This window comes from Oryza glaberrima, chromosome 6, assembly GCF_000147395.1.
Source record: "Oryza glaberrima chromosome 6, OglaRS2, whole genome shotgun sequence".
NCBI lineage: Eukaryota > Viridiplantae > Streptophyta > Magnoliopsida > Poales > Poaceae > Oryza > Oryza glaberrima.
The window spans coordinates 27,541,921-27,664,027 of NC_068331.1; the positions used below are offsets into that span (position 1 = coordinate 27,541,921).

General features: G+C 45.8%; 16 protein-coding genes, 1 non-coding gene and 2 pseudogenes across 19 annotated transcripts in view; 10 read left to right on the forward strand and 9 right to left on the reverse strand.

Moving 5' to 3' along the window:
• Positions 1-254: 254 nt before the first annotated feature.
• On the reverse strand, positions 255-3,905 carry LOC127777461 (uncharacterized). The gene is made up of 6 exons (XM_052304059.1): positions 3,607-3,905; positions 1,509-2,848; positions 1,301-1,351; positions 1,111-1,209; positions 816-974; positions 255-527 (listed from the first exon to the last, which is right to left on the reverse strand). Exons 2-6 carry the CDS (start codon positions 2,784-2,786, stop codon positions 375-377), a joined length of 1,740 nt encoding a protein of 579 aa, XP_052160019.1. The 5' UTR covers positions 2,787-2,848; positions 3,607-3,905; the 3' UTR covers positions 255-374.
• Positions 3,906-10,407: 6,502 nt separating this feature from the next.
• On the forward strand, positions 10,408-13,473 carry LOC127776082 (uncharacterized). Of its 2 annotated transcripts, none has more exons than XM_052302408.1 (2): positions 10,408-10,620; positions 11,295-13,473. In XM_052302408.1, the coding sequence occupies exon 2, from the start codon at positions 11,316-11,318 to the stop codon at positions 13,122-13,124; it is 1,809 nt and encodes a 602-aa protein (XP_052158368.1). In that variant the 5' UTR covers positions 10,408-10,620; positions 11,295-11,315; the 3' UTR covers positions 13,125-13,473. The 2 variants fall into 2 exon arrangements, with proteins under 2 accessions (XP_052158368.1, XP_052158369.1); XM_052302409.1 differs by having other exon boundaries at positions 11,298-13,473.
• Positions 13,474-13,854: 381 nt separating this feature from the next.
• On the reverse strand, positions 13,855-17,599 carry LOC127775805 (protein STAR1). Its single transcript, XM_052302107.1, has 4 exons — positions 17,329-17,599; positions 16,888-17,232; positions 14,756-14,943; positions 13,855-14,658 (listed from the first exon to the last, which is right to left on the reverse strand). Exons 1-4 carry the CDS (start codon positions 17,582-17,584, stop codon positions 14,407-14,409), a joined length of 1,041 nt encoding a protein of 346 aa, XP_052158067.1. The 5' UTR covers positions 17,585-17,599; the 3' UTR covers positions 13,855-14,406.
• A 2,563-nt stretch (positions 17,600-20,162) lies between these two features.
• LOC127775581 (RING-H2 finger protein ATL43-like) lies at positions 20,163-22,063 on the reverse strand. The gene has a single exon (XM_052301840.1). The coding sequence runs from the start codon at positions 22,000-22,002 to the stop codon at positions 20,677-20,679; it is 1,326 nt and encodes a 441-aa protein (XP_052157800.1). The 5' UTR covers positions 22,003-22,063; the 3' UTR covers positions 20,163-20,676.
• Positions 22,064-33,166: 11,103 nt separating this feature from the next.
• On the forward strand, positions 33,167-34,726 carry LOC127776530 (xyloglucan endotransglucosylase/hydrolase protein 22-like). Its single transcript, XM_052302938.1, has 3 exons — positions 33,167-33,624; positions 33,759-33,952; positions 34,075-34,726. The coding sequence occupies exons 1-3, from the start codon at positions 33,364-33,366 to the stop codon at positions 34,499-34,501; spliced, it is 882 nt and encodes a 293-aa protein (XP_052158898.1). The 5' UTR covers positions 33,167-33,363; the 3' UTR covers positions 34,502-34,726.
• Positions 34,727-37,188: 2,462 nt separating this feature from the next.
• Positions 37,189-39,805, forward strand: LOC127776529 (xyloglucan endotransglucosylase protein 7-like). The gene is made up of 3 exons (XM_052302937.1): positions 37,189-37,678; positions 38,488-38,681; positions 38,987-39,805. The coding sequence occupies exons 1-3, from the start codon at positions 37,379-37,381 to the stop codon at positions 39,390-39,392; spliced, it is 900 nt and encodes a 299-aa protein (XP_052158897.1). The 5' UTR covers positions 37,189-37,378; the 3' UTR covers positions 39,393-39,805.
• A 5,200-nt stretch (positions 39,806-45,005) lies between these two features.
• Positions 45,006-46,699, forward strand: LOC127775517 (xyloglucan endotransglucosylase protein 7-like). The gene is made up of 3 exons (XM_052301766.1): positions 45,006-45,388; positions 45,479-45,672; positions 46,117-46,699. The coding sequence occupies exons 1-3, from the start codon at positions 45,101-45,103 to the stop codon at positions 46,499-46,501; spliced, it is 867 nt and encodes a 288-aa protein (XP_052157726.1). The 5' UTR covers positions 45,006-45,100; the 3' UTR covers positions 46,502-46,699.
• Positions 46,700-47,702: 1,003 nt separating this feature from the next.
• Positions 47,703-49,606, reverse strand: LOC127775874 (uncharacterized). The gene is made up of 3 exons (XM_052302182.1): positions 49,200-49,606; positions 48,875-48,923; positions 47,703-48,790 (listed from the first exon to the last, which is right to left on the reverse strand). Exons 1-3 carry the CDS (start codon positions 49,518-49,520, stop codon positions 48,582-48,584), a joined length of 579 nt encoding a protein of 192 aa, XP_052158142.1. The 5' UTR covers positions 49,521-49,606; the 3' UTR covers positions 47,703-48,581.
• Positions 49,607-56,527: 6,921 nt separating this feature from the next.
• On the reverse strand, positions 56,528-57,978 carry LOC127777259 (probable xyloglucan endotransglucosylase/hydrolase protein 25). Its single transcript, XM_052303830.1, has 3 exons — positions 57,580-57,978; positions 57,311-57,504; positions 56,528-57,220 (listed from the first exon to the last, which is right to left on the reverse strand). The coding sequence occupies exons 1-3, from the start codon at positions 57,832-57,834 to the stop codon at positions 56,797-56,799; spliced, it is 873 nt and encodes a 290-aa protein (XP_052159790.1). The 5' UTR covers positions 57,835-57,978; the 3' UTR covers positions 56,528-56,796.
• Positions 57,979-63,807: 5,829 nt separating this feature from the next.
• On the forward strand, positions 63,808-66,795 carry LOC127777352 (DEAD-box ATP-dependent RNA helicase 35B). Its single transcript, XM_052303927.1, has 2 exons — positions 63,808-64,822; positions 65,690-66,795. The coding sequence occupies exons 1-2, from the start codon at positions 63,831-63,833 to the stop codon at positions 66,555-66,557; spliced, it is 1,860 nt and encodes a 619-aa protein (XP_052159887.1). The 5' UTR covers positions 63,808-63,830; the 3' UTR covers positions 66,558-66,795.
• Positions 66,796-71,161: 4,366 nt separating this feature from the next.
• On the forward strand, positions 71,162-72,089 carry LOC127777090 (uncharacterized). The gene is made up of 2 exons (XM_052303596.1): positions 71,162-71,611; positions 72,002-72,089. Exons 1-2 carry the CDS (start codon positions 71,253-71,255, stop codon positions 72,087-72,089), a joined length of 447 nt encoding a protein of 148 aa, XP_052159556.1. The 5' UTR covers positions 71,162-71,252.
• A 1,033-nt stretch (positions 72,090-73,122) lies between these two features.
• LOC127777089 (DNA-directed RNA polymerases II, IV and V subunit 8B-like) lies at positions 73,123-75,551 on the reverse strand. Its single transcript, XM_052303595.1, has 5 exons — positions 75,397-75,551; positions 75,100-75,176; positions 74,698-74,855; positions 74,260-74,357; positions 73,123-73,448 (listed from the first exon to the last, which is right to left on the reverse strand). Exons 1-5 carry the CDS (start codon positions 75,534-75,536, stop codon positions 73,337-73,339), a joined length of 585 nt encoding a protein of 194 aa, XP_052159555.1. The 5' UTR covers positions 75,537-75,551; the 3' UTR covers positions 73,123-73,336.
• Positions 75,552-85,438: 9,887 nt separating this feature from the next.
• LOC127777738 (AAA-ATPase At3g50940-like) lies at positions 85,439-87,073 on the forward strand (annotated as a pseudogene).
• Positions 87,074-91,543: 4,470 nt separating this feature from the next.
• Positions 91,544-93,357, reverse strand: LOC127775741 (AAA-ATPase At3g28580-like). Its single transcript, XM_052302030.1, has one exon. The coding sequence runs from the start codon at positions 93,276-93,278 to the stop codon at positions 91,770-91,772; it is 1,509 nt and encodes a 502-aa protein (XP_052157990.1). The 5' UTR covers positions 93,279-93,357; the 3' UTR covers positions 91,544-91,769.
• Positions 93,358-97,725: 4,368 nt separating this feature from the next.
• On the forward strand, positions 97,726-98,522 carry LOC127777067 (uncharacterized; annotated as a pseudogene).
• A 2,315-nt stretch (positions 98,523-100,837) lies between these two features.
• On the forward strand, positions 100,838-101,188 carry LOC127776156 (uncharacterized). Its single transcript, XM_052302502.1, has one exon. The coding sequence runs from the start codon at positions 100,838-100,840 to the stop codon at positions 101,186-101,188; it is 351 nt and encodes a 116-aa protein (XP_052158462.1).
• A 6,752-nt stretch (positions 101,189-107,940) lies between these two features.
• On the reverse strand, positions 107,941-109,483 carry LOC127777803 (homeobox-leucine zipper protein HOX18). The gene is made up of 3 exons (XM_052304424.1): positions 108,898-109,483; positions 108,598-108,677; positions 107,941-108,499 (listed from the first exon to the last, which is right to left on the reverse strand). The coding sequence occupies exons 1-3, from the start codon at positions 109,330-109,332 to the stop codon at positions 108,223-108,225; spliced, it is 792 nt and encodes a 263-aa protein (XP_052160384.1). The 5' UTR covers positions 109,333-109,483; the 3' UTR covers positions 107,941-108,222.
• Positions 109,484-119,117: 9,634 nt separating this feature from the next.
• On the forward strand, positions 119,118-119,218 carry LOC127778147 (small nucleolar RNA snoR128). Its single transcript, XR_008018418.1, has one exon. It is a non-coding gene; the product is annotated as a small nucleolar RNA snoR128 (small nucleolar RNA).
• Positions 119,219-119,395: 177 nt separating this feature from the next.
• LOC127776504 (probable protein phosphatase 2C 59) overlaps positions 119,396-122,107 on the reverse strand; it is a 3,085-nt gene continuing 373 nt past the window's right edge. For both annotated transcript variants that reach the window (XM_052302898.1, XM_052302899.1), the window contains 7 exons: positions 121,506-121,633; positions 121,292-121,390; positions 121,027-121,185; positions 120,719-120,805; positions 120,508-120,599; positions 120,275-120,349; positions 119,396-119,899 (listed from right to left, as the gene is read on the reverse strand). In XM_052302898.1, the coding sequence (XP_052158858.1) occupies positions 119,729-119,899; positions 120,275-120,349; positions 120,508-120,599; positions 120,719-120,805; positions 121,027-121,185; positions 121,292-121,390; positions 121,506-121,633 (811 nt within the window). In that variant the 3' untranslated portion in view covers positions 119,396-119,728. The remainder of the gene's footprint in view (positions 119,900-120,274; positions 120,350-120,507; positions 120,600-120,718; positions 120,806-121,026; positions 121,186-121,291; positions 121,391-121,505; positions 121,634-122,107) is intronic.

Genomic DNA, 122,107 nt, shown 5'->3' on the forward strand with positions numbered 1-122,107 from the left:
CGAACACTCCAAACTCAAACCAGGTTACAAAGCACCTGAAACACTGGACACCAAATCAGTAATTGCAAATCTAATATGTGGTTGGGGGCCAAAGTGAATGAATTTTTACTAACACTCCAATCGAGCAGAATTTTAATTATTGTAACCATAAGTCCAATCAAGCAGGAATTTTTCCCAAGGGTCCTCTGGTCTCATTATCTGATGGTAGGTGATGTGTAACTTGGACCGGATACCGAAACAAAAATGTACAGGAGTTTCCAAGAAGAAAGCAATCTATCATATTCACAAATTTGAGTGAATTGAGTCAGTGTCTAGCATGTCTAACACTGTTTCATTATAAATTTATAATATTTACGAGCTTGAACAACCTATATTCATGTGCCCCCCTTGTCCATCTCTGAAGGTATTGCTGAAGTTTTGCATATTGGACACCAGTTCTTCTGTCTAAGCCATTCATGAATGCAGGACACATGGTATTGATGCTCACACTGCATCCTACCAACTTCTTCGCCCTCAATGTATTCCTCCTGTAGCATAACGTTAATATCAAACAGTGCCAATTAGAAGCATAAGCAACACAAGGAAATAGTTGTCTAACGTAAAATAAGTACAGCATGTGCATTAAAATGGCTAATGAACGGGACATATAGAAAACAAAATAAGAAAAATTGTAGAGCTGAGAAAACATGAAGCTAAACATAATTTTCCTCAACATAATACTCCTATTTTCCTTTGCTTTATTGTGCACCCTAAGTAATCATGAATTATATTAATTAACATCGTGTGCAACAGAGATGACAATCTCTGAGTAATACCTGACATATGCTGCACTTGGCGTCATCTAGTACAGCTCTGTTCGCTTCAAGATCTGAATTTGGTAACTTATACACATTTCGCTTGAGACACTTCACAAGCTGCTCATCAGATAGGGCAGTGCTGACAGAACCGATTCGCTCCTCTAGTGCTAATAGTTCCTGAGCAAATGAAAAGCAGAAGAAAATACATAACCTTCTGATGTCAGAATCAGATGAGCCGATGACACTTCTTTGTTAAGGAAAGAGATATTCTAATTGAACCTTTGAGGAAGAATCAACATGGTGAAAGCAATACCTCATAAGACATGTTGTCAATATCCATTCTCATATCTCTGTGCTGGTCATGCAGGCCAAGGCCGCTAAGAAACAAGTTAGTTTCTAGCACCAGCAATTGCTGCCAATATTTTCATCCAGAAGGCCAGAGCACATTTCAGTACCATGTTAGCAATAAAATTGAAAAAAGGGAATCAAGTCAAAGAACTAACCTCATAAGTCAATTCATCATCTTGTTCAATCCTGTCCAATGCTAGCAACACCTGAAAACAGGAATCACACCAAATATCAAGAAACTGTAGCAGCCAATAGAATACAGTATATTGCAAATATATGATATTTAGTAAATTTCATCCCAAACAAAATGTAGGCACAGTATGACAACTCAGACAAGTATGTTACAAGTTTCTGGAAAACAACCTCAGCAATGCCTTCCATGTTTATATGCCTGTAGTTCTCTCTCTCCACCAGCAAACCATGAAACATTTGTGGAGGGCTTTCGTCAGGGCGGTAACTTGATCTGCTCCTTGCTGTCTGATTACTTGAGCCTTGACGACTAGATGAGTATATCTCATGTGGTAATTCCATAGAAAAAGGCCTCATCGATCTCCGTGGGGCAGCTTCACCCAAGGAGAAATGAGCCCATTCTGGTTGGCGAGCCCTTGCAAGAGTTTCACGAAGAGCAAACACGCTATCCTCCCTTTCATTTGGCACCCTTACTCTGGCATGCTGAGTAGAAGGTCGCCTAATCCTTGAAGAATCTGCAGACTCCTGAATACTTCTGCTACTAGTCCGTGTTTGCTGAGAAGCTGATTGTTCAGCAGTTCTGACTCTAGGACCAGTGATACCAGAATACATGGCAGGTGAATGGCCTAAACTAGAGTGTCCATTTAAGCCCCTTGGTCTAGAAGAACTCTCTCCGTCAAATGCCCTGTTTCTCATAACCTCAGCCCTCTTATTATGAACAGAATTAGATGAAGAACAGCCAGAAGGCAAAACATCAGATATTGATGTGCAGCCAAGGTTTTTTAGAGTACGTCTCTGTACCCCAGGGCCAGCAGCATTTGATGATTTCACACCATTGGTAGAATTTCGAGGTATAGTGGACCGATTAACAAAAGCAGAAGCAGTTTGAGGTCTAATCTGACACAATTCTTCTTTACCCTTCTGCTGACGTGATTTAGATCTCAAAGCAGCATTTCTGACTACAGAACCAATTGCATGTGCAGACACCCCTGAAGAAACAGAAGAATCTAATAGTTCAGGATCAAGTTCTGCAGGCTGATCTTCAGTAGTTGATGTGGACAACAAATCTTCTGGCTCATCCTGCTGACCATATGGATGCACATCCTCCTCAACAACAGCTTTCTTGCTACACTGCAGACGGTTGGCCTCAGTTCTTCTGCTACTACTTTCTGCATTATCTGCCTCTCCTAAAAATGTCCGTCCTTGTTTTTCCTCGAAATATTTTCTGACGGGAGCTTTTGAAGAGCTTGGACATGCAGCCTTAGTGCCTGATGAACGAAATGGCTCACGTAAATATCTTGGCTTCTCCTTACTGTCAGCCCACCTGGCATTCAGTGGGTTGAGTTTTGTCTTGTTTGGCCTCTCCTCATTGCCTTGATCTTTTAAGGAGACACTAGAGCCTCTTCTAAGAAAACCAGTTGTTGATATTGATCTACCAGAATCTTCCTCCATACCAAAACAGAGTACAGCACAAGGAGATGTATATCTTCTCTAGTACAACTTGTGCTAAAGTTCTGCAACCACAAGTTTTTAAAGGTTAGGAAACCAACAACACCACAGAACTAATGTTTCCGCAAAATAATAAGAATGGAAACCTAGACATACATGAAAGCAGCGTATCTAGAAGTGATACAGTTGAGGTGAGAAAATGTGAAGAAGGTTATATCACCTTCACACCTACTGTTAGTTATTGTCAACATTTTACTCCACTCCATGCATGAGAGCCATAGTTACATTCCCTCTTCTGAATTTCTAAAATTGCATTGCATTGCTATTGCTACAAGGTCTGTCTCCACAATTTCATTTCTTTCTTTCTTTTTTAGCTTATCAAAAAGGGAAAAAAAAGTGACGCGTATACTTGTTATAATAATATTATTTTTGTTTCCCACAGTGAGGAACAGTGAAAAAAAGTGCCAATTGCCTTGCGACTTATATCATCCAGCCAATTAAAATTATCACAGAATGACACAGTTATACTGACCAAAAATTGTATAGCAGCATCGATTGCCATATTATGACTCGGAATTTAGCTGATCATAACACCATAAAATGGAGGTTCAATTCAGTTGAACCCCAAAAATTTTTTTGGGGGAAACAAACTGTTACTTGTATTAAGGTTAAGGCTCTGAAATTAAGAGAAAAAAACTTCTCCCAGATCTAGAAGCGAAGCAGCTAGGGTTAACGCACGCAAGCAAAAATTCAAGACAAAAGTGGGTGGTGGGACAGAGTCACGGAGAGATGAATGAGAGAGAGAGAGGATGCGGATGCTCACCGGGACTCAGCCCGACGACGGCGCCCCCCTCCCCTGCTCCTGCTCCCTACTCCTGCTCTGCTCGCGAGATGGATATCGGCGCAGCCGCCGCAGAGACGACGGGACCCGTAAGGAGGCCGGCCGCGTCGGTGTCGGCCCTCCAAACCTGCTCGTCGTCGTCGGCCGTGTGGCGCGTGCGCGCGCGAGGAGGGAGAAGGGCTAGTGCGGGTGGTCCGGAAGGCGACGAGACCAAACGGAGGCGAAGGCGGCGGCGGCGGCGGCGACGACCTTTGCCCTCTCTCTCTCTTCTTCCTCGCGAGGCGGAAATGGAGACGACGATTTGGTCAGATCCCAAGTGATTTATTTCAGCCTCCGTGCCGTTAACGGGTCCCTACCCACCGTGACCCGACCCGTTTACCACGTAACGGAGCCCCATCTTCACACGTGGCGCTGATCGCCCGCACGTGTCCACCCCCCCCACGAAGGCAGATCCGGCCGTTGGCGCCGCGTCAAGATTCGTGCGCGGCGTGGGACTCGTCCACGTCGGCGCCACGTGTTAAACGCCCCCCGCCGCCGTGGAAGGTTCGGCGCAGCTGCCGCTTTCTCACGCCGCGGGTTTCCATCTGAAGACAACAAAGCAGCAGAAGCTAGAAGGAGCTTTCTGCATTTTTTTTTAATCCTTCCAAACTCCTAATCCCAACAGGATTAGAGGGGAAAGTGAGATAATTTTTTAGAGCCAATTTGGTTTTAGCTTTCATATTTATCCGTCATTTTCGCTGTTTTGGAGGGCCTTGCATGTCTGTCCATCATTATCCAAGAATCAATTTCGAGCAGAGCATGTATTGGTCCTTAAGAAATTGTTGAGAGAGATAGCAAGAAAAGGATGTCTACCGTTTGGAACTCACCTTATATTAGTACTCTCCGTCATAAAATAATTTGGATATAGCTTAGAGCTAGAACTAAATAGGACACATCCGTACATATTTCAGTACGATGAATTTGAATAGATTTTCGTGTTTTATCTAATGCTAGATTATTATATATTAAGGCCAGTGAAATAAGAATTAGCCATGTAACCCGACTTAGCTTACAGCTTTCTCACTTAAACATAGTATGGTCTCTTTTTACATAACATAAGCAATCCTATGGGGAGTAGCAGTTGAACTACAGTGACTTTTAAACCACAAGAAATGGGTACTAAGCGAGGGTGTGAAATATAATACTACTACTTTTGTTCAGGAACATTTGTGTAATTCCGAGTAGTAGTTGATTGTGTCTAATCCATCGTACTGTTCATTGGAGATGCAGGGAATGGGAATATATCTCCTGTTAATCTTGGGTGGAAAGGCAATTAGGTAGGAGTTAACACGAGATGAGTTGCTACTTCTCTCTCAAGTGAAACAGATAACTTGCACTGTTGCACAGATCCTAATCTCCCCCTTAATGTTTCCTTAAGAATCTATTTGTCCATGCATGGTAAACTATGCTTGTCAGAATAAATAATAGTGTTTCATATGGTACCAATGCTGGTTTCTTTCTCACTTGGAATTTTCAACTTCAGGGGTGTGTGCTCAATTGATGGACAACTGCTGATCTGGTGATGTAGAGTACTTAACTCTTTTCTCTCCTTTTTTCTTCCATTTTTCTGACTCTGAAACAGAAAAAAATTAGTACTACGAAGTACCAACTGCAAACTGCAAACCGGTTCTTAAATATTGGCAACATCTCGATTTGAACTTTTCAACTGTTGGAATGACTGCCTAACACATATTCTTCTAGTTCAAAGCAAATCAGCAGCGAAGGCAATGAGATGACATCAACAGGAACAGGAGTCAAGTTGATCAAGGCATTTGTGAGTTGGTATGAGAGCTGTAAATGAGACGACATAAAAATGAAACCAAATATGGGGTAGGTAGATCATGCAAATTAGTGGCAGTCAGGGACAAATGTTGGGCCAAATCAGCAATTCAGGCGTGCTCTCTCCTTCCCAAAAAATAACAGGCAAAGTAAAGAAACAGGAGTAAGCAAAGTGCACCCGCTTTGTAATAGTTGCCAAACAGAAAGATCCATTGCTACCTGTGGTACGCGTGTGATCTTCTTTGTTAAGACAAAATTGACGATAAAGTAGAGAGCTAATGGCCGGCCAAAACAAGTGGTACATCATAATGCCAAAACTGTTTTGTATAGGATTCAGAGAAGTGGTTGTAAGTTTTTTTTTTTTTCAGCTTGTAGCATCATCCTGTATACATCATATAGGTGTTTTATCGTCATGTTGATCGAACGGCTCAATTTGACTGTAAAAATTATTTATGAGAATTTGAACAAGTTATTACTACTTGATATGCGCTGAACAATCCTTCCTACGAAAGAATCTGGGTGACATAAATTTGCTTCAGCTTTTGTTCTAACTCTGCAATCCTCAGCTGGGGTCAAGCTATCCGCTCCCTTGCCGCCATCTTTGTCATATCCTGTGCCTTTTTGTAGCTTTTGGTTGTGCACTTGTGCCTTCCTTTGATGAAAGTGAGCATCTAGTGCTTACTTCTTTTTCTTCCTTTCGCCATGATTGCTTCTCAAGGACAACAATGGAACAACCAGCTTTAGCATTTGGACCCCCAGCTTCCTTCACTGCCATGAAAAGTTTTGTGGAACCTCCACAACACAACTTGAGTCCCAATTTGCAAGAAATTCCATAGAATTTTCAACCTTGTTTATCCAACCATGTTTAGGTTTTAACAGAAAGAAGTTCGTTGATCAATGCCAAAAGAAAATGGTACGGTTGGAGGTCTGTTCAGATGCCGTTCATCCAAATATTATATCACCGGATTGGCGTGATGATGAGTGATGAGTATGTCATTACTTGTCGTCCGTTAGCATAAGCCCAATTAGATATTGGCAGCTTTTAGACTAACAAATGCATTAAAATTTGGCCCAACCGATCGATCGATCACTACCTCCTCCCTCCGTACTCGTAAAGAAAGTCGTTTATAACAAAGTTTAAGTCAAACATTAGGAATATAAATCATAAATAACTCTTAAGTTGTTGAGTTTGAAAATATAAAAATTATATGAATAGATTTGTCTTGAAAAATACTTTCATAAAAGTATACATATATCACTTTTTAATAAATATTTTTATAGAAATAAGAAGTCAAAATTGTGTTTTGGAGACCTTGTCGTTGTCCAAAACGACTTCCTTTACGAGTACGGAGGGAGTACTGTTTCTCTTCGCTCAATGGCAGATGGGCCTTGGGAGCTGATTGAGCTTGGTGCTAACCCAAAAAAATGCTTTTATTTTGAAAGTGAAGCTTTATATAATTCAATGCAGCTGGTAGCTTAGCTGCAGATCGATCAATGCGTCCGGTTTCATCAAATGATTGCCGCATTTTCTGTTGATGGCAGACAGCCAGGTGTGAGCTCTCGAACGTGTAAAGGACATTGCAGAATGCAGAATGGTTCACACACGAGCCAGATTGTTAATTCTGAGTCACAAGCTTTCCCATTCTTTCACCGTGCATATCATGCATGCACGAGCCAACGACTGTTTATTCACGCACGCACGTACGCGAATCGTGTTGGGGGGGGGGGGGGGGGGGGGAGGGGGGGGGGGAACCGTGTGTTCGCACGAGGAATTCAGAGGCGGTGTGTAGCGTTAGGCGCGCGCGCCCACCGGCCGCGGCCGCGTCCACTCCACGCAGAGGCAGGCGGCTGCTACGCAGCGCGCGCGCACACGCGACGCGTGGGGGAAAAGCCGAATACAGCGTATGTGGCGGTGGGGCATGCGGGCAGAATTGAGAATTGACGGGGCACTCGCCGTTCGGTACGGGTGGCTCGCGCGTCGTACGTCCCGCTCGCTCGCTCGCTGAAGAATCAGCCTTGCGATGCAGTGCCAGCTCGAAGATTAGGTCAAACGTACGCACGCTGATTGGCGACTTGGAGTCTTGGAGACCTGGAGTTGGAGCTGTACGACAATACAGGTGGCGTGCGTGGCTTCCGGGTAGTACGCTCTCCAGGTCCAGGGCATGATTGAGTTTGAGTTTGAGTCCAGGAAGGAAGAAACTGTATACGGGTGATGAATCGTCGCGCAGCTGGCGGCTGGTGTTGGTACGGCGAGGCTTTGCAATTATCGTGCGACTTTGAGACTTGAGATCACGTATCCACGTCGTTCCTGATGACCTGATGATTCCAGTACTCGTGCGAAAAAATTTTCGTTGGGCTGTGTAATTTTTCCGATGTTCAGGTCATTGAGGGTTAGTACAAGGCACTCGAGAAAATACTCAATATGTCCTTGTACCATCGCCGTTCGCCGGTTCACCAATCACCATGGCCGTTGGACTTGATGAGAGAGTCAGACGCGTCGGCGACTCTTCGGCGGCGAGACGTGGCGGGCTGTGGGGGAGGAGGGGCACCAGGCTCGATGGGCCTCACTGAATCTAATATGACACATAAGTGCCACGTCAGCACTACGTGGTACAACGATAAAATCAATATCGTCACGTAGGTGCCACGTCAGCGAAACCATCCTCTAATACCGTTGAGGGAGTCAAATTGCACCGGTTCTAAGAAAAGAATCAGATTCCATCACTCGAAGGGAGTCAAAGTGAACTTATTCCGCGATCTGCGACCACATTGGTTTCACATCGTAGCCATCTGGGCCATGCAGGACAAAGGTGGCGTTGCATCCAGCCGGCCCACGTGGCCCGTTATAGCTTTTTGTCTGCCCGCTGAGCTTTTCGGGCTGGCCCATACAGCCCATGCCTTCTTTTTTTTTTTTAACTCCCTCATGCCTTATTTTTTTTTGTTAGGAATAAGTCCATTTTGCCTCCCTCATCTCTTGCGCTTGTGTTAACATCCCCAACCGGAAAACCGGGTATAATGCCTCCTTCATCTCTGAAAACCAGAGCAAATCACCTCCCTCGGTGGTTTTGCTGGTGGTTTCGTCCGACGTGGCGTTGTTGACCCGGTTGACAAGCTGACTCAGCATGGTGGGACTCACATGTCAGTGTGGCAGCGATGTCATCTTGGACCGACAGCAGTTGACCACCGGGGAGATCGATGGCCGGCGACGCACGACGGCGAGCCGACGAACGGCGGCGAGGTAGGAGTAACGGGAAACGGATGAAGAACGAGTGAGGGACGGGGAACTCGGTGGCCGGCTCGGATGGTGGAGATGGGCAACTACGGACGCCAGCGACGAGAGGACAAGGGCAGCGGCGGAGGCACGGCTCCGGTGGTTGTGGGCGGAAGAGGAATCGGCGCGGGAGGTGGACCTGGCTGCGGCGGCCGCGGTCGCTGCACGTGCTCGACCCCTTCGCGGCTGCGGCCGTGCCCGCCACTACCGAGGCTCCGTTTGGGGAGGCCGCCATCGCCGTGGTCGGAGCGGCGGCGGAGGAGGCAACCCCGACGCTAATCGACGACTCCCCACAGCAAGCAGTTGCCCCACCATCTCCTCCTCCTCCTCCTCCTCTCTTTGCCAACCGGATCTGGACTCCACGACGCCACCGCAGCTGTCCACCTTGCCAACGCCACTACACCCGGTGCACCACCTCGCACCCTCGTGAGCCGCGCCCACGCCGCTGCGTCGCCTCTGCCATCACCACTGTGCACCCATCCTTCCTTCTCTTCGAAGCCACTGCAATAAAATCCCCCACAAAAAATCCCCAAACCCATCATCCTCCCCATTTCACTTACCATTCACCGCCGCCACCATCGCCTCCCAGTCCCCACCATCGGCCCGAGCACCGCCCCGCGCGCGGCCAGTAGGCCCGCACAGGCACCGCCTCCGCCTCCGCCTCCGCCGAAACCGCCGTTGCCACCGGTTTCTTCTTCCTCCGGGGCGTCGCCTCCTCGCGCGCTCCTTTGACTAGCCGTCTTCATCAGGCCGTCGTCGTTGTGTCGTGGCCGCCTTTGGGCGCCAACCGCCTCTGCCTCGCCGCCACCATCGCCTCCTCAGTCCCCACCATCGGCCCGAGCGCCACCCCGCGCGCGGCCAGTCGGCCCGCACGGGCGCCGCCTCCGCCTCTGCCTCGCCGCCCTTCTCGGTCGCCGCACCGGCCGCTGTCGCCACGCCCATCGCCGCCCAGCGCCGGCTCTGTCTCAGCATCGACAGGAAGAGCAGAGAGAAGAATCGAGAGGAGAAGAAAATGAGAAGAAGGGAAAATGTGGGTCCCACCATTTTTTTTATTATTTTCTGTGTGAGAATGACATGTGGGTCCCACCACACTGAGTCAGCTTGTCAACCGGGTCAACAACGCCACGTCGGACGAAACCGCCAGCAAAACCACTGAGGGAGGTGATTTGCTCTGGTTTCAGAGATGAAGGAGGCGTTATACCCGGTTTTCTGGTTGGGGATGTTATTCACACAAGCACAAGAGATGAGGGAGGCCAAATGGACTTATTCCTTTTTGTTACTATCAAACTGTCTGTTTGTCTCTGTCAACTGTTAACCATGAGAAATGAAAATGATACACGCACAAAAAAAAATTCTGACAAACTCTTTACAAAAACTGATTTGGAAAAGTGTGATCAACTGATCATAAGAAAAAAAACATACAGGTAGTACTTCCTACAAAAAAAATACAGGTACTCAAACGATACGTTCCTCTTGGTGTCATGCTCTTTGAAGATTTCTGAATGATAAGCGTTGAAAAAGCATTGGTTAAACCTTTTCTTTCTCTGTGAAGAAGAAGCAGTCCGTGTGCAGACTTTGCAGATATGGCTGTTTAAAAATAGGTGATGGGAGAGAAACGGCAAGAGGTTGGATGTGTCACCAGGTGTCAACTATGGCCTCACAGTTGCAACCATTTGACAAGGTCTGTCTGAGAACATGAGGCCCTTCTATTGCCCGGCTTTCTCTCATCGTGTTGCCTTGTATCCCCTTCTCTCTCCCAAACGCCATTCTTGGCCGTTTCAAGCTTAGAAAAAGGTATCAATCTTCTCTCCTCCTCTTAGTTTGAAGACATGGAAAGCTTTCGTGTGTTCATGTGTTCATGGTTGATGGCGGTCAAGCGGCGATGAATTGATATCACTGGGTTCTAGGTATGCTGTCTGTTCGTCCATGTCCTTTCCTCAAGAAATTCGCTTGCCTTTGTGTTCGTGAAAACTCTTGTTGCTGTAATGATCAATTAAAAGACGATCATGATATATCTGCAGAAACATGAACTAATTAAGTGATTTTGGTTTATATCTTGAGTACTACTATTAGTTTTGTCCTTTACATGCCATCCAATTATCAAACAAACAGAGAAACATCCCAACCTTATTTTTCTTGTATAAACAAAAAGTTCTAGGAGTAGGAGTGCAAAGGTATTGACAGGTGAAAAAGTTTTGCAGCATAAATAGTAATCAACAAGGCCAAAAAAAAAGATAATAAAAAGGTGGAATCAAATTAGAAAGCGAATGGCTCCAGAACGTGCAAGGAGTGTTTTGTCAGGTCAAACAATTACAAAATCCTGAATATGCCCAGGAAACTGGTTCACAAAAAGAAGGCATAAACATGCAGTTTAACCTTTGCATGTCTAGCTAGGGACATTAAATCAGTGGTGAACATGTTGCCAAAGTGCCAAACAACATCTAAATCTTCGAGGTCAACCACAGAAGATTCAAAACAAAATTAGCACCAGCTCATAAATTCCAAAAGCATGGCTTAAGCATGAAAGCTCCTGAAACTGAAGGATCAATGCTCTGACAAGTCTCCCTGCTGTGTCTCGCAGCAGAAGCTTAAGCAGCCGCCCATGGCGACACGGCCGTCGCCGCGGTCGCGAGACAGCGCGCGGCCGAAAAGCACAAGCGGGAGGCCTCCGTCGAGCCCGCGAAGCTCCGACACCACCCGCCGCTCCTCCTTCACCGCCGCCTCGTCGTCCGACAAGCCGGTGCCGTCCTTCCTCCGCCCCACCGTGAGCTCGTCCCTGCACAGCTCGTCTTCGTCGTCGCCGTCGTCGTCGTCGTTGTTGTCGTCGTCTCCCTCCTCCAAGGGCACCGGCACCACGCCGAGGAGGTCCGCGGACAAGGCCCCGTCTGCGTCTGCAGCTTCGTCGCGGCCGATCACGCCCAAGGACAAGGCCCCCGCTGTAGCGACGTCGCGGCCGATCACGCCCAAAGACAAGGCCAAGGCGGCGGCGGCGTCGACGTCGCGATGGTCCGCGGTGTCGCCGAGGCAGCTGATGCAGAAGGCGTCCAATGCCTTTACAAGAGGCAGCAGCAGCAAGTCGCGCGCTGCCAAGAAAGACAAGGAGGCGGCCACCCCGGCGGCGACCTCGGCCGCCGCCAAGGACGCGGCCACTCCGGCGTCGACCTCGGCCGTCCGCAAGAAGGCCGCCACACCGGCGACCTCGGCGGCTGGAAAGGCGGTGGCCGGTGCTTCGCCCGGGCCGACGAGAGCCCAGCCCACGGAGGAGCACCACCAGCAACCCACTGAAGCGCCGCCGGCCGAGCCGTCACCTGCCGCCGCCGCGGTGCAAGAAGAGGCGGTGACTTCGAGAGCCCAGCTCACGGAGGAGCACCACCAGCAACCACCTGAAGCGCCCGCCGAGCCGTCACCTGCCGCCGTCGCCGTGCAAGAAGAAGCAGCGGCTGCGGAGACCGAAGCAGAGCAAGAAAAACAACCGGATGAGACGCCGCAAGAAGTCGTCGCGGCAGTGGAGGAGAAAGTTCAAGACGAGCAGGTTAGCACGGAAGCAGCGGAGGAAGCCATCGCCGTCGAGGAGGATGCCGCCGCCGTGAAGACCGATGCGCCGGAGCCGGAAGAGACGCAGACGCAAACCGGTGCCATTGCAGAGTCGGAAACAGAGTTTCAGAGGAGTTCAGAGGATGAGCCGGCATCCGACGCCATTGTCGAAGAAGCGGCGATCGAATCTGCAACGCAGAATGAGCCAGATGAACCAGAATCCACCACGGTTGAAGAGATGGCCGTCGAGGAGGAGATCAAGACCGATGAGAGCCAACAAGAAGAGACGCCAAAACCAGAAGAGAGAATGGAGAACTCTGAAACAAGCGTGATCTCTGAAGATCCAAAAGAAATGGATGCAATCTCTGAAGACCAAAAGGTGGAAGAACCCGTGGTTGCTGAAGAACAAGAGGAACTCTCCGAGGTTGTAAAAATGGCTGTCGAGCCGAGCATCTCGTCAGAGCCAGCAACGCCGCTGGAGGAAGAAGATCGCGACGACGTGGAGACGGAGCAAGCGAACTCGTCGGAGCCCGCAACGCCGGTGGAGGAAGAAGAAGATCGCGACGACGTGGAGACGGAGCAAGCGAGCTCGTCAGACCCCGCAACGCCGTTGAACGAAGAAGCTATCAACGAGGAGGGCACGTCGACGGAGACGGGGAAGACGAAGAAGGTGGCGTTCAAGGGGAGCAAGGTGAAGACGGCGATGGAGAGGCGGCCGGAGGGGGAGCAGCCGAGGAAGAAGGACGTGGCGCGGAGCAACGACGTGATCGAGGAGACCAAGAGGACGCTGATGATGAAGAGGAAGAGCAAGGTGAAGGCGCTGGTTGGGGCGTTCGAGACGGTCATGGACACCCCCAGCCCGGGAAAATCGAGCTGATTTTGATTTGGATTTTTTTTCTTTTTTTTTGGAGGGAAAGCTTCAGCGGTGATGCACGTATTGAGTGGTTTGAATTGAACTGCGAGGTGTGCTTTGTGGTGTGATGTTTCGGTTTCTTGTTCTCTTTGTTGCATTGATCGTTGATTGATTCTTCTGATAACTGAAACAAATGGAAATGTTATTGTCGATTTGTTTGTTTGTTGATCATTCGATCTAGTGTTGTTTACTAGGCTTAGTTGTATGTAACTAAAAAGGGAAATAGCTGTGTGTTCTTGAGAGCTGAGACTGGTGTGGTTGTCAACTTGTGCTACATTGCTGAGTTTTGAGATCTATGCTTGTAAACAATTATTGATGACATGCAATCCATTTTGTACGTTTTTTACATGTTCATGGATATGGATTTCTTTATAGTACATGCCCTCATTTCATACATGAAATTTGAATATTTATTGAAAATAACTAAAGAAATGATGATATCATCTACCCTCTCTGCTCCAAAATATAAACACTAGTTGAAATACCAAAAATATAATAACTTCCAATACTATTGATCTCATCAATCACCTTTCATTTAATTCTTTTTCTGATCTTACCTCTAACCATTCCGATAACAAAGTATTTTTCTTGTTAGGTTTACTCTTAGTTAATTTTTTTTTAATAATGGAATAGAACATCATCCTCAACAAACTACAACCAATTATTACATCCAAACACTCAAAGTGAGTGTAGTCTCTGTTAAATAACCTAGAGATTATTATATTTTGAAATGAAAGGAAGTACCATTGTATCGTACTCCCTCCGTCCTACAATATAAGAGATTTTGAGTTTTTACAGCGTTTGACCACTCGTCTTATTCAAAATTTTTTTGCAAATATAAAAAACGAAAAGTTATGCTTAAAGTACTGTGGATAATAAAATAAGTCACAAATAAAATAAATAATAATTTATTTTTTTTTAATAAGACAAGTGGTCAAACGTTGCAAACAAAAACTTAAAATCCCTTATAATTTGGGACGGAGGGAGTACCAAATTTCACTTTAGTAGTGTACCAATATTACAGGCAAAAATACAATGTCGGAGCCTCGGAGGCCACTAGGGTTTAGATAAAAGAATATTTACCAAAATGCATTTTATGGCCAGTAGGGTTGAGATCATCTCACCACAAAATTTCCGACATAGTATACAGGCATAATCTCAACTTCTCAAGATTACAGGTACACATCCGAATCACACAAACGGAAGAAGCGTCATACAGAGGAGGAGGAGATCGTCGTGCCAGTCTTCAGCTGAGCTCGAGGAAGCGCCGTGCCATGGGGTGCTTGGCCTCGGACAGCTCCGACGGCGGGAGCACCTCGACGACCTCGCCGGCGACGAGGAGGCAGACCAGGTCGGCGATCCGCTGGATCTGCTTCACGCTGTGCGACACCATCACCGTGGTGAGCCCCCTCGTCTTCTTCAGCCGCACGATCGCCTCCTCGATGTTCTGCGTCGAGATGGGATCCAACGCGCTCGTCGGCTCATCCAGCAGAAGCACCTGCACACACACTCCAACATCAGAATCCGATCCTGAATCCGAAACACCAAGATGCGTCGCGTTGCAATCAGCGAAAAGGCTGAATAATCCAACATGCCTCCGGATCGTTGGCGAGGGTGCGAGCCAATGCGACGCGCTGCGCCTGGCCGACGGAGAGCTCGGAGGCGGGCTTGGAGCAGAGAGCAGGGTCCAGGTCGGCGAGGCTCAGTAGGCTCTGCACCTCGGCGTCCGTCAGCTTCTTGCCCTGCAGCTGTGGCCCGTATCGCACGTTGTCAGCCACGGTTCCTGGCACAAGTGTCAGACCACTTCAGTTTTTTTGCATGAGAAATATCAAATACTCCTGTCAAATCTGTGTTTGGTGCATTGAGCTTTTGCATCTGGGGGGATATATACTTGAGCCATGTGCCTCAAATGAGAAAAATAGGACTCAATGGGGAAATGGAGTGTGCCAGAGTAGATCGGATCTGTTGAATCAATTTTAACTTGGAATAAAAAATTTAAAATTATAGCTTTGGAAAACCTGGCATATTAAGGGTGTGTTCTTAACTACAATTTTTAAGCTGTTCCAATTTTTACTCTCTTTTTTACATGCACGTTTCCTAAACTGCGAAACGATATGTTTTTTGTAAAAAAAAAAATCTATGGAAAGGTTGCTTTGGAAAATTGCTTTAATTTATTATTCAATTTCTTTAGTTAATACTTAATTAATTAGGTGCCAATGAGTCATTTTGTTGTGTGTGCTATAGAGGAAGTGTTTCCAAAATGCACCTTCAAACACAACCTTAGGGAGCTTCGGGTAGTTGTAGTTTCTCCCACAATAAAAATACTCTTCGAAATAGTTTTTATCTTCAAATTAAAATAAGCTGTAGTTGTAGAATGAAAAAATAAACTAGAGCAGAAGCTAGGTTTTTCCAAATTTCTACATATTCTCACCAGCCGAATCGTTACCTGTTGCTTCTTAGAATTTAAGCTCCCCTAAACAATCCCACGGAGTCTTATGAAATTTGACTTTTTAAAACTTCTTTTTGTCATGAATCATATGAAATTTGACCGTTTTTTACTTTTTTTTTCTAGATAATATATTGAACGCCCTCTGTTATTTTGCTTAGAATAAGTCCCCCTGTCGCATTGAAACGTCAGCCACGAGCTTGGAAGATTCTAGTTACTGTAGGTTACTCATCGCCACGTTGGTAGAGGCGTACCAATTGACATGCATGTCCCACTCAACTGACGTTAGCAAGCAGTGACATCTTCTAAGAAAAAAAAAATATTTGAAGCAAGATTCCACTTACGTTGGTAGACAAATTAAGCATCCATTTTATCAAGTACATTGCACTAGCTTTAGATCTTGTTTAATAATCAGTTGATGAGTAGCGAGTAGATAAGAATTTGGAAAAGTTAAGTTTCACAACTTCTAGTTTCTAGTATTTTTTAAAAATATTTTGTATCTACTACCTCCGTCTCAGAATGTAACAAACTAAGATGGATCTAATCCCATACTAGAAATACGAATGTTCAGATTCCCAGTCATCCCATCCTAGGTTGAAATATTCTGGCAAACAGAGGAGTATCAATTATCAGAATTTAGGTTAGAATCTGAACTATTTAAGGAAGCTATAAAGTCTAGAAGAAGTTACAACTAGCAAAAGCTCTCATGTATTTGGCCTTAGCGTAAAAACTCTTTCAACTAAAAGTACCCGTCCTCTAGTGTAAAAGTTCACTGCAAGTTGAAAATTGATGCGGTTTCTTAGCTAGAAAAAAACTTATCACCCATTTCTAGGAAACAAGACGAGGGCAAAAAAGTGCTCAACTTGGTTTTATCTGTTTATCAAATGCTATAACTCGGCTTTCATTTGTTAGGTTTTGACTGCGACATTGGTACATTTTATCATTATTTCCCCCTTATTATAACTTATTATTGACACAACTAGGCTAATCAATCGTAAGAGTGGCGAATAGTTAATTATTCATAGGAAAAATGCCAAACCTAGTTGTCTGTTGATCGTCTAAAACTTACTCGTTACTGTTTTTTTTTTTTTTGGACAGGATCTTGGTAATCTCAAATCAAGTTCTTGTTTATTTTTGAAGGAAAAGCATCTTTTTGCAGAGAAGAACATTTAAATTTGGAAAAGGTACCGCATTCATGGAATCCATGTACAGTTTCTTCCAGGATCGGATCACCGTGCGTATGTGCAGTGTGTGTGGACGGCGGCGGGCGTACGTACTTACCGTCGAACATGGCGGGGAGCTGGAAGAGCATGCCGACCTTGCGGCGGAGCGCGAGGACGTCGATGCCGCAGATGTCGACGCCGTCGAGGAGCACGGCGCCCGGCGCGGGCTCCCAGAGGCGGTTGAGCGCGCGGAGCAGCGTGGACTTGCCGCTGCCGCTGGGGCCGATGACGCCGACGACCACCCCGCGCGGCACGTCCAGGTCGACGCCCCGCAGGATCTCCTCGCCGCTCGCCTCCGACCGCCGCGTCAGCCCCCGCACCCGTATCTTCGGCCCCGCCGCCGCCGCCGCCCCTTCTTCCCCGACGCCGTCCACGTCCAGCAGGTGCTCCCTGACATCATGCTCTTCAAATTCGATCGTTGATCACACGCACATGTCGTCAGCACGTACACTGGAACACGAAGCTGACGCACAAGAGACGACGAGGTGTACTCGCTCACCTGAAGCTGAGCCCATCGGAGAGACAGCGGAGAGGTCGAGAGGAAGACGAAGGTGAGGGGGGATCGAAGTGGGAATCCGGGCAATGCGCATCGTCTTTTTTATTGGCTTTTTGCCAACTTTTCCCGGCTCCAACTGAGGTGGGCGGCTTTTGGAGCACGCGTGAACGGTGCCATTCGGTGGCGGCCGCTGGTTGCAAGCAAGGGCAGCGAAGCTTGGACTCGTGTCGTGGTGAAGGGAAAGTCCCAGACGACGCATGGCTTATCGCCGTGGTCGGTTTGGACCCTTGTCGATCTACACAGTGATCACCAACAATAGATGCAATACACTGATACAGTATCAAGTACTCGCAGCAATGTTGCTGACAGTTGCCGTGGATCTGTGGGGGAAATACAAGATTCGGTTGCTAGCTCTTACCCCAGAAAACACCAGGACCAGATAAGCACATCGGCAACTTGGTGTTGGTGATGAAAAGTTTGGAGAGGTTATATCGCGAGCGGTGTCCGTGGTTATCACCGGTACGACGGAAACGTACGCAGGATTTTCCGCGTGGACCGTGTGCGCGGTCATGGATAGCTACGCCACCAGGCGACGCCCGCACCGAGACGCACATGCAGGTTCCTCTCGTCGTGACACCAAGCGTGTGGGACGTCCGCTATCTCCATATGGGCTTCTGTCAATTCGTGTCCCATGTAAGGCCCGCAAAGAGAACTCCAATTGAACGTTTCTATGGGCTGTACCGGACGGGGCCTTCTGTCCATTCCTTCTCTTTCACATCTCTTGACAGATCAGGCCTTCAGGCCCAGTTCTATCCCTTCTCCATGGCCCAAAAGCTAACTGCTAATCTGATGCCCTTGCTGGTCCCCTGTCATTAGCTTTGGCTCCACATACCACAGCACACATGCGCAACCCTAGAAACTGGCAGCTTTGTGTTCCGGAAAAATACAAATGGTTTACGCTGGATTGATTATCCAAGTCACTATCTCTAACTAGGAAAAAGGAAGCGGGATTATCATTATCCAGAAGCTATCTTGTCAGCATCACACCGCTATCCAACATGGCACCATTATTGAACGGAATCAGTTGTTAGTAGGTTGAGTCACGATTGGATGGTCAATGCCGTAATTGCTATAGCTAGCTAGTCCTACTCCAGCTCGCTAGTTGAGCTGGCGTCTTTCTTGGCACTGCAGTTTGATGCAATGTTGCACGATGGCTCAACAGTGAAACTAATCAGCAGCCACTAGTATAGTTCTCTCCCATCTCATCAATCATTGAACCGTGCAAACAGTTTCACAGCACAACGTTACATATAGAAACAGACGGCTTGCATGCATGATTTCAGTCCATAGCTAGCTTAGTTATAGCTACTACGAGTAGTAGTACTACTATTGCTACCATCCGGTCCTCCTAGCAAGCTTGATCGGCTGAGAACATCGTCGTCGGTGGTCCTCCAAGTCTCTATCAGAGAAACCCTTACAACTATCACATCGCCAGATTGACGACGGGAGACGTGCATGTTCACCATCGGGTAGTAGCAGCAGCCGATCGTTGAAAGGAACAGTGCACGTGATGTGATGGTCTCTAGCTGAACTCTGAAGATTAGGCAGATATACTGTAGTACATAGGGTGTCAGGGAATGCTTTGCCCGTTTTAAATTCAGGTGAAAACGGCAAATGTCAGTAACAGCCACTAGTAAGTTGTTTAACCACAAAGGATTATGAGGAGGAGTGTCCTTGACAGTGGCAACGGGTAGTACGCTGCTTTCATCCGAGGCAGGGTGAATAAAAAAGCGAGAGAGAACTCATCCAGTCGGAGAGCCATTGATTGTTCGTCACGAGAAACATGTCGGCTGTACAACAACCTCTGAGGCAGTGAACGCAGCGTTCCCTGTCTACCACCCCAGAAAAAAAAGAGAGAGATACTAGTACTTGAATGCTTCTGCTTCGTGCACACCATACAAAAAGTGCATCCTCTGGCACCGGATACCGTATCGATCCAGTGATCATCACTGGATGTCACGAGGAGACGAACTGTGCCGAATCATGACCAATGTTTTTTTCGTACGTTACCAACACACTTCATCAATTTTTCAGATGGAGAACACGAGTAGCAGTAGTACGTGCAAAATTCTGGTTCACTTCTATGTGCTCACGGGCCGTGATCACAGGGCGCGGTGCTGATGCGAATCAGATCGCTGCTGCCGTGTTTTGCTCGCGCTCGCATGCGAGGTACAGCGGCCATCGCCCGCCTAGTAGTGACAAAAAGAGAAGGCGACTGCCACGCCCATACACCTCCGTTGCAGACGCACCGCTGTGCCGCTGTGTGCTCGCCTGCCCGAGAAACGTACTTAAAAAAACGGCACGAAAAACCAGCCGAGTACGATGGAATCAGGGAGCATTCAGCCATGTCAGGAAACCGATTTCGTCACGGCCAAATAAACGGGATGGATGAAAAAACACTCGAGTAAACACACGAAGCGAAATGAACACGGGTTTACCTACGGCACCAATGATAATGTTGGTAGAAACTTTCTTTTTACAGTGGAGTGAGCTCGAGTGATGAGAGAGCAAACAAGAAGAAATGGACGCGTGGTAACCTAGCCGTTGAGGCGTGGGAGTAGTGGTAGGTTGGGGACAAGCATACGGGCCAGGAGAGCACGAGGCCACGACGGTGTTGCTTTCAATGCCGCAACATGACGGGCAAGTACGAGGCAAGTGTGCGGCCGCCGATTGCTCCTCCCACATGTGCCACTGATAGTACTACTGCCACTACGCTAGAATGCAAAACGGAACCGAGTCTAGCAACACGACGCAACAAAAAAACCAAGAAGATAGTAGATGAGAAATGCGAGATGGGCTTTAGCTGCTTTACTAATTGAGGGGGTGTTTGGAAATTAGGGACTAAAGTTTAGCCCCACTTTAGTCCCTCCAACCAAACACCACCTGAGCCATTGCCCGGGAGATGCTTTGCAACAGGTTACACCAAAAAGTTGCAGCGCTTTTCCTCTTACACAGACAAGAATTTTACACGCATACGACCAGCTTTTTTTTTCTTTTTCTCTCTTGTGTAGCATGGGCTGGTTGCCTGGTTCCCTCGTCCCCCGACCCGGCCGACGCGACGCGCCAAAAGCCCTTGTCAGCGCACGGCGCCGCAGAAGATCCACGGCGCATTGGGCTACGACGCCTTCGCCGGCGCCATATGCGGGCCGTAGCCGATCGATCCAGGCCGCCCGAATTCAGGAAGAAACCAGCACCTTTGCCTCGAGATCCCCGCGGAAAGCAACATACCATCACCACCACCATCTTATCTCTCTCTAGCGGCGCGGCTCCCGAGGCGGGCATGGCATGGACTCATCTTGCAGTCTTGTGCCCCAGCTGCGTGTAATTACCATGGTGCCCATCACGTGAGCCACGGGTTCGGGCATAGGGTGCCTTGGTTACGTGGAAGTGGCGGGGGCAGTATGGGGAGAGAAAAAATTGGGAGCCTTTTTCCGGGCTGCAAAGCGGGCCCCGGGCCCACCAGCTCGAGCCCGGCCACCGACGCGCGCCGGCTCGTGGCTCGCCGCCGGCGCGGATGGGAGGGAGCCGGCTCACGCCGGCGAGCTCCGATAGGCTCCTCGCGCTGATTACGCTCCTGCCGTTGCCGGAGTGGACGGCGGCGGAGCAGGAGTACCGGCCGGCCTCCGTCACCAGCATCTCCGACCGGACGAACATCAGATCGGATGGTCGCACCTCGCTCCACCGCTGCTTCGCCGCCGGTGCCGTCTCGTCCTCGCAGCCACCGGCGGTGCTCACCAGGATGCGGTGCCCGAACCGCCGGTCATAGGCTTCCGGGTCAGGCTCCGCCACCGCGGCCGCCGGCTCCATCAACAGCACCCTGTCCTTGCGAACCTTGGCGGCCTCGAAGCATCCCACCACCGCGCCGCCGTCGCCTCCGACGAGATCGGCCGACCGGCGTGAGGCAGGGCCAACCCTCCCTGGCGCCCGTACCGACCCCGTCGAGTGCCGGCCGGAGAAGAAGCCTCTAAACGCTGGAGACGGAGCAGGAGCAGCAGGAGCTAAGCTCGCCTCCTTGTCCTTGGTCGTAGCAGCCGCCGCCGCCGCCGCCGCCACCTTCGTCTCCGGCGGATCAGGGGGCCCCGTGGTGGACGGCTTTGGCGGCTCCGGGAGGAGCAGGACGTCCTCGGGGTCGACGCGGGAGCGGCACAGCGGGCACGTCGAGTGCGCGTCCAGCCACGTATCCACGCACTCGACGTGGAACCCATGGCGGCATTTCGGCAGCAGCCGGAGCGCCTCCGTCGGCTCGAACCGGCCGAGGCACACCGCGCACTCGAGCCCAGCCTTCTGCCCACGGAGCGCGCCGAACCGGAACACCGGCAGCGACTCCACCACGGCGCGGTCGACGCCGGAGTTCCGCCGCTCGCCCGCCCCGCCCCCACCGGACGACCCGAACGCGCCGCCGCTCCCGTACGGGCCCGACGACTCCGCGGCGCTCCGCTTGCAGTGCTTCGCGTACAGCAGCAGCAGGAACGTGATGGAGAACACGCTCGTCAGGATGCCCACGACCACCGCGACGCCCGGCCTGAACGACGTGGCCGACGACGGCGGCGGCGACGGCAGCGGCGACACGATCGCGCCGTCGTAGTCGGACAGCAGCAGCCGCCGCGACGGCTCCATCGGCGGCAAGCTCAGCAGCAACAAGACGAGGGATTTTAGATGTACTCCTCCACCTCCACTACACGAGACAACCACGAGTGTGATTTGTAACCAAGCGGTAGGGGGTAATAATAGCGGTGGAGACTAGCGCTCTGCGGTGGTGACCGGATCTTCCGGGCGGTGGGGCCCAGTGGCAGTGGCAGCGGGAGAAGGGTGGGGCCACTCGCCGCTGCGCTGCTCCGCCGGTGAGGATAACCAGTTCGACGCCGTGCGGGTTGTCGCGGAGTGGCAGTACACTACGGGTGGCACTGAGCCACTGACAGTTTAGTTGTGGGGATGTGGGCCCATGTGTCAGTAGATGAATGGAGTATTTTTTTTCCCTTTTTTCCCGAAAGAAAAGGGCAAAGGGAGCAGCATGGGCTGGGGAGCAGAGACCCCTGTTTCGAGCTAGTAATGCGCATTTAAGAACGTTAGGACGCGAGATTACTGTTTTGTCCGTCATTAAATAGCCTACTAATGCTGACAGCTCAAGGGCAATATCGGGAATTTTTCAAATAAAAATAAAATTCGTGCGCGCGTTGCGAGGGAATGAATGCTCGTGGGAGGAGGAGGAAAAAAAAAATGATGAGCGCACAGACGCACACGCGAGGTGATTACCAGTTCAGTCGCTGACATGGCTGTCATGACACGGCGTGGGTCCCACATGGCAGTGAGGAATTACTGTTCCGGATGGGGTAGGTGGCACGTCGATGCTTTGCGAGGCAGCACGGAAAGAGGTGGGGGCTCTGGACTGGATCATCCAAGTTCGGGACACGTGAGGCTCTGGCTAGTGATCTCAGCGAAATTTGAATGTTTGCTCCTGAAAATTTTTAATTTTCCGGAGGTTGCCCGTGCGGCATTCAGGCTCATCAGCAGGCAGCAGGACCAGTACTTCATTCGCGAGTTATTTCTGTGGAATTTTATGGCGTAAATTAATCCAAGTTCATTATCTACGTAAGTACAGTACACTGCTCCAGATCGAGTTCGATTAATACTACAGCATCCACCATATACTTGCCCGCCCCATTCATAATTTCAGAATCTGAAACTCCGAAACGCACATCAGCGAATTGCTCACTGTGAAATGCTTTTACTGTTACCGCGTAGTACAGCTTCCATGGCCATTCGTACTGTACAGGTGAACCTGCGTTAAAACTGAGAGAGGAAATAAGAAGAACAGTACGAATTTATATGCTACTGCTCGGGACATCGCCCACGTTGCATCTCCGTGGATCTGGACGCGGCGGCACTGTGCAAGTACACTCCAATGATAGCTGCGCCATGGCAACTTGCTCCCGGTGAAGCCATCGACGCATCACCATGGCCCATAGAGGCTGCAAACCTGTCGACCTGCCATGCCAAGCCAACCGATACGACGACGTTCGTATACATGTACGCCCCTTGAAACTTCTACGCACGCCCGCATGTACGTACGCTCGCCCCTCGAATCGCTCTGTACAATTCACCGGTGTCGCCGTGCGCCTGCGTCCTAGTAGCAATGTTGAGCAATAGTTGGCGTCGCTGCAGCGCAACAATTTTGCAGGCGATTTTCGGCCCATCTCCCGCGCGGCGCCGGGGATTTTTACGCTTTTTTCAGCCGGTCCCCCGCGGCAACGCGCGACAGGCCGTGCGCTGCAGGCGACATAAGGCTGTTTGAGCCGCCTGCGCGAGCTTCTATTCACGACTGCACCGTGCGTCGTCGATCTGCACGAGCGCGCGGGAGGAGGAGATCGAGCCCGCGCGCAGCAGCAGCTAACACAGGGCGAGGAATAGCGTCATCTGACGCGCCCTCAAATCTGGACCTGATCTCTGCAGTGGATTGCGTAGGTGTTCATGGCGTTACAGTGGTGGATCGAGCGAGCGGCTTGTCGTCTACGTCTACTCCCTCCGTCTCATAAAAAATCAACCTAACACCAAATATAACACAACATAATACTATAAATTTAGATTTATATTCATCGTACTAGAATATATCATATACCCTATCCTACTCTGTACATGGGAGTACGATGGCATGCACGTGCTGATTGATCGTTGTAAGCGCACGCACGCGTGACGATTGACGCGTGTATCGGAGGAATATGACATGACACGATCGAAACGAGGATTGATTTATCGTGTTACTCCCTCCGTCCAAAAAAAGGTAAACCCTGGATTTCCGTGTCAACGTTTGACTGTCCATCTTATATGAAATTTTTTTATAATTAGAATTTTCATTGTGGTTAGATAATAAAAAATGATTAATACTTTATGCGTGACTTATCTTTTTAATTTTTTTTCATATTCTTTTTAAATAACATGGACGGTCAAACATTGGACACAAAAACCAGGATTTTTTTTTTTAGGAAGGAGGGAGTGCACTGTTAGCTCTGGCAGCCAGTTGGGGCGCCTGAATGACGGTACTGTTAAGAATGGAAGGTATCACATCAATGGAGCTGACAAGAGCTAGCGTGCCATTCATCTGCCGACGCTGTTCTTGTACCCAAAACGGCACTGTTTAATTCAGCCTTTTCGTCGGCTTGCTCCGATTCAGTAGCTCATACAATAATGTAGGGATTTCCGGTGTATTGGTAAACATCATTCAACAGTTCAATTTCACTGTTTTAATCCATTTTCTAAAAAAAAAAGGGTTCAATTTCACAGCATGACGCCTTTTATATCGAAAATGTTGTTCCGTATACTCTCTGTGAGTCTGTGTGCAAGGTACGGGCAAAAGCCGCATGTCTATGCTCCTTATAATCTTATTGTGTTATTTTTCCGGCCCAAAGCATCGAGCCCAAAATAGATAACAGGGCCATATTCTGGGTATTCTGCCGGCCCACATGAATTCTTCTTATTGAAACCAAAAGGAATAAGTTCACTTTAGGTCCCTTAATTTGTCGTCCAGTTCGATTTTCGTCCTCAGTCCACAAAACCGGATACACGCATCCCCCAACTTACCAAAACCATGCAGACGAGATCCCTCGGCAGTATTGTGCCTGGTTTTGGATGACGTGGCGCCTACATAGCTGGTTTGACTAGGTCTCTGTGCTACGTGGTATTGACGTAGCGCTTACGTGGCAATTGATCCCAAAATAATAGAAAATTGTGGGACCCACGTGTCAATTACACATAAAATAATAAAAAAGGTGGGGCCATGTTGCGGCGGTCGCCTCCAGCAGCCGGCTGGGCGCGAAGCGAGTTGCAGCGGCGCTCCCACCGCAGCTCCTCGACCTTCCGCGGCTGCTGCAGCATCGGCGACGAGGAGGAGGAGGCAACCCGTTAGTTAGTAGCACACCCCGAGATTTCAATCTAAGCGGCCGTGGCACAGAGAAGGGCACATTAATGCAGCACGCATTACCTTGGAGTGGTGGTAGGGCACGCCGGAGGAGGAAGCGGGGCCGGAGGCGGAGGAGGAGGAGACATGGAGGGCGACGGCGAGCAGCGTTGCGGCGGCGGTGATAGTGGCGTCCGTCACGGCGAGCGAGAGCAGCCACCACCGCACCGCCGCCCGCCGCCCCGCTGCAGCGGCACCCCTCACCTTTCGCCGCAGTGGCAATGGCGTCGCATCCGCCCTGTCATGGCTACCACACGGGAGGTAGGAAGGTCGATCCAGGCACGGGGGTTGCTCCGTGTCTTGCCGATGGGGATCGATCCTCGCCGGCCTCGTCGTCTACGCCATCTTTGCCGTGTGATCTCGCTTCGGCTTGACGACGACCACCCGGCAAGCCTATAACTGTCACGCGGCGCCGCACAGCAGTAGGAGGACGATGCCCACGACCAGTTTCGTCTCCAAGTCTGAATTTTCCTCCTTTCCTTTTCTTCAACTGAAGAAACTGTTGATGTTTGATTAATCTGCAGCTTGAATGGAGAATGCACGCGTGCATAGGCCGGGTATTTGTAGCCATTGATTCGGGCAATTTCGCTTGGAAGCAAAGGCTCCGAAAAGTGAGAACATTGAGTGTTTGCCGAATCATGCGAGGAGGAACGGGAAGATGCGGCGCATGAAAACCCCCTTCTTCGCCAACGGCGCCTCTGGCGGCGACGCGGGGTCGGGCTTTCAGGCGGCGGCCATCGCGGCGAGTGCGGACGGGAAGGTCGCGGTCGATCGGCGGCAGCGAGGCGACTGCTTCTACGAGCCTGAAATCTCCCCCCCACCACGCCGTCGGTCTCCTCCAAGAAGACGTCCACACCCGCCGCCGCGCCGACCACCCCTGCCACCCCGGCCCCCGCCGCGGCGCCCACCACCCCACCGCAGGCCTCCTCTCTCTGGTCGAGGCTTGCCTCCTTCCCCCGTCGCCGACTTCCTCATCCCCGACGCGGCGCACGCCGAGCCACTGCCGCCGGAGCTCGGACTGCTCGCCGCGCTCACCTGCTCTGCTGCCCACCCGCTCGTCCGCTGCTCGGGAAGAGAGAAGAGAGAGAGGGGAGGAAGAGGGAAGAAGAGAGAGTGAGGATGAAGAAGAGAGAAGGGAGGAGTGAGGCTGACATGTGGGGCCACGTGGGCCCCACTATTTTTAATTTTTTTTTGTGTGCAGCTGACATGTGGGGCTATGGTTTTTATTATTTTTTCGTGATATAATTGTCACGTAAGCGCTACGTCAATGCCACGTAGGACGGAGACCTAGTCAAATCAGCTATGTAGGCGCCAGTCAATTAAAACCATCTTCAAAAATGTCGAGGGACCTCATTTACACCGGTTTTAACAGTTCAGGGACCAGTTGTATCTGGTTTTTGGGTTCGAGGACGAAAATTGGATTCGGCGTAAAATGAAGGGACCTCTGATGAACTTATTCCAAACCAAAAGATCGTATCCGTGTTAGACTATTGGGTTGGGCTTTTATTTCCTTACCGCAAAGCCCATAGCTGTCTGTCTTGTTCAAGTCCAAGAGTAAGATTGCCATAGCCCATGGACTCACAATTTCACAGACCAAAGGGTTAGAGCCCAAACACCGAATGCAATCCCCCGGAGAACTTGATTGTTTTTGCTCTTTCAAGTTGAAATAGAATCGGAAGATCCGGCGGCTTTGATTAGTTGCTTGCTTGTTGTCTGAGACGGAGAGAACACCTCTCTGGGCACGGCATGTTTCTGCAGGCTGCAGCTGGAGTTAGTAGTTTTCTTTTCTTTTTTATTACAGTAAGTTAAAAGTGCATCGTTTCCTCGACCTGTACTATACTCCCTCCATCTAAAAAAAAGAAAAGACAAACTCTAGATTTCCGTGTCCAACGTTTGACCGTCCGTCTTATTTGAAAAAATTATAAAAATAATTAAAAAGATAAGTCACGCATAAAGTATTAATCATGTTTTATCATCTAACAATAATGAAAATACTAATTATAAAAAAAATTCATATAAGACGGACAGTCAAACGTTGGACATGGAAACCTAGGGTTTATCTTTTTTTAGACATAGGGAGTAGGTCTGTAGCGTGGTTGCACTAGTCTCCCGCTACCTTAGCTTGTGCTGGTATAAATCAGTTAAAATTGTTAGGTCGCTCGTGCGGAGGAAAGGTGAAAGTGAAACAAGTGGGTATGTAAAAGTATGTACGCATCCATGCATTCAATTCGACAAGCTAACAAAACCTTAAATAGTCACCGAACTCCCGTGCTTGGGGAGCGTTAAAACGTTTCAATTGGCATTGATCAGGTGGCTTTACAACGTAGGGCCCGACCGTCGCGTGTACTGTAACTGATGTGAAGCCGAAAACGCAAGAGTATCCCATGCACGGTTGGTCTGAAAATCGCACTACTCCGTATTGGTATGTAACTACATCGTACAGTACAGGCGAGTACTCTGACTCAATGGCAAAATGGGTACAGTGAAGCAGTTAGCAGTGTAGTTAGAAAACTAGTAGAAATGTGAAGCAAACAGTTTTGTTTGCAATCCCATGTTACGAAACCTTCTCTCTCGTTTTCCGCATACACGCTTTTCAAACTAATAAATGATGTGTTTTTAGTAAAAAGTTTCTATATGAAAGTTGCTTAAAAAAATAATATCGATCCATTTTTTTAAAAAAATAGCAAAAATTTAATTAATCACGCGCTAATGGACCGCTCCGTTTTCCGTAAGGGAAGTTTCGTTCCCAACTTCCCAACTTCGCTGGCAGCCTGGCAATGCTAAATTGCTAATCTGTGGTTCCATTGAGAACGGCTGCTAGCTCGAGTGCTTGACTAGCTGGGATCTGCCAGAGCAATGCATTGGTCTGAGTTCGAATTCTTTCAAACACAGGTTTATCACACCATTTTCTTTTTAGGTTAATTGGATCCATGCCACTACAAATATGGCAAATCAGAAAAATGACATTACTATTCATGAAATTGGGTAGATGCCACTCTAATTTTCTAAAATTAGAACAATACCACTCCATCACAATTTCCGTCCTCTCCGTCACATTCAGCCGTCTCCGTGTTATCTTCTTGTCATCTTCGTCTTCGTCTTGACGGACAAACCGGCGCCGGAGGAGGAGAGCACGGCGGCGGATGGGGAACGACGGCGGATGGGGAAGGGCTTCACCGGCGCGGCAGTGCCCGTGCGTTGCGCCTCCGCTACAGCACATCGTCTTCAACCTCTAGATGAAGTCCCGTGCGGCCGTGCCTGTACGCAGTGCCTCCGCCTCCCGTTCGAATACGACCTCCCAGTTGCTCTTCTTCTTAAATTGATTGCAAAAACGAAATTCATGGGTCTCCTCTTCCTTTCCCAACCTTAGCCCGAGCTCGCCATGCCCTGGCCGCTTCTCCCAACGATTTCCTTCTCTCTCCGCTGCCACCGCGCGTTTCAGCCGCCTTGCGCCATCGCCCTGATCGTCTGCTCTCAGCGCAACCACCTCAACGAAGAGAGGAAGCCCGGCTTACCGTCTCCCTCATGGAGCTCGGCACCGGTGAGGGCGGCGTGCCGCCATGCCCTCCTCCTCAGGCGCCGAGACGAAGACAAGACGGAGACGGCGAAAAATGTGACGGAGAAGACGGAAATCGTGATGGAGTGGTATGGTTTTAATTTTAGAAGATTGGAGTGGCATCTACCCGATTTGATTTGTCATATTTACAGTGGCATGGATCCAATTAACCCTTTCTTTTTTACCAATAATAATATGTTAACCTCTTCTTAGTACTCCAACAATTTAATCTGTGGTTCTTTTTTTACCAATAATAATATATGTTAACCTCTTCTTAGTACTCCAACAATTTAATCTATGGTTCTTTTTTTTTTACCAATAACAATAGATGTTAACCTCTAATCCTATCCCATCGAATGTTTCAACATATATATAAAGTATTAAATATAGGCTAAAAAATAACTAATTGCACAGATTGCGATTAATTTGCGAGACGAATCTTGTAAGCCTAATTGGTCCATGATTTAACAATGTGGTGCTACAGCAAACATGTGCTAATGACGGATTAACTAGGCTTAATAAATTCGTCTTGCGGTTTATTAACAGATACTGTAATTAGTTTTTTATTAGTGCTCGAACACCACATACGATACCCTATATAATATCCGATGTGACACGCCAAAACTTTACAATCCTGGATTTAAACACCCCTCAGTTGCAATGCGTTGTGTTCACTGTATCAGATCTACCCAGCTAGCTGCAAATTCTCCTTTGGGCTTTTGGCTAAGTAACCAATTAAGTCCAAGTTTATGGCAGAGCTGCTCTACCGACTACCGATCGATGGATCGGCAATATTGCAGTAGAAGCCACAAATGCGCACCGCCGGAGTCGTCGACCCCGATGCGTGCATGGGCGCGTCGGTCGGGGACACGGGAATTATTGTGCGCGTCTGCGTCGTACGTGCCCCTTGGAACAGCAATGATTTGAATCGTTCAATGAGGGCATGATAAACCATAAACCATGCACGGCCCATGCCGTTTGCGTCGAGGGCCCACCCTGCTTCCTCGCCACAGCACGTACCCGTTTGCGTCGGTCTGCTGCTGGCTCGTTGGCTGGCACCAGTATGCATGCTGCTGAAATGGACAAAGCGGACAGCTGTTGTTTGCGAGGATATGTGGCATGATGATCATTTCTGCTTCTCCGTCTTTTTACTGGAGAGGCATGGGCGAATTTGAATGTTGTGGTGTGGTGGCACTATGGCAGTACATAGAATAATGCTTATGCTTGCTTGCTTGTCTCTGAGTAGTGGATGCCGAGGTGTTCTTCAGTGCTGCCACTGTGGAAGTATTTATTTGGATTTTATTGGATGCAGTTGCTGAATGTTTGCTTATGCCATGGCCAGCTAGATTTCTTGTGAAGTTTCTGGAACCAGGTGTATTGTATAGTACGAGATCTCCAGCAAAAGAAGCAGTATATGCCATGTGGGCTCCATCGTGGCACGTCGTGTGACAGACAAGTCTTGCATGCTATGCGTGGTAAAGGACTTGACTTGGGAGTCTTGCATTTTCGGATGGTCGTACGGACAACGGGGGTCTTCGACTCTTACACCCCCTTATACCATTCCCAACCCAAAACACTAGACATGGTTTCTATAAACTCCACATCATCAAGAAACTAGTACTAGCCACTACTCTTTCAATGCAAATATTATTATTCCATACTTAAATTTAATGCTCCTTATCACACATGATATCTTGGATGTTGTGTAGAAACCATCTCTCATGCAAAACATGGTTTCCTTCTCTTTCCTCATTTATTCATTTGCCACATCATTTTTCATTCTAGGTGGCATCTTATTTAATGCTATGGACATCATTCTAATCATTGGGTTGGGAACAGGCTCAGAGCATCCGAGGAGATCCTCTATCCGATACCCTGTCCGAGATACAGTGCACGGGAGTAAAAAATGGGGCTCCAGTGGATACGCCATCTAGCCCTTCAAAAATAGAGCATGCGCCAAAATGGAGAGAGGAAGCCAAAATATAGCATTTCTCTCTCCTTAAGCTATATCACAGTGGCCGCAGCTCCCACCCCTATCAGGAGTTTTGGATTAACCTCCCCTATGTTGTCATCGTCGCCGGTCGGATGTGTATTTTTCTGTACGGTGGATGGTGTAGAGGGAGTGTGTAGCCATGGAGGGAGGGTGAGGGAGAGACATACCAGATCTAGAAGGAGAACCCCGCCAGCGGCAGCATGCATCCCTCCAACCCTCCATGCCGGCCGGTTGTGGCCGTCGGCCCTGCGCGCGCCCGCCGACTGCCTCCGCCCCTCGCTGCTATCTTCGTCCGCCCTTCCACGCCCGTCGGCCGCCATCATCGATCCTGCTAGCTCCAGTTGCCTCCGCGCCCACCGGCCTCCACGTCCGCAGGCCGCCGTGCCTCTACACCGACAGGCCGCCGTACCTCTGCGCTCGCAGGCCACCTTGCCTCCACGCCTGCTTCCTGGGTAGAATGGAGAAGAGTGTAGAACAGAGCAGAGAGAAAAGGAGGAATAGAAAAGGTTGGAATATATTGGAATGGGCAAAAGGCAGGCTATGGGTAGAGAAAAAAGAGAAACATAGTCTGAGTAATTTTAGAGAAAGTAGCAATTTAATGCACTAAATTATCTATTAGAAATATGTCCGTTAAAATCTAACCATTTAGATTACCGTGATAAAATAACACTATTAAAATTTAGTTGTTCAAAATAAAGCCCTTAGAAAATAATACAAATATATGCTTAGTTGAAAGATATTAGTAAAAGATAGGAGGATGTGATATGGAGTATGAAATATAAATGATCTATTGGAGTGAAAAAGATATGAAGAATGAATCTTTTTTTGGATGCCATATGAGCATACTGAGAATCAAATTTGGATAAGCTACTGGGGATGCTCTTAAGGCCTTACCTACTTAGATCATGATGCTGTTTTCTAAGGGTTACAATGTTTTACCTCCATTAGAATTGAGTCGGCTAGATAAAAATAACTCTGTAGCTCGTTAACTTGCTCAACTCGGTTTGACTTGACTCATTACATTTTTTACTAACCCGAGGTAACGCTCGTTAGACATAACAAGCGATCATGAGCCAAGAAAGTTGTAGCCCACTAGTCTAGCTCGCGAGCCTTAGCCACTTCACATCAATCTAGGGCTATTCACAGTGCGCCACCAAGTTTTATCGTTCTTCACATGCCACGTAGATCAGTAATAGTATAAGCTGTATGCTTCACAGCGCAAGTTACATATAGCGGGGTTAGGTCTATATCCAGCTTTAGCTAATATATTAACGTGTAATCATTTTAGGTGTTAAAAAAATAGTTATCCATCTTTAGGGTTGAGTGACGAAAGAATTTGGCCAGAGAATCAATTGTCTCCCTCCTAGACAAGTCCAATGGCGACTCTGTTCATCATTTGGCCAGAGGTGTCGTAATCAACATGCCCGTACCTAACGGCATCATGTCGGAGTACTAAAGAGCCCAGCTACGATTCATCTACGGACGTCGTCCTTACTAATCCCGAACTCGATCAATCAAAACGTAACCTTTCAGGTATTGAAAACTTACCACTACTCCAGTAAATCACAGCGTGTAATCCGCTGTCACAAAACACAAACTCCCAACAGACACATCAAGGGCGCAATTACACTCTCACCAGCAGCAACAGTCGTCCTCGAGACCGATTTGTGACCGCAATTAAATCACTCGCTCATCGTACAGTACGTACGAACGATGTGCATCGACCGTCGATGCCCTGGATGGAATGGCCGGGCCACTTCCTTCGCCCATGGGGCAAACCAGGCGAACCTTCCCCGAATCGCAGGCCTTCGCGCACATGGCGGCAATGCCGTCGTGTTGGCTCGTCCGTCCGGATCACGATCTGCTGCTTCCGCGCGAACCGAACTGCACTGCAGGCCATGAACTGTAAAGCCGAGGCTGGCCGCGGCCCCGTGTGACGTACGATCCGCGAGCAAAGCCGAGCAAAAGCGCCACAAAAGCTGCACACTTTACCACGTACTCGCATCCATCCGTCCATCGGCAGGCATCACCTGCCCGGTTTACGGGTTACCGCTTTCGCGGATGCCGCCGCGGGGATGGGTGTGGTGTGGTCAAGTAAAGTCCCCCGCGTCTCTGGCCCCCACACCCCGGCGTAGGCACGCGGCGGCTGGATCCAGCGTGCGTCCAGCCATGCATCGCCCCCGCCCCAAATCTATCCGGCGCTCTGCAGCGACGCGCTCCGTGCCGCATTTACTTCTTTAACCGTGTACGCGACGCGCCACCCCAGCCGGCATTTGCCCGTCGGATACCACCTGTCTGCCCGCAGCTCTGCTATTGCTAGCTGCCCCGGCCACGCCCAAGTATAAATACCGGCTCATAGGCAAGTGCTTCCCCATCCCATTCCAGTGACCAATCCACACTGATCCCAGTAGCTCTCATTGTCCTCACGCTTCGACTCGCTTGCTAGATCTTTGGGTTCTTGTGTGTTGTGATCGCGCGATGAGGACGGTGGCGCTTGGCATTGTGGCGATGGCCTGCCTGGTGGCCATGGCGCATGGAGGCAACTTCTTCCAGGACGCGGAGGTGTCGTGGGGGCAGGGCCGCGGCAAGATCGTCGATGGTGGCCGTGGGCTCGACCTCACGCTTGACAGGAGCTCCGGCTCTGGGTTCCAGTCCAAGAGCGAGTACCTCTTCGGCAAGATCGACATGCAGATCAAGCTCGTCCCCGGCAACTCCGCCGGCACCGTCACCACCTTCTACGTAAGCTTATCTTCCTCCCCAAACGGTCTCATCACTTCATCATTTATTCATCTACCAAATTCGGCAAAAAAACGGAACTAAAGTGGAGTAATGAAGCTGATGGTTTGTGTGATCTTCTGTGCTTGTGGCTGCAGTTGTCGTCGCAGGGTTCGACCCACGACGAGATCGACTTCGAGTTCCTGGGGAACGTGACCGGCGAGCCGTACACGCTGCACACCAACGTGTTCACGCAGGGGCAGGGGCAGCGCGAGCAGCAGTTCCGCCTCTGGTTCGACCCCACCCAGTCCTTCCACACCTACTCCATCATCTGGAACCCACAGCACGTCATGTGAGTCCCCTACTTTACTTCCACATTGGCACGTGAACCCCTCTTGTTGTTACGCGAGACAGAGACGCATGGTTGATACTCGATGGGTTTTGGCTAAAACAACGTGTTGGTGGTGCGTGCAGATTCGCGGTGGACGGGACACCGATCAGGGACTTCAAGAACCACGAGGCCCGTGGCGTGGCGTTCCCCAAGAGCCAGCCGATGCGGGTGTACGCGAGCCTGTGGAACGCGGACGACTGGGCGACGCAGGGCGGCCGCGTCAAGGCGGACTGGAGCAAGGCCCCCTTCGTCGCCTCCTTCCGCGACTTCAACGCCGACGCCTGCGTCTGGTCGAACGGCGCGCAGCGCTGCCCCGTCGGCACAATGGAGACCGTCGCGGCGCCGGCCGGCGGCAGGAGGGGCGGCGCCGGCGGGTGGTGGAACCAGGAGCTCAGCGACATGAGCTACCGCCGCATGAGGTGGGTGCAGAGGAAGTTCATGATCTACAACTACTGCACTGACGCCAAGCGGTTCCCCCAGGGCACCCCCGCCGAGTGCAAGCTCCGTTGAGATCGACACGAGAAGGTGATCATAACGTACGCTACGCATGCATGATCCGTCATCGATGAAAAAAATGATGAGCAGAGCACGTCAGATGGCGAATAATGAATGTGTTTTGTTGCCACGGAGATGTAAATGTAGTATGCATATCGCATTCTTTGATATCTTTTTGTAACACGGGGTCGATGTACGTACCAAGTTTGATAAATTTGAGTGAGCTGCTTTTAGCCAGAAGATGGATCCCTTTGTGGGTTTTGGCCATGTTTTCCGTGTGCTCAGCAGCTGAAATAAACCTGTACTAGTACTGGGCGTGCCAGCCAGACTGGCCACCTTCGACAATGGACACCCTGTAAAACTGGAGCCTTGCGTGGGGGGAGATCGAGCTTATCCGGTTTTGATTAATTTAACCGAGGGACCAACATTCGCATCTGCAGCTGCAGCAACACTGCTAACGAAAACGTCGAACCATTTTATATTGAAAACGATAAGATCTGCTTGGATTAAACAAAACTAATGCTCGCACTCGGTTTGATCAACCAGCCATGTTTTGCTTAAAATTTTTGATTCGCACCCAACCGCTTGTTTGCACAAACTGCTTCTCGTGCCACTCTTTGCAGCGTAGTTCTGATCATCTTCTGTCAAACTGTCACCACATGATGCAATAGAACCAATTTGGAATTAGAAATTATTTTTTTAATCACAGGTTGTGATTCGATTATGAGTAATGCTATACGTACTTAAAAAGAACTTTACTAAACTCTTACAAACTTGGATTTAATCAGTGGATAGTTACGAAAAAACAAGATACAATATATAACAAATGCCACATCAGTTTTTGTAAAATGTTTCTAAACACATTTCTGTACATGTATCATTTTCCTTCGATTTTAACTTAGTTGGTCGTAAATAAGCCCAACTTAAGGGCTAAGGTCCAATTGTCAGGCCGAATGAAGCCCGGGAAATGAGAACTTGTATTCAGCTTGCGGAAAAGGTACACCAAAGGTCTCTCAACTTGTCATTGAGTTACAAAATCATCCCCCAACCACAAAATTAGATATATGACATCTATCAATTTACAAAAACCGTTCACTATAGGTCCTCCGGTGATTTTGCCCCCGGTTTTGTCCTACGTGGCGGTCGGCGATGCGCTAGCTGGTGGAGGAAATGGGCACCTCTCGTCGCCGACAACTGGGAGAGAGAGAGAGAGAGAGAGGAAAGAGATGATAATGACGTGGTCACCCTGACGTGTCGGCCCACGTGGGTCCCACGCTAAGTTAGCGGTCACGTCGAACAAAACCGAAGTCAAAACTGCCGAGAGACCTAGTTTGCACTGGTTTTGTATGTTGGGGGATGTATTGTATTCGGTTTTGTGGTTGGGGGACGATTGTGTAACTCGGTGACAAGTTTAAGGACCTTCGGCATACTTTTCCCTTCAGCTTGCCAACCCTCATTTGTAACTTCATCAGCCTTTATCCGGCCCACCAGTAACCACATTGAAAATTTTGGAATACGGCCCACTTCACCTGCCTAATTTCGACTTGATCGATAGTTATGATTTTTTTTACCTTGTAGGAGAAATACCTACCAGGCCCCAGTGAGGCCCAACAGGCAATACACAAGTCCGGTGGGCCGTAACACGCCCACCCTTCACGGTGACGTCATCCATCCCATGCCTCACTAGATAGATACTCAGTAGTAGTATCATCAAGAGTTCAAGACACAAACAGATATCTGTCTCCCAATTCGATTCCAAGAGAAAAAAATGGGACACGATCTGATTTCTTGTGCCCTGACTAAAGAAAGAGAGAAGACTGTTAATTTGCATCGAGCGGGTCGTGTAATCATGTCGCTTGTTCCATTAGCATCACGCCATCACCAGATTATCCACCGAATCCCACCGCAGTACAGGTCCTAATTTCCTCAACCTACAGGGTGACATGCAACAGACAGCATCAACCATAACTTGCCACAGTAAAAACGCTACCAGAGCTTCACCGGCGACCAAGTCACAACAAGAGACGAGAATTGGAATATCACACTGCCCGCGCCCCTGTTCGCAGCGCATGTGAAGCCATTGCATTGTACTAACTTCGCTACACGAAGGTAAGCGTCCTACGCCCATGCAGCGGAGAGGCATGCTCGCGTGTACCGCACGGCCCGACGGGATGATCGCTCGCATTCAAAGTTTGGAAACCAACCACCACCCCGCGGCCGCGCGCGAGACCAGTCCACGGTGTCGTCCACCGCCCGCACCGGCCGCGGCCAGCCGAGATGAAATCAAAGCAGACCACCAGACCAGCCTCCGCTCCGTTCGTGCCGCGCACTCATGCCATGCATGCCGTTTGCCGTCCCGTCCCGCCGGTTTTTATTGCAGCAACACCGTGGTCGAGCTAATTTATCCTGCTCACACGTCGTACTGCCAACCCGACACGCGACCCATACGCCCACACTACTCTCTACTACGTCTCACCGCTCGATCTCCCCTGGCGCCGTCGACTCTGTGACACGTCCTGCTGCTCGTCGGATTCCTTTTTGAGTTTTTTCATGGGTGGTTTGTGTCTCGTACGATGCGATTTCAGTGGACGCCGCATGGCTGGGGGGCTCAGGGCTACCTGCCGCAGCAACCGACGTGCATGCCGGCTCGTTCTGGCATCTGGCGAAAGTGCCACCCCTACGTGCCCTTAAATTGGACATCCTCTTTCACTTCACCTCTCTCCTCTCTTTCTCTGTCTTCTTCGCAGGACACTAGTCCATTTCCTCCAGTTTCATTTCTAGTCTCTACCATCTGATCTCCTCTTGCAGCTCGTCAGATCGATACGCCGCATTTCGCGGATCGGTGGAGCTCTGTCACTGTGCCTTGTGCATGCGTTTGCATTGTGCGCGGACATGCGTGGTGGCGCCTCTCTCCGGTTGAGGTGGCCGGCGGCTCTCGTCGCCGTCGTAGCTGCGGCAGTGACGGCGGCGGTGGCGGCGGGGCATGGCTACCACAATTTCCACCGGGACTTCGACGCCGTGTGGGGGAAGGGCAATGCGAGGTTCCGGGACGGCGGGCGGATGGTGGAGCTGACGCTGGACGAGCAGACGGGGGCGCGGCTGCAGTCCAAGGAGCGGTTCTTGTTTGGGAGGTTCGATCTCGAGATCAAGCTCGTCAGGGGAGAGTCTGCAGGGACCATCACTTCCTTCTATGTAAGTTGGGGCAGTCTTCTGATCGATCTTGGCTTAATTTGTTCGATTTTTCCCCCCTAGTTTGTGTGAAATCCTAAGAATTGTTCATCCCGTTAAAGTAGCTCGGATTGTTAGTAGTAGACGACAGAGGAACACCAGGGGAATTCCACGAGTTGACACTTGTCATTCTTGGGATGAGCTTTACTTTATGGGCCAGAAAATAATAAGAAGAAGATTGTCATCCCAGATTAACAAGTTTGGTCCTCGATTAGCAGATGGGATGGTTGAGCGGTGATTGGGGTGAATTTTGTACTTGCAGCAGCATAAATGTTGGCAGTAAGTGAATTCAATTGGCCTCTGCATTTAAGTAGCAGTATGTAGATCAGGTACACCCTTGGTCGGTTCATGCCCTAGAGATAGAAAAATGATAACATTTTTATTTTTGTTTCGGTGAAAATTACATCACTTTCACCAAGCAATGTTGGTATTACATTTGCTACCTTTCCTGGAACAGAATATTTGTATCATCACTTTTAGCAGTAAAATAAATCAATTTCTGCATATTACACGTATTACTACCGGCCGGTAACCAGGCTGAACATCTTCAATTTTCAGTAGTAGGCAGTTTTAGTCATGGTGTCATGGTGTCCACGATTAACATTTCTAAGTTTATCCAAAAAGATTCAGACTAATTCGCCTGAAGGCATATACCTGGCTATCGAAATACCTGGATAGCTAGTCATGGTGCACACGTCGACATATCTGATGGTTTTTTCTGCTCGCATTGGCAACTAATTAATTAAATTAATCAACCAAACCAACGGGCGCAGATCTGCAGCGGCGGCGCGCGGCACGACGAGGTGGACTTCGAGTTCCTGGGCAACGTGAGCGGCGAGCCGTACCTGCTGCACACCAACATCTTCAGCGACGGCAAGGGCGAGCGTGAGCAGCAGTTCGTGCTCTGGTTCGACCCCACCGCCGACTTCCACACCTACTCCATCCTCTGGAACCCACACAACATCATGTAAGCTCTGAAAAATTTAAATTTTATCTTTTAGGAGTATCTTTTCTTTTTTCTGTGCTTATATTCATGCTTATCAGTCAAAATTTAAATTTTTAACATTAAATTTGGATTTGATTTGTAGATCTTTTTAATGATAGTTTATTTTTCAGACTTTGTTTTTAAATCGCTAATAACATTTACATAAAAGTTTTATTTATAAATTATTTTTCGTTTATAAATATGTCGTTTGGCTCGGTCTCCTCGTCAAATTCAGAGAGACAAACCTGTGTGTAACAAATCTGTAAAAAAAAATGTTGGTGGGGCAGACTGTACATCGACGGGACGCCGATCAGGGTGTTCAAGAACAACGAGGCGTACGGGGTGCCATTCCCGACGCGGCAGCCGGTGCACGTGTTCGCCAGCATCTGGAACGCGGAGGAGTGGGCGACGCAGGGCGGCCGCGTCAAGACGGACTGGTCGCGCGCGCCGTTCGTCGCCACGTACCGCCGCTACAACGTCTCCAACGCCTGCGTCTGGGACGCCGCCGGCGCCGGCGCCTCCCGGTGCGCCGGCGGCGGCGGCGGGTGGATGAGGCGGAGGATGGACTGGTGGAGCTGGATGACGCTCAACTGGGTGCGGATGAACTACATGGCCTACGACTACTGCGCCGACCGGAAGCGATTCCCGCACCGTTTCCCCGCCGAGTGCATCATCCCCATCGGTAGAACGTGAGGCGTCGTACGCGACGTCGACTCCATGATGATTCCATCCGTCGTCCAGCGATCTGTAGGCTCGTACTTGTGTTTTGCAGTGAGGGGAACTGAATGAATAATCGTCTCTTCTTGATCTTTTAGGTTTGGGTTGAGTTGTGCAGGGTAATGTGGAAAGTCTCAACTCGTTCCAGAATCTGTTTTTTTCTTTCTTTGTTGGCTACGACGATGTAAATGGACTTCTTGTTTGATTTTTTTTTCTAAAGATCTATTCGTCTCGTGATCGTCCCCGGCTTTTATTATTGTAAGACGACGAGCTATAGAACTCTGCAAATTGGATGTTTGGGCCGTAATGGCGAAGTATTAGTGCTGGGCCTTTATGCTTGGTGGGTATGGGCCTATCTGCCAAAGTATTAAGCCCAATAATTGGTGGAATGGACTGAAGCGTACATGGGGACTGGACCTGCTATTAATATCTGTATAACTCACAGACTTTTTTTACATATATATTCGAGATGTCTAGCTCCTGTGAAGAAAACCTCAGGTGAATTCATCCATGAACAAAACGAGGGGTTTCCAGTGCGATGTGCAATTTTAAGTTTTTTAATATGCACCAAACATTTCTTACTGTTACGCAGAGAGAACACTATTCCTACTACTTTAGTTGTTCACGTCCAAAATCTCAAATTAAAGGAAGGAATTGTTCTGCTTTGTGTGTCCACAGTGCACCGTGCTCGCCTGTCCTCCCAGTGCTCCCCTCTAACTTAGCCGCCGCAACGACATTTCACCAGCAATAATCAATGGATGCGACCCTCCGAAAAACTGGACCTTATCTTCGATCAGCTAGCTAGTTCATCACCCTTCCGAAAATTGAAGTCCTCACGGTTCTTCTTCCACCTCCCTTTCAGGCATCAACATCCAGCAGAGGACCCGAAATCCCCGCAAATATCCCTTCATGGAGACCACGAGCTACTGCATGAGATGTGCTACTGCTGTTTGAGATCAGCAGAAGAGCAGAGAGTCTAGTCAGACAGCTGCTTCCAACTCGGCTCCATATTGCTACAAGGTGTACGTCCTTCTCTTGACAGGCCTAGACGATTTGTCATGCAGCAGTATTCGGGTTTTATCTTTTCGTTTATACTTATACTTGTAAGTCAAAATTTAAATTTTTAACCTTAAATTTAAAGCTGATTTTAGAGTTTTTTTTATCGAAGTTTATTTTTAGTATAAACTTTTAAATTGCTAAGAACACGTATATAAAAATTTTATTCATAAATTAGTTTTCGTTTACAAATTCCCTTAAAATTTATTTTTTTGGTTTGGAAATATGGTCGTTTCCCTTATTCTACAAATAAACGAAACAATGAAGCTAGGAGTAAGAGATTTTAATGATTTGTGTTGTGGTAGTAGTAGGAGGAGGAGGATGGAATAATGTATGGACGTTGGATGTGGCTCCAAGTCTGACGAACTCGACGTCCGGCTGGCAAGCTAGCTAGCCAAGCTCAGTTGGTGCACGGTCTGATTAATTGCTACTAAATACAATCTTTATATAGCTATAGTTATCTACTCTACGTGCATCAGATATGCTTTAGAATTGCAGCGAGCATGACCGGCAGGTCATCCATGACTCCATGTCGTGGTAGCCGTTTATTTGTTCTGCAGAAGTGCAGATTGCAGGTCGATTTCCCCGACATACACTGGACCAGACGCCGTCGGCTACTCCTTTTTCAGCTTCCTTTTCGTATGGCTTGAAACATGTATATACCGGTGGTTGAAGTATATAATAGTCACGCTTAGATTGCTCGAATTCGAAAGGCGTTTTTTTTATGCGAATATGTAAAGGAGCTACGTGTCTGAAAAAAATTATATATATACATTGTTTGTATACTTATATTACTACTAGTATATACTAGTAGTGTAAAGTTTGCAGTTTGTGGCTTCAATAAGTGTGGGTAGGTTTATGACTCCACTGCTGCATAAGCTTAGTGCCCGCAGTGGAGGTTGATATCTTTGCTAGAGCATGATGAGAAGTCGTGTTTGTTTCAACTGGGAAGATATATAGGAAGCGGATTGAGATCCAGTGCAGTTGTTACTATCACTGCAACTTTAGCAGTTGCAAGGTAGCTGATGGATCAAAAACCAGCGGCTCAGATCATTAGAAAATATTGTTCACGAATCACTGTAGCAATTTTCTACTGTAGCGTATACTGTGCAGGGGGTGGCAGAGTAAATCCAAGCTGTTGGCTGCATCGATCCAACGGTCATAATATGCTATCACTGCTAAAGTTGCAGTCGTTATTACAACTGCATTGGATCTCAATTCATAAGAAGCGCGTGCCAGCACCAAGGCTGTAAAAGATGACAAAAAAAATGGCGACAGCTTGAGAATGATGTTTACTACTACGGTTTTAAACGTATGACGCTTTTGACGTTAATTATTTGTTCTTATAAAAAAAAAGTATGTTACTATTCTCTCCATTTTTTAATTACCTGACATCACTCCTTCAAAAAAAAGACTGGCGTAAGACATTGTTCATTTGCAAACTCTGATTTGCCTTTTATGTGGAAAAATTATAGATATATAAGAAAATAACATACTATGTATTACACACATTAAACATAACCATGAAACTTTCATTTATCATGGACTAGTCTTTTAAGAGTTATTAAATGGCCAAAGTTGGAATAGTAATAGTTAACGTGAACAAATATTTGAAAACGGAAGAAATACCATTTACTTTTGTAGTGACTTATATTTTAGAAAAATATTTTTTCAGTGGTTTCTTTGTTGTACCCATTGAAGTATGATATTTGAATTATAAGTACGTACTCTGAAACAAATCTATGATGATTTTCATACTATATACGTCCATTCTTCCAATATTAATGTTTGAAATCATATGCACCATGCATATATTTACCCTGTTGCGCTGATCCACTACAATACATATATGCAGTCTTCATCAGTGACTGTGACTTTTCTACAAAGAAAATGGAGGGATATGTTACTTTTCGTTAAGAAAATGAAGTGCATTTTAATATGAGTTCCATAGAGCCAAATTAAACCTAGTTGGTTCGTGCCAATGCGCACCGAATCTCCCACCAACTGAGCTCTTGAGCGATAGTGATCGATTAATTTTGTTGCCACCATTATCAAAGCTAATCTATAATGTTCTATCACTTGGAAACCTACGTTTCAAAGAAAAACGAAAAGGTGACACACGTGTCCCTCAGAGGACCACCAGGCAAGCAACACAAAGTGATCACCAATGCATTAGCACTAATCATAGAGAACCCAATGTGGTTAGTCCACTGAATGCTCATGCATTGTGGCTGACTAGCTACAAATTAATATACGTAGTACAATATATCAGTTGGTGGCTGGAAGAAAAAGAACAGCCTACAGCTCATCAGTGCGGCTAGCTGAACACTCTGATAGTCTGATGTATAGCATGATTCCCAACTTTACCAGCCGACCCATTATCATCCTAGAAATTGGCGACACCACTTGATCCATAGAAATGATATTATGATATAGGAATCGAAGGCCATGGCGACCATTACTGTCGCAACATGATTCTTGCATGCGTAGCTCCCCTTTTGATCTATCTGAAAAAGATAGGTTTAACAAGAGCTAAAGACGGTGGACAATTGAATGGGATGGGTGTTGTTGAGCAGATAAGGCTAGCTACATCTACATGGTCATGGAATGGAGCACTTGTCTAGGCTAGCTCTAGAAGAGAGCATTATAGGGTATATGCTTGTTGGATTGATTATTGGACGAGCGGTGTGCATTTGGGATTCTGAAGCTTATATTAGCACGATCAGCGTTACATTTCTCTGAAAGTCTGAATTCGCCTTGTTCACGGAGTGCCATTTAATTTTGCAGTACGTAGGCATAAATGATCAGTCCGTCGATGCATGTATTTCCGAGTTCGATTGATGCTACGATAATTATTGACAGCCTGATCTAATACTTCAATCCTAGGGGTTTAGACAGAGTCGGTTAAGCTGTCGCTTTGATTTGAGAAATGAGAAATTCAGAGCGCATCTCCCGTGCTCCCATTTTTGTCAAGCTGCAGACGGTGTATGATGCGTGGTCGCCTATGGTGATCTTTTTATCCACGGGGAATCAAAACTGGTCAAAACCTAGCTATGCGAGGGAAAACGGCCAACAGATCGTTCGTTAAGGTGTCGACTTGGCTTTACCTGATTCCCTTTCTGCGTGTGTTGGTTGTGTTTCATCTTTTGGCCCAATCAGCATATGCCAATACTAAAATTTAAATTTTTAGTTTAATTTTAAAGTAGTTTTTGAGTTTTTTTTTATCATAATTTCTTTTACAACATAATCGTTTAAGTCGCTAAGAACATAAATGTAAATGTTTTAATCACACATTATAGTTTTTCGCTAATATGCTATTTGGCGTATTTTGTGCATATAGCCATCCGATGAGGCTATCAGTTAAAAGAATTGCTCCTACAACTGCAGATCAGAATCTCTTGCTGAGTAGTACCTTTCTAAGGATTGTTAAAAAAAAAAGCTTAATCCATATATGTTCATTTAATCAGCGTGTAATTGGCAAGCAAGCAGTAGCATAAATTTCCATAACAAGCTAGCTAATGAATAGGACATCTAAACAAACTAATCCTAATCACCATCATGCTCTTATTAGTTCGGTTCGGTCACATCGTTTTTAAATCCGCACCCGTTTGTTTTTGCGTGCATCATATCTCTTCATTCATGTTTCGTTAGTACAGCTGCAATCTGTGCGTACTTATCAGTGATCAATGCATGCATTTGAGTGTCACTCCACGACTCCTCAGCTTGGGATCAGAATAGGTGACGAGAGGTTGCCGATCATTCGGTATTTCGGTGCAGTGAGCCAGCCGGACATACAACCTCTGCCCACATGTCAATTGCACACAGGGTTCACAATCCCGAGCGGTATCTTAGGTTATAAAAAAATATATTGGTAAATCAATAAAAACCAATGGAAATCGAAGAAGTTTTTTTTTGTCAAAAAATCAAATTTTAGTTTGATTTTTTTTAACTTGACTAAAGAAAAAACGAGTGCTTTGTGCTATCGTGGTAGTCCAGAAAATCCAATTTTCGTGTAAACTAGACTGATTTTTGTTGGGATTGTAAACGCTTGCACCTAATACATATATATTACTGCACAACAGCATAGCAGGGCAGAGGCAAGACTAAGGCAGCTTAGACTTGAGCCCGGCTTACCTCCATAAATATGCTTAAATCCTTTTAAACCATTACATATTTTTCTAGAAAACCAATATCCTATTAATTGAACCCTACTCGAGCGCTAGGCTTAGAAAATTTTTGGCTCCACCGCTACTACACAGAATTCCGTTCCGAGCCAGGAACCCCTTCTCCTGCATGCGCGTGACGCACACCAATCATATCACAACACTAAACCGAGCAAAACTAAGGCCCAAAAAGAAGCAAACTGGCTAAAACCAAGCCGTGCGATTCTGACCCGTGTGTACGTCCACATCGTCAAGCCGCTCAATGGATCCAGCTCATGTACGTTACATTACACCCTCTTCTCGTCTCTGGTCCAACCATCCGACCGAAAGGCTACCCTTCCACTCCAGTGGCCTATAAAAACCGCAGCTCGCACAACGATCTTTCACCACCACTGCACGAAAACCATCTGATCGATCGATCAAAAACCGAATCCAATCCAACAGTGTTACACACACACACACACGATGGCTTCTTCTTCCAATCCCGGGAGAACGCCGCCGTTGGTGGCGGCGATTGTGTGCTCCGTGCTGCTGCTCGCCGGCGGCGCCGCCGGCAACTTCTACCAGGACGTGGACATCACTTGGGGCGACGGCCGCGGCAAGATCCTCGGCAACGGCCAGCTCCTGACGCTGTCGCTGGACAGGTCGTCCGGCTCCGGCTTCCAGTCCAAGAACCAGTACCTGTACGGCCGCTTCGACATGCAGATCAAGCTCGTCCCCGGCAACTCCGCCGGCACCGTCGCCACCTTCTACGTACGCATCGCATCGATCATCGCCAATCGAGTACATATGCATATGCCTGCGTGTAAGAGCTAATGGTGATTGGGTGTTGCGTGGAAGCAGCTGTCGTCGCAGGGGTCGCAGCACGACGAGATCGACTTCGAGTTCCTGGGGAACGCGAGCGGCGAGCCGTACACGGTGCACACCAACGTGTACAGCCAGGGGAAAGGCGGCCGCGAGCAGCAGTTCCGCATGTGGTTCGACCCTACCAAGGACTTCCACACCTACTCCGTCCTCTGGAACCCCTCCCACATCCTGTACGTATCACGGTTATGTTCTTTTCAACTTTTTTTACACCAATGCACTTATACATTAGTAGAGTCGTGGTTATATGACTCAACTCATTAGAATATAAATTCTGGTGCTTACGAATATTAAGTAATTTTATCATACTTGAAAATTACTGGGAGGCACCATATTTTTTAATTTAAAATTTAGTACATTTAACTACTAATTATCTTGAGTTACCAAAATTTCTAGTATAAAATCTTATTACCTCCAGACACTTTATCAAGGATTATAAAATTCCTCACGAATATTATGCATGTGTAGATGTGATTTTAATAAGATTTTAGTGATATCGAAAATATATCGTTGGTTTGTGTTAGAGTGTATAGTGGTGTGCGCGTGCGCGCGTTTATCGTGGTAATCGCTAAAATGACAAAAGGATCAACTTCTGTTAATCTGTTTTGTTTGTTCAGTTTCTACGTGGACGGGACGCCGATACGGGAGTACAGGAACACGGAGGCGACGACGGGGGTGGCGTTCCCGCGGGCGCAGGCGATGCGGGTGTACGCGAGCCTGTGGGACGCGGAGGAGTGGGCGACGCAGGGGGGGCGCGTGAGGACGGACTGGTCGCGGGCGCCGTTCACGGCGTCGTACCGCGGGCTCGCCGCGAGCGGGTGCACGTCGCAGGACGCCACGGCGTGCGCCAACCCGGGGAGCCCGTGGATGTACCAGCAGCAGCTGGACAGCGCGTCGCAGGACCGGCTCCGGCAGGTGCAGAGGGACTACATGATCTACAATTACTGCGCCGACACGTACCGGTTCCCCCAGGGGTTACCGCCGGAGTGCACTGCCAAGTAGGAAAAAAAAAGGGGCACTTGAAACTATTTTATTGTAGAATTATTCTGTATCTATTGCTGTATGTGTTATTGTCGTGTAAAAAGTAGTAGAGAGATGGGAAAAGGATACGAGGAAGATAATAAGTCGACGACGATGGATGTATAATAAGTTTGTTTGTCAAAAGTGGCTTTAAAGATTGTGAGAAATATTCTTTGGGCATTTCGATCTGTTGTTACAATGACATGGTACATATGCAACGGGGACCGGTTCACGCGCCATTACGCCAAATTCGACCCAAAGATTAGGATTGAAGTGCAATTAGAACGATTGGAAAAATGATTGATGGAATGGAACCAACCGCCCTGGGCACCCGGCGGCGGCTGGACTTTCGTACGAAGACAATCTTTCATCAGGGGTCCAACTTTGCGCACCAAAGCTTAGGACCTCAGAATTCCACAGACGCGCATGCACGCCATGACGCCAGCCTCCTATGATCCTATCAGAGACAATTAGCCATGATTTCGAAATATAAAATTTGCTAAATGATATTTAAACGTTGTGGTCTTTACTGTAGAACATAACAAGAACATGTATCCGCTATAGAATATGTGAAAAGTACGAATATACCCCGAGAACCATATGCTTGTAAAGTGAGTGAGGATGTGTTCGCTGCAGGCGGTTGGGAACATATCTCCAGCGCACGGAAAACGGAGTGGTCTATTAGCGTGTGATTAATTAAGTATTTGCTAATTTTTGTTTACAAAAATGGATCAATATATTTTTTTAAGCAACTTTCGTATATAAACTTTTTGCAAAAAAACAACATTTAGTAGTTTGAAAAGCGTGCGCGCGGAACACGAAAAAGATGGGTTGGAAACCCTTGCTGCTGAACTAAGCTTGAGTCTAGTTTAAACCCTGGCCACTTTGACTTCCCGATCCCCTTGTGTCCTCGACGTCCTTGCATCCAATATGAGTGTGCAACTATAGGAGCAATTCACCTGTGCAGAGGAGGAGGGGTGCAGGAGGGGAGGCGGTGATGGCAAGGCTTCCTCACCTCTGCTCTCTCCGTGCTCCCGTCGTCGTTCTGCTCCCGCCGCTCCGCCGCTCTCTCCATCTTGCTCGCCGCCGATGATAAAGCGGGAGGAGTTGGGTAACTGACACGTGGGTCCAAGAATTATTTTATTTTTATTTTTATTTAAGTTTGTTTTTATTTTAATGCCACGTAAGCACCACATCGATGCCACGTGGAATGAATACCAAGTCAACCCACCATGTAGGATGAAACCGCCTCCGAAACCGCCAGAGAGTTGATTTGCAACAGTTTTGAAAGTTAAGGGACGGGTTATACCCGGTTTTGCAGTTGAGGGGTGCGATTCAACCACGGGCATGAGTTGAGGGAAGCAAAATAGACTTATTCCTACATTTGTTTTGTTTGTCTGGCCCGCAAACCAGTCCACCGCGGAAAAGAGGATGGGCCGTGTGTCCAGTTCCCCCTTCCGAACTCCAAAGCCTTATATTTGGCTGTGGGCTACATCGCTCTGTGATGGACAGTAAGGCCTGGTAGAAGGAAAAAGTACACCGAAGGTCCCTCAACTTGTCATCGAGTTACAAAATCGTCCCTAACCACGATACCGGATACAACTCATCCCCAACTTATAAAACCAGTGTAAATTAAGTCCCTCGGTGGTTTTGCATCCGGTTTTGTCCGACGTGGCGGCTGAGTCAGCGTGGGACCCACGTAGGACCCACATGTCAGGATGCCACTTCAGCAGGCTGGCCTCTCCCTTCCTCTCCTTTCCTCTCTTCTCTCTCTTTCTCTCTCTCACTCCTCTCTGGACTTGGCAGGCCGGTCGACGGTGGGGAGGAGGTCGCCGGCGATGCGGTGGCGGAGACACGGGAGAATGGGACGGCGGCGGCAGGGCGAGGCGGCGTCGGCGGCGGCTGCGACGCGGGAAGCCGAAGGCGACGGCGTGGGTGAGCGTGGAGGCAAAGTGAAGAAAGCTCACCTCCTCTTGGATCTAGGCACGCCGCCTGGCACCTGCCTCGCGGCCGCCAGCTTCGCCTTCGCCGGAGAGGCCGTCGTCGGGGCTGGCAGATTCTCCTACACCACCACCACCACCGGTTTCTGCTGCTCTGGCTGCGGCTGCGTCGGCGGCGGCGCAGGCGTCGGCAGAGACGACGACGATGAAGAGGAAGGAAAGGCAGCGCAGAACGCCTTGAGAAGCTCGTCGGCGTAGGAGAATCTGCCAGCCCCGCGTCTCTGGACTGGGCAGGCCTCTACGAGTTCAGGTCCAGCAGCTCGATGTATAGCTACAATGAGAATTGTACTGGAGTATGAGATAGTCAATCCGTGATGAGATAAATGATAGCTCACTAGTAGCTGCATTCAATCACCTCCATCAACACCTCCACCTCCTAGCATTCGTTCATTAGCAGCATTAACCTGAGAAATATGAATAACTGTCATCTTCTTCGTCGTCATACCCAGATAGTTAAGAGTTAGAGATTATTGCTTTAACAATTTTGCAAATATTTCTAGAAAGATTGAGGATTAGTGAAAGTCAAACACAAGACTAATCCCACCAAATGTGTGGCCACGCGCACTAATCCTACCAAATCCACACGAGCAGCATCAGATTCGAAACGCACCATAGCCACGAACACAACCATCGGCAAGGATCGAGGAAGGGAATGAATTAACAAGGAAGGAAGGACGTACGATGGCGACGGTGGCGCCGTCGACGGACCAGAGGGTGATGTCGTCCTTGTGCAGCTTGAGCGCGCCCGCGCCCGCATCCGCCGACAGCCGGAACGCCTCGCCGCCGCTGAGCCCAGGTGCCGCCGCCATGGCGAACGATGCCCTCGTCGCGCCGCTGCTCGGTGGCCGCCGCCGCCGCCGCTGCTTGGGGAGGAGTGGGAGAGGGAGTGGGAGCCGCGACGGCGTCGTCGCCGCCGCCGCCTCTCCGCCACCGCGCTCACCCGCCGACGCCGCCTCGCTCTGCCGCCGCCCTCCCATTCTCCCGTGTCTCCGCCGCCGCATCGCCGGCCGACCGTCGGAACTCCTCACCCGGCGACCTCCTCCCCACCGTCGGCCGCCCTGCCCAGTCCAGAGAGGAGTCAGAGAGAGAGAGAGAGGAGGAAGGGAGAGGCCAGCCTGCTGACGTGGCATCCTGACATATGGGGCCCACGTGGGTCCCACGCTGGTTCAGCCGCCACGTCGGACAAAACCGGGTGCAAAACCACCGAGGGATCTAATCTACACTGGTTTTGTAAGTTGGGATGCGTTGTATCCGGTTTTACGGTTAGGGGACGATTTTGTAACTCGACAACAAGTTGAGGGACCTTCGGTGTACTTTTTCCCTGGTAGAATTGTGCACAAGATTGGGCTTCTCCTGTACCCCACTTTGCACCTAAGCTAAGCCCAAGAAGGCTACGGGATTGGGAATTTGGGAACCCGCTGCTGCACGTAGCCTGTCACTAGTAGAAACTACAAATCTACAAGGAAATCCACGTTTTCCTCAAACGATTATGGGCAAACGAAAGGGATAGATATCCCAGGCGAATCGTGCGGAATAGCGGCAGGATTTCTCGTTGCACCACACGACGACGTCGTAATAGAAGCGCTAGCTAGCTACACCACCAGTGGCACGGTCGCGACGACGACGTTGCCTCGTCCGGTCATCAGTCGAGCTGAGGCGATGACAAGAGAAAAATTGACAATGTCTGATACTCTGATGCCAAAGTTAAATCGCGACGCGACGTAAGATCGATCAGCATCAGCACCGGCGCCGACGAGCCCGCGTGTTGATCGGTGATCGCGTTGCGCGGTCACAGGCCTTCCCGTTGTCAATGCGGACGATTTGTGGTCTCACCGGCTATCGAATCGCAGTAGCAAGATGTGGATGCATCCGGTAAGTACTATAACTCCTATTACCAATGTTGATCGGGGATTTTTTTTTCCGCGAACTGATAAAATGATTACATGTCAATATATTAGAAGAAAACGAGTTTTTGTAACACAGCGCCACTCAGCCAGACAAGCCTATGTCAGGGGATTGCTGTGACATCCCGGCCCAATAAGAATTAGGCCTGTGTGGCCCATATGAGCTGTGTGCGCATGTTTAGTACCATCTTACTAGTTTAGCCGAGTGGAACCGACTTATAAGGCCTCTTCCTTCCAACCACATCACTCCCGGGCTAACCCTTTTACACGAAGCGATGACGAAAGTGTAAGGGGAGTGGTGTGTGTAAGTGGACCCGCTCATCGGTTGGGCTAGGCTACGCGGTTCTGGAGGGAGGGTTGTTACAATTGCAGATTGCTATTTAGCGCAGCTGTGCTCTCGTATGGAAATTTCCAGGAATTCAGCTGCGCTAAACTATTTTGTTTGTTGCACTCGCGGTACATATGAGCACGGACGAAAGCATGAAAAGGGTAGGACAATGATAAAATTTTCCAGCTGGGAACTTTTGAGTTGAGCGATCGGACAGGATTGTTCATGCACAAGCACAATGGATAATGATTGGGTTCCTTGATATTTCGAGTGGTGATTGGGGTTACTAGCGGCAGAGCAGAAAACAATGCAGGATTTCAGGCAACATCAAAGCTGGATCAGTTGCACAAAAAAGCACAAAGGCACTAACACCCAAACATTAAACCCTACTACCCGAAAGCAAAGCCTTTTGCCGAGTTCGTAGCCTCTTGAGCGCCGCACCACGGTTTAGCTGGACACAGACAGTGTCCAGAGTTCAGAACAGAGTACACATTTAAGCTCTCAGCAAGCTACGATCGAGTTGGATCCAGCTCGATGTTCATAGGCCGAGTTGAAAGTTCAGAAAATGCATTCTTATTGCTCGTCAGTGGCTATTAAAGCCTCCTTTAAATTCGGATGGGTTTCAACTTTCAAGGCCATGCCTTTCATCTCTGCGAGATGATTGACATAATTTGGGTTGTTTCAGGCCATGTGCCATCACATGTGTTCTCCAAGCTTATAGTTAAACAGATAGTGTGATTTATAGCTTGCATCTCCATCACCTTCCAACTAGGATGAAGTGCATACATGATAGATCTAGATAGTAACTGAAACCCAAGTAGTGACAAGCAACTGAATTATCTTCTTTCAGAAAAGAAGCAACCGAGTTTTCTCATACTTGACCAAACTTAATGATGTCCAGGACTATCTAAGGCGTGATCCAATCCAAGAGGAGGACTAGTCTTGCACGTATAGCAGCTGTCCGCAGGAGAGGGACTGGTCCCTCAGTTATCAGAAAGTCGCTTTAGAATGCCATTGATGCATCAAAAGTAGTAATCCCAATTCCCAAATGCTAATTAGGCTAGATGATGATCCTCTAATATCTAATCATATGCAGGTTAGGCCAGGGTAGTTGTCTGAACTCAGGTGTGCCAATTATGTTGGTGCTGAAATTGTGCAATTAATTTGGATGAATGTACTGAAGCTGGAATTTGCAATGAGTCCAACTCAGCTACTGTATCTCTGTTTTATTTGTAGTGCGAATTTTAACCTGTGACTCTGTTAGGCAAGTGAAATCTGGAAATGTAGCAGCATATCTGGAATGGATTGCATGTAATCTCATCTTCCACTAGGTTCAGGACCATCTTGCAATCATCAAATGATTAATTAATTAAAGAGAGTGTGGTATACAGCTACTATGTAAGACCTTGGATCATTTAGTAATAGCAATTATGATGTTTTTTCTCTTATAGCTTGCACAGTACAAATAAACATGTTACATGTGCGGCAAGAAATAGCGTGGACTAGCAAGGAGCCAAATTCTATAACAATTTTCACGTAAAATAAAATAACATATGATATATCCTAATACCATGAATCTATATTTATTGTTTATGTTAAGACGGAGGGAGTAAATCCATTCGAGGTTAATCCTACGATCCAAAAGACCCCATATTTTTTCCCACGTTTACCTATAAAATTTCTATTGAATTATGATCCAAATTAATGCTTAACTAAGTTCCCGACCTTAAATGCAATGTCTTCGGGATGTGTCTCCTTTTGGTCGAGTTCTTTTTTTAAAAAAAAGAAAAAAGAAAAAAGAAAACTAAGTTAGAGCAAGATTAATAATACAGCTAACTTATTAATAATACAGCTAACTTGTTGGTTCTTTGTAGCCTTTTCTTAATCTACGCATATAATAGTTAGCTATTTACAATTCATATATGGCCCACTTGTCTCTCTCATGTAATTTTTTGGTTCTTGCGTCCAAGCCGACTGTAAGTTTACAGCCCGCTTCTCCTCTCTTTTCTCCTCTACTTTAGCATTTAGCGGACTTACAACCCTTTATTATACTTGCTCTTATCTCTACGTGACTTGTCAACGGCAGTATAGCACTACAGCTAGTGCTAGGGTCTTGCAAGAGAACAAGAGATGCAGCCCTTGTTTAGTTCCAAATCTTTTTCTTCAAACTTTCAACTTTTTCATCACATCAAAATTTTCTTACACATATAAACTTTTAATTTTAGTCAAAGTGGAACTAAACACACCCGCAATGCAGAGTGCAACGAAGGCGGCAGAATGACACTAGCTAGCATATACGGATATACCCCCACCCATAAATAAAGCGTCGTGGACAACCAATTATTTGGCTCCCTGTTTAAACTTCATAAATTTGACAATGTGGGTATATCCTGTTCTTGAGTCTATCATTGCACTACGTACAACCAGCTCAATCATGCATAGATCAGTACTAGTTCAGAGTTATTTTTTCCTCCTGGAATTGGATTTCAAACCCTCATTGAAAAATTTGTACACTTTTTCCACGAACGCGTTAAAAGATTGCACATCAATATATTAGAAAAAAAGAGAGTTTGTTTACACAACGCAATCAGCCAAACCGGTTTATGCCAAGGGGAGGGAGAAAAAACAAAACAGAAAAACCAAAAAGGAAGAGAGTACGACGACTAAACGCAACTCCAATCAGCGGAAATGGGGCAAAAAGAAAAAAAATGTATACACGACAAAAAATGCATACACGACATGTTGGGGTTGAAGTTGTTAACTCCCTGAACCGTCCATGATTTAATTGCTGTTCAAACCAAGCTTCCAAAAGTTCTAAGGAATGTCATTATCTAAAACAAAGGGGCTCAAGGAATGTAGGAGTACATAATTTTTACTAGTACTACTAGTAGTAGTTTACAAAAGGAAGAGCAGATGTACTAGTTTGATCATGTGTGTTGATGCTCATGCAAGAGTCACAAGTTGTGATAGAGCTTTTGTGTAGCAATCAATCGTAAGTCACTGGTTACTGCAGATACCATGCATGCCCACTCCCAAATCCCTATCAGACGACACCCGAAGAGACATGATGAGGTGACAAAACAGCCGGACGTCGGTTGCATACTACTCGCACACTGTAGGTACAGCTAACTATAATGACACTTAGCGAACTTATATCCCAACAAGAAACAATGGTGCATAAAGAAAAAAAAACAAGAAATAGGGACATCTTTAGTCATTCTCCTCTCCATTTTTTCTGGTAAATCGTCCATTAGTGTAGATTGCCAAAGAGATTGTTGTACTTAGCTCAAAACTCACCAACGGACTCATGTTCGTTTGAAATAAGTTGTTGAGTGAATTGTTGCAGCAGATTATCTACTCGATTATAGGGATAAATTAATATTTGTGGTAAATATATTTAACAAATAACGAAAATAGGTGGTCTAAGCAATATAAGTAGAAGAAAGTTCTTTTTATAGAAATTTTATTTTATTTTACCACCGCGTAAATAATCTGTTTGAACAGTTTGATAAATAATTAAAAAGAACTAAGGCTTTTGTTCATGACAACACTTTGGATGAGGTGATTCAATAACACAAAAAAATGAAAAGAACTCACATGATTAATTAAGTAAACTATTATTAATTAATTTTCTAAAATAATTTTATGTAACAAGTTTTTATATAACAAAAATCATTTAATGTTTCAGAAACCGTGCTCATATAAAAAAAACTCTCTAGAACACAGCCTGATCCTAATAGGTTGTCACAATATTTTGCAAAACTGCAAGCTCATCCTTTGACTTTTCATCATGATTCATTAAAGCATTGTACCGAAGATTTGTACTACTACTCCAAATTTAACAGTTTAACACCACGGAGTACTGATCGTCTACAAACGGGCTAACGTCCCTACCAGTTTAACACCACAACCAAGCGGTGTGGGCGACTGAAACCGCAACTAGCACCTACTAAATATTTAGAAAGAGTAATTATACGGTACTTAAGAAGATATCATGAGATATTAAAATCTTAGTGTAAATTTTAGTACCTCATGGTATCTCACAGTATTTAGGTAACATGAGATACCAAATTTACAATAAAAAAAAATAGTACCTTATGATACATTCTTAAGTACTGTAAAATTGTTTATTCAGAAAATTCAGACACTCCTAGTAGCTGAAAGCCTGAAACGGCTGGTCCGTGAGACCGTGACCTGACCAGCTCGAAAGGATAAGGCAAGCAGCCACAGCCCACAGCCACCATCTTTCTTCAGAGAAAGAGAAGATCACGGCTTGTAGCTTTGTTCCGGTACTCTGTACTGTGTAGCAGCAGCGATCTGTTTCTGTTGGTGAATTTTGGCTCGATCGATCAGCTTCGTGCTGATCCAAAAATCCGACCGACGATGGCCAGGCCAGCCATGGGCGAAGGCTATCTACACCCTGTGAATCTGTCGGTGCGGCCACTTGTCCGAATCAGAAATTGAACACGCATTTCACATCGATCGCCCAGTGCCCAGCGAGACAACTGAGAGTCTGCAGACCTGACGGATCATTACGAGCCCTTGTCCTTCTCGTGTATTCGTACTCGTGCTCCTTCTCGTCGTCTTCTGTCCTGTGACTCGCACAGTACTCACTCATGCTGCGGCTTAATTAGCCTTGTGGATTAACTGAGAGAGGGGCATCTGAATTTGATTCTGAATCGAGTAACTGATTTGCTTGGATTTGATTCTGAATCAAGTTAATTGATCTGTTTGTTTGGTTGTTCCATGCTGATATACTCGTGTGTGACGTAGACTAGTGGTAGCATCTTTAGTTAATCGTATCTTAATTTTGGCACTAATCACGAAAGCTCTCTTGTCGAACCAAACATCCATATCGTGAATCGTAAAGAATTACTAAGACGCTTAATTTTTTAATGATCAATTAAAGAGACTGTTTGGCATCGAATAATGGAATAGGCTACGTACGTACTACACACAGCTGTTCAACACCTGGAGACCGCAACATCTACTCCGATAGACCCAGTGCTGAGTAGGAGTACGTACGTAAGTAATTGACCTGGTGTTGACACACACTGCTGACCAATAAGACCAATATCAACTTTTTTTTTTTTGAAACCCGATAGACCAAGATCAACTTATTTCAACGCACAGTGCATGACTGTACCACGAGTAATTAATCAGACCAAAACTCTATACTTGTACACCTCCGCTTACAGTAAGTTCATTTCTTAAGTTTCCCTCATTTATTCCAAAATAATTTTATTTTTAAATAGAGAACAATAAAGAAATAAGTAATTGTATTAGGATTTGAGAAATTCTTACTTTTTTATTTTCTAGAAATGTCTATTTTAATCTTATTATTATTATATGGTTTAGTTAAGATAAAATTCACTGTGCGAGTTCGCTTAGATATATATACTTTTAGAAAATCATAAGCTGCAGTTAGAAATCTGATCATCTCAAGTTAGCATGCGAGTTTTTTAAATAGATTTCTTATATGAATCCTTCTGTATTATCAAAAGTGAACAGTCTTCAAAACCGACTCAAATACGGATATGTATTTTCAAAAGCAAACGAAATTAAAAACCGATTCGTACACGAATAACGTATCAAAATATCGGTAAAACCATCTTCAATATTTATAATAGTAGAGATAGAGATTGATACGTGCGAAATATGTGAAAAATGAATTTGTTTCGGGATGGGATTGAGGGAGTAGTAAGCAACAAAATTTATACAGTTGCAACGTAGAGCAGATCACGATCACGTATGCACATCGAGGACGAGACACATGTATGTTGTTGAGGAATATATTACACATGAATTGTTGCATGGACACGATCAGTTACACACGAACAGGGCGTGCAGTGGCTTACTACGAAACAGAGAACAAAAAGGAATTTTACCCACCACAGCTACATTACACTTTTTTTTTTACCACCCCCAGTGCCAATCTTTATTTATTTTTACAGACGCCAGCCAGTCACCTTCCTCATCTCCGGCCATCTTGCTCCGCCGGCGATCGACGACGACGACGACGACGACGATGGGATATTCTTACTATCACATGGAGCACTCGGCGGGGACGCCCTGGGGGAAGCGCTTGGGATCGGTGCAGTAGTTGTAGATCATGTACTTGCTCTGCACCCACCGCATCCGCTGCTGCCGCGTGAGGTCGAGCTCCTGGTTGTACCATCCACCGGCGGCGGCGGCGGCGCCGGTGCCGGGTGCGGCGTCGGTGCCGACGGTGGCGCCGCAGCGCGTGCGGCCACCGGCGGCGACGACGCAGGCGTCGGCGCGGAAGCCGCGGTAGGAGGCCGAGAAGGGCGCGTGCGTCCAGTCCGTCTTGACGCGTCCACCCTGCGTCGCCCAGTCGTCGGCGTTCCACAGGCTGGAGTAGAGCCTCATCGGCTGGTTCTTCGGGAACGCGATCCCCTTCCCCTCCAGGTTCCTGAAGTCCCTGATCGGCATGTCGTCCACCATGAATCTGCAGCAACAAACAAAACGAACAATCCATTCACGATTCATTCTCTTGTCACCTGTAAAATTTCTGAATTCTTGTGTGGACTTGACTTACATGATGTGCTTGGGGTTCCAGAGGATGGAGTAGGTGTGGAAGTCCTTGGTGGGGTCGTACCAGAGGCGGAACTGCATCTCGCGCTGGCCCTGCCCCTGCGTGAACACGTTGGTGTGCAGCGTGTACGGCTCCCCGGTCACATTCCCCAGGAACTCGAAGTCGATCTCATCATGCGTCGGCCCCTGCGACGACAACTGCACACACAAACACCATCAGCTCACATGATCACATCGGCGACAACAACGGCGGCGGCGGAAGGTGACACTCACGTAGTAGGCGGTGACGGTGCCGGCGGAGTTGCCGGGGACGAGCTTGAGCTGCATGTCGATCTTGCCGTAGAGGTACTCGTGCTTGGACTGGAACCCTGAGCCGGACGTCCTGTCCAGCGTGAGCGTCAGCAGCTGGCCATCCTCGAGGATCTTGCCACGGCCATCGCCCCAGGTGATGTCGAACTCCTGGTTAAAGTTGGCCGTCGCCACCATGGCCGACATGGCAACCAACACGACCACAAGCAGAGCCGCCATTCTTCTCCTCTGCTCCAACTCAAACAAAACAAAAAGGCCTTTTAACCAACCAGCTACTAGCTAGCTCACTGATCAATGGGGGAGCTCGAAGCTTAGCTTTGGGTTTGTGTTGGTGATCAGTGTGTGTGGGAGATTCAGGGGGCGAAGCTGGGGTTTATATAGGGGTTTTGGAAGATGGTTGGATGGATGGTGCCGCGAAGTGAGTGATCTTTTCTCTGCCATGCCATGCCGTGCCATTGCCAGCCGTGTAATGGGTGTGAGTTGGCACCAGAGGGGCGAGAGACAGCGGCCTCTGTAGTGAGCAGCAGAGGGGGCTCGGCTCGGTTCGGCTCGACGACGCCATAGAGGGTCACGTAGTAGTATAGTACAGATATTAAAATCGACCGAGACGTTCAGCGAATTCTGGACGCAACGGCTCGTTTGCTCATCGCTGGATTTGCCATCTTTGGTTTTGTGTTCTCCTCAGAATTCAGATGGCCGTAGAAATTTTCTTGTGGTTCTTTGGTACTCCGTCCTACGGAGTAGTATAATATAAGAAATTTTAAAGGTACGTGATATTTTTTAGAAATTACGAATCTGAATAGGACCCGATGCACTAGGTTTAACTGTACATAAATTTGGTGGACTATTAGTTCCAACCAAAATTTAAATTTTAAAAATAACTATTTAATCGTAGTTTACTTTTTACCATTAGTTTTTAAGTCGTTAAATGCACATTTTAAAAAGATATTTATTAATTATTTTTTCGCAATAAGCGTATCAGTCATGTGCGAAACGATGACAATGCAGGAAAATGCATTGCTAATATCAGCCTGGCTTTGGATTCTTAATTTCTTGCAAATTAATGGCTTGAAGATTTAATAGAGTTTGCATCTCAAATGACAGGTTAGTGATTTGCCTAACTCGTCATTTTGATGGAATTTATTTCCACAGTTTTTTTTAAGAAAAGAAGTTGCATTGCTATGAGGGCATCCACGCTATAAACTATTCCATTCAGCCACCTATTAATATTGTGCAACTAGTTTATATAAAGAAAATAGCAAAATGTATCCATATGCATATGAACTACCCATATGATATAAATAATATTATCTATCTCTATTTCTCTCTCTTCTCCTAATGTCATATTGTATCCATATATATTGTGAGAAGTGCTATAGTTAAAGTTTATTTATGTGGGTCCCAACTATACAGACCACTTTTACTATATACATTAGCGGTGTCCTGAGAACATGTCAAACTTGTGCTGGTACTACCTCTGACCACTCACGCCATTCCTTTCATTTCTTTTGCGTTCATGGACCATGAGTTCAGGTGTTGTTTGGATCTATGGACTTAACTTTAGTCTCTATATTTAGGCACTAATTTAGAGTATTAAATATAAACTAATTACAAAACTAATTATATAAATGGAAGCTAATTCACAAGACAAATTTTTTAAGCCTAATTAATCCATAATTAGAGAATGTTTACTGTAGCATTACATAGGCTAATCATGGATTAATTAGGCTCAATAGATTCGTCTCGCAAATTAGTCTAAGATTATAGATGTGTTTTATTAATATTTTACGTTTAATATTTATAATTAGTGTCCAAATATTCGATGGGATAGGAACTCAGTTTTAGTCCCATCTAAACAGGTCTCAATTACGCTTTTTTTTTTTTCAAGGACCGATTTTTTTAGAGCACATCAAGTGCAATCATCAGTCTGTGCTACAGTACTACGCAGATACAGCTAGCTATAATTGCATGGCAAGCAATTGCATATCTGTCAGAACTATATTAATCAGAGTGTCCTACGATACGTACGACTGTACGAATACTGGTTGTCAAAAAGTTATGAATCTGTTTGTTTACTCCACCGTATCTTTTTAGGCAATTAGTATGAAATTTTTAGCTAGTGCAAACATGACTTTAACTGCGGATTTTGCACCATGAGAATCCTTGATGTACTACTAAGTAGTAGATTGTTCAGCTCCTGCACAATTTTAAGGGATAAATTAAAATTGACACATTTCGACGTATTGGTAGAATACGGTCCCGTGTGATTACAAATACCGCCAATGCTCCGCAGAGGTTTTGAAACGTGTCATCATTTTCTTGGAAACATACTCATGCCACCTCAATTTTGCGATTATGAAACTGATTAAGACATTTGATAAGGATAGGTACCACGCATGGGAGTTGAAAATAAAGGATGGCAATGTAATCAACCAACCACCATGAGCTACGTGCTGTACTCCCACCTTAAAAAAAAAAACAACCTAATAAGATATGTGATCCCTCCTAAAACAACGAATTTAGACAAAAGGTAGTCAAAGGAAGTATTTTTAGTCAGAGGAAGTATTTTTAGTGATATCCTGCATCAATCAAAAGATCAATGCTTAAGCTATCATGAATTTACAGGGCTTTGATGCAGGGGAGAAATCTTGATGTACAACTATCTTTTCCTTATCTCAAGACTAGTTTGCAATAATTTTAAAAGTTTACTATAGTTTCTCTGAAAATAATGGTTTTGTAGGTACTCCCGGGTCTCAAATATAAGTAACTTTAAGCCCAATTTACATGAGTTTTTTAGGCTTGTTAGGTTTGGAGGAATTTCAATTCATAGAAATAGAAAATGTGGAGTAATAGAAATGTATGAGCACATTAATTCATAGAATTTTTTTCAAGAGATTTGATTGGATAATTTTTTTTCTATGTTTTCTGGATTTTTTATTGTTTTCGTATATATCTCATTCCTACAAACTGAATGATACTATCATACTAGTAGGAATTGATGAGAACATGGAGAAATTAAATTATGTGTTCTTCAACTGAATCTCTAGCTCTATGTACATGCCTGGCCTCAATCCGGACGCAAAGGTTGTGTTTAGTTCAACACAAAATTTAGATTTTGGTTGAAATTGAAGATGATGTGACTGAAAAGTTGTGTGTGTATGATAGGTTGATGTGATGGAAAAAAACTAAAGTTTGGATCCAAACTTTATATCTAAAAACAGCCAAACCCACGTTACAAATTCTAAACCTCTGTCCGACACTCTGGCCTGGCTCACACGTACACAGACAAAAACTCCAAGAGCCCTCCTCGTTCCCACCGATCAATGGAGAAGAGTCTAAAAAAAGAATTGTGCCCGGTCGTGCAAAGCCATGACTCGTTTTTTTGCAATACGACGACTCGATCGAGTTGTTTCACACACGACGTACTAGGATACGCGCAGCTGAACAACAATAATGTACGCGTGGAGTAGTTTCTCATCAGCCCCAATTGCAGGTTACCAATTGTTTCGCGATGCACGCGTGGCCTACGCACGGACGCTAGCTAACCTGTAGCGAGTACTCCGTACATCTGCATGCAGATGCATCATGCATACTACTACTACTGCGATGAATTGAATCAATCAAGGATGGGGCCCCTTCCTCTTCGTTGTTGATCGTGTGCCAGCTAGCATCTGGAGCAGCTACTACCTCACTCATCAATCGTGTGCTGCACGTACGCCGTACGAGTGGATCAGCAAATCTACAGCTCCAAATTTGAAGGGGAGTTGAACGCTCACACGCCTGCCTGCCTGCCTGCCTGCTCCCCGCCATTAACACAAGCCTGATGCTGAGCTGAGCTGATCGATCTGAAGAAGCCTGAAGGGATTCAGACCCCCTGCCGGATGCATGGGATGCGCTCCGCCGCACGCCTTAAACGCGTCCGATTAATTCCAGCCGTGACCGGCCGATGGATCGATCGATCGATCACCACTCACCAGCAAGCATCAACTAGCCTTTAGCCTTATCATTGCGACTGATTCGTGCGTCCCTCCGTGGGTCCTAGCTAGCGTTAGCTGACTCGCTCTCGGCTGCGTTTATGGCTGCCAACTCCAAAATTGTCGCTGAACACAGCGCCCTGTGAGTGTGTTCAATACTCGCAGTCCTAGCAACATCAGTCGCCACACGTATCATCTCTACATTGCGAGCACTAGCTAGCAGAAGTACTGTACTGTACTCCTTCTGTTCCTAAATAGTATTCCCTCCATTTTTATAATATAAAACTTGTTTATATTTATATAAATGTTAATAAATATAGACACACATGTATATCTAGATTCATTAACATATCTATAAACTTGGATAATGCTAAAATATTTACTTTATAAAACAAAGGAAATACTACGTATAAGGAAATTTGGTTGGATGTGATATATTCTACTACAAATCTATACAGTACGATGTTTCCAGAAAGCACGAAACCAGCGTACGCGCAACCGCGGCACGCCGGTTTTGCTCCCGGGTAGCAGCTGGTCGGTTGCCTACTCTGCCTCGTCGCGTCGCCACGCGTACGTGACGGCGTGTGAGCGGCATGCATGATTTCTTCGCCTTTTTACATGGGCAGATCGAGATCAATCCGCCTTCCCCGGCCGCGTCTTCCGCGCGGCGGCATCCCGGCGTCAGGCCATCATTCCCCGGTCGGGTCGGCACGGCACCACCGTACGTTACGTGGGGTTGATCTCGTGACGCCATAGCCACCGCTGCGCTCCAGCTGTGCCACGGCTCGTACGCGTACGGTTCGCGCAGCGCTGGGGTGGCCGTGCGCCCGGGCGCCCGTGCGCGCGTGCGTGCGCGAGCCCGGCATCCGCCGTGTGTCCCCCGTGCGCGAACCCGCTGCCGCTGCTGCTGCAGCTGCAGCGCCTGCGCGCGGCTGGCACGTGTTGTCCTCGCGAGGCTGGCTGGCTGCTGCGCGTTTTTGCCTTATCCGCTGCGCTGCTGCGTGCGCTGACGCATTCGCCGTTCGTCCGTCCGTCCGTCCGGCCCACCGACGAGACGAGAGGATTCGTCGCATCCTGGCGGCAACTTGCAGGGAGGGAAGGGATCTCTCGATATCTCATCATTCAGACGAGCCAAGTTCGATGGATCGATCTGGGGCTCCTCAAAATTGGATGGCTAGCTACCACCACCGTGATGATTCAAAGCATTGTTTTGTTGCATCATTTACGCGCTCGTTTAATTTGGCAGATGGGCGACATTCATGCATGGGCATTCATAGCACGGGCGCCGTAACTCGCCGATTAGACTGACATCGCCAATTTTTTTTTTTAATCTCCACCTCGCTCCAAGCATCACGTGCCTAAATAAGTGTTACAGTACAGGGCTAGTGCTATTGCGTGAAGTGAAATTTCCATTCTGTGTTTTGAACAGGCAAAAATATAGCGTGGATTATTGAAACTTCCGTTTTGGCGATCGATATGATACACTGGTACACACAGGGGATCGTCTTCTGATAGGCTGGTGGGCCGGGGTGGCAGAAGGCGACGCGAAAGGACGTACGGTGCACTTCTGTGAATGCTGTTCTCGCAAATGGCAACCAGCTGTATGCATGCATGGCAATGACGAGAAAAACATGGACTATCATTTGCTTCTCATCTGCACCCTGCTGCGCAGTGCACTCATGGAGTGACGGTCTGTACGGTGATAGAGTGGCTGCAGTACTGTTAAGAATTAAGATTTTTACGGCAACACATGGACAGTGACCGTGTAACACTTTTCAATGTTGATGTAGGAGTATGATTCTCAGTATGAGAGGTGTAAAGAGATTTTTTATGAGACTGGACTCCATATTTGATTTACCTCCATTTCCTACTGACAAGAGTTTCAACCTCAGAGGTGAAAAAATTCCAGCACCCCCGCCTGTCACCTCTCCGGCCATGTGCCATCTGACGGCCCACGTAACAATCAGACCGGACTGGAGAATCCCTGGCCATTCATTCATGGGCTGACCATAACCAACAAAATGGGCCAGGCCGTATCCAAGACTGGTCGGCCACATAAAATCTCCAGATTTCACAAAGCCCAAATCTCTACTGGGACTCGCGAACTTGGCCCAGCTGCATCCCAAAGCCTTTCTACTGGGCCTCCACGCGTATCAAATCTAGCGACTTCTAGGCGAAACCGACTTTTGCCACCACTTCCTCTCCCTGGGCGAATCGCCTCCCTCCAACTCGTATCCCGCCATGGCCGCCGTCGCCGCCGCCGCCGCCGGCGGCGACTCGCCCCGCCGCGGAACACCGGACAGCGATGAGGAGGACTACGAGGAGTACGTCCCCGTCGCCAAGCGCCGGGCCATGGAGGCCGAACGCCTCCGCCGCGCCACTAAACCGCCGACCACGAACGCAGTTGCAGTTGCAGCCCCGCCGCCGCCACCGCGCTCCACCTCGTCGCCGGCGGCGGGTGAGGTTGCGGTCAAGACGAGCCTGCTCGTGAAGGCCACGAAGCTGAAGCGCGAGGCCCCTGAGGTGACCCCGGCCGAGCGGCTGCTCCAGCAGGAGAGGGAGATGATCGAGCACCTCTCCGACCGCAAGGCTCTCATGCCCGTCGGCGAGATCGCGAAGGGGATCAGCTACTCCGAGCCGATCACCACGGGGTGGAGGCCGCCGCTTCGCCTCCGCCGCATGCCGCGGTCCCGCGCGGACGCGCTGCGACGGAGCTGGCACATCCTTGTCGACGGCGACGACGTGCCCCCGCCGTCCCGAAGCTTCGGCGACCTCCGTCTCCCGGAGCCCATCCTCCGCACGCTCCGCGGCAAGGGAATCGAGAAGCCGACCCCAATCCAGGTGCAGGGTCTCCCCGTCGCGCTCTCCGGGCGGGACATGATCGGGATCGCGTTCACGGGGTCCGGGAAGACGCTGGTGTTCGTGCTGCCGCTCATCATGGCGGCGTTGCAGGAGGAGATCCTGATGCCGATCGTGCCCGGCGAGGGCCCGTTCGGGCTCATCGTCTGCCCGTCGCGGGAGCTCGCGAGGCAGACGCACGAGGTGATCGAGATGTTCCTCGCGCCGCTCATGGAGGCCGGGTACCCGGAGATACGGCCGCTGCTCTGCATTGGAGGCGTGGACATGAGGACGCAGATGGAGGTGGTGAAGAAGGGCGTGCATATTGTAGTGGCGACTCCTGGGAGGCTCAAGGATTTGCTCTCCAAGAAGAAGATGAATCTTGATAACTGCAGGTATGTGGTGCACTGATTTCTTCAGGAATGCTCTGCTTCCATGGCTAATTGTTCACTGTCATCAAATTGGCATTCATAGCGCTATGTTCATATGTTTAGTATCATGGAAATGGTGGGTTTTTTTTTTGAAGTATGAACAGCTAAACAGTATTCAGTTTAGTGATATAATTGTAGAAAATGGTTTTTACTACTGCTTATGACTTTGTCAAAAGTCAGAACACTACGTTTATAGAACAGAATATATGCAAACTGCAGAGATGGTCTTCCTTGTAGCTTGTCAACTGGAAATTGAAATTCAGCCAAAATTAGTGATCAGCTTAAGTTTTGGCCTTTTGGGTGAAGATGATACATAAGTACAACTTTCAAGTAAGAGTAGTCATTTCGAAGGGGATGTGGAGAGATGCTAATATTCGATTCTATCTGCTAATCATATGAAAGTAATAGAAATGTCGATGCTCAAAGCTGAAAAAATCAAACAAGATGGAAAGAAGGCTGCAGATGTGTCTTGAATCTACTTTGATTCCTTTCAGTTTTGAGCCTCACAGCATAGCCAAATATACTGATTGGATGCTTCCAGTAATTAAACCATTTGTTCGAGCCTCATCGATTTCCCATATTTCCTAATAAGCCAAAACGGCTTATTATGAAATGAAAATTAATTTATAGGTAAAACTTTTATATTTTTGTTCGTAGCGACTTAAAAACCAACGGTAAAAAGAAATTACACTGAGAATATCTTAAAATCAACTCCAAAATCAAGTTCAAAAATTCAAATTTTGGCTTTTGCTTTGGCTTATTAGGCCAACTGATGGAGCTCTTATTCCTTGATTATTTGAATGTTCTCAATAATTTTCTTCATATGTCCAGGTATTTAACACTAGATGAGGCGGACAGACTAGTCGATCTTGGATTTGAGGACGACATCAGGGAGGTGTTCGACCATTTCAAGGCACAGAGACAGACACTCCTCTTCTCTGCCACCATGCCAGAGAAGATCCAGAATTTTGCAAAGAGTGCGCTAGTGAAACCAATCATTGTCAATGTGGGAAGAGCTGGAGCAGCAAACCTTGATGTCATCCAAGAGGTTGAGTATGTCAAGGAGGAAGCAAGAATCATATACCTCCTTGAGTGTCTCCAGAAAACCCCACCCCCTGTGCTGGTTTTCTGCGAGCACAAAGCCGATGTCGATTACATCCAAGAATTTCTTCTTCTGAAAGGTGTCGAAGCTGTTGCAATCCATGGTGGAAAAGATGATGAGGAAAGAAAAGACGCGTTCAAATCATTCAAAGCCTCAGAAAAGGATGTATTGGTAGCTACAGATGTTGCATCCAAAGGCCTTGATATCCCTGATATCCAGCATGTGATCAACTACGACATGCCTGCTGAGATAGAGAACTATGTGCATCGGATTGGAAGAACCGGCAGGCGTGGGAAAACCGGCGTCGCAACGACATTCATCAACAAGAACCAGACAGAGACTACGCTTCTTGACCTGAAGCAATTGCTCATCGAATCAAAGCAAAGGTTACCACCAATTCTGGCTGATCTTGATGATCCACAGGAGGACGATAAGGTGGCCATTGCTCAGCAGAGTGGTGTGAAGGGCTGTGCGTTTTGTGGTGGCCTTGGCCATCGTATCGAGGCCTGCCCCAAGCAGCAGCTCCAGAACAGTGTCACGCTTGCTCGAGCAAGAAGTGATTACTTCGGTGGTGGTGGCTACCGGGGGGAGATTTGATCATCAAGTATCACTAGATTTGCTCTGCCATGTATGTAGTACAGCCATCTACAATGGACCAATGGTTCAGTTTACTGTACATATGTGAAGTTGTACCTGCTCTAATAAATTGTCTGTACAAAATTACTAGCTTCTGACTGTATTTCTAACCGGCAGCTTTACATCGCCCATCTTCTGACCTGTGTTTGAATGATGTACATACACTGTATTTCAGGTGTTGGATTTATGTCAATATTATTTTCTGTTCACCATGCCTGCTTGTACAATAGGACAGTGTTTTGCAGAAATGTTGAGGAGTTACTGACTAATAGTAATACTTTGAGGGTTGAAGTCTCCTCACTAGTTTACTGTTTTTTTAACCAGATCTCCACTGTACGGCCATACTGCAATGTTTTCACTCGAGTTGGAATTATGCGGTCATTGACAGTGTTAGGCTGTTTGCCTACTACTGACATCGTTAAATGCCAGGGTGATTTCAGCACAGAAGACCAGCAAGCTGATATCGCCGTACTCTTTTTCTCTACTGCTACACTTATTGTCATGGATTCACCTTGAGAAGGAAGATCGAAACAACAAGTTGAGAAGCTCGAAACAACTTCTTGAATCTTTATTCCCAGGAAGATCGAAACAACAAGTTGAGAAGCTTGTGAAACACCAGCTGGGTACACCATTATGTTAGTTTTTAACCAGACGGTTGCTTGAAAGTTTGTAAGGAAGATTTCATCTATGGGTTTGTCTGTACTGGTGAAGAAAAGTTACTGTCAAGTACGAATTGTCCAATGGGGGTCCGGCCCCTACGTAGGAGCTGCAGGAATTAAACCATCTCTACAGACTCCAAACTTTTCAACATTTGTACATGTCGGACAGTACTGCATTGAAAATGATTAGGCCCCTTTGATTTGTAGGAAAAATGTAGGAATTTTAGAGGATTTCAATCCTATGGAAAAAAATTCTAGGAAGGCATTTGAAACAAAGGATTGAATCCTATCCAATCCTTTAAAATTCATATGGAATGGGTAATCCTATGCACATTTTGGAGGAAAGTTAGCAAGAGGTCTAACTTCTTGGAACATTTCCTCTGAGTCTATCTCTCTCATCTGATTCCTGCGTTTTTCCTGTGGTCCAATCAAACAGCCATTCCTGTGTTTTTTCTATTCCTCTGTTTTACAATTGTATTCAGTTATAATCATTTGTTTTTTCTATTCCTCTGTTTTTTATTCCTACGATTTAAAGGGGCCCTCATCCTGCATTGGACGGCTAGCTGCATGTTTCATTTGACATGGAAACTAGATTAACTAACCAGTTTTTCAGCTACTTCATGTTTCATTTACAATATGATTCATCGTGTCTGCAACTAACCATGCGCGAGATGAATGAATGCTCACGATCGATTCCCATCAATTTCCAGGTCTGCAGTGCAAGAAAGATTGGGTACTGTACTGCTGCTGTTCTGAATTTCTGGTGTTAGTACTTAAATTACCACATCAAATTAATAGAGGGGCCTGCATCCATGGTCATTGGGGCACCATTGCTGCCATTGCTTCGAGCCATTTATGGCAACTCTATGTACCACCGCGGAAATGCAGCTAATGATTCGACGTCTGAAAAGGACCAATCTTTCTGGTGCAGCTCGTTTTCAAAGCTCTCGATGAACAGTCCCAACAAATACGAGTACAGTTAAGTGGATTTTTAAATGCTGGGTATATATGTTGCAACATACTCTCCCACCGTTCCATAAAATATAAATCTAGTATGAACTGGCATATTACATACTAGGTTTGTTTTTTATGAGATAAATCATAGTACTAGGTTTGTTATTTATGAGATAGATGGAATACTCCCTCTACTAAAAATAATATTTAAGGCTTTAGATAAGATTTCGTTAAACTTTTGAAATTCTGACTATGAATTCTTAAATGCATAGTCTAAAAGCAAACGGAAAACAATGGCAAACGGAAAAGTTATTATCATAATAACACAAACTTACTAAGTTCTATAAGTTTATTCTGATAAAGGAGGAAGGAAAAACGTGGAGTCTGGCGGGCGCAGGGCATCTTGCCGCCTGGCTGACAGTGTAATTGTTTTCGGTTGCTAGGGTCGCGGCCTTATGATTTGTAAATACTTACTTTTTGTACAGTTTATTACTTCTCTATTCAATGAAAATTGACGTCTTGCCGATTTCGTTCAAACAAAATAAATTTATTCTGATATAAGTTGATTGTTAGAATTTGAAAAGGTTTGATCAAAATCTTGTTTCAGAATGTCAAAGATTTATGATAGGAAGGAATATCTCGATACGATATGCTTGTTTATCATATTGCAGTGAACCATGCATATAATACTGTGTATCTCCTATAGCTCATTTGGGAGGCCTCTTTGTTGCTGATGCTTGTCTCACTCACTCGAATACTCGGTCATAGCCATGATCATTCTTGTAAAGGTAAAGGGAAAAAAAAGGAACTGGGTAAAGGCAGAAACATAAATAAGTTTAGCTTTGAGCTATGCATGCATCAGTTGTGCCCAGGCTTTGCAACTCATGTACCGGCCCATCCCTCGCTACCTATCTCTATATGGCAGTAATTGTAATCAGACAAACGCTATAGAACGTGTAGTAAGAAACAGCACAGGAAATGGACCAAGGAAACAGCTTTTACTTACAACATCGGTCAATCAGTACAGCTCGATCCCACAAGAGAAGAGTGATCAATGTTAAGCAGAGGTTTGATATGATTTTGACAGCCATGCATGTACATGAAACAGAGAGGGTTTTTCTCACGGATTCAGAGAAACTGGAAGCATCGGATGAAATTCATGCTGAATTTTTGTTGTATCTGATCGAATCGTAATTCCCGAGACGGTTTGTGTGTCTCTTTCTGAATCAAGTGCCCCCATACTAAAACAAGCATGCAGATCGATGCAGGAGCTGAAATCCAAGAAGCAGCAGCAAACTGCGTCAAAACTCATGAAATCATTTAACAAGTCGTCTGGTCTGTCAGTATAAGCTCACGTATACATGTACACACAGAATACAGAGTAGTATAGACTAGCTAGAGTATACGTACAGTAGTGCATATATACAGTTTGCGTGAGGTATTTTGAGTTTGTAGCTCTTCAGATGAAAACTGTGCAGTGCAGTTTCAACACCATGGGGTGTGTTTAGTTCAGCTAAAATTATAAATTTGGTTAAAATTGGAACGATGTGATAGAAAAATTGAAAGTTTATGTGTGTAGAAAAATTTTGATGTGATGAAAAAGTTGGAAGTTCGAAGAAAAATTTTAGAACTAAACTCGGCCCAAGAAAAGAAAACGAAGATGAAAAATACAGTACAAGAAGCAGCTAGCAGCAGCAACATTTTCTTCAGTGCTACTGCTAGCTAGTAAGTCCTGCTAGTGCTACTCTAATGCATGTTTTCAGTGCTACCTATCGTTGGACAGGTACATAGTCCACTCCCTAGAGACATCGACATGTAATGAACCAACCACCGATGAGCACTCCATTATTATCATCACACATGCACACACTACAGTCTATCTGTAGACTGTACCCTCTCTCTCTCGAGAGAGAGATCTCGAGAGAGATACCCAAGGAGTAATACGAACTGAAGAGTACTGAAGAATTATGGGCACGGACACGGTCACACGGCCGCCGGAAACGGAGAAGAATTCGAGTAACACATGGAGTATGTGTACACTGTGTTGATCTATCGATCGATCGATGGATCTCACCGGTGAGGTAGCATGCAAAAGGCAGTCAAACCCGGCATGCATTTCCGTCGTCGTCTCGGCCCATGCATACACAAGAGAGTGACCTCTGCAATGCCATTGCCATGTTCTCTCTCTAGATATAAAGATATATATACTCCTTTCGTCCTAGAAAAAAAAAATCAAATTCTATAAATAAATCTAGACAAATAGTTGAAATATTATATTTATTCTCAACAAAACTAATACGAGATGTGTCGATAATACAAATTCATAATACTATATATGTTATATATCATAATAAAGTTATTTATTTTGGGACGGAAGAAGTACACGCATGAATACATGCACAAAGTGAGAGGAGGAAGGGGATTGAAGGCTCATCAATGTGGTTGGGTGTGGCACTAGCTATAGCTGCATCCAGGAGCATGGGGTGCAGTGCAGCCTTTCTTTTTGCAAAACTGTAAAAATCCTAGGACACTTACACACATGTACAGTTATTAATTACTCATGTTTGATCGTTCGTTTTATTAAAAAAAATTATGAAATTATTATTTATTTTGTTTGTGATTTACTTTATTATCAAAAGTATTTTAAGTATGACTTATTATTTTTTATATTTACATTAATTTTTTAAATAAGACGAATAATTAAGCGTCGAAAAAAATCCCATTAATCGACATAAATTCTCCAATAATAAACACGTTTAGTTCCATCGTGTGTTCTGTCCTCTGGCAAGCGCAGTTTTGGTTAATTAAGTAAATAATTGTCCTCAGAAAGTGTGGTTAATAATATTGGTAGCCGTAGTTTGTCAGTGTGGTACTGTGGTGGTCACCACACCTGCGCGCTGTTAAAAACGGCGAGTGTTCGTTTCACCTGCGTGTCTCCCTCCTCCTCTTCTTCTTCCTCCCAACCATCATCAACAACAACAACAACGTGCGTACTCGAGAGCGCGCGCGCGCGCGCCACGGCGCCACCTCTGCGTGGAGCTCCATGAGGAGGCGGCGGTGGCCGGCACGCTGCGCCGCCGCACTGTGCATCGCCGTCGTCGTGCTGCAGCTCGCCGCCGCCGCCGCTGCCAGGTCACTGTCGTCGTCTAGGCGCCGCGCGCACGACCACGGCCACAGGGTGGCGCTGCCGGCGTCGGCGGCGGCGGCGGCGTCGTCCCTGCAGCAGCCCGTGCATCGCGCCGTGGCGAAGGCGAAAGGTGGTGGACGCTCGACCGCCTTCGACGCCGGCGGCGGCGTGCCGTGTAAGGAGAAGAGCGGCGGACACGGCGGCGCTCCGTCACCGTGCTCCGACGACGACGACAAGCGCGTCGTGCCGACGGGCCCGAACCCCTTGCACAACAGGTGATGATCGCGCGGCAAGAACTCCATCGCGATGCCCAAGCTAGAAGACGAGCAACAGCGAATGCGAATCGAAGAGCAAACTAACAAGCAATCAAGGCAAGCATTGTAGACAGATACAGGGTCAGTGAGCTGCAATTAGTTAAGCAGCAAGCAGCATTGTAGCCATTGGTGTTGCAGTTGCATAGTGAGTTCTCTGCTGGTGCTCAACTGCTCTCATCACCTCTGTTCATCATGGACTAGATAAGCTAAGTTAGTAAAGTAGAGTATTAGCATTTTTTTTAATATCTTTTTTGCTGATGAATTCTATTTGCTCCTTTCTTCTCTGAGCTTTTGTCTGCCAGCACTTGGGTGTATATTCTGTCTAGCTGTGTTGCTTTTGATTTCTATCAGAAACAAGAATTGCCCTCATCAGCTATTCCTCCATGGGGTGTTTGTTTCGATTCCACAAGTGGAAGATTCTGCAGTTCATCATGTCTGAGGATCGCTTCTTTCCACCCCAAAAGCTTCACAAGATGTGATCTCCTGAACTCTGAAGTAAAAGATTTTGATTGTATTCTTCTGCGTAGAAAGTTAGAGAAAAATAGTACTTCCTCATGAACTCATGAATTTCTTGTGGCTGTGTAGGGCCTGTATCCCCATGACAGAATGGGCTTTAGTTAATAGCCATACTGAGCACAATATGTGTATGATTCTTTTAATTACTAGTTGCTCAGAATACACTGTTCCTACTCATCAACAGTCTCTTCGAACCAGCATGCATAAATGCTCTTGTACTCTCTTTGTTTCTGTCCTTGTTGTTTATTAGCACAGCCATTTGATTCTTGAATTGATGACAGGATTAAATGTAGGCTCAAAATCAGTACTGATAGCAGATGTACACAATCCTAGCAGCACATAATAAAGATGGCCACCAAAATTTGAAGCATGAAATCTCTGAAGATATGATCCCAGGAAAAGAAAAGCTGTGGCAGTATATATGGTGAGTGAGTACTGTTCCTAGGTGTAATGAGTAGGAGCTGCTCTCCATGGATTGTTCTTGGTACAGAGCCCTTTCCAGCTCTCAAAAAAATTTTGTTCAAGAGACAGTGGTCCAGCCATCTCCAATCTCTCTTTGTGTTTCTTGGCAATGGTTCTTGAGCCTTTCTGTGCCTTGCAGGAGCTAGTAGGTTATTAAATCAAAAGCTGTCCCCAATTCATATCCTGCTCTCTATATATGGTAGTAGTAAAGGCTTCTGCTCCTGGGCTGCAACTGGTTCCTGTCCTCAGGAGGACCTGGAAGGAAATGGCATGTGAACTTTGTAACCATCCAAAAGTATGTAGGGAGTAGTGGAGTACCAGCCAGCCAGGCAGCCACAGCTATACATCCGGTGTTCATTGATCTGCTGCTGCAGATTGGGTGGTCCATTGTACTCATAAGAGCTGAGGATACGAGTATTGAAGTTTCAGGCACGCAATGTCATACCCCCTGATAAATACCCACAAGGACAACCTGCACAATGCAGTGTACCAAATGCGAAACAACGGGACAATTTCGCATAACATGCTTAAATGAGTTATGTTTCAACAAGTATTTGTCGATGTTCGATACAAAGTTGCATTGCCACCCAAGGGAGTGGATAGGGGTGGTGCGCAATTAGCATGACAAGAAACCATCAAATGGAGATCAGAGGCTGGCTATAGCCCGAAAGTTAACCATCATCACAGGTTATTAGGTAGATAGTGCATCTACACCTTTCGAATGAGGAGGAACAGCCTCTGGTCCAGCTCAAAGCTAGCGGCACTGGAGGGGTCACCCTTGAGCATCATCAGAAGGCCACCAAACGATGCATAGATCTCCCTAGAATGGAAAAGAATGCAATTCATTAAAATTCATAGCACAAAGGGAGTTGACATCATCACATGATACAGGATTACGTTAAAAATAAACTTGATACAGGACTAACAGTAGTCTAGTACAAGCTGTGTAGCTGTAGGCCAGATTTACATATTGGCAAGGCGAAAATTTGTTCTTTGAAGGTACTTATCTTCGTATAACATGATTCACATAACAATGATACAATTAATTAAGTAAATGCACTTGAATTGAATTAACCAAGTAGCTGAAACAGTACAGACAGCAATGGGATGCATATGAACTGTTCGAACAAACTGAACACCTGAGTTCTTTAGCTAGTGATTATTAATCTTGTTGACATTACATGATATCAAAGTAAGAATAGCCTTTAGTGCACAAAGAAAAACCCCATGCAAAATCATTATAAGCTAGTCACTTCAACTAATTTTGCATCTTTTCTTTGGAAAAGCTAAAAAACTGAGTGCACTGATATGTTTTTACCCTGGACAATAGAAAGATTAGATTGATCAATAAGACCATCTTGATGCACTCAAACTAAACAAAAAACAGCCATTTATTCCTAAAACCAAATACTGAAAGTTCTCTTAAAGGATCCTGAAGCTTAAAGAAAGCATTTAATAATCAAAACTACGCACTTCATCAGCATGGTTAATTAACCCTATAGGATAAGTTCATCTGGGATATGTTGAAAAATGAGCAAAGAAACCCCACTTAAGCCTTACTAGATTATGATAAACCATGCTCCTGCTAGACAATGCAAATTGATTAAATTTGAAATTCATAGAAGCCATACACTTTGGTGGCTTGACCACTGGAACTGTCTTCTGAGATCTTGTAGAGCTTTCCATGCATGACATAGTCAAACTTGTCAGCAAGTGTTTTTCTGCCAGCCTGAAAGATAGAAATGATATATAATGTTAGCACCATGCACAGAGTTCTGGCTATCAAATATGTGCCTAAATGAATATAAGCCCAAGCGAAACAACAACATGATTCTAGGCAACTAACACACATTCCGAGTGGCATTTCCATAATTCAATTGGCACATTATTTAATGTTAGCATCATGCACAGAGTTCTGGCAATTAAATATATGCGCCTAAGTGAATATAAACCCAAAGGAAACAAGAACATGATTCAAGTGAACTAAAACACATTCTAGCGGCATTTCCATAATTCAATCGGCACATTATTTTTCAAAATCAACTTGTAAGGTGAATAAGGCCCATCACCTGCGTGTAGAAGCCAGTGTCCGGAGTTCCATCCAGATTCAGAGTAGGAGCTAAAACCATGGTGAATCTGTCACCAGCACGCATCGGATAGACCTCAGTAGCAACATCTAACTGCATGTACATGTCGAACTGCTCGCTACGAGCTTCGATGCGACTAACTGTACATAGACATGGAAAAGGATAACATTACTTCAACAAAGATCTGCACCAACATTAAGCACAAAAAACGGCATACAACTCAAAGATCTAAACAATGTAAAGGAACTAGAAAATGGCCTAAGTTCGAAACCAGCAAAGCTCTAACAAGTAACAAATACTCCGGGAGACATATTTTCAGGCATCATAGCAAACCATATAGTAGATGCAGAGCTCAATTCATTGTACAGCCAGGTAAAATTATACCTCTGTCGAACTTCTTCCCATCAGGATCGAGCCTGGTCACAGTGAAGATATCCTCGAATAGGTGCTCAACCATTTTCCTGCTCAAGAAGGAGAAGAACAACAACTTCAATTTCACAGTGCTCCAAACAACAAACCTGCTAATACTGCTAATAGCACAAGAACCCTTCCCCCAGTAGGCGAGCAGGACAACGACAAGGCCGCCGCGGCTCCAGGAGGCAGACCGCTGCTCCTGGTCCGACTTGCAGCCGTCGTGGGAAGGGCAAAGAAAAGACGGGGTGGTGGGCATCGGAAACATACCTCGGCGGCGGCGGCGGCGGCGGCGGCGTGAGAGGTCGCGAGGGGAATGCCGGAGTTGGCTGCGAAAATTGGCAAGGGTTTTTACATGGTTGGGTTCTTGTGTATGTGGCGGAAAGAGGGGGGAGGAGTGGGGCCCACATGGCAGTGACGCAAGAAAGGGGTCGGGGTCAACAAGGCGGTAGGAAAAGAGAGGACCTGGGGCCCACAAGTCAGTGGCGAATGTGGGCCCCATTCTCGAACCGCCGCCGCCGCCGCGCCGATCCCCATCTCCGAATCGCATGGGGGCGTCGTCGGCGCTAGGGTTTCGCCTCCGCTCCGCCGCCGCCGTGATGCCTTCGCGAGAGAAGCTGACGAGCAATCCGCGGTAAGCCTTGCATTCCCGTCCCGGCGGTGGCGGCGCCAGTTCGCCTTGGTGTTTGTGCGGTGGAGGAGGAGGGGGAGATAGGGCAGGATTCGTTAGGTTAGGGTTTCGTTTCTCTCCAGCCGGATTTCCCCCCGCGGAAGCGGCCGCAAACGAGAGCGGCGACCCTGCGTAGCACACCGGAGAAACCTTAGGTTCCGTCTCGAGGCGGTGGTTGTGTCGTGTCGCGTTTGGGCGTCGGAGATGGAGATGCGTTGGTGTGGGTGAACGCCGGGTCTCACTCCACAGCTCCCACGTTGAGCCATCGTAATGGAGCTTGGTGCGCTGGGAAATCGCCGGGTAGGTCTCTTATCGGAGGAACCTGCTAGAAGGTAACGGCAATTCTCATCCCACGCAAGTTTTTGAGATTTGTATCCTGTGTACATTACCCAGTGCAGCATGTGCAATTCCAGGCTTAATTTGTAGGTTCTCTTGCCATAACCGGTTCATGCCTGTCGGATTTTGATTGCTGTGATCCATGTAGATTAGTTCTGAGTCGTCCGATGCCCTATTTGTCATGAGTCGTGACAACCATTGTCTGTTGGAATTTCAACTGGGAACCATCGGATTTTTTTTTCCTATTTGCTGAAGCTCTGATTCCAGAATGTAACAAATTTTGCTGGCTAGATAATTTATGTGTTCCTGTTTTGGTTGTGTTTGTGTTTTGCATCCTATGCATAGTGTTGTGTTCCATTGATTCCGTTCTGTATGGAAGGAGAAAAGCGTTGCTCTATGTTGTGGTGGTAGAAGAGGCTTGTACTGGTGCCTCTGCCTATTCAGTCTGCATTTGCTAATAACAAATATACAACGATGTGTTCCGGCTACCCAAGGCGTAGGTTGACTTTGATAATGGAGGTGAGGCAGCTTTAAAATTCTGAGATACTTGTACTTGGTCCATAGGTAGTCTTTATCTTAAACAAAATTCCGTACTCATTTAATCTTTTTACTGTGACTGAGCTTAGTAACAAGTAGAAATAACCTGGTTTCTTCATAAGTTTGCAGATGAGTAAGAAGGTAAGTATAGGGAAAAATATTACTGCATATGGGTGGCCCATCTGTAAGAGGATTTAGTTTGCTGCTAACTGTCTTTAATTGCTCTAGCTATAATCTGTTCTTGTATATCAATGCATAGTTTGTACACCAAAGAGGGAACATGTTATGGCGCTCTGCAGTTATGCTGCTGCTGTTCATTATTTTCATATCCATCTTTAACATGGCAGCTCAGATCTTCTTTTTGACTTTTTGTTTACAAAATATCATCATTTGTCCCACCCTTTCATCCTTGTTATTACTAGGTTAGTTCATTAACATGCCATTTGTTTTTCTAGGAGATGTTTTTGCTGCCTCCGTTCCTGTTTTTGGGTGAGTACATGTGGAGTAGTTGTTTTTAGTTTGCTATGTTTGCTCAAGTTTATCTGTTCTCTTTACTTAAGTTAGAACCAAATTGGTAGCATATTGAGATTACGGTTTGGGTTTCTTTTATCAAGAAAGTTTGATACTAAAATCATTGTTTTCTGCGGCTTTTTTAAAATGAGCAATTTGGTTTGCTGCCATGATAAGATTAATAAAAACGCCATTTCCTGTCTGTTTTGAACTTCAGTGGCTGATTCTTTGCTGAACAATAGTACTACACTCGGGCTTGGAATTCTTGGGGTGAAAGTTGATATCAGTGTGCATTTGTTCTTTGAAGGTTTATATTAAGCTGCAATTATGTTATAGGCATATGTCACTGAATCAGTAAATCAGTACTATATAGGTCCATATCCAAATGACATGATATCATGGTCACTGCCTAACATCTGTGATAGTTACATGGTAGCTTTGAAATAATAGCATTTGCTAGCATTCAGACCTCAGAAACCCATATTCTTATTACTGATTACTTTTGTGAGAAACCCAAGGCTTGGCTCATCCAAAATAGGTGTGTTAACTATTGCTACTTCAGGCTTCCCTTTGTTGGGTTCTGTTTAAGTATTTCTCTGTCTGCCATTTCCTTTCATCTTTGATATGTCGTTCTTCTGATGATTTAGTTCTGTATAAATTGCCCCTGTTTTATCTCTTGACATTATGCTGATTTGAAATGAACAAAAAAATTAGTTTAAATGGATTTATGATATTTTCATTTTAATGGCATCCTTTTCCAAAATCTTGTCCTGTATGATCATTGTTGTTTCTTCCAACTTTCCAAGCACATTGGTTAATGAACTATAGTTCATTGTTCAAACTGATCATAAAATATCTTTTTAAACCATCTTGTGCTGTATGGTCGTTCTTGTATCCTTCATGCAAGTTAATTAACGAACTGTAATTCATTGTTCAAATTGATCATAAAATATTTTTTTAAACTATATCTTGTCCTATATGGTCATTCTTGTATCCTTCATGCAAGTTGGTTAATGAACTTGCTATCAGGGAATTACTGGTCAGCACAACAAAATAAGTCTGTAAAGTCAAGCACGAATAGAAAAGGTCAAACTTTTCAATAACAATGTAAAGCACAAGAATTTCTGTTATAGTGTAAAATTGATGTCCTAAAACAGTATGCAAGTCATTATCAAATTATTATACTGTATTGAAAGATGAGCACAGCTAAAATATGTAACTTGTTTGGGAGATCTCTTATCATAACCTTCGATTATGCTCTAGGGTGTGTTTTGTTGGGAATGGAAGGGGTAAGAATTATGCTCTTGTCCATTCTTTGCTGAAAGTCCTGAGTTTCCCGCTTGAGTATACTCCTATGGTCCTATATGATATATGCTGCTGATCTGTTCGCGTGGGTATCAGTAGTTTATTTCTCTAGCTTAATTGAAGTGCTCTTTAGTCAAAGCTTCCTTGGTCGCCAAGGCTACGAACGTTATTGCCGTACTACTTAATTACTTAAAGATGATCGAGTGAAACAGCGTCGTTCTGCAATGATTAACTCCCAAGAGTCAAGTCAACTAATCATCTCGATTCGTACCTCTATGTCGGTTTGGCTATTGTGGGCTAAGCCCATGATGCTTGGCCGAACCCCAGCAACTGTATTTGGAATTCCTTATTTTACTAACCATAAGAAAAGATCATATGATATTCAGTGATTTGGCATATGAAGAAATCAACAAAAAGAACTACAAATGGTAGCGTGAAAAGTTTACCTGCTAATGCTATGGTTCAAAGGCGAGGTTAGATGCATATGGCCATCCAAATACTAAAAAATAAAACCGACGGCCATCATATCACCCATCTAAACCTATCCACTCAACCAAACTCATTATGGAGGTATACTAAACATCGTATGGAGTAATCCACCCGATCTTTTCATTACTACCTCTGTCTAAAAAGATCTTTTTTTTTTCATATCTCAGCCATATCAATACAAAGCTAAGGTTGTGTTTAGTTTCACGCTAAAATTGGAAGTTTGAAGAAATTGAAACGATGTGACGGAAAAGTTGAAAGTTTATAGTTCGATTTGACGGAAAAGTTAGAAATTTGAAGAAAAAAGTTGAAATCTAAACAGGGTCTAAACAGATCATAATACCCTCCATTTTAGCGAACTCCAATTCGTTTATCCTCCATGTTAACAAATACCAATGCATTTATCTCCTATTTCAACAAACTTCAATGTAGTTGTCTTGTAATTTAACAAACTTCAATACAATGATGTGATCGTTCTAAAGATAGTCTTCGAGGACAAATGAGATAAAAAATATAGTCTTTTTAGGACGTACTCCACTTAAGATAAGAATGATCAACGAGACAACGACAAAATTGAGGATCCATTTCTGATAGAAATGATCACTCATCTGTGTAAACTGTAAAGTAGACTGAGATGTGATCATGTGATCCTTAGCATCTTCAGTCACTTGAAAAGTTGTACAGTATCTTAGCTCTAGGAATCTTGAATAATCCCTCTGCTTTTCAATCCTCCCTCGATTGGTGAACAAAAGTAGCAACATGCTAACACTCATACAGGCCTGTCGAGGAGTGATCCTCTCTAGCGGGAGGACATGAGACCCTCCTTTTGTGAGTTCGGTCAGGGGATAGGGCACGATGATCAAGAGCGTATATTCACCATGGATCAGGCTAACGAGGTCAATGGCGATCAAGAGGAAGACAACGGATTATCCAGGTCCGGGCCGCTAGGGAGCGTAATACCCTACTCCTATGTGTGGATTTATGTTTATGCTGTTACAAGGGATCTCAAACCAGAGGGACGTTTGGCTCGTCTTCTTCTAGGGTTCGAGCTTCCAAGAGTCGTCCCTTTGCTCGGTGGGCAAGGTCTTCCTTTTATAGTTCAAGGGGATACCACATGCACCGCCTCTACGCATATCATTCCTAGAGAAGGGCCCACATTGACCTGGGTCGAGCTGCTGCCTATGCCTTAGGCCGAAAGTAAGGCGGCCACTCGTCCTCAGGTGGGCCCTAGCGCCGTCCGTCGCCTGACACAGGGGACACCCCCTGTCATTTCCTCATAAATTCCTGGAGACTTTTGAGGGCTCATGCGCATGGGATGCTGTTAACGACCAAATTTGGTAGTCCAAGGATCGGATATGAAGAAGGAATCGAAACGGAGTTCGAGATAGAGATTGTCCCAGAAACAGAGTGAGGATCGACTGAAGTCCGAATCGGCTACGACTAAGATCGGCGGAGTTTGAGTCGGACAAGGTTAGCCGATTGAGCCGAGCCCGACAGTAGGACACGACATATGTTGTCGGTTTAGGTCGACGTGCTTCATGGTGATTGCCACGCATGGATAGAGTCCTGAGAAGACAATTGTATCTATTAATTAAGATATTTTATGTAATTTCCTTAGAGATATGTTTGGGCAAAAGTCTGCCGCAAAGACTTATGGTATCTTAGAGTTTGTTAGAGATAAGAGTCGTGTCCGGTATGGACATATTTTGTAATTCTTGGGGTATAAATAGACCCGAGCCCCATGTAATCAAATTAACACACGTTCAATACAATCTCGGCGCATCGCCACCCTTTTTACTTTCGTTTTGTTTCGACGAGTTCTTGCTTTCGGGTTGAGCTGCATCAGTTTCGATCTTCAACAAGAGGTAAAACTTGTTATGGCGGCTTGCGTTCTCGGGATTAGTGCTTCCATCTTCATGATACTCTAATCTTGTTTATGTAATTCGTCGAGTTATCATATATCTTACATAATCCCCGGCAATATCGTTATTTAATCTACAATCGGCTACCATCTGTCAGTAGAAAGCAGCCGATTAGGTTAAATCCCGATGTTGGCTTAGATTATATAGGATATCTACCACTTTATGACACATCCAACGGCTCGATTGTCTAGATATTGTTCTTCTTTTCATACTTATAGCTGCATCAGTTGAGTTTGATCTTATGAGTCGTGATTAGAACCTCAATCTCTAGCCTGTTTTTGGTTGTCGATTAGAGTAGTATCGGAGTTTCAGCCGATCTTACCTGATTTAGCTATATTTATCTTATATGCTTGATTGACATGTTAAATCTGCCCTTTATATCAAGATCTTGCTGCTTTTAAGTATATTAGGCTTTTGTTTGATATATTCTACTTGCTTTGACATCTTAGTATAGAGTGGTATCGGAGTATTAGCTGATACATGCTAGATCTATTTGATCGGATGCTATAAACGTATATAGTCTTGTTGTTAATATATCTTTCGATCTAAGTGATTTATACTGTCTCGGCACGGTGACCGATCTATTCCAATCACTTGATTTAAGTATATATCGACATAAGGATTATATATTGTTAATATTTACAGCCGACCGAGTAGATTTAGTTCGTTCTTACTTATTCATGATTGCCGATCGATTCACATATGATATCGGCCCCAAAGATAAATGATATGTCATCGGCACCTAGCCGATCGGCTATCGTTTATAGATTTAACTACGGTTTCTTTGTTTTTGTTTTTTGTTGATTGCAGGATCAAATCAACTGGCACGCTCATACACCCAAAGGCAAGTTTTGGACCTGCACTGTAGTTAAGCAGATCTCCCAGGCCTCGTGTTTTTACATCAACAGATGCACCGGTCGAACGCCGATCTCCTGCCATTGATGGGACGGGGCATACCTGCCCCCACGTTGCCTGACACAGGGCGGAACATGGGTGCGCTGCCGCCCGTTCCATCCGCCTGTGACCTGTCACAGCCCGGTCAAGGCGACTGACGACGTCAATCGTTGGGCGGCGCACGACCAGCCACGCCGCATTAAATGCGACGGGGGGCGGTTGGGGCGCCGCCCATAAATGCGCTTGGTAGCGCCCCTATCTCCGCCCACTCAACCGACACGTGGTAGCCGAGTGAGGGCCTCGGGGTAACGCAACCCCTCAGGGCCCGAGGGGTGCGACAGGATGCCCCGAGCCCCCTAGGCAGAGTCGGGCGCATCTTGGCTATTTATTGCCTGCACGTCTGACCCCCCGACGGGGGCCCGGGCTGCACGGCCACATGGCTGGGGGGAAAGGCCTTTTTTTTTCCCTCAGCGCGGGTACCCTCGGGCCTATATCACCGACAAGGCCATCTGAGCACCTGCTCTCTCCGATACTCCCTCCGTCCCAAAATATAGCAATTTTTGGTTGGATGGGACGTATCATAGTACTACGAATCTGGACAAGTCTCCTGGCCAGATTCGTAGTACTATGATACATCCCATCGAAGCAAAAGTTGCTATATTTTGGAACGGAGGGAGTAGGTATTAATATGGACGGTTGGTTTTTGATCGTAGGGTAGGCACTAGTAATCGCCATGTAACGTACTCCCTCCCTCCCCTAATATATTTTGCTTGTACTGTTTGACCACTCGTCTTATTAAAAAAATTGTGCAAATATAAAATACGAAAAGTTGTGCTTATAGTACTTTGGATAATAAAGTAAGTTATAAATAAAATAAGTAATAATTTTAAAATATTTTGAATAAAACGAATGATCAAACAATGTAAACAAAATATCAAAATCTCTTATATTAGGGACAGGAGGGAGTATCATTTTTGAATTCAGATAGAAACAAGGGAGAAACAAATGCCTCGCCAGTGTTGAGCAGGCTGGCACATGAGGCCCTCAGTATCTACAGCCAGGCACTATCAATTACTATATCCAAGGAATCTTGAACAATCTCCTGTCAATTTCTCCACTGAGACGAACACATGTAGCAACATGACAACATGTCACAAACAGGACTCCAAGGACGGATTTGTTCGGTTAGTATGAACAAAAACGATCAGCCGTGCGCCTCCCCTCCCGCGCGGCGCGGCCACGTGGCACGCGCGGAGAGGGGGGCCGTGGTGGAACGGCGCGGGAGCGCCACGTGCGGGCGTTTCTCGGTTCGGTTTTTTTCTTTCGGTTTTTTCTTTTCTTTTCTTTTTTGGTTTTTTCCTGATTTCTTTCGGTTTTCAACATATATGCATATAAATTTTATATTCGTACGTATACAAAGTTTGTATACGTACAACTTTTGTATATGTACAAATATAAATTTTGTATACGTGGTGTTTTTTTCTTAGTTTTTTGGTTTTTTAAATATGTATGTATTTACGTATACAAACGTACAAAGTTTGTATACGTGATGTTTTTCTTTTTTTATTTTTAAATACGTACGTACACAAAGTTTGTATACAAAGTTTATATACGACATACACAATACTTTGTATATGTCGTATATAAACTTTTGAATACATATATATTTTTATACATATAAAGATATATTTTTTTTATAGTAGTACTAGTATAGTAGTAGCAACAGTGTAGAGTAAGGGCATGTTTAATTCGCGAAAACAAATTATTAGGTGTCACATCGGATGTTTGACGGGGTGTCGGAAGGGGTTTTCGGACACGAATGAAAAAACTAATTTCATAACTCGCCTGGAAACCGCGAGATGAATCTTTTGAGCTTAATTAATCTACCATTAGCACATATGGATTACTGTAGCAGTTATGGCTAATCATGGACTAACTAGGCTCAAAAGATTCGTCTCGTGATTTTCCCTCTAATTGTGCAATTAGTTTTTTTAATCTATATTTAATGTTCCATGCATATGTTCAAAGATTCGATATGATGTTTTTGGAAAAAAAATTGGGAAACTAACCAGGCCTATGTACTAGTAGTAGAGGTAGTAAGTAGTACTAGTAGTATTACTGGTTCCCGCGCGGGTGGCTAGCTGCGCTCCTAGCCGCACATTAGGTCATGCCCAACCCATAACACTAGACATAGTTTCCATAAACTCTACATCATCAAGAAACTATTACTAGACACCACTCTTCTAATTCCAACACCACTATTTCATACTTAAATTTAATGCTACCCATCTCACATGATGTCTTAGATGTTGTGTAGAAACCATGTCTCATGCAAGACATGTCATATCATTTTTCACTTGCCACATTATTTTTCATCCTAGGTGGCAGCTTATTTAATACTATGGACACCATCCTAGTCATTGGGTTGGGAATGGCCTTAGCGGTCCTCAAATGCATTTGATCATTGTTGCCTAATCCGAACTCGCGCCAAATTATTGCCGGCACTAGGGCCGAGTTTAGTTCCAAATTTTTTCTTCAAACTTCTAACTTTTCCATCACATCAAAACTTTCCTACACACATAAGCTTACAACTTTTCCGTCACATCGTTCCAATTTCAATCAAACTTTCAATTTTGGCGTGAACTAAACACACCCTAGCCCATGCTTGGGTCTGCTCAGATTAAGTTGCAGGCATGTAAAACTAGAAAGTTGTTTGCGTATAATTAATTGAATTTTAATTATTATAACTGTCATGGTTATGGATACCACAGACCTAATAGTAGTTGACTAAATCTCGGCAGGGCCCACCATACACTAAGTCTTATACGGAATCATATCTCATATATATAGAAGGAGTTTCAGACAAGTAAAGACGGATAGAGTTCTATATGGAAACGACAAGTACTACTCAGATTGTATCCATATTGGTTTCCCTAGTTCTACTTGACAAGGGGGCATCTATGGGTATAAATACAAACCCTTAGGAGGAGAGGAAAAAGCGACAAGACACAACATATCAACATAGATCAAGACAAGCCGCTGGATATCGATATCAGATATAAGCCTAGACAAACCTAATATAGGGTCTACGAAGGCCAACAAGAGGGATCTAGCGTTATCTCTGATTTCGCCGAGTGCGGACTTGAGGAGGAAGACTACCCTGTCGTCGACTACGAGTTGGTTATCTATGCCGCCAAGTCGACGACGGCTAGATAAGTTATCTCAATTATTATACTGGTGTGATTATGATGAGTAAGAGCAACACCGGTTTCGGCCAACAAGAGTAGGGCTATTTCCTGTCAAATAAGAGGTCCAAACCTGTATAAAAATCATTGTCTCCGTATCTTTTATCTCAGTCTCGCATTATACCCTGGTACCGACGATCCCCACACCATCTAAATACCATAGTCGTGACCTCAAACGTCGACAATAACATTATACATATATATTTAATATTTTAATGTAACTTTTATATAGAAATTTCCGCACGAAATGTACCCTTTAACAAACGTGCCAATGAAATTCAAGGTAAATTATGTATCTCAATCAAGTTAGAACGGGGCTAGGTCGGTTCCGTAGCAAGTGTGTCGAGCTCCTTATATATACATAGCCTCGACATGGCCATGGCAATTCGAGTTCCATTCGAACACACATGGGGGCGCCTCTGAAGCTGACCTGGGCCTCGCTCGGCTCACTGTTCGCCACCGCCGTTCTGGTGCGCACGGCGGTGCGCGACTTCCTCCCGCCGGAGGCGCACGGCCTGCTCCGCGCGCTGCTGTCGCGCGCCGCCGCCGCCCTCGTGCCGCCGTGCGACGCCATCATCGTCCACGAGACCGACGCCAACGGCGTGCCCAACGAGCTGTACGAGGCGGCGCAGCTCTACCTCGGCGCGCGCTGCCTCGCCACGGCGCCCGCGATGCACCTCCACAAGACGCACGGCGCGGCGGCCGCCGTGGCGTCGCTGCCGGACTCCCACGCCACGCTCGACGCCTTCCGCGGCGTCCGCGTGCTGTGGACGTCGCAGCTCGACGGGAACGCGAGCTCGTCGTTCGGGGGAAGCTCCTCCTCCTCCCGCGGGTTCGTGCACCACCCGTTCCCGAACGGTGCCTGCGGCTCGAGTTCCGGCGACGCGACCGCGACGTCGTGCGCGACGCGTACATCCCCTTCGTTCTCGAGGAGGCGGCGGCGCTGCGGGCCAAGATGCGGGAGAGGAAGCTCTACACCAACAACTCCGGTTTCTACGGCGGCGGCGGCGGCGGCGGCATGGACGACCACCAGATGCTCTGGAAGGCGCACAAGTTCTCGCACCCGTCCACGTTCGACTCGCTCGCCATCGACCCGGCGCTGCGCGACGACATCCGAGCGGACCTGCTCCGGTTCGTGCGCAGCCGCGAGCACTACGCGCGCGCCGGCCGCGCGTGGAAGCGCGGGTACCTGCTCCACGGCCCGCCCGGCACCGGCAAGACCAGCCTCGTCGCCGCCATCGCCAACCTCCTCGAGTTCGACATCTACGACCTGGAGCTCACCACGGTGACCTCCAACTACGACCTCCGGAGGCTGCTGGCCTCGACGCGGCCCAAGTCGGTCATCGTCGTCGAGGACGTCGACTGCTCCCTCGGACTGTTCGACCGGACGCGCGCGCCGGCGCCGCCGTCGTCCCAAGACGACGACGCCGACGCCGACGAGCAGCGCAACCGTGCGATGCTGCAACACGCGCTAACCCTTCTGCCGCCGGCGGTCGAGGCGGCCATGCAGCGGGAGACGATCAGCCTCTCCGGCGTGCTCAACTTCGTCGACGGCCTCTGGTCGTCGTGCGTCGGCGAGAGGCTGGTGGTGTTCACCACCAACCACATGGACAGGCTCGACCCGGCGCTGCTCCGGCCCGGCCGCATGGACCGCAAGGTCGAGCTCGGCTACTGCAAGGCCCCGGCGCTGCGTGTGCTGGCCAAGAACTACCTCGGCGACGACGACGCCGACGACCACGACGAGATCATGGGTGAGGCGGGGAGGCTACTGGAGGAGGTGCAGGTGACGCCGGCGGACGTCGCCGAGGTGTTCATGGGATGCGACGGCGACGACGGAGCCCACGACGCGTTGCAGAAGCTCGTGGACGAGCTCAACGCTAGGAAAGAAAAAATGAATGGGCCTAAATGACTTTATGGGCTTCATAAGCTTTAAGCCCAACTCGTTTTGCTTCAGTATGCGTTTTCCTTTTGTTTTCGTATCTATCTATTATATTATTAAGACAGCTCGAAAAGAAGCCACCACGTTCGCTGTGGAAACTAGAAATTCCCACATTAATCGAAGAAAAAGAAAATAAGAGTCCAAGTAGAAATACAAACTAAAAAATAACTGAAATTCGGAATTAAAAATAAGCAATACTGAAATAGGAGTCCATATAAGAACCCAATACGAGATTAATTAAAACCTTTGGCAATTCTAGATTTTAACTGTTTATAGTAGAAAAGATAAGTCTATAGATCTGTATTGTGTACGTTACATACTAGGAGTCTTTGTCCTTTTCTATTTCTTTGGCGGTGTACACAGTACACGTATAATCTAATTCAATTACAAACCTATACGGAGAAGAGTTGTGCTGCCAAATAAACAAAGCTTGCACTGCTGCACCTATATATTCTGTAGATTTCAAGCAGCAACGATTGGACTGGAGCGGCAGAACCCAATGATAGCGGGAGCCGACCATAGTAAAAAGACATGATATTTACATAGACATTACAACAAACAGATCAATACTTGCAGCCGGCAATGCATCAAACACTAAAAGTTTCTTTGATGTTTATGAAAGTACAAATGATATCGACATATTGTAATTAGTGTATATTTTTCACAGGAGATGAGTTAGTGCAAGCCGCTATAAACTGACAGTCAGATTAAACGTTTAGATTATAGTGGATTCACAATTTAACGTTCATAATTTAACGGTTGAGATATAACACCTATATATAAATATAGGAATTAGAGTTGTAGTGCTAATACAGGAGTACAAAGCGCCCTGCTCGATGGAATAATCGAGATCCAATTCCAAAACTGTTATCTAAACCTATTTGATTCCAGTGGAAAAAAAAAAGCAAAACAGGGACTAGGTAGGCAGAAAGCCGTGTATATACGTGTGCACATGTATATTATTTTTTCAGTCTAATCACTTCAAAACTATTTAGAACATACTTTGATATATTTGTTGCCAGTAAAAATGAAGCGACTGTCTCTTTATCTATTCGATCCTTTTTAATCACCAAATATACAACCAGCAATTCAGATGATTTATAAGTAACTAAATTTGAAATAATAATAATAATAAAGACTATGAAAAGAAAAAACCATCTACAACACAACAAGTGATTAATTAAAATTTAAAAAATAAATTATGAAATTAGAAAAATAAAAACAAAAGTTTAAGAAAGAATACGATTTATGAATAACAAAAGTTCAAAATAAAAAAAAGAAATATTAAAAGAACAACCCGTAACACAACAATGGTAAATAACAATAAAGAGGGAGGGATAACGGGTGAGCCGTAAATAAATAAATAGGGTGTAGCGGTTGATGGGACATTTTAAAACAATAAAAATATAAATGACGATTAGATTCAATTTTAAAAATCTCAATGACGATTAAGAGAAATAGCAGCGGGCAAGCCGTCAAGGAGCGCAGTTATGACGTTTGACTGGACTTCTAAAAAGAAAAAAAAAACAACGATAATCATAATATCATATTTGACTTTTTAAATTCCAATGACAACTAAGAGGAGACATCGGGTGGATTGTAGAACAATACAATGACGACATTTGATGTAACTTCTAAAAATATAAATATGTCAATCCACAAGACAATGAACTTAAAAACTATATGATCTAAATATGAAAGTTTCAAAGAGGATGAATAAAAGTTGTGACAGGTCGGGCAATCAAATAAATGAGTGGTAAAAAAGTAAGGGGTGACGACTTATTGACTTTTAAAAACTAACTCGATGATAATAAGATTCAATCTTTTAAGATCGGCTAGATGGCTATTTAACAAATTTAAATAAAACCATGCTTAAAAATATATAATTCTGGATGGGTGCTAGCCGCGCAACAAATAAAGGGGTGACAAAGGAGTAAGGGTAGCAACAGGTGTGACTTTTAAAAATTATAAAATTATAAACCCGGGGATGATAATGTTCGATCTTTGAAAGTCCTAAAACAACGAGATAGATATTTAATAAATTTTAAGTAGAATCATATGAAAAATTAGATAATTTTGTGGGTGCTAGCCGCGCAATTGCGCGGGCCACCCAGCTAGTTATTGAATATTTGGCAAGAAATCCAAAAGTTGAGTTTGGCACGCTTCGGTCAAGTCTTCTACTGGTCAAGTCTTCGGTTAATCTTTTTCCAAATTTTCTACCAGTTGATGCTGACATGACATCAAAGATTGATGCAAGTTCTTTGCCATTGGCTAAAGCAGAAAAGATGCATGTGGTGGTTCTTCGTATATGCACCCTGAATAATAATATGCAATTCATGTAGGATCCACCAATACATGTTTAACTTTTTTTAAAAAAAAATATCTCTCAGGTCATAAATATTTTACTTTAACACAAAATATTATCAATTTTTTGAAATTTTGACCACCAATAGTTTATGAAGTTCTTAGTTGTTAAACAAATGGCATATATGTAGGTAGGTTTTCACTTTTCAGTACTATCGTAATATCGTGAAGTCATTCAATTTTATAATTTCTTTTTTACAATGCAAAGTTGATGATCAATGCTATAAAAGTTTGACAAATGATCCCATTGTTTTACTCATGCTTATGCTTATAAACCAAAATTTAAATTTTTAAAACTTGATTTTAAGTTATTTTTGTGTTCTTTTTATCATGGTTTATTTTTTGGCACTCGTCTTTTTATCGCTAAGAATAACGTTTTACCCATAAATAATGTTTTTACTAATAAGTAATATGAATAAGTATAAGGATAACTAGACCACAAGTCTTTTTGTAAATGTTAATTATTTATACCCGAGAAAGAGAGAGAGTGTGTGTATTATGGTCAAGACGGCATCTCACTGACCTTAAAATAGGTTAAATATCATATTTTATTTACCATGGGGAGTATTGTTGATGAGGACTAAGGTTCTGAATCTTCCGTTAGGTACTAGATAGGTCAATTGTGGAGACTCGATGTTGATGATCCAAAAGCTCCGATCAGAATGACCGAACCCCTTGCAATCACTACACCACCCCTCCGTTAGTTATCACCCGAGCCGAAACATGGTTGATCTCGCCAAAAAGGCTATATTCTTTAAGCGAATCGAGAACACAAGTAAGAGAGTGAAGATGCAATCTGAATATATTGCGAATTTAAGATGGAGCTCATAAGTTGGTGTTCCACAGACCAAACTAGCAGCAAAACTGCAAAATCCAACCCTAATTTGATGACGGCAACTGATTAAATATATTCTAGGGTCGACCTAGGGTTGTTATAGCTAGGGCGCACACCCCCTTGGGCTTAGCCCACGAGTGACGACACAATTACAAAGCCCAAAGTTCAAATCGGACTTGGACTGGATGAGATACATGGCTTGTTTTGTAGATTACCAATAGATTAGAAGGAATTTTGATGTGTGACCAGAACTATATGAAAGTAGATTTTATAAGCTTTCCAATAAGTACTCATGGGCTCCGAGATTCCTTCTAGATCAGCGGCTAGGTCCGTTTGAAGTTAATGCTATTAGGAGACTTGAATCTGAATCCAAAACGTGCATAATTTCCTCTCTTGCCTTCTATAGACTAAAAGTGATATGGCGATGTATGAGCAGACTCGAGGAAAATCTTAGTTCGGTCCCCAATCAATTTATTTGATCTTCCAAGCACTTCGTGAGCCCGCTCTCATTTCCTTCACCCATGCTAATATATTTCTTCAAATGAGAAGATATAAAACTTATGGTGCAGTAATATTTGTTCAAACGTATAATAAGTAAACCTATATAGAACCTATGCATCTTTAGCTTGTTGAAGTGTAACATAAGCATGGTTATATCTGAGCCAGTGCTATTCTTGTCAATTGTTTTCGCATTGTTCCGAAAACGACAACTTTGTCCTTGTAAACAAGAAGTAAGGTTAAAGTTATGTACACGTAGAAAGATAGATCATATCACCAAATACCGAGCCAGTTTCAAGAAATCGAGTCACCTATGACCTATGGAAGTCGTAAAGTGTATTAGTGGCCTGACTCATCTCGAAATATTGGATAAGGTAAGCCTGTGCTCTGATTTTTCGGCTCCTCTAGCTTAGTTTAACCCTACCGTTAGTCAAAAGCTCCACACATGACTTGTTAACCCACTCTTATTTTGCCTATTGCTGTTACTTCTTTTATGCCGAGAATGCTAATCCGCAACCAGTCGCGCGTGTCTTCCCCGGATGATTGGACACATGTCGCGTGCGAAGAGGGAGACGGCGGACGGCGCGCAGAGTAGAATTAAAAACTCTACCTAATTATATTGTAGTTTTACAAAAATACCTTTTGAACTTTTAATATGAAAAACAATCAAATATAAATGAATAGCCACATATAAAATCAAATTGAGATGCGCGCAAGTAATTGCAGAAATTTAACCTTGTGCTAATGACTACTGTGAATTTGCGTTATCAACAGCAGCCAGCCACTACGGACGGCCAATATTCGTTGCCATCAAACGTCCACGTCGACGTATATCCGGAGATCAAAACAAAAGCAGAGGAGATGACATGGTGCAACTTCTCATAAAACGCAAAGAAAATTGCTGAAAAATTCAGAAAGCCACACACCATTGCAAAATGCAGCAAATCCTCAAATCCTCCATCCATGGCGCAACCATGACACGATCACAACCGACCTAATTAATACCTAACTCAAAACCAAATCACCATGAAAATTATTAATTATATATTGATCATGATGCTGTTCAAGTTCAAGCAATCTGCAATGGCGGCTCGTCTGCTTTTTACTCTGTCGTCATGGCCGCCTCCGCTGTGACAGGCACCGCCGGCGCGTCCCTCCTCCGCCGCAGCTCGTCGGCGAGCTTCCTCAGCGCGGCGGTGGCGCCCGCGCCGTCGCAGCCCATGAACACCTCGGCGATGTCGGCGGGCGTGATGAGCACCCCGGCGGCGAGGAGGCCCTCGGCGTCGGCCATGAGGCCGCTCACCGTGTCCGGATCGTCGGCGGCGTCCTCGCATCCTTCGTCGCCGACGCCGAGGTAGTTCTTGGCGAGCACGCGGAGCGCGGGCGGCGAGCAGTAGCCGAGCTCGATCTTGCGGTCCATGCGGCCGGGGCGGAGCAGCGCCGGGTCGAGCCGCTCCGGGTGGTTGGTGGTGAACACCATGAGGCGCTCGCCGACGCAGGATGACCAGAGGCCGTCGACGAAGTTGAGCACGCCGGAGAGGCTGATGGATTCCCGCCCCATCGCCGCCATGGCCGCCGCGGCGGCCGGGGAGATGATCGAGAGCTGCGCCGCGTTCTCGTCGTCTCTCGCCTTGTTCTTGCGGTCGGAGAGGTCGAGGGAGCAGTCGATGTCCTCGACGACGATGACCGACTTGGGCGTGGTGGAGACGAGCAGGCGGCGGAGGTGGGAGTTGGTGGGCACGGTGGTGAGCTCCAGGTCGTAGACGTCGAACTCGAGGAGGTTGGCGATGGCGGCGACGAGGCTGGTCTTGCCGGTGCCGGGCGGGCCGTGGAGCAGGTACCCGCGCTTCCACGCGCGGCCGACGCGCGCGTAGTGCTCGCGCCGCGCCGCGAAGCGCAGCAGGTCGGCGCGGATGTCGTCGCGCAGCGCCGGGTCGACGGCGAGCGTGTCGAACGTGGAAGGGTGGGAGAAGGCGTGCGACGTCCAGAGGCGGTGGTGGTCGTCGCCGGGGGCGGCGGCGCGGTTGGTGTAGAGCCGCCGCTCCCTCGACCTGAGCCGCATCTTGGTGGCCTCGTCGATGACGTGCTGGATGTAGTGGCCGTGGATGAGCTCCCGATGCTGGCGCGGGAACTGCAGCTCGAGTCTGCGCGGCTCGCCGCCGCCGCCACCTCGGCCATAAGGGTTGTAAGGGTTGAACACTCCGCCGCCGCCGCCGCCGGCGGAGGCGCCGCGCTCGACGGGGCGAGCGGTCCACTTGACGAGGACGCCGCGGAAGACGTCGTGGGTGGTGTGGGCGTCGGGGAGGGAGGCGACGGGGCGGGGAGCTTGGCGGGGCTTGTGGAGGCGGACGGTGGGGGCGGTGGCGAGGCAGCGGGCGCCGAGGTAGAGCTGGGAGGCGTCGTAGAGGTCGTTGGCGCCGCCGCTGGCGCCGTCGGCCTCGTCGATGAGGATGGTGCCGACGTGGGGACGGAAGGCGGCGGCGAGGCGGGTGAGGAGGCGGCGGAGGAAGATCTCGGCCTCGGGCGGGAGGAAGTCGCGCATGGCGGTCCGGAACACCATGATGGTGGCGAGGAGCGAGCCCACCGAGCGCCAGTCCAGCACCATCTCCATGGCGGCGACGAGACGACGACGACGACGACCTCTCGCTCGCTACTCGAGTGTGGAAGTGGAGGTGGAGTGGAGGTGGAGGTTCAGGTGGTGGGGGTTTTATGCGTGCGCGCGGCGCGGCGGGCTGTAGTCGATCGGAGCGATCGATCGAGTCAAGTGAACATGATTAGTACACGACATGCTAGATTGAGATCCTATATCTTTAAATACACGGTGTTTTTATCATTAACATGTGGGTCCAGACATCGTCGGATCCACGTGTCAGTGATAAAAGTCACGTGACTTCGACGGTAGAGGATCTTGATCCCAACATGCTACCCCATACTTCCTCATTCCGAATGAAAAATAAATCAATATAAGATGTAACTTATTTTATATGAATTTAGATATAACTTTGTTAAAATTCATATGTTACATCGTGTACAATGTTTGCTTTTCATGCGCTGGAGAGAGTACCGTGGATGAGGCAGTTGATGCTGACGGAATGCGTCCAATAATGGAGCTCACCTTGTGACTTTGCGAGTAATGTGTATGGATATCTCCAAAATTCACTGAAGAGAAATAGAGGATGCTATTGCTCCTGTCCTAAGGACCAGTTCGGATAAATGGATGTCGGATATATATTATCTAATTTTGTGATAATACTCGAGAGTTAACAATAAATTAATTATTGTAAACTGGAAAAAGTACGAATTACCCCCTGAACTATCGCGGTCGATCGAATTACCCCTCTGAATCTGAAACCAGACATTGTTCACCCTGAACTTTTAATATCGGACGAATTATCCCCCCTTAGACCCAATCCAGAGCGGTTTTGTCCTACATAGCGTACGCGTGTCAATCCAGTCAACATTTTCTTTTAAAAAATTGGTGGGACCCACCTGTCATTTCTCCCCTTCACCTCTCTCTGCGCAGAGGGGCAGGCGGCGGACGACGGCGATGTAAGACGAGGAGGGCCATGGATGAGGATGGACGCCGCCACCATCGCCAAACCACGTTGTTGCATGTTGCTGCCGCGCTTCTTGACGCCGCTGCCATGGATGAGGTTGCTGCGGCGGTGGATGGGGCGGCGCTCAAGTGGGCGCAGGTGCAGCAGGAGCGACGGTGGCGCGAGGATCCACCGCCCCTGATCCTCGGGAGCGACGTCAGCGCGTGGATCTAGAGGCCTTCATCATCTGGAGCGCCTGGGGGAGCGGGAGGCATCTTTCTCCTCCGCCACCGTCAAGTCCATCATCGACCAGTCGCTCTCCACCCCCTCGTTGTCCCCCTCCACCATTGCCGCCGCGGCCTCCACCCCGACAGCACGCACAGCGCGGCGTGGGGATGGGAGGTGGGCGGTGGCGCGCGGGGGCGGAAGGACGGAGGGCGGCGGCGGGTAACAAGCCGACGGCGGCTTGGCTGCGCGCGGGCAGGCGGCGGCACGAGCCGGCTAGGGCCATCACTCGCCCGAGAGTGTCGTCGTCTTCGAGCTTCTACCGCGTGGCGCTGTTGCCGTGTGGTCTGAGCCTCCAAGGGCCTCGTGCCACCGCGTGTAGAGGCCATCACCTCCTCCTCCTCCTCCTCCTCCTCGAGCCACCACGTTGCCGTGTGACATTCCCTTGTTGTGCTCAGCCCCTGTGTCGCCGCGGGCCGCCACCGCCACCGCGGGCCCCTCCTCCTTCTCGTCGCCACCGCAATCGGCACCGCCTCCACCTGTCTGCCCCGCCCGTCCCCTCACGCCGCCGGCCACCTCCCGTCCCCGCGCCGCCATGCCTATTTTGTGCCCGAGAGAGAGAGGAAGATGGGGTATGACATGTGGGTCCCACCATTTTTAAAAAAGAAAATCCTGACTACATTGCCACGGTACGCCACATAGGAAAAAACCGCTCTGGATTGGATCGAGGGGGTAATATGTCCGGCATTAAAAGTTCAGAGTGAGCAATGTCTGGTTTTCTAGTTTAGGGGGGTAATTCGGTCGACTGTGATAGTTCGGGGGTAATTCGTAATTTTTCTTTGTAAATTTAAAATTTATTGCGGAAAATGCTTAGAAACTTATAGGACATTTAAAAAATTCACACTATTTAAAAGCTCGGAAAACGTGCCACCCATGGTCTTCATTCATTGGTTGCATTGCTCTTTATTTGGTGTTTGCAGCTAGTGCAACTTAACCCGAGTCGAAGAGGGTGTTTGGAGGGACTACAACCTAAAATCCAGTGAGGAGTTCAGAGAGAGAAAATAATTTCTTTTTAACTCTAGCATATTTCCGTAACTGTTACATAAAAGACAGAGACGCATATAGACCATACTCATACAGCCACAAGCGGATCTCACACCAAGCACACCTAGTAGCGGAGCCAATAAGATCTTTGAGGCTGAACAAATTTTTATATAACTAATATTTACTATAAAAATTTCATCATCAATTTACTTATCTTAACTAATTAAAAGATTAGTATTTTTCCAATCGTCACCAAAATTAGTATTAGTATTTTTCGTCCGTATGTGCAATTTTTTCCACTCGTCCGTGTACGATCTCCTCCCAAAATTTTGGTTCGTCAGTACACGCGAGATTGAGAGACCGCATCGCTCCTGTCTCGTACGCGCGTAGAAGCCCAGAACTAATGCACGGAAACGAAAGAAACTGAATCACAAATCCAACAATAATAAAGCAAAACCATCCCAAAAATTAAATCACCGGGGCCAAAAAAAAAAGGAAAAAACTGCAAAAAAAAATCAAGCATTGGCCGGCTTGGCGAGGCAATGGGGAGGAGGAGACGACCATCGGTGGCTCGGACGCAGCCCAGTGCGCACGGTCCACCCCCTCACCACGCACCTCCAAATCCATGGACCCGCGTGAGCGTGGGGGCGAAGAGACGATGGATCCATGCGGGAAGGGAAGAGGTCGCTGGATCCACCCCTCCCATCGCCGCCGATGGCGGATCCGCACGAGAGGAGGGCGGAGAGATGATGGGATCCGTGCGGGAGGGGAAGAGGTCGCCGGATCCGCCCCTCCTATCGCCGCCGACGGTTGATCCGCACGAGAGGGAGACGAAGAGACGATGGGATCCAGGCGTCGGTGGTGGATCCGCACGAGCAGCATCAACGGCTTGGAACCGTTGCATGAGGAGGCCTTGCCGTCACCCCTAGTCAGCCACTGCGCTTCTTCATCTTCTCGCTGTCGCGCTTCTCCATCTTTTGCCGCATCAAGGAGAGGAGGCGCTGCTGGCCGCTGCTGCAGCCGGTAGGCGGAAGGAGGCGCCGCTACTACAGGGAGGAGGCGCAAGGGCTGAGTATGGGAGGATGTGAGGGTGCACGCTGGTGGAGGCGCTGGATGCCTGGATGACGGCATGCGATGTGAATGGGGAACGACCAAATGAGTGAGGAGGGAGAGAGACACAGAGACTGGGATTGAGAAGAGCCTAGAGCTCTTTGAGCAGAAGACCTCTTTGAGCAGAAGACCTCTTGGAGTTGGCAACCTCCTCGGTAATGAGGTACGAGCTTCAGTTTTTTCATTAAAAAAAACTACGACTGGTCAAAGTTCCTTTCTTTATTGTGATATTGATTTTCGCTGAAAAAAAGTTTTTTTAGATACACGTAAGAGTACTTCACAACTAATGATGATTTTTCTTTATTACTTATATTGTTGACATCAAAATCACTTAAAGTTTCTGTAAATACAAAATATTTGTTTGAGACAAAAAAATATCGATTGAAAAAAAAATAAAAAGTTTCCACGAGATAAGCCAAATTAGAGTATTCACGCTATCATCCACATGTCACATGACCTGTCTCCACGCGAGTCCACGTATAATTTTGAGTTGACAGATCGAGAAAGCATGCACGACTACTAGAGACTATGAGTAAATATGCAAAACTATTTTCAATCCGCGACACTGCTATATGATATATTTTCTTGGACGCTACCCACTTTTGTTTCCATGCGGTCCGTAAGTAGAACCGCATGGAAAAATAGAGGGACAGGCGCCGGGCTGTCGCCCGCACGGGAAAATACATTATCCCGCGTGGGCGACTTAAGCCAACCGCACACGAATTTTCACCTGCACGGGCCCACCGCTTTTAATCGCGCCCGCACACATCTCCCCCTCCGCCCGCTCCTCTCCTCCCACCTCCCTCTTTCCCACTCCACTCATCTCCTCCTCTCCTCCCACTCTCCTCTTTTCCCCTCTCTCCCGGCCGGCTAGCGGTGCGACAGCATGCGGCGGCACGCGGCCCCTCCCTCCCCCTCCCTCCACTGTGGGTGGGAAGAAGGGCGGCGAGAGCAGGCGGCAGCGGGCGACCACGGCGGCCCCTCCCTTCTCTCCCCTTGCGGATCCGGCGGAGGGGGCGGCGGATCCGGTGACGCGCACCCCCTCCCCTCCTTCCCCTTGCAGATCCGGCGGAGGGGGGCGGCGGATCCGGCGGCGCGCAACCCCTCCCCTCCCTCCCCTTGCAGATCCGGCGGAGGGGAGGCATGGGGGCCCAGCGGAGCGGCGGCATGCGTCAGCGGCCGGTGTGGAGGTGAGGCAACGGCGTCGGCGACCGGCGGATCAATCTCTCCCCCTCCTCTCTTTGTTATTTGTGATTCTTTGTTATTTGTGAGATGCGTTCTTGGAATTCATTTGTTGCTGTGAGATGTGTTCTTGTGATGTGAGAGTTCATTTGTTGATGTGAGATGTGTTCTTGTGATGTGAAATCATTGTGTGTCGATGTGCGACTACAGATCCAGCGCCGGCGACCAGAAGGGAGGTTGTCCTCTGCATCGGCTACGACGATGATGACCTCGCCCTCGTCGACGTCACCTACCCCAAGCGTGACGTGGACAACATGCAGTGGTTCCGGGAAATCACACTGCTATACCGTGGCCACCGCCACTCCGCACCCTTCGTCCTCGGCCTCATCGTGCTCTGTGGCCATGCGCCGCCCAACAACTGGTGCCCATGGGGGCGAGAAGGGCGTGCGCGGCCATCCTCGGGACCTCGGCACCCTGATCCGCTACGTCGCGATCTACATCAGCGGCTCCCATGCCTTGTGTACTAGCCCGACTACAACCAGTCCAAGTACACCATCAGCATGCTTCCTTTCCATGAGGACGGCGGAAGGATGGCGCGGCTCCTCACATTCCTGCGCAACAGGCGCGTCACGGTGGCCTGCGTCGGTGCGCACGAGGAGATGGAGAAGCTCACAGAGGAGTGGGAATTGGACGTGGCATGGCCGGCGGAGTTGACGGATCTGTTTTCATTCACGTGTTCGGCAAGGTGGCCGGGGTAGGCGGCAAGGTGGCCGGGGTGGACGCGGTGAGGCTGCCCAAGGAGCTGGAACCGGATAAGGAGGAGATAAAGGAGAGCTAACATGGGGGTCTAGGGGAATTTTTGACAATTTCTCTTTTCTCTTTAGCCGGAAATTATTATTTTAATGAGCGTGGTGTCACTAGCATAAGGGTGGAAACGAGCCGAACCAAGCCTAGCTCGGCTCGGCTTGCAGTGGCTCGCAACAAATTAGGCTTGGCTTAGCTCGGCTCAGTTAGGGAAACAAGCTAAAACTTGAGCTCGGCTCGGCTCGTTTTCTGGCTCGAGCCAGCTCGAGCTGTCTTGCAAGCCTTCCTGTTGAAACACCTCTTCATATATATTTTGTAATTATTAAAAAATCAAAAATAAATCATTAACATGTAAAATTTAAATAAGTTTATATATTCAATTCTTCAAAATCTTAATGATAAATTTCAATTTGACAAATAATAACGCCACAAAAAGTAAAATAATCGATATAAACACATGATGGCCTAGGCTCGCAAGCCAAAGCAAGCGGCTCGCGAGCTAGCTCGGCTTGGCTCATTTCAGCAATGAGCTGCAAAGGAGGCTTGGGCTTGGCTTATTTGGCTTACGAGCTGAGCCAAGCCAACCAAGCTCGAGCCAAGCCCGAGTTGAGCTCACGAGCCCGAGCTTTTTTTCCACCCCTGCACTAGCAAATATCCAACTTTTACATCCCAAAAAGTTACTTTGTGTAGTGTCCCACAGCTAATTAAAGCCGTGAAGTCACGATGTCCTGTAGCAAAATTTGCCTATTTGATTTTGTTACACAGAGGATGAGTTAATTTCTCCATATCTTCACAATTTTCAGCTCATGTTTTATGAAGGGAGCAATATTTTTCAACTCCACACATTTTCTTCACATATCAACGCACGGGTATATTCCTAGTTCTCTCATTTTTTTAAGGCTTATCTGCTTAGAAATATATATCCCGCAAATATAAAGAAGATTAATTGTCAAGAACAACACGACTTTGATCAAACTTCAACCACCCACTATCATCTGTTATCCATGCAACGCACGGGCATTATGCTAGTTAATATTAAAATTTAATGGAGTTTTCGCCGGCGAGCCCGGACTAACCGGGCGGTGGCTCTGCTACTTGGCACACTCACAAACCCATGATGAGTGAGTTCCCTAACACACACTCAAAGAAGAGACTGATAGCAAATCTCTGGTTCCACTCACGACTCCACCATCACCACCGGTGCTTTCTTCTTATGTTGCGAAGCAATATCCTTTTCTTTTTTCCTTTACAGTTGAATGCATGTCCTTTACGGTCACTCGCATATGCACGTCATGCATGACCCGAGGCTGCACAAGAGAATGTTTGTATGATTTCCAATTTTCCACAATGGCAAACCGATCCTAGCTAAAGCTGAAAGAGATAAGTGGAGAGGCAGAGGGCGGCTTGTATTTTGATCTCGCTGAAGCTGAAGCCTGAAGGGATCAAACGACGGAATCTCGATGACTTGACCTACTCCCTCCGTCCCAAAAAAAGACAAACCCTGGTTTCCGTGAACAACGTTTGACCGTCCGTCTTATTTAAAAATTATGAAAAAAATTAAAAAGACAAGTCACGCATAAAATATTAATCATTTTTTATCATCTAGCAACAATGAAAATACGAATTATAAAAAAATTTCATGTAAGACGGACAGTCAAAATTGGACACGGAAACCCATGGTTTGCCTTTTTTTGGACGGAGGTAGTACTTCTCAAAAGCGAAAACCACCTTTTTTGTGTGCATTTTGTACTAGGAAAAAGTACGAATTACCCCTCGAACTATTGCGGTCGTCTGAATTATCCCCCTGAAACACAAAACCGGATATTCTTCACCCGTAACTATGCAAACCAGATGAATTACCCCCCTCGACCCAATCCACGGTGGTTTTGGTCTACGTGGCAGTCCAATCAGCGTTTTTTAATTAAAAAATTATGGGACCCGCATGTCATACACTTCTTACTCTCTCTCTATTCTCTGTCACTCTTTTCTCTCTCGCACGGCGGGGACGAGTGTGGGGACGGGCGGTCGGCGTGTGCAGTCGGCGAGGCGAGGCGAGCGCGGCGGCACGGACGGTGCGGACATCGGCGCGGAGGCGGAGGCGGCGCAGACGGCGGAGGAGCGTGGCGGCGGAGCTGTGTGGCGGCGGAGGAGCGGAGGCGGCGGAGTCAGTTGTGGCGGAGGCAGAGGCAAGGTTTGTGGTGAGAGCGTGCAGCGGCGTGGTTAGCGCTTTGGCACAGCAGCAGGGAGGAAGGCGCGCGCAAGTGCATGCATGAGCAAGAAGAGGAGAGAAGGAGGCGGCGGAGGAAACGGCGGCTGCGACCCGCCAGTGACCGATGCGCTGTCCATGGACAGCGGCCTCCGCGAGGTGTCCCTCTCCGTGGTCTTCTCCGTCTGGTGCCTCCTCCTCCTTCGCTCCCAGTGTCATGGATCGATCAATGTCATGTCACCCTGGCGTTTGATTGATCTCTTCTTTGTAGATTTCTACGACGACGTCGAGGACGGAATGCGTGAAAACTACTGCAAGGTAATGCCGCTGGAGGCCTACATTTTCCTGACTGAGTATAACGCCTCCGCGGCCGCGCCGACGTGCCAGCCATCGTTGCACCCGCCGGAGCCGTAGCAGAAAACCGACCACCGGAGCCTGGAGCCGTTCAACAACACAACCGGCGGCAAATCGTCCACGGAGGCGGCGCTCGATGAGCTCGACGAGTTCCGGAGCCGGATCCTGCAGGGCAAGGCCGAGAACGGCCGCGTCCCCGACGACGCGGCGGCCCACCGGCTCGAGCCAAGCGGCGCGGAGTACAACTACGTGGCGGCGTCCAAGGGCGCGCCAAGGTGCTCGCCCACAACCGCGAGGCCAAGGGTGCCGCCAACTTCCTCGGCGCCACGCTCCTCCGCCGCCTCCGGTCCTCCGCTGCCACACAGCTCCGCCGCCACGCTCCTCCGCCACCTCCGCTCCTCCGCCGCCACACAGCTCCGCCGTCTACGCCGACGTCCGCGCCGTCCGCGCCGCCGCACTCGCCTCACCTCGCCGAACCACACACGCCGACAGCCCGTCCCTGCGTTCGTCCTCGCCGTGCGAGAGAGAAAAGAGTGAGAGAGAGAATAGAGAGAGAGTAAGAAGTGTATGACATACGGGTCCACAATATTTTAATTAAAAAACGCTGACTAGACTGCCATGTGTACGCCACGTAAACCAAAACCACCGTGGATTGGGTCGAGGGGGGTAATTCGTCCGGTTTGCATAGTTATGGATAAAGAATGCTCGGTTTTGTGGTTAGGGAGGTAATTCAGACAACCGCGATAGTTTGACAGGTAATTCGTACTTTTTCCTTCGCACTGCTACGTGCAAACGACAAGCACATTTGCGCAGAAACTCAAGGACACAACAGACACACGCGTTGCATTCTGTTTCGCAGCTGCTTCCTTTCTCCAGCTTTTTTGTTTGCAGTCGATCGGCTTGTTTCAGCCGTAGTAGTACAGTGTGATTTGGTGTTATCCTGCAGGAATTTTTGGAGTTGGTGGCACCAACAATATATTATAGCAATTTTACTGTCCTTGAGGAGGTACCATGATATACCACTTTTTCTATATTACATAGTAACCTAGGTGGGTATTATGAGATATCAAATTTTACACTAAATTTTTGGTACCTCAAGATACTACCGTAGAATTGCTCAACAGAAAAAGGCTTTTTCGAGTGGATAGGCATAGGCAGGCTCTGATCGTTTGGCTTAGGCTTATCCACATGGACGAATAAAAGAATTCTACATAGTAAAACTTTTACAATGTTAAAATACAAAGGTTATGTTTAGTTCACGCTAAAATTGAAAGTTTGGTTGAAATTGGAACGATGTGACAGAAAAGTTGAAAGTTTATGTGTGTAGGAAAGTTTCGATGTGATGGAAAAGTTGAAAGTTTAAAGAAATATTTTGAAACTAAACACGGCGAAAGTATATCTGTATAATTTGTGGTTTCAAATACAATGTTAAAAGCAAAAACGATAATAAAAAACTCTAAAATTTAATTTGAAGATAAAACTGATAAGCCAATAAACAGATGGTGAGAGTGCGACTCTCTGAAGCGTTTACAGGCTTTTGTGTGAAAGTTCCCGGAAATCTCGTGTTGACAAAGAGTCAAGAGCCGTCCAAAATTCTGGATTTGCTTCCGCCATGTCTACTTCTCATCCTGCCAATAATCAGCCGAAAGTTTCTCGCCAATTTCCTACGCAATATTTCCCATTGGTCATTAGGAAAACTAATTTTTATTTGACCCATGCTTAGGACAAGAAGACTAGACCGGATTGTACTATTAATTAGGCTGGTCCCTCATGTTGATCAGCTCGGTGATTATCCTGTTGTTAAGTTAGGCTTGTCCTGTAGCAACTGGACTTTGCATCCCAAGTCATGATTCTACCACACAATTTAGTATCTGCTCAGATGTTCATCACAGCGTGCCTTTTCAAGCTCTAATCAACATGTACCGATGTACGAGCTGCACGCGTGCTCAATTTGTTCTTTACCTACTCCCTCGGGATGTGTCATGTCCAATTTTAAATTTATTTTTTCATGTCCAATTTTAAATTTATCTTTTTTATGGGGGAGTACTCAATAACAAAATATGTCAGATTCACATTTTTATTGTTTTCATTAATATTGCTATTTCGGCATTTACTAGATAGTGTAGGATGTGTGTTTGTTGACGGTGTTACCAAATTCGCTAAATTAAGTTTTTAAGAGTGGTAATTTTTATAGAATTACCAAAATTTACAGCAACAATATATTTAGTTTATTGTTTTAGGCCGTGTTTAGTTGTAAAATTTTTCTTTAAACTTTCAACTTTTTATCACATTGTTTCAATTTCAAACAAGTTTCTAATTTTAGCGTGAACTAAACACACCCTTAATACTAAATTAGTAGGGATAAAAGTGATTTCGAAAGGAACAAGCGAGTCTACATCACTGTGGCTGAAACGTGAGTAGGAAAACGAACGGTCGACGAGAAAAGCTAAGTCCTGTAGCTAATTTGGCTGTGGTGAAAAGCACCATCTGTCGCTCTCCCCTTTGCTGCTTTGCACGTACGTGATGTTGTCATACATATTGTCGTATTACTAGTTGATCGGGTTGAAGATTCTCTCCTGCTGATATCTTGTTTACACTGGCTGTCCTGTACAAATAGGCTTGATAAGGAGTCTAAGTTTTTTTTTCCTATAACTTTAGTTTTCTTCAAAAGAAAATTTCATATAAAAATATAGGAGGGTAGTTCATTATTACTCCCGGGTACAATTGGTGCACGGATTTGTATTCCACCTATTGTGGCGGAGGCAAGAATTTTACCGATCAGTTTCATTTGATACTTGAGTGATGATAACTTTAAACCCATATAAATTAAAGTTGATATAAACAGTTTGAAAAAGCTACGGGGCCAGCTCAGGGGCGGAATCAGGCATGGAGCAGTTAGGGCTTGAGCCCTATGCCTAGCTCCATAATCCCCATTATAATCATGAAAAATGTTATGTAACTTATGAAAATATTTGAGATCTCATTAGCTCAGCCCTAAACGTGAAAATTTTCTGGCTCCGCTACTGGGTCAGCTGGCCGATGCACTTCTATATGGATCCAATCACTTCTCGGATAGTCTTGTTACGTGTCCTCCCTTCTGAAATGCTTATGACAGTTGTAAAAAAAAAAACTCCGAAAAGAATTGATGATAGGAAATGTTGTGGAACTTAATACTTATTACTCTGAAAAAAATGGTCTCAATTCGATCTACATATGGAGAAAAGAATTCAGTTTGTAGACAGTACTGAATTTCCACACTCTGTTTTGGAGTTTCAGCCTGCTGACCGCTGTTTACTACCTGTCAGCCATATTCCACTATCAGAATTCCTTCATGACCAAAAAACTCGACAAGAAAGCCTCTTGAGAACAAACTGCCTGATCACCAGCACCCTCTTGTGGGCCGGGCTGGACATGCAACTGCCTACTGGTACTGATTGGGCTGCACACATTAACCATGCACACTTATTATTTTCATATTCCTGAATCCTGAGCTGATTTAAGCTTTTACTCATACTCATCAGTGATTGACGTGTGACGATTTTTTTTTTTGAACAAATCTGGTTTTCTTCATACCAATCAATATATGTTATAGTACGGAATATATATGATCTCAGATATTGAGAGTGAGTATAAGGCCATGTAAGTTTTCTTGGAGAGAAGAGGGGGGGGGGGGGGGGGGGGGGTTGTTGAAATTATCATGCAGTATATGTTTGATTCTGCGTCATTTGTAAGGTTGATGTTTGAAATGTTACCATTTTTTTTGGCAAGATTGACTAGTTTTAACATCGGTGCCGTTTTTTGGTTCCAACTAAATAGGTGACAAAATTTTGGCATTGCCAGATCTTACCATTGCCAAAAAAAAATTGGATATAACCAAACAAGCCCTTACATCCTATTAATTGGGAAAATAATCCTATGAGAACTACTTGGTGCAGAGGTCAGATGTTTTCATTGTTTAGTGAACCTTCTATTATCGTAAACAATAGCAGAGAACTGGTCTCATGCTCATGAGTGATCAAAAGTTCAAAACACAGAGCAAAGTTTAAGTGTTAACCAACTTTGTTATGATTGAAACAGAGTAAAATGCTAGGATCTCATTTATCTTCATTTCTCTTCAATATATATGAACAAACAAATAGTGCCGTGATCACTGGATCCAGCACAATGCATGATTTATCTCTAGAAGAATTTTACAGTTCTTGAGAAAATATCTCGAGGTACTTAAAAGAGTGAAGTGCACCGGCGGTCCTCAAACTTGTCGAGGTGTGTCATCTAGGTCCTTATACTCTCAAATTGCACTTTAACGTCCCTAAACTCGATTATGCGCCCATTAGTGGTCCAAACCAGCCTCGGGATGACTTTTAGCCGACGTGGCATCGTGACGTGGATGGTGCTAGCCAGCTGCGGGGGTAATATTGCAAAGGAGCCCTCCTTTTTTTTTCCAAATCGTCACACACATCTTCTCTGTGTCCCCTCGAGTTCTTCGCGTCAGAGATGAGCGGCGGCGAGGCAGGCGACGCAAGGCGGCGATCACCGGCGAATACTCCATCCTTGCTCCTTGCCACTGCCGAATCCCTAGCCGTCAATATCTAAATCGCGCAGCCCCAGTAGGTCCTTTCGTTGCCGCCATGGATGGGGGATATACTGCATTAGCGTCGTCTCGGCGGATGGGGAAGCCTGCGCTCCCTCTGATTCAATGCCCGCAATGCGAGTTAAAGACGATCGTTCGGCGTAAGGCAAAGACGTCCGAGAACTACGGACGCATCTTTTACACCTGCCCAAGTCACTAGGTCAGTCCAGATTTATTCAATATGTTTTTGTTTACTCTGCCAATTAGGTTTCATTTTGTTCAATTGTGTGCAGCGGGATGGTACTGGATGTGATTTTTGGTATTGGGAGGAATATTATGAGCAATATTTGATTAAGGGAGGGTATTTGCAAGCTTGCTCTGGATCGAGAGGCAAAAGGCAGGTGATAGATTTTCATGGTGAAGGTGAAGGTGAAGGAGTTGGAGGAAGGCAGGTTGCAGAACAAATTGAGGACAAGCAGCTAGTAAAGAAGATGAATGTTTTGATAGAAATTGGTAGTGAAATTGTTCTGCTACTGAAATGTAAATGTTTTGTAGCTTGCTGTGTATGTATTTTGGCCATCAATATATATGCTTTGTTTAGGAACGGCTGAATCTGTGTTGAGAAATGTAGTGGCATGGATTAAATGTAATGGCATAATTTGTGCAATGATATGATATGGCTATGGCCTTTGCTGAATGGAATGAAATGGCCTTTGCTGCTATATTGTTCTCATGAGAAAATTTAACCTGATTTCACATGAATCTCAAAAAATTTAGCTAACTGAATCCCAGAAAAATGAGCTAATTGAATCCCATCACAATTCTGAGATTACTACTGGAGACAGGACATACATTACTAGATAAATTGCAGTGCCATTACTAGATAAATTGCAGTGCATCACAATTATATTCCAGATCACTACTGGAGCTTAAACCACTGTGAGTTGCATGTACCATCTCACTGAACAAAATATTAGATTACTTCTACCATCCCAGGAAACTATGAAACAAAAGACAAAATACAAGTATCTTCCCAGATTTTTGAGTATGTCTCTAACTATAACTATCACTCCTCGGCAGCGGCAAGGAGCAAGGATGGAGTATACGCCGGCGATCGCCGCCTTGCGTCACCTGCCTCGCCGCCGCTCATCTCTGACGCGAAGAACTCGAGGGGACACAGGGAAGATGTGTGACGATTTGGAAAAAAAAGGAGGGCTCCTTTGCAATATTACCCCCGCAGTTGGCTAGCACCATCCACGTCACAATGCCACGTCGGCTAAAAGTCATCCCGAGGCTGGTTTGGACCACTAATGGGCGCATAATCGAGTTTAGGGACGTTAAAGTGCAATTTGAGAGTATAAGGACCTAGATGACATACCTCGACAAGTTTGAGGACCGCCGGTGCACTTCACTCTTTTAAGTACCTCGAGATATTTTCTCAAGAACTGTAAAATTCTTCTAGAGATAAATCATGCATTGTGCTGGATCCAGTGATCACGGCACTATTTGTTTGTTCATATATATTGAAGAGAAATGAAGATAAATGAGATCCTAGCATTTTACTCTGTTTCAATCATAACAAAGTTGGTTAACACTTAAACTTTGCTCTGTGTTTTGAACTTTTGATCACTCATGAGCATGAGACCAGTTCTCTGCTATTGTTTACGATAATAGAAGGTTCACTAAACAATGAAAACATCTGACCTCTGCACCAAGTAGTTCTCATAGGATTATTTTCCCAATTAATAGGATGTAAGGGCTTGTTTGGTTATATCCAATTTTTTTTTGGCAATGGTAAGATCTGGCAATGCCAAAATTTTGTCACCTATTTAGTTGGAACCAAAAAACGGCACCGATGTTAAAACTAGTCAATCTTGCCAAAAAAAATGGTAACATTTCAAACATCAACCTTACAAATGACGCAGAATCAAACATATACTGCATGATAATTTCAACAACCCCCCCCCCCCCCCCCCCCCCTCTTCTCTCCAAGAAAACTTACATGGCCTTATACTCACTCTCAATATCTGAGATCATATATATTCCGTACTATAACATATATTGATTGGTATGAAGAAAACCAGATTTGTTCAAAAAAAAAATCGTCACACGTCAATCACTGATGAGTATGAGTAAAAGCTTAAATCAGCTCAGGATTCAGGAATATGAAAATAATAAGTGTGCATGGTTAATGTGTGCAGCCCAATCAGTACCAGTAGGCAGTTGCATGTCCAGTCCGGCCCACAAGAGGGTGCTGGTGATCAGGCAGTTTGTTCTCAAGAGGCTTTCTTGTCGAGTTTTACAGCAACAAGTCCATAAAAAAGCCTAGCTAGGTTGCATGCTGCAACACCGCATGCAAAACCTTACATAAGGGCGTCAAATCAATTACTAAGAGTTATATATATATTGGCACACCTAGCTAGTTGATCATCTACACGAAGTCGATCGATCATCACACCTCCATATTCATCAGGTGTTTGTTCAAACTCCGAGTACAAACTAATAGTTAAATTAATTTATATTATTAAGAGCTATAGCTGGAGGAGCTCTTTCCCGTCTCGCCGCCGCCGCCGCCGCCCATCACGGTGACCTTCTCGCAGGACGGGCAGACGTTCACCATCGCCGCCGCCGCCGCCCTCGGGAACTGGACGTAGAGCTGCGAGCCGGCCGCCGCCGCCGCCGCCGAAGCCAGCCGACGCAGCTCCATGAGCTCATGCTTGAGCTGCTTGTTCTCCTCGGTCAGGCTCTCGCAGCATCGCTTCAAGAACTCGCAGTCCACCTCAGTCTGCTTCAGCTTCGTCCTGCGTTTTGATTTAATTTTTCACAGATGTTAATCATAACACTAATTGCAGAATTTTGTAATCTCCAAACTGAATGTAATTAATTTAATTCTACGAACCTGGCTCTTCTATTTTGGAACCACACTTCGACCTGTCTCGGCTTCAGTTTCAGCTGACGAGCGAGCTCGTGCTTCTGAGCCTGTCATATATGAAACAACCATGAGATACGTTCATCAGGTAGCCCTAGAAGAAGCAGAAACTCATACGGCTCGATCTCTTGATCTCAGTTGACCAAGAAATCATCAGTTAATTTCTTACTAACTACATATGGATCATATGCATGAATCGATCGAACAGTTGTGTTAAAATCCCAAAGAATTAGTAACAGATTACTCGATATGATGTGCACGTAAACGTACATGAGAAAGAATGTTGTGGACGCGGAAGCTGTCCTCGAGCAAGGTCGACTGCTCCTTGGTGAGCTGGAGCTTCTTCCTCGTGCCGCCACCGCCTCCGCCGCCGCTGCCGCCATCGCCGCCGTCGTCGCCGAGGCTCAGTACACGCGAGCGGCTACCGTCGCCGCCGCTGTTCCTGATGGACCTCATCACCCTTAGCCTTGCACCTCTCTCTCCCTTCATGATCTTGCTCCCTGAAGCTTGTTCTTCATCACGGCCATGATCATATCCCCTCGTGATCTCTTCCTTGACATGCTGGGAGAACAACATCTGCACCGGCGACGGAGACGACGGTGACCTCCGGCAATCGTCGCCGCCGTATGCGTAGCCGCCGCCGCCGATCCCGAGACCAAGCCATGAACCTAGATCCTCTCCTTCCATGCTACTAGAGCTATGCATGGACTATATCTTATGTAGAAGCTTCTATTCTATGTAGAAGAAGAAGAAGAAGAAGAAGAAGCTATAAGTTTAAGGTGTTTGCTATGGAGAAGATGAAGTGTATGTAGAAGAAGAAGAAGAAGCTAGAAGCTTACAAGGTGTGTTTGATAGCTATGGAGAAGAGAAGAAGGGGTTAAGAAGAGGAGTAGTGTGTTTATGCTAGCTTTATAGGTGACAACAACAACTCGATCAACAAGGTCGGTTTCTTGTGTAAATTGAAGAAGAAAATTATACCGCATGCGGTTAATTATGGGGATCAATTAAGCTAGCAGGCGTTTGCTTGTGTACGGAGGTGAATTACCGACATAATTTAATGTGTCATTTGACTGAAGAGGAAGGCGATGAAAGGGATCGGAAGCTAGCCAATTAAGAGGACTAGCTACTAGCTAATGGTAGGGCGGTTTCTTGGACACCAGCATCAGATGCTATCTGTTACAGTATCAGGAGTGTGTTGTGAAACCGACGACATTTTAATTGGCAATTTGTGTTAACAACGCCCGTGCTAAATGCCTAAATGTAGTACTATATGATAGTAATTGCTCTGCTTTTTTTAGAGCGGTCAGATACAAAGCACTTAGATTGGTATGAATTAATTTAAAAATGACAATTTCCATTTCTTTAGTGAGGCACAAGAATATTTTTGTTCATTTCTAGCTGCAATGTAATGTGAAGTGGGTGCCTAGTGGATTTGTGCAAGTGCCGAGAACTCTTCTTTAGCTTTATATTAGCAAGCCTAATTAAGTTGCTACCATGAGTTTTTTTGCACGAAGAACACATTTTGTACTAAGTTGTAACAAAACATTTCATTGACGGTCTGCTGACTGGTGTGGTTCATATGAAGCAAGTGCACGGAGAACGACACATTTGTAATTTTTCTAGGAAGGATCAGTCCACGTTTTACAAAACAGAGAAGCATATCCATTATCGTCTCCCTCCAGTCACAGTTTAGCCTATTTAATCTCCATTCGCAACAGCCAATTCCTTTTATTTTTCTCGAGGCAGGAGAGAATGAAAGACAAATTAAATCTATGTTGTCCTCAAACTCTTCTCGCGAGTTTTCTTTTTTTAAAAAAAAAGACAGAGAAGGATGGCTTCAAATATAAATGTACTCCATTCGTCCTTAAAAAATTGTAATGTTTAAAAAACAAGTTAATATAAAATGAAAATAATCTAGATAACTCTCATTAAACGTGGGTGCTTCAGAATGGAGATAGTTGGGGTAAGGCACGGTTTAGTTCTAAATTTTGAACCCAAAAACGTCACATCGAACTTTTCTACACACACAAACTTCGAACATTTCCGTCACATCGTTTCAATTTCAATTAAACTTCTAATTTTAACGTGGAACTAAACACACCCTAAGATTGGAAGGAATTTAAATGAGTGGTGATTGGAGTGAAAAATAGTACTACTCCAAGTCTGAATTGATGTAGTTTAAGCGTAAAAAGTTGTCCCGTAAAGATTGTAATTTTAGAGTGGTCCACTATAATTATTTAATAGTAGTATCATTTCATCGATCATTTTCTCTTAGTTTTAATTAGAACCAGAAGCATTCCCACGTCCTTGCTCTTCCTGCATTAATGAAGAAGGTCACAGTAGTATTTTAACCTCCTATTTAATCTATCTTTAACTAGCTAAAAATATAATCTTTTAGGAACGATGGGAGTACTACTTTAGAATCGTATCCTTTTACAAACTTTAAGTGCTATAGTTAAATTCTTTTTGTACATGGATTTTTTTCCTTTCTACTGGCATAAATGTATAGTATTATCTATTACTCTCTCCATCCATAAATATAGCCATTTATAGGTTTATTATAGATTAAGGTTGAGCACAGAAAACTTGTTGTTGGAAGGGGGGCAAAGTGAAAGAAAAAAAAAATGTGTGGTTGTAGGTTCTTTTGAAGTAAAAGGCTCGATTATCCATTATGTAAAAAAAAATGAATGAGATATGGTTAATGATACAAGTAGTACTTTAGAATAGTATATTCGTAAATAAATTTTAAATGTTTGAAATGCTTATATTTATGGACAAAGTGGAGTATAATATTACTAATTGTGAAACTTAATTATGACATTTTAATAACGTGTGTTCTAAATATAGCACATGATGGTAAAATAATCCAGTGATTTTATTCTCGCTGGGTAAAAGAAATGAGGCTAGCATTGGCCGGGTGAGACTTACTTAGCTAGGTGTGAATTTAAAAAGGACATATTGTCCATTTTTTTATGACGCACAAGAATACTTGTTCTGCAATATGTGCAGAGTGGACTAGCGGACTTTTGCAAGTGCCAATATGGTTCAATGGGAGTATGAGCTTTATCAGGCCTAATTAATTAGTGTTTGCACATGATTAAACACTATCTGGCACAATTGCAATAACAAAAATAAATCGAGTGAAGCTCGTGTAACACACCAATTTAGGGGTACGTGAGCGCAAACTACTCCTTCAATTAAATGAACTAAGTTTTACATTATTTAAGGTGTCATGGAGTTTTTTTTTAATTTTTTTGTAATTATGTTCAATCAAGTTTAGCCATGTTTATGATATCTTTTTTAGGTGCCAAAAGGGGTTCTTCGTAAAATTGATTATTATAGATCGCGGTTTTTTTCAAGGGGATGACCATAAGAAAAAATACAGGCTCACTAGGTGGGATGTTGTTTGTCAACCCAAGGACCAGGGGGGTCTTGGGATTCATAATTTGGAGATACAAAATAAATGTCTTTTAAGTAAATGGTTGTTTAAGTTAATTAATGAGGATGGGGTTTGGCATGATTTATTAAAGAGGAAATATCTTTATAATAAATCTATAACCCAAGTTGACAGGAAACAAGGTGATTCCCATTTTTGGTCTGGTCTTATGAATGTCAAAAGTACTTTCTTAAATATGGGTTCTTGGATTATCAATAATGGGGAACAAATCAGATTTTGGGAAGATAGATGTATTGGTAACTTGGCTTTTAAGGATAAATATCCATCTTTGTACGCAATTGTTCGGAGGAAAACATCTTCTATTGCCATTGTTATGGGATCTGTTCCGCTTAATGTTTCTTTCAGGAGAGCTTTAGTTGGTCAGAATCTTGTTTGTTGGCATCAGTTGTGTGCCTCTATAGTACATATTCAGTTGAATGATTTGTCTGATAGTTTTAGATGGAATTTCCATCAGAATGGCTTGTTCTTGGTGAGGTCTATGTACCTAGCTTTAATTAATAATGGCTATATCGAGAGAAACAAGTGTATTTGGAAGCTTAAGTTGCCACTAAAGATTAAAATTTTTATGTGGTACCTGCTTAAAGGGGTTGTGTTAACTAAGGATAATTTGACAAGGCGTAACTGGAATGGCAGCTTGAGGTGTTCTTTTTGTTTGAAGAATGAGTCTATTCAACATCTCTTTATGGATTGTCATTTTGCGATATTTCTATGGAGAGCAGTTCAATTCTCTTTTGGTTTTAATCTTCCAGTTAGCATATCTCATATTTTTAATGGGTGGCTTTTGGGAGTTGATAAGAAAATGAGTAAACTGATACTTGTTGGAGCTTCTGCCATTTGTTGGGCAATATGGCTGAGTAGGAACGATATGGTTTTTGACAAATCACCATCATTTTCCTATATGCAGGTTATTTTCAGGGCAACTCATTGGCTCCGGTTTTGGGCACAACTACAAAGGTGTGATGAAGATGACGAGTTTCTGAAGGTTGCATGCCGAAAGTTGGAGACCACGGTTATGCAACTATTTGCCAATTATGGTTGGAGATTTACAAATAGACTTCAATAATTGTGATCTCCTTACGTTAGGCTGGTTTCAATAATAGTGATCTTCGGTGTGTTCTGTTCATTTAGATTTACACTATGTTCATGAAAACTAATATGTAATAATTGGCTGTAGCTCTTTTGAGTAAAGGCCGGGATATTATATTCCATTATCTAAAAAAAATAATTGCAAGATTTTATATTGTCATGGACCAATCGACACCAATCTCTACTCCAGTTGAATCTGAATCATTCCTCATGCTTATTCCTGGCTATATATTCATGCACCCAAGAGACCGGAACAATTCGCAATGCCCACTACCTATTAATGCTTAGATCTCTCACAAGCAGCCGGTCCATAGGGAAAAATAACACCTCCAAAGTAACTGGATTTTTCACATTTTGATTCTTTTGAAAAACTTATTTCGCAAATAGACCCCTAAAAAAATTTATCCCAGAAATGGTCCTTTTTGGGGCGCCAGAGTGGCTGGCGCCGTCGTCCAACGGGACGACGTCAGCCTCTCTGGCGCCGTCCTCCTGCCACTGTGGCACACGCGAACCGACGTGGCAGGAGGAGGGCGCCACAATGGCTGGCACCGCCCTAGGGAGGAGGGCGTCACCCATGCTGGCGCCGCCCCCCCCCCACCACCCCTCGCCTCCATTCCTCTTTCTCTATATAGAGTTGCAACCTTTTTATTTTTCGGATGTTTTTTCGCACTTAGGATCACGATACAACCAGCCACAAAAAAAAATTTAAACTCGAACGGAATATACCACTTAGCTAGATATGCGAAAATAGCATACCACTTAGCCTACTTTGCACCTTCATCAAAATTAGACCATAACTCCTTTCATAAAACCATTTAATCAGCATGTTAAACATAATGCACTCTACCACTATATGAAATTACTTAATCTCTAATTCAAATATAACCACATGAAATGATAGCCATAAGTTAAATAGTACAGAGAGATGCAGTTTTTTTATTTTTATTTTATTTTTTTGATATTTTTTCATACTTAGGAGAATACAGGAACTAACCATAGAAAAAATAAACTCAAATGGACAAAATATGTGACTCGTAGAATTTTCCAAAGCTCTACTGAAAAGTCATTCGGGTGTCATTTATTAAAATAGGCGTAACTTTCTCATACGGACTCAGAATCAGGCAAATAATATATCCATGGATATCTACAGAAAAAGTTACATCCGATTCTCCTCGCTTTGTCGGGTTCGGCGATTCTAAAATCTCCAAATTCCGCTTGCAAGATTGTGTTTTTAAGGAGAGAAGTTTTTCAGTAGAGCTTTGGAAAATTCCACATGCCACATATTTCGTCCGTTTGAGTTTATTTTTTATATGATTGGTTCTTGTGAGTTCCTAAGTGTGAAAACAATATCAAAAAAATAAAATAAAAATAAAAAAGTTGCACATCTCTCTCCTCTGCACTAGTTTGGAGAGAGAGGAGAGGAGAGGAAAAATTCTACAGGTCACATATTACGTCTATTTGAATTTAATTTTTTTATGGTTGGTTCTTGTGTGTCCCTAAGCGTGAAAAAAAATCAAACAAATAAAAGAAAAAAATTCGGGGGGGGGGGGGGGGGGGCAGCCACTCTGGCGCGCTCCCCCTAGCCACCTCAGCATCGCCCTGCCACGTCGGCAAGGGGTCGACGCCAGAGAGACTGGCGCCGTCCAGTTGGACCAAAATGTGAAAAATCCAGTCCAAAGTAATACGCATGATAAGTTTCTGAAAGCGGCACATCATGACAGTTCCGTGTCCGATGATTTCTGGGATTATCCCAAAAAAAAAAGAAAAAGCCTAAGGCCCATGTATATAAAGAAAAGGAAAAAAATCTTGGTAAGAGATAAGAAAGTGAAAAACTCTCCTATTAATATATCATGATATATATTTGATCAATTCTACACTTCTACTCCCTCCGTTTCAGATTATAAGTCGTTTTGATTTTGATCAAAGTAAAACTGATTAAAATTTAATCAAGTTTATAGAAAAATAGTAACATATTCAACACAAGACAAATATACTATAAAAGTAAATTCAATTAGAAAGTTAATGAAACTAATTTAGCGTTATAGATATTGATATATTTATCTATAATCTTAGTCAAACTTAAAGCAGTTTAATTTTGACCCAAGTCAAAACGACTTGTAATCTAAAATGAAGATAGTACTATTATATATATTGTTTCATTATATTTGTGGTATTTTAGAAAAATATTAAGTTCAATCACCCATACCTAAAATTCTAGATAAGTCACTAGATGGTTTGCAGAATTTTGCCATGGTTCATCTTATTTGAGTCTATCTTGTTCTTGAAAACCATCTCAGGCTTTCAGCAGGTTCAGTGCATCACCAAGAAAACTCATGCAAGGTGGTCTGCAGAGTTATTTTCCATGGATTATTATATTTCAGTTTCCTGTTCTTGAAAAATTGCCTCATGTTTTCAGCATTTTCAGCAGGTTCAGTGCATCGAGAAAACTCTTGACGAAGAACGAATTTATCTTTATCTCCGGCGGCAGATGCCGCATTTACTGAAGAAAATGCAATCAGCGATGGGGACACGTGTGCCTCATGTGCAAATAATGTGTAAGCTAACCAAAAAGAAAAACTTAAAATGGACAGCAAATTCTCTGATAATCTGGCCGGCTCGGAACAAAATCTAGGAGATGATCTCAAATTCTCAATACCACTTACGCCGAAAAAAAAAAAGTCTTTATTTTGAACGCGTAAAACCTTTGCACGCGAAAACAATATAATATTCTCAATACCAGTATACCACAATCTAGCTTCACAGCACACGACTAATCAGTATATAACTTAAACTTGCTTTGAGCTTTTAATCTGGATGCCGTCGTTCTTACGGTGGAGAATTTGGCTGATATCTCCCCATCATTTGTCAGGGGATTATGCAGTCAAAAGGACGGGTTTTGCGTACTTAAAGCCGCTTGATAGCCAAGCTTCAATTCAGTAAAATAGTCAATCCACCCATCCTGTCGTAATAATGCTGGTAATTAGCTTGAACCGTTCAATTACATTGGTCTAGCATTGATTCAGTTCTCCAATTGATGATGCTTGCGTTTCTATCTTTTGCTAGCTTTGTGGCTGTTGAACCATGAACAGTATCTTTGTACAGGAGGAAGTAGTCTCTGCTGTAGTGAACCGGTTCTGTCAAAATATTCTCCTTTTTGCTCAGGTTTTTCAAAGTTCTGATTTTTTTGTCGGCATTTCTAAGTTAAGTTCACATGTTGTAAATGATATGCTTCGGAGATTTTAGGAATCGGAGGGAAGAGAATCGAAGTAACAATGTACTGAACTAGCATTAGTCCTGATCACCGTGACAGGGCACAATAAAAAGATGGGTTAATTAATTAATTAGTGGTGCAAATTGATGCAGCTACCATGCATTGAATTTTGCATTTGTCTTCTCTTCTGAATTCAACTGCTATGGTGTTTTCAGGTCTTCTCTTCTGAAACAACATTCGCCTGAGCTGCTTCCTTAGTCATACAGTTAGTTGCAATTCTCTGTCTGAACCTGACATGCATTTCTTCCACAGATTAAAATTAACAGGACGTGTCTAGTGCTTCCCGGAAGTTTCAGATTTCGCATCAAATGTCGATGCATGGTGAATTTGAATTTGTTTCATTCGATGATCGAGACGTATCGCTGGAGATGAAGACTGATAATAATTAATAAATCTCCACGTGCCACTAAAATCTCAACAATCATAGCTTTGCATGACAATGTCATCAGTACACTAAGAGAACAGATAGGATCAGTGTTAGTCCGGCTGCTGCCGCGAGAGAGGAAAAGAAGAACATGATGAACTAATCAGTGATTCGATCAGGCCGTAATTATGAACGCTGCCGGAGTCGTTCCTTTTTCTAGGGACAGTTCAGAGAATGAGAGTGCTGATCGATCGATTTGACAATTTGACAATCTGACAATGACACCAGTGGAGAATGAATCGAAAAAAACTGAAAAGATCGATGAACAAACAGTGTATCGACGAACAGGTCGCTTGATCGCTGGGAATGGACGGTTTCTTGCGCGAGGGGATCGATGCTTACGTGAGTGCTTCCGAATGGTTGGTGCCCCGTCCTTGTCTCAGTGGCAATGATCTTGGACTGCCATGAAAGATTTCGCAGAAAGATGAGGAAAATCGGTAGGAGAACCCACACACACGAGCGTCTCTGAGATTCTTGGTTTGACTGTCTAAAGCTCGTAGGAAGCTGAAGAAGCACACAGTTTCAAAGGTTACAGTACTTTTTATCGTCTTGCCGGTCATCTTAGTTGCCTGATGTGACGAACAATTCAACTGGAACAATTGTAAACGTTGCAAGTACAATTTGTGGAGTGGAGATATATATGCTCCTCATCATCTGAGAAATCTGGAGCAGAATCGATCAAACTTGACATCAGCCGTTCAGGTATCGCCAAAGTAAGTACAGCATCCGGTTCAGTTTCAGTGATGTCAGTAGCCAATTCTGCTTTCTGCACTGCAAAAGAGAAAAGTCCACTTTATTTTTCTTTTTGAGCGGGAAAAAATATCTAATTTACGTTGTTTAAATGGGGGTCCAGTTTCAATTACATATCCCTCAACCGTAAAGCCGAATATAGTGTATCTCTAAACTACCAAACCAATTCAAATCAAGTCCCCCAATAGTACTATGAGCGGTTTCGGCTCATATAACATCTTATTGACCTAGTCTTCATCCCATATAATATCGTGATGATATTAACATGGCACTAAAAAATAAAAATAAATAAACACCGATGAACAAGATATTACATGGGATGAAGATCCTGTAGTTCGGTTAACGTTTAAGTGGAACTACAAAAAGTTGTTGTGGTCTAGTAGTTGACCACAGACGGTCTTCCTGTAAGACGTACTCCAGAACCGCTAAAATGTTAACCGACGAGATAGAGGAATTGAACACTCTGGAGCTCCTCTCCTTTCACAGCTACCAATAAATGAGTTATGCTCCTTCCATAGTTGCCAAGAAACCAAGAAGACTAGGAAGTCGAAGCCCTTATGAAGATGCTTCAGTAGGCAATTCCTAGAAGTCGGCCACCAAACCTAAAGCGTGCAACCGCGAGAAGGAGCAAGGTCAGGCCAGCCAAGTGAAGACAGCACATGGTGCCAAACCTGACGAACGAACACACAGTCGATGAGGATGTGACTCGTTGTTTCAAGGAGCGAACACAACGCGGGAAGAAGGGAATGTCAGTGACATGGGGTTTCATTTTTTTCCCTAATTGTAAGTACAAGATAGGCGCCACGTAGGACATAACTGGATCAACACGCCACATCAGCCGTCATCTAAAACTACCGAGGAACGTAGGTTCTAGAGGTTGAATGTGCTGCATAGTTGAGGGATGTGACTGAAACTCGATACTTAAGGACCTAAACTGAACTTTTCCACTGCAAAATGCAAGCGAACTGGGCCGAGAGTGGCGAGGTTGGGCTGGGCCGGAGGCCTATGTAGGATGGCATGTACAGTAATAAACCCTACATCTAGGGGCTTTTCCGGAAGGGTCGCTCTATAAGTTTGCAACACCCCAGCTAGGGTTTCCATCCACATTCCACCTGCGGCCGCCGCTATCATCCACATTCTCGGCTCTCGTCAGCCTTCACGAACACCACAGATCGATCAGCGGCGTTCGTTTGGTTTGGTCTGCGATGTGCTTCTTCGTGATTGTTTTGCTGTTCTCTTTCGTTTTTTTAGCTGTTTGGTTTGGTTTGGTTTGGTGATCTGAGGATGGACGCCGGCGATGAGGAAGAACATGGTTCGCTCGTCTGAACGGTGGGTTATTTACCCACCTTGCAGATTTTAAAAGTAGTCTGAGCCGATGCAAATTTCCTCTGGATTCATCGTTTTCCTTGCTGAGTTACTGGCTTTACAGTTTTAGACCTTAAAAATCCTTTGTTTTCACTTCATGTTTCTGTCCAGTGAAATCTCTCCGTTGGGATGTTCAGTTGCAGTGATGAGTATCTCTTTTTTCGAGAGCAGGTCTCGATCTGCTTGATGAGTCTAGGAAATAATCACCTTATTTCCTCCTGAGCGGTTACCTGAGCAACTCTTAGCACCATCCAAACTCTTTGGAGTTTCCCCAACACATCTGATTTTCTTGGAATACAAATTTTTTTTTTTTGCTTTCTTAGCTTCTTGTTTGTCTCACTTTGCTGATTTAATAGATTAACGTTTGCATATAATCTCAATTTTCAGGTTCATTTTCAACTGCAAATTCAGAATGTACTTAAAAACATCATTACTCAAGAGACACTCTCTAGAATGGCACACATATCATTACATCAAGTTTAGTAGAAAGCTACATCATATGATTGATGACCAACACTTAACCTGCGATTGCAAGTTGCCCTCAAACAAGATCAGGGCAACGCAAGCAACGAAGGAGATGGCAAAAAACACATCCCCCGACAAGTTACAATGTTCAGCTACAGCAGCATCCACAGATGACACTTATGACAGATGCATCATCTGCTTGGCACAAGACAACCATAAGGTCGAAGAAACTTGCAAGAGCAATGAAGAACGGTGTGTATGGAAGAGAGCTATGATTGATATGTTAGGAGGCTTGATCATTCGTCGGTCTCTCTGGCAGGTGATTCTCCTGCTCCAAGAAACGGACGACGAGGCAGGTGATGTTGTCTGCGCTTCCCCTCTGTGAGGCCTCCTGGAGGAGCTTCTTTGCAGCCTGCTCTGAATCCAGAATTGGCTTCACCATGGCCACAGCTTCCTGGGATCACACGAGAACACATGTTATTGCTTCATTTTTTTCACAAGAGAACACATGTTATTACTTGCATTTCATATAGGAGATTTTGAGAAATTAAAAATACATTTCAGATAGGAGATTTGGAGATTGAAAAAACATGTCATTAGTAATTTATTACTGGCTTCAGACTTCAGAGTTCAGAAACATGCATTTCAGAGAGGAGATTTGGATAAATTAAAATGATTCAGAGATCAGAAACATGCATTTCAGAAAGATATTTGGAGAAATTAAAATGATTCAGAGTTCAGAAAGAGATTTGGAGAAATTAAAATGATTCAGAGTTCAGAAACATGCATTTCAGAGAGGAGATTTGGAGAAATTAAAATTAGTGTGTACCTCGTTGGTCACCACGTCCCAGAGGCCATCACTAGCAAGGATGAGGAACTCGAGAGAGCTGTCGACCACCTCCTCCTGTACAGATCAAATAAGCAGATAAATGTCGAATTTCGATTTGCAACAGTACATAACGTAATATGGTCGTATCCTGAAATCGTTCATGGCCTCTATGCATATACTTTCTTTATGAGCTGCATGAATTATGAATTTGAGATTGGAAGAAACTTGAGGACCTTGATCTCTGGATCAGCAACCACATATTGCTTCAGGAGTTTGTCACCAAATGCTCGAGAGACAGCAAGAACACCACCCACGCGCCATGTTCCTACAAAATTTCCGCCAACAGAAGTTTAGCATTTTTATAGATTAAGGACTTGGTGTTCAATGTCGAAAAAAAGGGTAAATGTAGCATCAGCACAATGAATAGATCAAGAGTTGAAATACCAGCCCACATCACAAAACCACCAGCATCCTCTATCCTCTGCCTCTCGTCTGACTGATCAGGCTTGTGGTCTCTTGACACAGCTATAGCTGCATCATCAAGACGAAATAATGCATCACAAAACTGAGGTTTCAATCATTTTAGAAGCAAATTGTAATAGGTAATATAGAGTTGCTCGGTTGACACAACGAACATTCATGATACAGACCAGGACAGGACATTGGTTGAAAAACATGTACAGGTGAAGCACTTACGCTATCTGCCCAACAATCAGTAAAGTAAACATGAATTGAAATGTTCTTAATCTTACCATCTCCTCCTCTACAAATGACAGCCCTAGAATCTCCAACATTTGCAACGAGCAGACGGTCGCCTACGAGAATTGCAGTGGAGGCAGTCGACCCTGCATCTCGATTGTGGCTGGTTTCAGCTTTCAGAAGTTCAGAGTCCGTGCTAGTGTAAGTTTCAGCTGCAGGACAGAATGTTCAGGGAATTAAACATCCAAAGTGCAAACAAAATTTTTGGGTGAAGTAGTTTGCTTTAGAGAAAATAGACACGGATAAATAGCACAATACCAATTGCAGACTTGGTATCACTGAATAACTTTGGGTGCTTGATTAAATTGGTGAAGAGGTTCTGCTTGACGAATTCTGCTGCTCGAGCTCCACCATGACCTGCAGAAAACAAACCACGTAGTATTACGATCAGTAATCACTGAATAAGCAGGTGACGATATTTATTTAAGTCAACACAAAACACTAATTGCATCATGAAAAAGCATCAGATTACCATCAAAGACACCAAACAGTCCAACGGTCTCTCCATCGACACCATCAATTCTGGTGTCATAGAAGTCCTCCATGGAGGATCTTTTTCCAGGAGAGCTCGCATAACCATAGCTAAATTTACCATTTGCACTGTCATGATAACACAAGAAGAACAACAATATCAGGTAATAATAACAGAAACGAATTCTCTGTCAATGGCTATATACAGATATTCGAAATTAACACTCCCAATCCAAAATGAAAAATCACCCATCTGATAAATAAAAACCCCCATCGTTTGGCTTTTTTCATAATAAGCCAAAATGGCTTATTAGGAAATAAAAATAAATTTGTAGGTAAAACTTTTATATATGCGTTCTTGGTGATTTAAAAACAATGTTGTTAAAGAAACTACGTTGAAAATATCTCAAAATCAATCTTAAAATTAAGTTTGAAAATTTTAAATTTGGCTTATTCTTTGGTTGTTCGGCCCCCAACTTTCTCAACCCTCAACACTCGTTTCCGGTGTTCACGCTTTTCAAACTAGCGTTTTTTTGCAAAAAGTTTCTATACGAAAGTTGCTTAAAATGGATCAAACGAAAACGAAATCAGAAAGAGAGATGA

What these genes read in the sequence shown, in the direction of transcription:
- LOC127777461 (XM_052304059.1), bottom strand. Translation starts at nt 2,786, where the DNA reads ATGGAGGAAGATTCTGGTAGATCAATATCAACAACTGGTTTTCTTAGA. An exon ending in ACATGGAAGGCATTGCTGAG is followed by an intron (nt 1,352 to 1,508) that starts GTTGTTTTCCAG and finishes TCCTGTTTTCAG; the next exon opens with GTGTTGCTAGCATTGGACAG. An exon ending in ATGATGAATTGACTTATGAG is followed by an intron (nt 1,210 to 1,300) that starts GTTAGTTCTTTG and finishes AAATATTGGCAG; the next exon opens with CAATTGCTGGTGCTAGAAAC.
- LOC127776082 (XM_052302408.1), top strand. Translation starts at nt 11,316, where the DNA reads ATGGCGACACGGCCGTCGCCGCGGTCGCGAGACAGCGCGCGGCCGAAA.
- LOC127775805 (XM_052302107.1), bottom strand. Translation starts at nt 17,584, where the DNA reads ATGCGTCGTCTGGGACTTTCCCTTCACCACGACACGAGTCCAAGCTTC. An exon ending in TCCGATGGGCTCAGCTTCAG is followed by an intron (nt 17,233 to 17,328) that starts GTGAGCGAGTAC and finishes TCGAATTTGAAG; the next exon opens with AGCATGATGTCAGGGAGCAC. An exon ending in GCTCCCCGCCATGTTCGACG is followed by an intron (nt 14,944 to 16,887) that starts GTAAGTACGTAC and finishes CACTTGTGCCAG; the next exon opens with GAACCGTGGCTGACAACGTG.
- LOC127775581 (XM_052301840.1), bottom strand. Translation starts at nt 22,002, where the DNA reads ATGGAGCCGTCGCGGCGGCTGCTGCTGTCCGACTACGACGGCGCGATC.
- LOC127776530 (XM_052302938.1), top strand. Translation starts at nt 33,364, where the DNA reads ATGAGGACGGTGGCGCTTGGCATTGTGGCGATGGCCTGCCTGGTGGCC. An exon ending in GCACCGTCACCACCTTCTAC is followed by an intron (nt 33,625 to 33,758) that starts GTAAGCTTATCT and finishes TTGTGGCTGCAG; the next exon opens with TTGTCGTCGCAGGGTTCGAC. An exon ending in TGGAACCCACAGCACGTCAT is followed by an intron (nt 33,953 to 34,074) that starts GTGAGTCCCCTA and finishes TGGTGCGTGCAG; the next exon opens with ATTCGCGGTGGACGGGACAC.
- LOC127776529 (XM_052302937.1), top strand. Translation starts at nt 37,379, where the DNA reads ATGCGTGGTGGCGCCTCTCTCCGGTTGAGGTGGCCGGCGGCTCTCGTC. An exon ending in GGACCATCACTTCCTTCTAT is followed by an intron (nt 37,679 to 38,487) that starts GTAAGTTGGGGC and finishes CAACGGGCGCAG; the next exon opens with ATCTGCAGCGGCGGCGCGCG. An exon ending in TGGAACCCACACAACATCAT is followed by an intron (nt 38,682 to 38,986) that starts GTAAGCTCTGAA and finishes TTGGTGGGGCAG; the next exon opens with ACTGTACATCGACGGGACGC.
- LOC127775517 (XM_052301766.1), top strand. Translation starts at nt 45,101, where the DNA reads ATGGCTTCTTCTTCCAATCCCGGGAGAACGCCGCCGTTGGTGGCGGCG. An exon ending in GCACCGTCGCCACCTTCTAC is followed by an intron (nt 45,389 to 45,478) that starts GTACGCATCGCA and finishes GCGTGGAAGCAG; the next exon opens with CTGTCGTCGCAGGGGTCGCA. An exon ending in TGGAACCCCTCCCACATCCT is followed by an intron (nt 45,673 to 46,116) that starts GTACGTATCACG and finishes TTGTTTGTTCAG; the next exon opens with TTTCTACGTGGACGGGACGC.
- LOC127775874 (XM_052302182.1), bottom strand. Translation starts at nt 49,520, where the DNA reads ATGCGGCGGCGGAGACACGGGAGAATGGGAGGGCGGCGGCAGAGCGAG. An exon ending in ACGGCGCCACCGTCGCCATC is followed by an intron (nt 48,924 to 49,199) that starts GTACGTCCTTCC and finishes CATATTTCTCAG; the next exon opens with GTTAATGCTGCTAATGAACG. An exon ending in AGGTGGAGGTGTTGATGGAG is followed by an intron (nt 48,791 to 48,874) that starts GTGATTGAATGC and finishes TTCTCATTGTAG; the next exon opens with CTATACATCGAGCTGCTGGA.
- LOC127777259 (XM_052303830.1), bottom strand. Translation starts at nt 57,834, where the DNA reads ATGGCGGCTCTGCTTGTGGTCGTGTTGGTTGCCATGTCGGCCATGGTG. An exon ending in GCACCGTCACCGCCTACTAC is followed by an intron (nt 57,505 to 57,579) that starts GTGAGTGTCACC and finishes TTGTGTGTGCAG; the next exon opens with TTGTCGTCGCAGGGGCCGAC. An exon ending in TGGAACCCCAAGCACATCAT is followed by an intron (nt 57,221 to 57,310) that starts GTAAGTCAAGTC and finishes TTGTTGCTGCAG; the next exon opens with ATTCATGGTGGACGACATGC.
- LOC127777352 (XM_052303927.1), top strand. Translation starts at nt 63,831, where the DNA reads ATGGCCGCCGTCGCCGCCGCCGCCGCCGGCGGCGACTCGCCCCGCCGC. An exon ending in ATGAATCTTGATAACTGCAG is followed by an intron (nt 64,823 to 65,689) that starts GTATGTGGTGCA and finishes TCATATGTCCAG; the next exon opens with GTATTTAACACTAGATGAGG.
- LOC127777090 (XM_052303596.1), top strand. Translation starts at nt 71,253, where the DNA reads ATGAGGAGGCGGCGGTGGCCGGCACGCTGCGCCGCCGCACTGTGCATC. An exon ending in CCGAACCCCTTGCACAACAG is followed by an intron (nt 71,612 to 72,001) that starts GTGATGATCGCG and finishes GATTTCTATCAG; the next exon opens with AAACAAGAATTGCCCTCATC.
- LOC127777089 (XM_052303595.1), bottom strand. Translation starts at nt 75,536, where the DNA reads ATGTGGGCCCCACTCCTCCCCCCTCTTTCCGCCACATACACAAGAACC. An exon ending in ACACTGGCTTCTACACGCAG is followed by an intron (nt 74,358 to 74,697) that starts GTGATGGGCCTT and finishes TCTATCTTTCAG; the next exon opens with GCTGGCAGAAAAACACTTGC. An exon ending in AGTGGTCAAGCCACCAAAGT is followed by an intron (nt 73,449 to 74,259) that starts GTATGGCTTCTA and finishes TTTCCATTCTAG; the next exon opens with GGAGATCTATGCATCGTTTG.
- LOC127775741 (XM_052302030.1), bottom strand. Translation starts at nt 93,278, where the DNA reads ATGGAGATGGTGCTGGACTGGCGCTCGGTGGGCTCGCTCCTCGCCACC.
- LOC127776156 (XM_052302502.1), top strand. Translation starts at nt 100,838, where the DNA reads ATGAGCAAGAAGAGGAGAGAAGGAGGCGGCGGAGGAAACGGCGGCTGC.
- LOC127777803 (XM_052304424.1), bottom strand. Translation starts at nt 109,332, where the DNA reads ATGCATAGCTCTAGTAGCATGGAAGGAGAGGATCTAGGTTCATGGCTT. An exon ending in TCCACAACATTCTTTCTCAT is followed by an intron (nt 108,678 to 108,897) that starts GTACGTTTACGT and finishes CATATATGACAG; the next exon opens with GCTCAGAAGCACGAGCTCGC. An exon ending in TTCCAAAATAGAAGAGCCAG is followed by an intron (nt 108,500 to 108,597) that starts GTTCGTAGAATT and finishes ATCAAAACGCAG; the next exon opens with GACGAAGCTGAAGCAGACTG.